This window comes from Cnephaeus nilssonii (genome assembly GCF_951640355.1).
Source record: "Cnephaeus nilssonii genome assembly, chromosome: 10".
NCBI classification, from domain to species: domain Eukaryota; kingdom Metazoa; phylum Chordata; class Mammalia; order Chiroptera; family Vespertilionidae; genus Cnephaeus; species Cnephaeus nilssonii.
Window position 1 is genome coordinate 39,132,618 of NC_137081.1, and position 144,179 is coordinate 39,276,796.

A 144,179-nucleotide genomic window follows, 5' to 3' on the forward strand; every position below is an offset into this window, starting at 1 on the left:
AAAATGAAGAGAATCATATAAACAAAACTATTAAAAAAACATTGAATGGTATAAAAGGGGACTTGAATGAATAGAGAGGTAAACCATGTTCTTGAATAGTGTTCTGGATCATGCTACTTTCAATTGAGTTAAACTAAAGCTATTTTTACTAAATTCCTCTTCTATATATGGTTCTGAGTTACAATTGGACAAAAGAGATTTCAAAGGGATTTGGGAGGTGGAAGTGAAGCAGCAGCCTTTTTTGCTCTTTGAAGCTGGTAACAGTTATTTGCAGTGACAAATAGGCATAGAGGAAACCCAAAACACTAATTCAAAAGAATATGTGCACTCCTATGTTCACTGCAGTGTTCTTTACAATAGCCAAGATATGGAAGCAACCCAAGTGCCCATCAATAGACAAGTGGATAAAAAAGCTATGGTGCATATATACAATAAAATATTACTTAGCCAGACATAAAATCTTAACATTTTCAACAGCTAACTGAAATAATTCAGTTAGAGAAAGACAAATACCATATAATTTCACTTATATGTGGAATCTAAAGAACAGATTCCTAAATACAGAGAACAGATTGATGGTTGCCAGAGAAGAGGGGGCTTAGGAAATTGGGTGAAAAGGGTGAAGGAAATAAGAAGTACAAATTGGCTTGGCTGGTATTGCTTAGTGGTTGAGCGTCAACCTGTGAACTAGGAGGCCATGGTTCGATTCCCAGGCAGGGCACATACCCAGGTTGCATGCTCGATCCCCAATAAGGGCATGCAGGAGGCTGCCAACCAAAGATTCTCTCTCATCATTGATGTTTCTCTCTCTCCCTCTCCCTTCCTCTCTGAAATCAATAAAAATATTTTTTTTAAAAGAAGCACAAATTGGTAGTCATGGGGATGTAAAGTACAGCACAGGGAATATAGTCAATAATATTGTAGTACCTATGTATGGTGCCAGGTGCGTACTGGAAATATCGAGAGGAACACTTTGTAAAGTATATGATTGTCTAGACACTATGCTGTACACCTGAAACTAATACAAAATACTATTGAATATGAACTGTAATTGAAAAATAAACTTTAAAAATGTTTTAAGAAAAAATAAAATTTGCTGTGACAGAAATAGAGGTTTCAATGAATTCCAGTGGGTCCTCCCACTCTTTTGCTTCATGTCCAGCTCTTTTTTTCCAAACTGCTGATGATAACTAACATTGCTCCCAGCCCACTACCGAACTCCACCAAATTCTTCCCTCCCTGGATATGTATGTTACCTTTTCTATTGAGGGAAGGGAACTTGTTCCTCCTCCCCTTGAAACTAGGCTAGACTGGTGACTTCTCTTGACTAATAGAATGTATTGCAAGTGTATTGTGCAGCCCTGAGCCCAGGCTTTAAGAACCTATGGCTTCCACCTCTGCGGTATTTGAAGCATGCTGCCGTGCTAGAAGGAAGTCTAAGCTATGCAGCTGGAGAGAAAGGCTGTATGGAGAAGACCTGAAGCATCTTGGCAACAGTGAGCACTAAGGCTCCAAACATGTGAAAGAGGCCTTCTTGGACCTCCTAGCCCAGCTGCAGCAGAACTCCCAGTTGAATATAATGACATAAGCAACCGCAGCTACACTACATGCAGCAGAAGAGCTGCCCAGCTGAGCCCAGTCCAACCAGAGAATTGTGAGAAATAATAAGCTGTTCTTGTTTTAAGGCACTAAGTGTTGTGGTGACTAGTTTCACAGCAACAGGTAACTGAAATGGGGAAACTTGTACCATAAAGATGACAATAGTACTCCCTTTCCTCCCTCCCTTTGGGCCTTGATAAAAACATTCTAAAGGTCATCTGTGAGACTACTTGGTGATAACAGCCAATCGTTTTTTGAAAAGTAAAATAATGAGAGGATGCTTGACCTACCGAACACGGAAACATTTTTTAACTTCAGTAATCGGATAAGAATAACAGCTACTAGTAATCATGTATTGAATGCTTACAGTGTCTTAGGCATCACTCAAAAGTATTGCCATGACAAATAAATAATGTATTATTCTTCATGCTTACAGATGAAAATCTGAAAGTAATATTCAAAGCTGTTATACTAATAATTACAGAGCATTAATGCTAAACCGGAATAAGAGAAAATATAATAAAACGACATATGTGTCAGAGTTTGTTAAGATTAATCACATATGTAAGAACACTGGTCCTGTCCGTGCATTGTACTGAATGAACAATCATCACAACTGAAGAGCCTTCAGTCTTCTGACGTGTCTCCTAAGGGATCTAGGACAACCATAACTCTCTCCCTAGGGAAAAAGAATGAATACTCCATGATTTCAGCCACTCTGTCATCTTGCTCTGTACAACAGGCTCTAGCAGTTGTCCAGCAAAGGGAACAGTAATATGGCCTCTGCTTAGCACATAAACTTTGCTTTGGGAGAAACTCCCATCCGTGGGGCAAAGAGCCCATCTCCTTCATTCATAAATGAAGGCTGAAAAAAACCTTTCCGGTCAAAGAGCAATTCATTCATTTCCCAGCTGAAAGAACAGATGCCCAGTGGGTAATGTGATTTGCTCAAGGTCACGCACTGGAGCCAGAGCTGTTCCCCAGACCCCACTCCCACTCTACTCCAGAGTGATTCTCCTTTCCCTGTGTCCTTTCCACATTAAGCCCCTTTTAGGAGCACCTCTCCAGCCCCACCACTTCCCTTTTACGAACTGACAGCAACTTAAGGAAGGGAGAGAGCAAAGGCCGTCTCTGCCTTATCCACCTTGCGTCTCAGCACCTGCACCATTCCTCTCCACAGAACACACTGGGGAGCATTGATCAAGGCAGGAAGTGCATCTTAGCCAACAGTTATCTCCCACTCCCCTCAGCAAAGGCAAGCTATTTATAGAAATAATTTTGTTGACTATGACAGTCATCTGTTAGTACACAAATATTGATTTCTATCTATGGTAACTGCTAGACAAAATACTTATATTCTTTAAAATTAAAGATTTGTTTTCCCACCATAATAATGTTTTTGGTTTCATAATTAATATCGTCATTAAACAGGAAGAGTTGCTTCTTCTCCTTTATCAGAAAGAGGACAAGATGTTGACTCATAATTAACGATTGGAATGCTCTGAGGTGGGCAGCCTGCACTTTGCCTGAAGTGCCATTTCATCTGCAGGAATGCGACCCTCGGCTCATCAACCCACGTTAAAACCATACGTATCTTTATTTAAAGACACCTGTTCAGAAAAGTGCGTGTTTTTCTCGTCCAGGTTTCTTCTCCCTACTGACGAGCACCACTGACATCCCAAAAAGTACAACAAACAAGCCAGACAGACTTATGGTAAGTTCAGATCAGGTTTTACAGGTCAACTACACCATTCCAAAATGTCCCTTTACTCCAATTTCTTCACATTCCCCACTCGTGGCTAAGAAAAATAAACAACCGCTATTACTTAATGATGTGATATTAAGACAGCTTCTTAATGGATGTTTAATTGAGTTTCACCCAATTAAAACATTTGCTTGCAAATTGCACAGGATGGCAGTGGAAAGTATCAATTTCCAAGAATATACTCCACCACAAGTTTTTGGTGTCTTTTCCTTTGCTTTACTGTTCCTGCTGTGTTGATTAAGCTCTCAGGGTTTAAAGGAGGAAATATCCAAACTTAATTGCAGTTGACATTGAAAAATTTAAAAACACATGCTAACTGGCTTCTTTGTTTGAACAGCCATTCTCAGACTGAGTTTGTGATCTTCACAAACTAAAGTTCTCCTATCAAATCACCATTCCTAACTTGTCTCAGTTCTTACTGATTTCTTTTTTCCTTCCACATTTTTATGGTGGAATATACAAACATAATTTACTATCTCAACCATTTATCAGCTCTAATGGATTTCTACAAGATATCATTCACAGGTGCAACCAAAAGCACACTATTTTTTATTAAGTTTCAGTTTTACCTCAAATAATAAACTTGCTGATTTATTTTTATCAGACATTTTTCTTCAATTTCTGTGCAGCTCTCTTCTACTCCTCCCCGGAATTGAAGTTGAGATAGTACACAGGCCTTGGCCAGTATGGCTAGTTAGTTGGAACGTCATCCCGTGCACGGAAAGGTTGCAGGTTTAATTCCTGGTCAGGGCACATACCTAGGTTCTGGGTTTGATCCCTGCTGGGGGCGCATACCAGAGGCAATGGGTCGATGTTTCTCTCATACATGAGTCGTCCAGAGTTCTGTGGACTTAGAGATAAGAACCTTTTCTCTGAGGTTTACCTTCACGCTGGGTAGTCAGCAATCTGATCCCAGAGTAAACTTGACCTCAGCGGTGGTCCAGTCTGGGAGATGGTATATAGCAATAGGAGGATTGTGGCAGTGCTGACATGCAAAGCTAGGGAGGCACCACCAGATCATCACATTATCCCCAAACAGACTCCACACTGCAGCTGGGAGTAGTGGGGACAGAGCTCCCTCTCTCCATAAATAAGCAATTTTAAATAGCTAACCAGATTCACCATCCTTATTGAACAGGACAGCCCTATAGCAGACTACAGTAATAAGCAAGAAATTAAGGCTAATCTTCCAGCCTGGGCTCACCCAGCAGGGATTTGGGTAGTATGCACTACTTGGAGGGCCCATTGGGGCTAAGGGCTTATGCTTGCCAAACACCGTACCTGTAGCAGCAAACTACATTTACAATCATAAAGGAGACTGTTTTGGTACTTGATACCCTAGTTTTAATTATCTTCGGGATTTCTGAGCTGAAACCTGTGGGCAAAGAGTATCAGAGTCTATTGTTGAATATGGCTAAAAATGTGAGGGTGCTTTTATTTCTGGACATGAACTTGAGCTAAAGTATACAGACAGTATGGCAATAGCATTCATCTTTTACTAGAAGGACTCACATAAAGCCACTTCAGATAGAAATGGTAGAGCAAGCACTGCTATTCTCCTTGGTTGAAGGGCAGTTTAGAGTTCGTTATACTATGCTGTTTCCATTGTCTGTATCAATGCAGTTCTTAAGGATGATGTTTGGTGTGTTTTTTCTAAGTCAGTGATGGAAGCTGTGCTTTAAGGAGAACATATTTATTATTTGATACTATTTCCTCCTTCTTAATGCTTTGCATCCTCAGACTCATTCCTCTGAGTAAGGTCTGATTCAGTGTGTCATCTGGCATATCCATACCTGCCACATTTCAGCCCTGCTCTGTTCAACATAAAAGCCCAAGCAACATGCTGTTTAATTGGAGCCATGCTGACAGTTTCCGTTCATTCAAATAACATTTGTGAGATTTGCATGGATTAACGTCCAGATGACAGAAACCTAGTTTTTATTCAAATAAAGAGACAAATTATAACCAGACTCACATCTCCTCATTGCAATGAATCAGTGGCTGTCATTTATCAAAGATTTTCCATGTAGCCTGCCAATAAATTTAGGCCAGGGTCCTTGTAACTTTATAATGGAGACGTCTCTAGACATGCAAATAATACTATTTTCTTATTATTGGGAAATAGCACTAAACTAATTAAAAACCTCATTAAGTGTCCCCTAGGCTCACTGCACCAAAAGAATCTACTTTTGAAATTGCTACATTTGTCCAAACTCATCCACAGACCTTCTTAATTGTTCAAGAGGATGGGATGTAAAAGGCTGTGTAGGTTAGAATGATAGTCATCTTTCAGGGGTTGATTTTGGTCAGTCAGATACCAATGATATGCTCTTTGACCTGAAGGAGACTGAAGAGGATGGTGGAAGAAAAAGGTAGGGGTAAAGATGCAGAACACTGGGGTGCCTATAGATTCAGTCTATTGTGGGAGCTGATGGCCCTGGACTACGAATGCCTTGCAGAGAGGTGCCCATCAACATGTATAAGGACAATTTACAGAGCACCAGTCATAAAGATGGTGGCTTTATGTAAACTTCTTATTTGTGGAACATAGGCCAAGTAGTCTTAGAGAGTAACTGCTTTTTATTTTCATTGTCATAAGTGCTGAATCATAAATATAAACATAGATAAAATCCTAGAATCTAGTTTCTTGAACTCTTTTCTCCCAGGCAATCCCTAGAGAAAACTGGGAGGTAGAGTAGAAGTGCCTGATACCTCCTGTTCTTTGTTTCCACCATCTCCCCAATGCCTCAGACACTCCCTGGGCCTCGGGTCTACTTTCTTTCTTAGCCTCTCATCAAAGCCGGTACCTTGTTTGAAAAAAATTCAGAATAATATTCACATCCACATTGAGCTTAAAAAACAAATACTGACTGTTGCTTTGCCCGAAACACATAGAAAACTGGGGAAAAAATGAAATAATGGTTTTCAAGACAGTGGACAATAAAGAACAGTGATCCCTGAGAAGCAGGAACAAGTGAGAGGAGCCCTATGATGACCCCAACTTACTGCATTGAGAGCGCGCCCAGGCCATGATGTGCTGGGAGGGGGAACCCAGCTGTAGCCTGGCAGTCTCTCTAAGTTGAGAAAAATGGGGATGTTTTTGGTTGTCTCAATGCCGGGGATGCTGTAGATACTTAGTGGACAGCAGTTGATGGGGCAGTCATAAGTAACAGAATTTTCCCAGCCATTTTGTGCAAGCGCACCGAGGAGGAACGCTGGCAGAGGCTATCTGCCAGGAATGCCGAGGCGGCTTAGGGAATATCCAAGACTTTCTATTGTAATGACACTGGGGAAAATGTGACTTTCATGTTGTATATGTCTATCAAATCACCAGAATGTACACTTTATATATATTATCTTATAATTTTATTGGCCAATTATACCTCAATGAAGCTGAAAAATAAATGAATAAAAATGTGACTTAAAAGATTGTTTACTTCACACCTTGTTTGTCTGTTTTTCTCATTCTTGTGTTTCAACTCTAGTAGAAAGATAAAGATAATATAGGTGATAAGGGAAGGGATAGGTAGTAAAATCTGCCTTGTGTTTAGGAGAATCTTGATGCATTTCATAAAAGTATAAGGGGTATAGTCTCTTGGTGGGAAGCAGAATGGGGCAAGAGGTACATCTGGGGAGGTGATGGGAAATATTCCAACAATCTGAGGGAAGACAAGGGCAGGAAAGGGAACAGCAGCTGCCTCAGTGGTTTATTGGCTTACTCTTCCCCAATCTGTCTTCAACATTTTCCCTTGTATGTCCATAGGATCTACTAGAACCGTGGTCGGCAAACTGCGGCTCGCGAGCCACATGCGGCTTTTTGGCCCCTTGAGTGTGGCTCTTCCACAAAATACCACGGCCTGGGCAAGTCTATTTTGAAGAAGTGGCATTAGAAGAAGTTTAAGTTTAAAAAATTTGGCTCTCAAAAGAAATTTCAATCGTTGTACTGTTAATATTTGGCTCTGTTGACTAATGAGTTTGCCGACCACTGTACTAGTACATTAAAAGACAGAGAATGAGCAGTATATGAGATGATTTTGAAAAAAGAAGAAGAAAAGGTGAAAAAATCCTAGGCTGGAGTAGATGAGAGAGAAGGGGGCAGCCTGAGCCCAGGGGACTATGTCAGTGTGGCCATAAATGGGAGATCCCATCATCTGTTTGGGCCAAAGTCCAGTGTTGTCTATGTCAGTCAAGCTAATCTCTCATGATTTCTCACCTGTATTCATGGTGGGCACTCTGTAAACATCGTAGCAGTGATGTGAACTAAGCATTTCCAAAAAAATATCCATGGTTAGGCACCATGTTAGCAATGGTTTCTTCTTACTTCCTGTCTTACAGCATAGTTTCAATTGTCATGTAATTCTAAACTCAAACAACTGAGAATAACATTTAAAATATTCACTTGGTTTCAAACACAAGGGTGTGTGCAGAAAACTTTTCTGTATTCCTTTAGAAAAACAGTGAAATAATGAATCCAAAAAAAAAGGAGAAAGAGAGGGCAGAAGTTGTTTTGTTGAATTCATTTTTGTAAATCTAACCAAAACATACTGAGTGGAACCTGTGACCTTCACTATTTCAACAAGGAAAAAGGAAGTCAACATCTCAAATTGACAATTTTCCTTGGAAGCCTCTCTGAGCAATTTTAACTCGGTTGGTACAAATATTTTCTGCCAATTAAAATTGTGCAATATTCTCACAAGTGAAACTTACTCTTGGCAACTACATCTCTTTGAGAAAAATAAAATTAAGAGTTGGGTGTTTTAAGTGCTTAATTTAATAATATCTGAAGTAGGTATAGTCACTCATTATTTATTTTTAAAGTATTATAAATATTCTAAATTATTATTTTGGGGCATTGGGAACAAAAATCCAGAGATTTCTTCCTTATCAAAATAAAGCATATTAAATAGTGCCTCATAGTTTGCAACCTAATAATTTTCCAAGTCTGAGAACTTCTAAAAATTATTAAAGGCATTTCCTGTTTATCTACTACAAGTTTTTTTTTAAATATATATTTTAGAGTGGAATGGAGGGGGAGAGAAAGAGAAAGAGAGAAAGAGAAACATCATTGTGAAAGAGACACATCGATTAGTTGCTGACTGGGCGGGGATCAAACCTGCAACCCAGGTACTTGCCCTTGACCAGGAATTGAACCCATGACCCTTAGGTCCCTGGGCCAAACCTCTAACCACTTGGCAACCAGCCAGGGCTACAAGTTGGTCTTTTTATCTGCTACCAGTCCAAGGTATTGGAAGTATGATCCAGAAGCATCAGCCTGATTTAGGTAAAATTCAGGTACGATTTAATCATCAAGTGCTGTGTAAATAAAACAAAGGACAAAGCATATAAAAATAGATCATTCAAATAAAAATAAATCCAAATGAAAAAAAGGCAGCATAACTCATTATGAAGAGCACAAGGCTTTAGATTCAGAATATCTAGATTCAACTCTAGGCTTTCACTTCCTAGCTGCGTGACCTCGGACAAGTTCCTCATCTCTTTACGCCTTTTCATCTGCAAGTAAAGATGGTTAGATATTCTATCTCACATGAATACATTCAGAAGTGAAGGAAGCAATCCATATATGAAATTGAGCATTACAATAAATGCCATGGTATATGCACTCAATAACTGTTAGCTAGTATTGCTATTATTTTAAAAAATAGACTCAACCTCATTACCAATCAGGAAGCCACGAAGTAGTTTATTTTAGTATATTAAAATGGAAAAATTTTTAAAAGGATTGATAGCAGCCTGTGCTAGCAAGAGAGCAAAGAAAGTGGTCCACAACATATATAATTAGTGGGAATACATATTGGTTCTCCCCTCTCTGAATGGCAAGTGTTCCCAAACTCATCTTATTAGAGGACATAGTTTCATCATGATCATCATAATTTGTTACACTCTAGTCCTTGCAAGGCACTAACTGGAAGTTGTTCATTTAACTGTTGTATTTGACAAAACAAGATCAAAAGAAACTGAGTACACACAGATACTCATATTTGGGTGAGTGCTCTTTTCTAACCCACTTACAAACAACACTTGTATTTCAGTTAGTCTCTGTAGATTTTAAATTGAATTTGTATTTAATAAAAGAACCATGTGGTATCTATTGGTTCTTTATTGTAAGTACTCTTTGATATATATTACTTAATCTACATTTTTTTTTCTTTCTCTTCTTTTTCTATTGGGAAACGTTCCCAAGACTTTATTCTTCTAACCAGAATCAGACTGAATCATACATCATATAGTGGCAAAATTCCCTTGGCTACAACGTTTCAAAAATAAAACTAAAATAATAAAATGTTATGAAGTAGCTGCGGTGTAATGGAAAGAAAACTAGTGTAGTCAAGAAGCCTGAATTGTAGCATTTTGAGCCCTCAGGCAAGTCTCTTAACCTGGCTGAGACTCAATTTTCTCATCTGTAAAGCATAAGAATACTATGATTTGCTGAAATCATTATATGGGAAACGTATCACCCAAATTTGTTTTGTTAATTTTGGAACAACTTTCTCTTCTCAGTTTCTATGGCAATCATACCTAATAAAATGGTAATATGCAAATTACCATCACTCCGCTACGCCCACGATTGGGCCAGCTGGAGGCGCGGGGGCTGGGACTCAGGGTGGCCGATTGGCTGGCGGTAGGAGCGGGAGGCGGGGACTCGCGAGTCCCTGACCCCCGCTCCTCCCACGGCTTAAACGGCCGGCGCTGCTTAAGCCGGCGCTGCGGAAGACGCTGGTGGCGGAACTCGGGGTGGCCGATTGCGTGGCTGCTGGCACCAGTTTTCCGCCAGCAGCAGTTTTCCTCTGGCCACCCGCCGGATCGGAGCGCCTCCCGATTGGAGTTCCTCTTGGGGTGGCCGATCGTGCTGGCGGGAGGCGCTCTGATCGGAGGGTGGCCAGAGGAAAACTGCTGCTGGCGGAAAACTGGTGCCGGCAGCCAGGTGAAGGAAAAGTCTATTGCACGAAACTTCGTGCAACGGGCTCCTAGTAGAGCTATGACCTTGTAGAGGCCTCCCCTGATACCATCCAAGTCTAAGAAGGGCAAGAATGTCACTGGATCAGTGCTGAAATGAGATCCTCCAGTATTCAACATTATCATCACTGTGGGGGAGGGTTAGGAGGGAAGAGAGGGTTGAGAGAGGGGAGAAGGTATGAATTTAAAAGGAGATCAAAGTTCTTTCCCTCCTTTGGCTCTTTACAGGGAGAAACAAAGGGATTATAAATCAAGCCAGAAGGATCAGTTCTCTCTTCACAGCTCCTGGAAGAATAAAATTAAGAGAGGTCTAAGAGGAACAATGGGATGAATGAAGCCTGGGAGTGTAAAATGGAAGAAAGCTAATTGACTCTAGACCTAACATAAAAGTAACCCCTCAGATCTTGAATGTGGGAAAAGAGGAGTGAAGCATAAGCAGGTGCAGTAGTTGAGAATTTCCTGTGTCTTATTCATGATGTTCTGAGCACAGTTCCAAGGGACTCTAAGGGCAGTTGAAATTTTAATATTGAGGATTTGGCTCTAACTTGTATAATAAAAAAGTTCAAGCTTTGAAGTCACACAAGCACTAGAACTGGCCTCCTCCTTGCTTCTTCCTTCCAACACACACACCTGCTATTCACAATACTGCATTTTCACTACATTCCCTATGATAATCTTGAACGCCTCTGTCTTAATGTAGGTTAGGACTATGAGGCAATGCCCAGAGGCCTGGTCTTTCATTACCTGAGGCCTCTAGGCATAGGAAAACCTGTTCTAGCAGAGTACAGGGCTTTAGGGACAGAGCTTTTGGGCATTATTTTTATCTCCCTGATCAATATCACCTCACTGGGGACTCTGTGTGCAATCAAAGTCCCCAAAAGGGCACTCACTTTTAGTATTGCTTCTTTTGGGGCATTAAATGTGTCTATAAAGATTGCTAAGTTTCTAAAGGCTTATTTCTCAAACAAGGAAGTCCTACAAGCAACTCCAAGTGAGAGAGACCCAGAATCTCTGCATTCCTAAAGACTTGCCCTGGGGAACCCTGGGGAGCAGTATGGGAAGTAGAGGGAGTGCACATTTGGGTCATTAAAAGTGATGACTATCCACCATTTCTTGCCGTCACGGGTTGATGCAATCTGAGGACATGTCCCAAAACTATAAATGGTGTTATTTAAAAATTAGTTAGCTAATACATAACCTTATAACTTTTATATGTGTCAAGATCCAGAAATGGTGATGCCCAGTTCGATGTCAACAGGGCAGAGTTAGCTGTAAGCAAACTAATGAAAAAGAAAAAGTCTTCTTTGGCCCCCTCCAAACACCATTTACTCTACACTCAGTCTCTTTGACCCCTCAGCATGCAAGTCCCCTTTAATGACTCTTGTGCTGGATACTCCTGTGTAGTGGCCTCCTCTAACTGGCCCACCCCAAACAGGGCTCATCACCTCCCTCCTTACTTCACACTAACTTCTAACCAAAGCTTAGCTTGTCATATATTCTACTCTTAATAGACTCCTTTTATCTTAAGAATTATTTATTACTAAAAAGTGAAAGTCTATTAAGCAGGATTACTCATTGGTTCATTATATCATTAAATTCTAACATATTTAAAAATTATTCATAAGAGCCACAATAATTTTCCACAGGACTCTTTGCCAGAGTTAGTGACGAAGCAATCTTCAGCAGCACCCCCACTTCAAATGCCTCAAGTAAAGGTTCTGTCATGTATTAAGGCACAATGCCATGTTGAGGACACACAGTAAGGTCACCATGAAATGATGCCTTGAACTCACCCTTCCCCTGTAGAAGCAAATGGAATGTTTTATGGCTAAAATGAAGAGTCACAGAAATGACATGACAACCTGTATTTTTTCTTCTCTATTGGTAAACCTTTGGTGAGCCAGCCTTTTGTTTCAAGATACCTCTGGTGATAGCAGAGGGGATCAGGGTACAACCCAGAGAAAAAGAGAATTAATCTGGATGCCCACACCTTGGTCTTATGGTAATTTTAAGGGATGGTCATAAAAGAGGCATCCATGACTAACTCATTTGGAAAGGAAAGTGGGAAAAATATTCAGGATAAAAGCCCTGTTTTAGAATAAAGAGTGCATTCAAACAGGAATGTTTTCATTACTGTATCTCTTGAGTATCTAAGCACAGTAATAAGGACTAAAAGGTATGTGGATTTCATAAAAGCAAATAAGGTTTAAGGTTTTCAAGTGAATTACCCAGTGTTTTTTTACTAACAATAAAATTATTGTTCTATATTACTCTATAATTTAAAGGAGATCAGAGTTATTCCCCTCCTTTGGATATTTACAGGGAGAAACAAAGGGATTATTAATCATGTAATCCTATAACTCTATAATTATAATTCTTTCTTGTTCCTTTCTTTCTACAATTCTTTCTTGTTTTGTTATTTCCACACATGAAACCAGTCCCTCTTTTTACCTTCAAGTTCATAAACTGAATTTTCTTCTTGTTTTAACTTTTAGCAAGTTAAAAAGCCTTTCTCTTTCTCTTCTTGCAAGCAGAATTCTGGGCCCCTATTTTATCACTGGAAATTAGATCACTACAAATCCAGTAGCAAGTAATCTTCACAAAACAAGTTCATATCTATAAAAATATTTAGAGCTTGTCATTAGAGACCTTTTAGCTTGTGCCATTTTCCCTTTGGGCACCATAAGCACAGCGATCTTAATTTGTGATATTTGAAGGCCTTTGAAAAGTGAGAACATAAAAGAGTTATTAACTGAAAGATAAGAACAGAAAAATAGATAATTCAATAATAATAGTTGGAGACTTCAGTACTTAACTTCCAATATTGGATAGAACAACTAACTATGCAGAAGATTAACAAGATAATAGAATACTGAAAAAAACACTATACATCCATTAGCTTTAATATATCCTACCTAATAAAAGAGTAATATGCAAATTGACCGCACCTTCGCTATGCCCAAGCCACGCCCACCAGCCAATCAGGGAAAGTATGCAAATTAACCCAACCAAGATGGCGGTTAATTTGCATATCAAGACAGCGTAGAAAGAAGCCATGCGCTGCAGAAGGGGGCGAAGCTTCGGAGAAGCAAGCAGGCGGAGCGGGGAGAAGGGAGGAAAGCAGGCGGGGCGGGGAGAAGGGAGGAAAGCAGGCAGGGCCAGGGGAGAAGGGAGGAAAGCAGGAAGTGCAGTGGGAGAAGGGAGGAAAGCAGGCAGGGCCGGGGGAGAAGGGAGGAAAGCAGGTGGGACAGCAGAAGAGTGCAGCAGGAAGCCCTATTGCAGGAATCTTTCTGCAATGGGCTACTAGTCTACACTAATAAAAGAGAAAGATGCAAATTGGCTGTACCTATGAGACACCCACCAGCCAATCAGGAGTGAGTATGCAAATTAACACAACAAAGATGGCAGGTTAATTTGCATACACAGGTGCCGAGTGGCCGAGGGCGGGGTGGGACGCTTGCAGCTCTGGGCCTCTGGGCAGTGTGGGAAGGCAGAAAGGCAGCTCTGGGCCAGACCAAAGGCGGTGCCGGCATCCAGGGGAAGGAAGGCCCATTCTTGCATGAATCTTCGTGCATTGGGCCTCTAGTATCTATATAATACTCTACCCAAGAACAACAGAATGTATATTCTTCTCAAGTGCATATGGAATATTCTCCAGGATAGATCATATACTAGTACATCGAACAAATCTCAACTAATTTTAAAGAATTGAAGTAATACAAAATATGTTCTCTAATCAAAATGGGATGAAGATAGAAATTAGTAACAAAAAAATTGAGGGAAAACCACAAATATGTGGATATTAAACAACGTGCTGCTAAATAATCAATGGGTTAATGTAGAAATCAAAAGGAAAAATAGAAGATATTTTTAAAATGAATTAAAATAAAGACATAACATATCAAAACTTATGAAATGATAAATGAACCAAGAGAAAAGAGAGGAACTCAAGTTCCCAGAATTAGAAATGAAAGGGAGGACATTAATACCAACCTTAGAGGAATAAAAAGCATTATAAATAATACTATAAATAGCTATATCCCAATAAATTAGATAACTTAGATGAAATGGACAAATTCCTAGAAATACACAAACTACTGAAATGTCCTAGAAGAATTAGACCATCTGAATAAATCTATAACAAGTGAAGATAATAAATTATTAACAAAAAAAATACCCCAAAGAAAAGCCAAGGCTCAGATGCCTAAACTGATGAATTATACCAAACACTTAAAGAATTAATACAAACTCTTCCAAAAACTCGAAGAGGAGGGAACACTTCCCAACACATTACCCTGCATTACCCTGCTACAAAAAAACAAACTAAGACATCACAAGAAAAAAACACCCTACAGACCAATATCCGCTACAAATATGGATGCAAACATCCTCAACAAAATAGCAGCAAACTGAATCCACAAACACAACAAAATTACACACCATGACCAAGGGATTTACCCCAGGAATGCCAGGTTGGTTTAATATCTGAAAATCAATTGATGTAATACATCATATCAATAGAATAATAAAAAAAAATCACAACCCTTTGGATTCTGACAAACTCCAACCCCTTTTCATGATAGACACATGGCAAACAAAGAATACAAAGGAACTTCCTCAACCTGATAAAGGGCATCTTTGAGAAACATATAACTAATATCATATATAACAACAGAGACTAGATGCCTTCCCCCTAAGATCAGAAAAAAGACAAAAATGACCTCTTTTACTACTTATATTCAACACTGTACTGGAGGATCAAGCCAGGACAATTAAGCAAAAAAATAAATAAATAAAAGACATTCAGATTGGAAAGGAAAAAGTAAAACTCTATCCACAGGTGACATGGTACTGTACATGGTAAATTATAGTGAATTTACTAAACTACTATTAGAACTAAAAAACGAATTCAACAAGGTTGCAGAATACAAGGTCAATATAGAAAAATCAATTGTATTTCCACACACTAGCAATGAACAATCTGAAAATAAGAAGAAGAAAATAATTCCATTCACAAAAGCATCAAACAATAACATCAAAAATCCATCAAACAATGTATTTAGTAATACATTGAACCAAAAAAAGTGCAAAACATATTTGGAAATCTAAAAAAACGTTGAAATAAATTTAAAAAAAAATCTAAATAAACGGGGCGGCGGGGGGTGGGGGTGGGGGGATCCATGATTGTGGATTGGAAGACTTAATATTGTTAAGATGGCAATACTCCCCAATTTAATCTACAGCTTTAAGATAATACAAATGAGAATCTCAATTGATTTCTTTATAGAAACTGACAGACTGATTATAAAATTTATATGAAATTACATGGGACCCAAAAGAGATAAAATAATCTAGAGCCAGCCAGCATGGCTCAGTGGTTGAGTGTTGACCTATGGACCAGGAGGTCACAGTTTGATTCCCGACCAGGGCATATGCCCAAGTTGTGGGTTCGATCCCAGTGGGGGCCATGCAGGAGGCAGCCAATCAATGGATTCTCTCTCATCATTGATGTTTCTATCTCTCTCTCCCTCTCCCTTACTCTCTGAAATCAATAAATATAAATATAAATATAAATATAAATATATATATATATATATATATATATATTTTTTTTTTTAAATCTTGAAAAAAAAAAGTAGGAGGATTTACAATTTCTGATTTCAAAACATACTACAAAGCAATGGTAATCAAGACTGTGGTACTGGCAAAAGGACAGACATATTCATGAATTGGAATAGAATTTAGAGTCAAGAAATAAAATCGTGTGTCACAGCCAACTGATTTTCAATAAGGTGCCAAGGCCATCTAATGCGAAGTCTTTCAACAGATGGTGTTGAAATTACTGAATAGCCACAAAAGATTGAAGCTGGACCCTTTCCCCACACCACATACAATATTTAACTCAAAATGGATCAAATACATAATTGTAAGAGCTAAAACTATGAAACTTGTAAAAAAAAAAAAAAACACAACAAAACTAAACAAAACAAAACAACGGTAACTCCCATGACCTTAGAGTTGGCATAAGAGTCTTGGACATGACATCAAAAGCACAAGCAACAAAAGGAAAAATAGATCAGTTCAACTTCATCAAAATCAGAAATGTTTGTGCTCCAAAGAATACCACTGAGAAAGTGAAGAAAAAGAAGAAAAAACAAAAACAAAACCCCTCAAAATGGAAAAAATATTTGCAAATCATATGCCTGATAAGGACCTTGTATCCCAAATATGCAAGAAACTGTTACAACTCAGTAATTATAAGAGAATCCAATTTTTAAAATGCGCAAACATTTTTGCAAAGACATTTCTCCAAGGAAGATATACAAATGGCAAATAAATGCCCTGGCTGGCTAGCTCAGCTGGTTAAAGCATCGTCCTGATAAACCAAGGTTTCAGGATTGATCCCCGGTCCAATGAATGTACAATGAGTGGAACAACAAATGGATATTCCTCTCTCTCTCTCCCTCTCTCTCTCTCTCTCTCTCTCTCTCTCTCTCTCTCTCTCCCCCTCTCCTTACTCTCTCCCTCTCTTTAAAATCAAGAAATAAATTTTAAAAACATTTTAAAGACTTTAAAAATTCTTTTTGAATGGCTAATAAGTGCATAAAATCATGCTTAACACCGTTAGTCATCAGGAAAATGTTACTAAAATCACAATGAGGTGCCACTTCATACCTGCTAGTGTTGATAAGGATGTGAAGAAATCGGAACCCTCATACCTGCTGGTATGAATGTAAAATGGTGTCCAGTAGTTCCTCAAACATTTAAACATAGAGTTATCATACGATCCAGCAATTCTACGCCTTGCATATACTCAAAAGAATTGAAAATAAGTATGCAAATAGTTGTATACAAATGTTTAAGCAACACCATGACCAAGTGGGATTTACCCCAGGAATGTCAGGTTGGTTTAACATCTGAAAATCAATTGATGTAATACATCATGTCAATAAAATAAAAAATAAAAATCACAACCCCTTGGGTTTTAACAAACTCCAACATCTTTTCATGATTAAGACACATGGCAAACAAAGAATAGAAGGGGACTTCCTCAACTAATGAATAGATAAGCAAAATGTGACCTGTCCATATAATAGATGTATTATTCAACCATAATAAGTAATGAACTGCTGATACATGTTACAATATGAATGACCCTGAACACATTACGCTAACTAAAAGGAGCCAGTCACAAAAAGACTACATATTATTCCATTCATGTGAAAAACCCAGAACTTAGAAATCTATAGAGATAAAAAATAGATTAGCAGTTGTGTAGGGCTGGAGTGGAAGTAAAGGAAAACGAGTAGGGAAGGTAATAGCTCAAGTGTATGGTGTTTCTTTTTGAGGTGATGAAATGCTCTAAAATTGATTATTATGATCATAACATATATTTGTGAATATTAAAACCCATTGAATTGTACATTTTAATGGGTGACTTTGTGTAATATGTGAACAATATCTCAATAAAGTAGCTTTTAAAAAAGCATTGCTCTAGTTTGAAAAATAAAAGTTATTGGCTCCAAGCACAAACGAAAATAATTAAATGTCTACAAAGAAATGTTAAATTTACTTCTGATCATTTAAAAATTTAATGCTATAAACAATTTAATTATCCTGGACAACAATTTGTAGGTTAGACTGTCTCATTTCAAAATCATTCTCTAGTAAGCAGGATGATTCTTTAGAAATCAGAGCTAAACATAAATAATTTCAAAAACAAACCAATAAAAAGCAGTTACATTCTGTTCACTGCACAGAAATTACATTTAATGTGACATGTGGGTACATTTAAGTGTGTGTGATATGATGTAAGGCAGTATTTCGCAAAGTAAGTGACGGAGGCTCAGTTGTAAAATGTCCCTGCTTTTACCATGCCTTTACCCCACGGGCACATGTACTGGCACTGTGTTTGTCAGTAAAAAAGCCTTACTAATTTCAATTTCCTTCCTCTTGACTCAACACATTTTGGTTTCCAGGGACTCTTAGCTCCAGCTTTCTCCTCCGGGTTTTGAACATTAATTATCTGTCATCTTTCACACACTGAGGCCTACATTTTCAGGAAAGAAATGTCTTCAGATAAACCACTGAGAAATTAGCTCATTTCCATTCAAATGTCTTTATGGAGAGAAAATGTCTCTGTGTCAAGAATGAAGACATAAAGCACCCAACTAAGAATGCCTAAAATGAGTTCGGTATAGTATATATAATTATTCCTCCTTGAGATGAAATTATAGCTAGTTAGTATTTTAAATTTGGCTAATTTTTAAGATAGAAAGAGGAGAGAAACTTTAGAAACAGAATGTCCTGGGTTTGAATCCCTTGTCTTTCATTTACTGGTTATGTGATCTTGAACAAGTTGCCCAAGTTCAGTTCTCTTATCAATATAAAAGAGGATAATAAATTATGCATGCATTATAACATTACATAGGGGGAAAGGAATATACCTAATGGCAGTAGGCACTCAAAAAACTTCTCTACCTTAATATTCTGGAATTTGAATGTAAAATGAAAATGTCAGTAATGGCACCATTGAGTCATTCATGAAATGCTGCTTGATCCCTAGTAACTAAGATTTATTTTGTTTGTTCTAAATACCAGAGATAGATCAGACACTACTGATAAACTATAATGATATCTCCCCTACTCCCTCCTACTCTCTAGTATTTTATGATATCTAATAAAATAGTTTCAGTATAGTCCCCTGAGCAAATTGAGAAGAACAAACTAGAGAGCAGGGCAATTCCTGGAGTACATGTGATAGGCCCTCACATTCGCTGATAGTAGAATAACTGGTCATTCCTTCCTCTCTGGTGTAGCATTGCATCTACAAACTGCTTTATATCACAGGGACATTGTGAAGAATTAAAGACCTGATAGAAACTCACAAGATGATTGCAGGCATTGAATAAATGAATGAATACATAAAGCAGAAAACAACTAAAGGAAGGAACAAAGGAAAGACAAAGTTATCTTCTGCTGTAGGACTAAGAAAAAGCATCTTGAGTAAGGTCAGGGGACTTGTTAATGGAATGGTTAAGAGAGACCTAAATGTCTACATATGTCTGATGTGATTTTGTTTCTCTCTCAACTTACATTTCTTTCTACTCCTGTTTTCACAAATCAACACTTACGAAACTGCACTGTACCTATAAGGTAAGGGCACATGGTTAGTAATAGAAATTTTCTAATGGGATGTGGTGAAGATGAGAGATTCTGACCTTCTCATCCACCTTCTCTGGACCATTCCAAGTTGAGCTCGAAAGAAATGGAAATCGGGGAAAGCTGGGGCTTGATCTAGTTAAGTCAATTTCTAAAGCAGCCTGGGGATGGGACACATGGGAGAGAAAGTGATTTGCTTGTTTGCTTGTTTTTGTTTATATTTTCCCATATGCAAAAACAAGGTCTATATACTTCCTACTAGCGGGAGAAGGAATCATATACAATTTTGAAGGTGTCTTTAAAAACAATTCTAAAATCTTGCCCATCCTTCCAGAAAATCTCCTGAAAGCTTTTGAGATAATGCTGACACCTTTAAGTAACCAATCCAGAAAAAAAAGATGAATGCAAATTTACTGGGGCCAGGACCCAGAGTCTCATCCAGACCCATATCTCCAGGGAGGCCCCATCCAATCTTTGGTCCACACGGATCACTGCAGAGATACCCACTGATACTTGATTCATGATGACTGTCACATCGGTACCAGGCTTAACGGATGAAGTCTTCACTAACCTGGGATCCTGTCACCTTAGTGGGCAAATAGTCATCTCGCAATCTTGCCATCTTACCACTCCCCATATGCCAAGGCAATGCCATTTGAATGGGGCCAAAATTCCCCCTACTTGCAGACTTATACCATCTGTCCCTCCTGGTTTCACTGTCTCTCACTATGTGAGCCTCTTCCCCTCCATTTCAGCATATATAGGTGCTGTATAACGATGTTTCAGTCAACAACGGACCCACATATACAATGAGGTACCATAAGAGTATACTGGAGCTAGAAAATTCTATTGCCTAGTAATATCATAGCCATCCTATTGTTGTAGCACAACACGATTCACAGATGTGTGGTGATGCTGTTGTAAACATACTTACTGCACTGATAGTTATATAAAAGTATAGCACATACAATTATGTACAGTACATAATTTATAGTAACTATGTTACTGGTTTATGTATTTACTGTACTATACTTTTATCATTATTGTACAGTGTACTCTTTGTACTTATAAATAAAAAAATAGTTGCCTGTAAAACAGTATGCCATGTTACACTGGCAGCAGTAACATATTGTGTTTACTGCATCTCTTGATTGCATCATTTTCTCTTGGCTTGCTTTAATCTCCTATTGTTTAAAATGTTTAGATACACAAATATCACAGGGTTACAACTGCCTAAAGTATTCAGTGCAGTAACATGCTATACAGGTGTGTAGCCTGGGAGCAATAGGCTATAGTACCATCTAGCCTAGGTGTATAGTAGGCTGCATTTGTGTACCATCTAGATTTGTGTACACACCCTCTATGATGGTCACACAATGATGAAATGGCCTAACAATGCATTTCAAAGAACACATTCAAGCCACCACATGACGGTACTGCTTGCCAGAGGTAAAACAAAGGCAGCAAGTGGCTTCAATTTCCAGACCTATCACTAACCTTCCCTGAGGCAAGAATAGCCTATCTGCAGGTTTGAAATGGGTTCAATAGAGTATATGGGGGAGGGAGGACCTCAGTACATTATCATATCATATTCAAGAGCAAAAAAAAATCTTTCGTTGGGGAGAAAAAAAAATACACACCATTTATTTAGTAATTTTCCTGATAAAGTCCAATTTTGTAACCAGTTTGGCCACTTTTAGCTAGCCTGGGACAGTACAGTGCCAGCTACTATTTCACGTGTTGTAGCGAATGCTGTTGATACCTTGATCATATTCCTTGGCCTCTGCAGAGGTCACCTGCAGCTCAGTGGAGAGATCCCTAATGGCTTTTTAGCATAAGCACTGCCATCTCTGCCCGACGCCTTTCACTGGCTGTGGAGCAAGCTTGGCTGGAACGGACCAACTAGAAGACATGAACTCCCCCAGGAGTCGCTCTCAGCCAGTGAAGGCTCACCCTGTCCTGTTGGGGGCAATGCCAAGGTATGTCCTCTATGCTGTCCAATATAGTAGCTACTAGCAGGTGTAGCTACTGAGTGCCTGAAATGTGGCTTGTCCAAATAGATCCTCACTTTAAGTATAAACTACGCATTGGACTTCAAAGACATAGTATGAAAAAATGTAAATTATCCCATTAATATTTTTGTTTTTCTATAGGTTGCAATTATAATAGTTTGCTACATAAAATATGATATCAAACTTAATTTTACTTTTTACTTACTAGAAAATTTTAAATTACATGTGGCTTGCATGTCTACATTTCCATTGAACAATACTGTACACAGTTTATTAAAGGGTCCCCCGCAGAAATGAGCTGTAGATGCCCATACCAACAACCCAATCATCTTCCCCATTTTCCTCTGTATTGAAAATATTAAATATCTCTGTGATGGAGATTATAGAGAGGTGTTTTTTGTGTTGTTTTGAATGGAGTTTGGTGTAGATTGAAATTTGTGCCTACTGTTCTAGGGACATAAAATTTATATTGGGGGAAAGACAGATCTTTAGTACAGTACATTTTTAAGGGCCATTAGGTTATGCAAAACAAAGGAGAAAGTGGGAATTGAGAAAGGAATCTGCTCTGTTTTTCTTGTTGAAGGTGTTATCTCTGCAGATTATGGCAACGTTGCTAGGTTTTGTGTTTCCTTGAGAAAGCTGGAGAGAGAGCAGTGGGGGCCCTGGACCCTGAGGGAAGGCAGGAGTCAAGGGACATCTATCTGGGGAAAGAAGTCAAGCCCTGGACCAGGTGGCAAAGTAGAGGAAGGACAGCGATGGCCTGGAAGGGCCTGACTCATGGACTCCGGGAGAAATGGCACCTAATTCCTCACCTAGATTTGTGTACGTAGATTTTTGAAAGTAGAGAACCATTCATGTTCCTCGTGATGACTCTTACTGTGACCGTGCTTAGTCATAATTCCTAGTGGTCAAACACACAAAATGTGAGGCATGTCCTTTATTTATTTTTATTCCTACATGCTCCAATATACTGCATACCAACTTTTAAGCCATCCAGACAGTCTGCATTTTCCCTAGAACAGCTTTGAGTGTATGACAAAATAGTTGTTGTATTCTATGACAGTGTTAACTAGTTTGCTGACTACAGATATATGCCTTTTAAAATACTACCACCTGGTATTAAATTTTAACTCAATATAAACCTAAACTTGAGGCAGTGAAATCCCCATTATTGCTTTTTCAGGGTACTTTCATTCTACTTAATCCAGGGATTACAGAACACATGGTCCAGGACTGAATGAGGTTATAAAAACCTTCCCTTTTCATAAATCCTGGGGCTATTTTCCTTCACTGACTTGCTTATTCAAATATCCATAATTTTCACCAAATTGCTTATTCAAAATAATTAGAAAACATACTTTTTTAATAAGTTATGCCTGATTTAAGCAGAAGAAAGTTCAGCATCCGATCCATTCTTCCTTTCTGGGACCAGCTCTTTCCTTACTGCTTTTCCCATATATTTGGTCTCCGCCCCAAACTTTCTGTTTCTATAAGAATCTAGGCTTTTGAAAACCAAACCAGGAACACCAGCAGGCCTTCAGCTTCCCATTCTGCCATATCTCTTTCCTGAGGAATGAGCCAAAGAAATCAACTGCTTGCTTAGGGAAAAGGGGGAAAATAAATTCTGATGAGCAAATAAAAAAAAAAGGTCATTATTTAAAAATATTATTCTGTGTAAGGTACTATGTCAGCATTTTACATACAGCACCTTAGTTCATCCTTAAACAACTCAAATGCTGTTCACTGTGTTGTTAAATGTTGTAAATGCTATTATTATCCTCATTTTAGAGTGAAGAAAATAGGCTTGGTAGATTTGTTATCATAAAACAGCCTCTGAGATAACTTCTGGATAGTCACACCCTTGGGTCATTCCCTCCCCACTCTCTGGCCTGTCAAGTGTGGGATGAGCCTAGCGATTTGATTCTAAGAAAAGAAAGATGGCAAAAAAATGAGACATCGCTTTTGAAATTAGGCTGTGCCCTCTCTCACTGTCCCCTCTGATGGAAGGAAGCCAGCCACCATGTGTGAGCCACTTCACGGAGAGGCCCATGTCAGGGTCAGGGAAGTGATGACTCCAGCCAACAGCCACTGAGGACCTGAGGCCTGACAGCAACCATGTGAGTGAGCCTGGAAGGCACCCTCCCCCAGCTGGGCCTTGAGGTGACCGAAGCCCTGGCCAGCACTCTGATTATGGCCGGTGACCAGAGGACACGCTAGGCTGCACCCGATTCATGACTCTCCGGAAATCCTATATAATAAAAGCCTAATATGCTAAGTGTCCGATCGTCCGTTCAACCAATCAAAGTGTAATATGCTAATGATATGCTAAGACCTCTCAACTGCTTGCTATGTCGTGCACTGACCACCAGGGGGCAGATGCTCTGACTGGTAGGTTAGCTTGCTGCTGGGGTCCAGCAGATCGGGACTGAGTGAGATGGGCTGGACATGCCCTGGAGCCCTCCCACGTCCCTCCCTAGCCCTGATTGTGCACCAGTGGGGTCCCTCAGCCTGGCCTGCACCCTCTCGCAATCCGGGACCCTTTGGGGGATGTCGGAGATGTGGTTTCAGCCCAATCCTGCAGGCCAGGCCAAGGGACCCCACTGGTGAGGTATAACATTGCTTTGAGCACTGAGCTTTAGAGTAATTATCTAGTACCTTTAAACTTAGGTGATTTGGCTCAGGACATGCTCTGCTGTGCCTGAGGACTTGGGATTGGCTCTCTAAGCTTCCCTCGCAGAGGCTACCGCTTGTGGCTGGGCCTAGTATGCTGCCTCCTGTCTCCCACAGGCCTGGGTAGTGCTGAGATTCCAGCACACAGCACACACTCTAATCAATTCATTCTCTTGTTCCAAAGAGAGATTCATTGTTTTCTTGCTTGTACTACGTTATTGATCATTACTTGCATTATTGATAATTCCTTTTGGAATGATGACTCAGAAATATCCATTCTTATTACCACGTCATTTACTTCTCTGTTTCTCTACCTTCTCTCTTTCACTGCCTTCAAGCTCCTTTGTTGCTCTTTTTTACTCGTAGGTCCCATTTTTCTCTCCATTTCCACTTTCCCCTGTAAACTGTTTTTTTCCTGCTTCTGCTTTCACTTACAGAGAAAGGCACGACTTGCCTCTGGAAACATAACATTTGTCTGAAAAGAACAGCTTCCTGGAAACATCATCAGAAAGAAAAACACGGGGGGTGGAGGGACGGGGGGTGTGTGCACGAGAACCTCTTCTTTAGTGGGTTTCTTGTTTTTGTTCCCACCCACTTCCCATATCAACACATCCCCTGAGGCACTTCAAAACGGCTGGCCACCCCAATGGAAGTGTTTTCATAGGAGCTGTCAGAAATAGTTCCAAGCGCACTTTTAAGTTATGACATGTGGGTTACATAAGCACTGGAGACTTGTTAAAACGTTCAGAATATGATACGAATTGAGTCACACAACAGTGGGGCAAAGCTGCAGCCTTTTGGTGTGACTAACATGGTCAGCCGAGATTTAGGCACCCTGGACAAAAACACATCTTACGGAAAATCAGTGAAAGAATATATTTTGTTCCTTCCAGGTACCTATACTCCTAGCATTAAAAATATCTATGGCTACAATGACTTTGTATTTGGATTAATTATGCTTTCAAATATAGCTGTAACAGAACCAAATCACATTAGAAATTGGATATGGGATCCAAAGGTAATTCTTTATTTTATTTAAATTAATCTTTTCTTCCCAAGACCCCTACCCACTGGGGTATGTTCAGGGAAAACAACAACAACAATAAGAAAAAACAAATGTTAAACCACTCCTCTAAACCCAAGTGACTTAACTTCTTTCTGTATTTCTCTTAATAACTCAAATGGCATGTTAGGTGGGACAGTTCTTCCTAGAGCTCTGCAGACATTTAGCATCCTGTGCCCCCTCCTCATCCCTACCTCGTTCTTCTACAAAATGCAAGTAACACAGCATGATGACACCACCAGCTTCACCAGCTTCACCACCCTCACACATTCCCAAACACCCCTTGCAGGACTGCTGTCCCCCTAAAAAGAGAATCCTAAGTAATGCTCAGTTACTTAGGCAACCTTCTAGATCCATCCCCACCCACCTCCTCTCTAAAAGGGCATCTGGGCTTTCAAGGGAAAGGGACCAGTGAGGATCTTCAGATGGGTGCAGTGTTCCCAGATCCTCTGGTTTCCAAGGAAATGGGCATTACTCAGCTGACTGCCCTTCCCAGCTAAAGTCAACAGCTAGTGTCATCCATGAGCTGGTCATCACATATAAAGGCAACCCTGTTGCTATAGGATTAAATGAATATTATTCTCAAATGTGACACTGAGAATAACCTTGTTGCACAACTGATCTGCCCAATTATACCCTGGTAAAAGGAGGAAACATTCTTTTTTGATAGAAAGTTATAATGCTATGACACTAAGGACATTCAGTTAAAAAATTTATTTCTCAATTCTTAGGTATTGGGGAGAATTCAATCCCAAAGGTGGAGTGTACTAAATTAAAGATTTGAAATAGCTTCCAAAGAAAAAGAAAAGGCTCACTTATAGATCTACAAAGAACAGAACATTAAAATACCCCAAATATTCTGAATAAATTAGCACATTGAAATTTCTTTCAACAGTTTAAGTTCACTGTCATTAATTCTTTTTTTCATTGTTAATAAATCTTTATTGTTCAGATTATTACAATTGTTTCTCCTTCCCCCCCCCCCACATATCTCCCCTCTTCCCAGTTCCCACCCTTCCCTCTGCCCTTACCTCCTCACCTCGCTATCCTTATCCATAGGTGTATGATATTGTCCAGACTCTTCCCGTACCCCCAACACAGACACCCCCTTCCCCTGAGAATTATCATTCCACTCCCATTCTATGCCCCTGATTCTATTATGTTTATCAGTCTATTCTGTTCTTCAGATTTTTAATTCACTTGACTTTTAGATTCACTTGTTGATAGGTATGTATTTGTTGTTCATAATTTTTATCTTTACTTTTTTCTTCTTTTTCCTCCTTTTAAATAATACCTTTCAGCATTTCATGTAATACTGGTTTGGTGGTGATGAATTCCTTTAGCTTTTTCTTATCTGTGAAGCTCTTTATCTGCCCTTCAATTCTGAATGATAACTTTGCTGGGTAGAGTAGTCTTGGTTGTAGGTTCTTGCTATTCATCACTTTGAATATTTCTTGCCATTCCCATCTGGCCTGCATAGTTTCTGTTGAGAAATCAGCTGATAATCGTATGGGTGTTCCCTTGTAAGTAACTAACTGTTTTTCTCTTGCTGCTTGTAAGATTCTCTCTTTGTCTTTTGCCCTTGGCATTTTAATTATGATGTGTCTTGGTGTGGTCCTCTTTGGATTCCTTTTGTTTGGGGTTCTGTGCGCTTCCTGGACTTGTAAGTCTATTTCTTTCACCAGGTAGGGGAAGTTTTCAGTCATTATTTCTTCAAATAGGTTTTCAGCGTCTTGCTCTCTCTCTTCTTCTGGCACCCCAAAAATTTGGATGCTGGTACGCTTGAAGTTGTCCCAGAGGCTTCTTACACTATCTTCTACTTTCTGATTTCTCTTCTCTTCTTGCTTTTCTGGAGGCGTGTCCTTTGCCTCTTTGTATTCCAAATCTTTGACTTGATTCTTGTGTTCCTCTAGTCTGCTGCTGGGTCTCTGTATAATACTTTTTATTTCAGTCAGTGTATGTTTCATTTCTAGTTGGACCTTTTTCATATCCTCGAGGGTCTCATTAAATTTATCGGCTTTTTCCATGAAATTCTTGAAAAACCTTATAACCGTGGTTTTGAACTCAATATCCAGTCGTTTGTTCTCCTCCGTTTCTTTTGTTTGGGATCTGTTTCCTTGCCTCCTCATTTTCATTTTTGCTGCTTCCCTGAGTTGGTAGGGTAGCTTTGTGTCCTATTGTGTCCTATTGGTTCAACGGGTCAGCCTCCCAGTTACCTGAGGTGGACGCTCTTCGTGCACCCCTTTTTAGACTGTGTGTACAGCCTTGTTGTAGTTAAGTCTTGATTGTTGTTGGTGTCACTGGGAGGAATTGACCTCCAGGCCAATTGGCTGTGAGGACCCGCTGTGTCTATAAAGGAAGAATTGCTGTGCTGGAGACACATAAATGGGCCGGGTCTTGGTGCAGCAAGGCTTTGGCGTTCACTGAGTCTGCCTCTTGAATGTGTCCCTTATGCGAGTGGTTGAAATCTGGTGTCATCTCACACCGACCACTAGATGCCCTCGTTTCTGGATCTCCAATGGGGTGCAGGTCAGCTACTGTCTGAGGCCACTCAGCAGGAGTTATAGCAAAAACTGCAGTTTTCTCCTCTTTGCTTGAGTGGTTTTGGAGCAGTCTGACTGGAGCTGCAGTTTATTTGGTTAAGCTGCCACAGGGCAGGCCATTTATATGCAAAAGCTGCTGTTTGGAGCCTGGGCGGGTTTGTAGAATGTGCAGGGTGAGTCTCAGGGCGGGGTGGGGTCTCAGGGCATCACTAGGCTAGGGCGTGGCAAACGGCAATAGCTGCTAGTCTGCCTTTTCTGCCTTTCCGTGTTTCCAAGTCCCTGCGTCCCGTGCTCCAGCGCAGTAAACACTGATTGCTGGGCACACCTCTGTAAGAAAGTCACTCTCACTTTCCGACATGATGGTCGAGAGTCCAGCTTCTCCCCGTAGGTGTCTGGGTCCCCCGCGCGTCCCCAGAAACTGGATTTCAGAGTGATCGGGAGCTTATCTCCCTTCGGGTTGGAAAAAAAGGCGCGCGTCCCGTCGCCCGCCACCAGCCCGATTCACGCGCCTCCGTACCTCAGCCCTTCCACGTTTGTTCTTTCTTTTTCCTTCTTAGTTGTAAATCTACCATTCAGGCAGCTTTCCTGTGGTTCTGGGTGGTAGACGCTTTGTCTTTTAGTTGTATTTTTGAAATTGTTGTGCGCGGCGGCAGTTTAGTTGCTCAACTTTGCTGCCATCTTGGTTCCTCTTCTGACTGTCATTAATTCTTATCTCGCTGGGCCTTGGATGAAGCAATAAGCTTTGATGACATATGTCTGCTTTTGCACAGAAAAGAGCCCTGAAATACTGACGTGTTCCACTAGTGCAGTCTAAGTTCCCTAAGCAATGTCATCCTAGAAGATGGTATCTGAGACTTTGTTCTTTAAAAAACTTTTTTCTAATAAAGTACAATAGTATATTAGTTTCAAGTGTACAACATAGTGATTCAACCTTTATATGCCTTACTAGAGGCCCGGTGCACAAAATTCATGCATGGAGGGGGGTTGTCCCTCAGCCCAGCCTGCACCCTCTCTAATCTGGGACATCCCTCTCACAATCCAGGACTGCTGGCTCCCAACTGCTCGCCTGTCTGCCTGCCTGATTGCCCCTAACCACTTTGGTCTGACAGCCTGATCACCCCCTAAACACACCCTGGCCAGCCTGATCGACACCTAACTGCTCCCCTGCCAGCCCGATTGCCCCCAACTGCCCTCCCCTGCTGGCCCATTCACCCCTAACTGCCCTACCTTGCCAGCCTGGTTGCCACTAACTGCCCTCTCCTGCTCACCCAGTCACCCCTAACTGCACTCCCTTGCCAGCCTGGTCACCCCCAATTGCCCTCCCCTGAGGCCTGGTCCCCCCAACTGCCCTCCCTTACCGGCCTGGTCACCCCTAACTGCTCTCCCCTGCTGGCCTGGTCAACCCTAACTGCTCTCCCCTGCTGGCCTGGTCGCCCCCAACTGCCCTCCCCTGCAGGCCTGGGTCCCCCCAACTTCCCTCCTCTGCAGGCCTGGTCCCTCCCAACTGCCCTCCCCTGCAGGCCTGATTCCCCCCCGCAACTGTCCTCTCCTGAAGGCCTGGTCCCCCCCAACTGTCCTCCCCTACAGGCCTGGTCCCCCCCAACTGCCCACCCCTGCAGGCCTGGTCGTCCCCAACTGCCCTCCTCTGCCAGCCCAGTCACCCCTAACTGCCCTCCCCTGCAGACCTGATCGCCCCCAACTGCCCTCCCCTGCAGACCTGATCGCCCCCAACTGCCCTCCCTTGCAAGCCTGGTCCCTCCCAACTGCCCTCCCCTGCTGGCCATCTTGTGGTGGCCATCTTGTGTCCACATGGGTGTTGGAATGATGGTCAATTTGCATATTACCTCTTTATTATATAGGATGATGTGATCACCACAATAAGTCTAGTAGCTGTCCACGTGCAAAGTTATGATATCATTGACTACATTCCCTGTGCTATACACTGCATCCCCATGGTTTATTTTATAACTGGAAGTTTGTACCTCTTATTCCCTTCACCTTTTGCACCCATCCCCCCACCAACCTCCCCTCGGGCAATCCTCGGTTTGTTTTCTGTCTCTATGCAAACAGGACTACATCAAACTAAAACGCTTCTGCACAGTGAAAGAAACTATCAACAAAATAGTGACAACCTATGGAATAGGAGAAGGTATTTGCAAATGGTATATCCAATAAGGGATTACTATCCAAAATATATAAGAACTTATACCACTCAAAAATCAAAAAACAAATGATGCAATTTAAAAAATAGGCAGAGGACCTGAATAGACATTTCTAAATAGACATATGAAAAAAAAAAAAAGCTCAACATCACTAATCAATAGGGAAATGCAAATCAAAACCAAAATGAGATATCATCTCACACCTGTCAGAATGGCTATTATCAAAAAAACAACAAATAATAAGTGTTGACAAGAATACGAAAAAAGCAGCCCTATGAGATTGTAAATTGGTGCAGACATTATGGAAGGGAATATGAAGGTTCCTCAAAAAATTAAAAATAGAACTACCATATTACCCAGCAATTTTGCTTCTGGCTATATACAAAATAAATAGAGAGAGAGAGAGAGAGAGAGAGAGAGAGAGAGAGAGAGGGAGAACACTAATTATAAGATATATATGCACCCTATGCTTATTGCAGCATTATTTACAACAGTCGAGATATGGGAGCAACCTAGAAGTCCATCCACAGGTGAAGTCCATCCATGGATAAAGATGTGATATATATGCACAATGAAGGATTACTCCGCAACAACAACAAAAAAGACTGTTCTTTGAAATACCCATAGTTCAGAGCACCTAGTGCAGTCTTTTCCACAGAGCTCTGAGACTTTTTTTTTTTTTTGCTGAAGACGCTATCACTAGCCTTTTGTCTAAACTAGAGTCTTAGACAAGCTTCAGAGAGAAGCAGAAACCTGCTTAATAATGAGACTGAATTGCTGTGGTCAATTTATTACAGTCCCAATAACATCAGAAAGAAAAATACCCTAAGAGCTATTTCATAAGGGTTTAATCAATGTTTCCCATGAACTAAGAATCTATTATGGATAGTGAGGGCAGTGACAAATTTCCAGGGTCTTCTTGTAAAATCTACAATTTCTGAAAATTTTTAATGAACTTTACTTAGGGAACGCTCTGGTCTGAATTTTTCCCATGCAATTCTTACAATAGCGGTGAGGTAGTTAAGAAATATGCAGCATGCCACACAAACCTAAGTTTTTCTGGTATCTCTCTACTGCTAATACTATTGTGGCAGATATAGAAATGCACCCTTCAGATGTTCAGACTTTTCTTCAAGGCGGGGCTTGTGGCCTCTGGCTATGAACTCCTTCAAGTTGGCCTCAGCTTTTGAGTTCTGGTTATGCTCTTCTTGGGGTGGCCTCTGCTAATGCCCAAGCAAGAGGTGCTACAAGGACCGAGACTTTTGCCAAGTACCAGTCACTTCTACTAGGCAATCCTCATGCTGGACCTTTCTGTTGGGCTGCCAGAGACTTTGTCAGATCTGCATTGTTATCTGTTGACTACTCCTGCTCAATCTTGCTGCCTGCCTTTTCCTTTCACAGGTGTGACTTCTGTCTCTATCTCTGTTCACTTCTCAGAGGATCCAATGGTACCAGGATTGACCCAAAAAAGTTATAAATTGGGATTTTGCGACTGAATCCCTCACTGCCTGACTGGCAACACACACAACAACAACAACAACAACAACAACAACAACAACAACCAACACCATCCCTGGTGACATATGGGGCACAATGAGTCCTTGGCCCAGTATGGTAGTGCAATTGCTAAAACTCTTCGCTGGCAGAGAGCACTGGAACATAATACTACTACACAGGGCGAGTTTATTGACTTTGGGGAACTCTCTTTGTATATAGGATTAAATACTCTGGAAAGGACCCAAGGGGGTGGAGCAGATTCTCTGCCAGGGTGACTTCTAGACACCCAGAGAAAGCAGTCACCGGAATGTGCATAGAGAGTGAATCTCCACGGAGCAAGAAGTGAACTGTGACAGACACAGGGATGTTCTGCTCGGATATCTCTTCAACAAAAAGGCCCTTTGCCATACCTGGGAGGAGTGTCCTTCCATGACAGCCTTCAACTGTTAACACTTTGAAGTCCACCTCAGGTGTTGAGGCCACATTCTTCTTGTGGTGGCTCCAGTCAATGACTAAGTCTGAGCGTGTGTTACAAGGGCCTACAATTTATCCCAGTGTGGCACTGCCCCATCCAGTTCCCTGCCTTTTCTTCTCACCTTTCCACATTCTTAACTCCATCCACAGCTAGCTTCCTGAAGGACCTAAAATAGAGGCATCATCTTCTCTCTACAGCATTAGCTTCTCATTACTACATTTTGTCTATGGTCCAATATTTTCCCGTTCATTTGGGCTTAAAATCTTGGAATTTAGTACGCATGTAACCACTTAGTAACACTTATTTTTGCTTAGATTCTCCGTCTAATTACCGAAAAAGTCTGAAAAAAGGTATCTGCTCTTTTCAATATTTTCACGGGAAATGACTACTAGGGTTTACTTTTTGCAACTGCGAAGAAATAGTTTTAAAGCAGATTTTGCCACGTCCAATTCCCTATCAGGTTTCCCATGAGCCACCTGAGTGTACTCTCTGGCGCTTATCCGGAAGAACTACAATTCCCATCATACATTGCGGTCTTCACAGCCTAGACTACAACTGCTTACGTCATTTCCACCCACACAGGCGGTGGATGCTGGATTTTGTAGTTTGTTTCAACTTCTCTTTTGTCGCCGTCTGGGGAAGGGAACAGCGTGACCGGATAGACTGCTCCAATACGGTTTTTAAATTAAATCACTAAGATAACGTATCAAAGCCAATGTAGCCTCAGGTTTTTATGTACTTCACGTTCTTCTATCCTCCTCCTGCTGTGGCCGGGAAGGGGAAGTGACGTACTTCCGGTGTAATGGCGGCGCGGTGGAGTTCCAGGTAATTATCTAACTCGGTAGACTCGCCACCGGCGGCGAACCAGAGAGGGGGTGGTGGGTTGCCGGACCGGGTGGGAAGAGAAGCGGGCCCCGGGGTGGGTGCGGGTTTGCTGGGGCGGCTGGAGGCGGCGCCGGGGCGCGCGGCCGTCTTCCCGCCGTGCGGCGGCCTGGCCCGCGAGGTTGGAGAGTGAGAACCGGCCGGGCGGAGTCTGAGCGGGTGGGTAAGGGGCGAGCGTGAAGCCCCGTCCGCCTGCGCGGATGGACCAGCTTCCTGGCGAGGTTGTGGGTACCGTGTCTCCGCAGTGTCTTTGTTGCCGAAACCCTGCCCCCGCGCTGGTTCTCTCCTTCCGTGTGGGGTGTGTTTCGGGCGCGAATCCCAGAGCCTCTCGAGTCGTTTGGGCGCGAGGCCCCTCTCTCCCGGGCTGCAGTGCGTGGAAGTGGAATTAATGAAGTGTAGTTAATTAAAAAATAGTGGACGTCCCACTCCTGTGCTTCTCTCCGACGTAATGTTCCTGCCTGCTTCTCTAAAATATCATTAGTCGTTTCTTTTTCTTACGTATGCCCGGTAAGGGATGATTGTTCTCTGTGTTTACTCTTGGGGGACTCTTTGTTCCTCAGTATGCTTGGCACTTCCTCTGTCATCCTTTTTCCTTCCATAAGTTGATCAACCTCCAGTTCGTGATAGCTCCAAACTTGGCTCTCCAGTCACCCCCTTTCCAGGGAGCCCGGGATCCTACAGCACACTTGCACATAACAGGAAAACAATTGTCAATTTCACTGAGTCTAACTGCAGCACCGCTTAACCTATTTTCACATAATCCTCACAACAATTTCTTGAGATAAAAGAAAAAATTGGGGAAAGACTATTTCAGATGCAAGACTTTGGTGAATACAAGTGTGGTAAGAATTGCTTTTACATTTGTAGGTAGCCAGACTAGAAATAGCAAATAGATAAACAAGCAGACTTGGGCTTCTGAAGACCAGTTAACCTGCCTCTTTAACTTGTCTTATTTTAGGACTGTCTGTGAACTTGAGAGTTAACCTCAATGACCACCCTACTATGGAAAAGCAAATTTAGAATTGCCATTAATAGTGTGATTTTGATCAAAAGAAGCATTGTTACAGGCAGCATCTGTAGGAGGAGGAGACTTACTTGTGTTGGTGCTGGGGGACAAGTAGACAGCCAAAGATTTCAGTCTGTCTTTAGCATGTGTTAAGTCTCTCTCTTGGGGCAGGTTTACCTAACATCTTTAGTCTCAGCATCCTTATCTGAAAATTGTGGTTAATAGTAATACCTACCTCAGTGGGTTGGTGGTTCTGAGGATAAAGAAAAAATAATTCATATAAGGAAGGCATTGTGCACAGTGCAGTTTTAGCTGTTATATTATTGTTACTACTATAATATAGTTGATGAATTCGCTGTCTCGGTTCTTGTTCTTTGGTTTTGAATGTTGCCCTTCCTCTTTTATGTGCCCATGCCACTTTTGTGGAGCCTTTCCCACTTCATTTGACTGGAGCTCTGAAACGTCAGAAGCCAAGAACATTGGCCCAGAGGTTCAGAAAATGTGGTCTCCTGAATCAGCAGCACTAGCATCTTCTTGGAACTTGCTAGTAATGTAAATTATTGGGCTTTAGCCCAGACCTGCTGATTTAGAAACTGGGAAATGGAGGGGGGGTGTCTTTCAATCTCTTTTTTACCAAACCATCCATGTGATTCTCATGCCAGTTTGAGAGCCACTGTTCTAGCTCATCTCCTAGGGATCTGCTGTGGTCCACCCAACCCCCAGAATTAGGTTTGCTGCCTTCCCTATGAAATGTTTCCAAGTATTTCATCTATAGCCAACCAGTATATCCCTGTGACGCAGCCTGTGCTTCCCCACTTTGACTAGTTTAGTCCTATCATTTCTGAAATTCTAACACTTCCTGGACTACTTAACTGTCTTTCCTAAACCAGCCAGAGCTCTGTCAGTTTTCTGAGCTTTTGAATTGTGCACTGCCAAGTGATCTACAGTGGCTGCAGTACACAGTGAAACATTATCCCATCTAATAAAAGAGTAATATGCAAATTGACTGCACCTCCGCTATACCCACAAGCCACGCCCACCAGCCAATCATGGGAGAGTATGCAAATTAACCCAACCAAGATGGCTGTGGTCACGGAGTGAGCGGGAGGCTTGGGTTTCCCCGGCAATGGAGGAAGCCAAGCTTTCTGCCCGTCCTGGCCGGCCCTGGACTCCACTCAAGGCTACAAAGGTTCAATTATAGAAGATAAATAAATCCCAACAAAAATGGCGGCAGCCAAGAGCTGGAGAGAGCAGGAGGCTTGAGTTGCCCCTGGCGATGGAGGAAGCCAAACTTCCTGGCCTGCTTGGCCTCCACTCAAGGCTACAAAGTTTCAATTATAGAAGATAAATAAATCCCAACAAAAATGGCTGCAGCCACTGAGTGAGCAGGAGGCTTGTGTTTCCCCGGCAATGGAAGAAGCCAAGCTTCCTGGCCAGCCCTGGCCTCCGCTCAAGGCTACGAAGTTTCAATTATAGAAGATAAATAAATCCCAGATACCAGGGCCTCTGCTTGGGTCGCCGGGGGGCGTGGTCGGCCTGCAAACCACCACAGGCCCCTCGCCCAGGCCACCCCACGCCCCAAGGGAACCCCCACCCTGATCCGGGACACCCTTCAGGGCAAACCAGCTGGCCCCCACCCATGCACCAGGCCTCTAGCCTATCTAATAAAAGAGTAATATGCAAATTGACAGTCACTCCAACACACAAGATGGCTGCCCCCATGTGGACACAAGATGGCCACCACAAGATGGCCAGCTGGGGAGGGCAGTTGTGAGGGACCAGGCCTGCAAGGGAGGGCAGTTGTGGGTGATCAGGCCAGCAGGGGAGGGCAGTTGGGAGGGACCAGGCCTGCAAGGGAGGGCAGTTGGGGGTGATCAAGCATGCAGGGGAGGGCAGTTAGGGGTGACCAGGTCGGCAGAGGAGGGAAGTTGGGGGCAACCGGGCCTGCAGGGAAGGGCAGTTGGGGGGGGGGGGCACCCAGGCCTGCAGGGTAGAGCAGTTGGTGGGGACCAGGCCTGTAGGGGAGGGCAGTTAGGGGTGACCAGGCCTGCAGGGGAGGGCAGTTAGGGGTGACCAGGCCTGCAGGGGAGGGCAGTTAGGGGTGACCAGGCCTGCAGGGGAGGGCAGTTAGGGGCAATCAGGCTGGCAGGGGATCAGTTAGGCATCAATCAGGTTGGCAGGGGAGTGTTTAGGGGGTGATCATGCTGGCAGGCAGAAGCAGTTAGGGGCAATCAGGAAGGCAGGCAATCAGAAGCAGTTAGGGGCAATCAGGAAAGCAGTTGGGAGCCAGCAGTCCTGGATTGTGAGAGGGATCCCAGATTGGAGAGGGTGCATGCTGGGCTGAGGGACACACACCCCTATGCACGAATTTTGTGCACCAGGCCTCTAGTGTATTTATAAAGCTCATGCCTTAATTTGAACATTATTCTCTGTTTATTGCCCACTTTTATTTAGTCTAAATTTTGTACTACTTGGTGTATCCCTAACTTGATATAAGTCATGGCTAGCCTAGAGCTAGTTTAAGAAAAAAATGATTATTGGTAATAGAGCTGATCCCACTGATGACTTTGTGGGCTTTCTTGTATTTCTCTACTTTTCAGTTCAAGTCTCAGAATCTTAGCATGGAAGGGTGGTGGAACTAGAAGGCCTCCAGACTTACTAAACCTATAGCCTAAATATTTTATCTCAGTATATGTAGTTCCCAAGTGGACATTGGAAGAGACATTTCAATGCCTACAACAAAGGGCAAACTTTCAAAGCATTCTCTTCAAAAATAATACATCAGGAGGAAGCAATGGATTAAAGCATGCCTTTGCCATTTGTAGCCAGCTAATTAGTCTTCCCCAGTGAAGAAATACCAAAAAGATCATATGGACTGTTTTGGCCTAGGGACATGTGCTCCTGTCATATAGAATAGGTTAGCTAATGGGAAGGAGAGACCCTTTGGGGATTTATGTTTAACTTGACTAGGAGCCTAATTCCTAAATGTATTAGGCTAGGCAGAGTTCAGCACTTCCACCTGAAGAGCTACCTTGACTGTTCTTCCCTGAATTAGATTATTAGGACAGCTTTTTATCAGGACAGCTGGTGACAGGAGCCTCTGTAGTGGAACACAGTGCTGTGTGTCTAGGGGCTACTTCATAAATCTCTGGAGTCTACCGCCTCCAAATTTTCTTGGAATGTGGTTTGCTAAATGGCTCTTGAATTAAATACTTAGAAAGCCCATGTTGAAAGCTGTGCACATCCCGACTGGGGATTGAACCCGAAAGCTGGGTATATGCCCTGACTGGGAATCGAACCAGCAACCTTTTGGTGCATGGGATGATGCTCAACCAACTGAGCCACATGGGCCAGGGTAAGAGTGGTTTTTATAAATGTTAATTGAAGGTATGGAGGTAAAGATGTTTTTCCAGTGGGACTGTGGAGAAAAGATAATGACTATTCATTTAACAAATATGTATTGAGAGCTTTCTATGTTGGGAATATGGCAATGAACAAAACAGACAAAAATCCATGAGCAAAGATTAACCTCTACAGAAAAGTAAATGTTAGAGGGGTGGACAGAATAATAGAGATAGGAGGAAAACCAGGTGAACCCAGTGTCCCTGTAAGCAAGAACTTCAGTAAGAGGAGCTTCGCAGTACCAAATTATAGAGGAATGTCAGATAAAAAGAAATGGACCCTGGGTTTAGCAACAAAGAGGTCATTATGTAACCTTGATAAGTACTTGGTAGTGAGAATAGAAAACCAGGTTTTGGTGAATAAGTGGAGTTAATGAGTGAAGTTAATGGGTGGTTAAGAATTGGAGGCATCAAGTGTAGACTTATCAAAAAATAAATAAATTGGCTGTTTAAGGAAAGATAAAGAGTATGGGACTAGAGGGTGGATAGGGTAAAGGGAACTTGCCTCATAAATGTAATAATAAGTTCAACATGTAGAATATTTAAAAACCTCAATGGGAAATCAATACTATAAATCAAGAAATAGCTGATAGAAATTTTGAAACAAAAATTAACAAATTCCTGCTCTCATAGAGCCTATATTCTGGTGAAAAGGAGCACATTAGAGGATGTTCCTATGTAACAACAAAATATTTTTTTTTAAACTTTAAGTAGTGTCCAGGTCAATGTAGCTTAGTTGGTTGGGCTTCATCGTCCAGTACACTGAAAGGTTGCCGGTGCAATTCCTGGCAGGAGGCCTGCAGAAGTCAATGTTATGTTCTCACATAGATGTTTCTCGCCCTCTCCCCCTCTCCTTTCCTCTCTCTCTAAAAGTTAATAAACTATTAAAACATCTTAAGTAGCATGTCAAAATGATCACATTACTAACTTTGATTTCTTTCGTTGCTTAAATACCAGCCAGTACGGACGGGCTTGGTGATGTAGGAAATGAATGAATAGCTATTCCCAGTTTATATGAGTTATTTTTAGTATGAATATTGGTATCACTGAGTTCATTAAAAGGTAAGAACTTTTAGACTCTGTTTTTTGTTTGTTTGTTTTTGTTGTTTTAACTCATTGGAATCTGTCATGAGATGTCCCCAAATTGGTGTGGACTCCTCTATATATAGAGCCACAGACCAGAGACAAGTCAAAGGTTTTTATATTGTTTACTAGAGGCCCGGTGCATGAAAATTCATGCACTGGAGGGGGCATCCCTCAGTCCGTCCTGCCCCCTCTCACAGTCCAGGAGCCCTCAGAGGTGGGAGGCGACCCAGCGATCAGGGGAAGGCAACACTCGCATCACACCTCTGCTGCTGCCACTGCCGGCAGCGCAAACCTTGGCTGGCCCTGGTTACGTGAGCCTCAGGCGGCCCTGGGCGGCTGGGTAGCTGCCATCTGAGGCTTGCCTGCGCCTCGGGCCAGCCCTGGGCGCCTGGGCAGCCAACATCTGAGGCTTGCCTGTGCCTCAGGCGTTGGCTGGGCAGCCGACATCCGAGGCTTGCCTGCGCCTGGGCCGGCCCTGGGGGGCTAGGGGGCTGAGGGGACTGGAGGACTCCGGAGGCAGGCGTGCAGCCATGCCGCGTGCCTGTCGTCCTGGTGGGACTTAGGGGACTGGGCGCCACCATCTGTGGCTGTGGGCACTGCTATCTTTGAGGGCCTGACAGTCAATTAGCATATTCCCTCCTTATTGGTTGTGGGCGCTGCCATCTTTGTGAGGGTGTGATGGTCAATTAGCATATTCCCTCTTTATTGGATAGGATTCCTCATCACTTACAGAATTCCAACAGTATCCAGATACTGTCTGCACAGCTTCCAGCCCTGTACTTAACATAGGAATATTCAGTCATTGAAATGGTTATGAGTGTGCAATGACTAAGAAAAAACAATAGTGAGTACAGGTCTGCAGCTTTTTATTGTAATTCTTGAAGTCATGTTTTGACATTCAGAATTTTTCAGATTTTTGAGAAGAAATTTTAGTGCAGATTTTAGTGCAGATATGTTAAGTAATCGCCCTTTTGGGGTCTTGGCAGGGTCCTCCAATCAAGCACATTAATATTTCTGCAGCACATCAAATGAGAGTCTCATGAAGTCTAAAGTTGGTGCATGTCAAGAGTTGTTGCCAATTGAGTTTACAACAAGCTTAAAAAGAAAAATCTATTTTCAGATTTTAGAATTGCACATAAGGGATGTCACCCTGTACCTGGCGACTTTTTCTGAAAGGGATAGGAGTATGTCATTTTTACTTTCCTGAAATTGGGAACTATGCTAAAATCAAATTACATCACTTTCCTTTATGTGGTATATCATGGGTAGACTTTTCTCTAATATATATATATATATAAAAGCCTAATATACAAATTGTGCTCTCGGGAGTTTGACCGGGAGACCAGGAGTTCAATCGCTCACTATGACGTGCAGTGACCACCAGGGGGCAGCGTGGAACGAAGGAAGGCCCCTGCTGGCAGCCAGGGAAGGGAGGCCCCAGCTGGCAGCAGCTAGGGACCCTATCCGTGCACAAATGTCGTGCACTGGGCCTCTAGTGTACATATATTTAAAAAATAGCAAGAAAAAAAATAGAATGGTTTTCTTAAACAAAGGGGTTTTCTTTCAGTACCGATAGGGACAGGCCCTAGCAATGTTGTCATTGATGCTTAAGAACTGTGGCCAATCTGCTGCTACTGTCTGTTCCCTCAGAAGGAAAATCACTGTTTGGAAGGGGCAGGGGCTTGGATCCTATTTGAGGATTTTCCTCAGGACCCCATCCTCTCCCCCCAATTATATTTTTTTGCGTTTAGAACAAATTTAAACTATGTTTTATTTTGAATATTGATTATTATTACCATTCTTCCCACTGGACAACTATGATTTATGGATTTATTTATTTTTATTTTTTTAACTGTTAAAATGTCTGAAATTTGTCCAGTCTGCTGTTACTGTGTAGAATGCAGAAGAGCAAACTAAAGGGAATCCACTCCCCTTTTAACAATTCCCTTACGAGTCCTCTAACCTGGGTTGAGGACTCATAGGGATGATGGTAGAAATGTTGTTCTGAAATAATAGAGAAAACAGTGCATTTTGGCCATTGGTTGAATATTTTTGCATTTTCTGAATTTTTGAGTTAATTGTAGAATTTATAGTTTCTTCATTTTCACTTAAAGTCCTTACAAATGTTATTAGATATTTTGCTTTCTGATGTAAAATTGTCATCATTTTTAAACTTCGTCTCCTTATAAAATCTCCTCCTCGCTAAGGAAAGCAGGTGTGATTTTGCTGAGTTGCTTACTTGTGACAAGGAGAGAAAAATTTAATAATTCATCATAAAATCCTCATAGTAGTGCTAAAAAGAGCAGTGAGAGCTATAAACTCTGGATAAATTGCTCTCGTTGCAAGAATTTCCAATTAGACCAAGTATCAGGCATGTACATGTTGAACTCTTAAGAATTTCCCTAGAGGGAAATTTATATAAATCTGGATGTGATAGTACTTTAAACATTTTGTTGTTGTTAGAACTGCAGTACCAGTCTACCTTATAATATTGTCAATTTCATACTTACATTTTGGGACATGGTATACTTGATTGCCAGAATTTTATTTGGTGATGATGATTGAAAGGTAGAAAGAGGAAATGACACTGATCAGAAAGAAAACTAATTAAATTTAAATAAATAAGGTAAATTTGAAATAAAATACATAGAAAGTTGCTTTTTTTATTTTATTTTTTATGTGTTGGTAGGTTGAGAAGAAAGACCAGGTTTAAGATCCAAGAGGAATATCAAAGGAAAATGCTAAATTTTGCACAATAGTTATGTGCTTTAGATTGAAATTATATTTTATATATTGATAAGTTTATAAAGTATCTTATGTATTTTGCACTTACTAAGATTGATACCATGCTAACCATTGTATTAGAAACTTTCCTTGACTTAGTGATTGTGTACATCCCCATCTGTATTAAATGGTAGCAGCTCTATGTCACTTTATAATGTCAAGGTTATTTGTGTACATGGTCTAATGAAAAGAATACTTAATTGCCTGTCCTCAGTCTAGGTTTTTACTTATGGTCCACCACTAACTATTATAGCTTAGGGCATTAAATGTTTACTTATGTTTTAAGTTTATGATTTAAGTTTATGTAGATATGTCTCCTTCAAATCATATCATAACTTATCTGACTTTCATCTTATCTTTAAAAAGAAGAAACTGTACTAAATAATATGTAACATTTTTTTGCATTAAAATTAATATTTTTCCTAGTTGTATTCAGTTTTTTTGGTACTGAGAACAGTTCTTTCTCTAGATTCTTTACCTTAAAAATTTTTTCTATTTCATATTGTTTTTGTAATTCTGTGCTATGCACCATACTATAAATCATTTAAATATGCAATTCTCATAAACTCTAAATCACTTATATATGTAACTCCAGTAAAATACTTGGAAACGTAACTATCAATTTAGCATTTTTCAAAAATTCCTAAAATGTGTTTAACAGATGGATAGTGAAATTTAATTCTAGCTTTTAATGTTGATGACTAAGTTTATTCTGAACAAATACTTAATTCTCATAAGTGCATCTATCTGAAGCCCTTTGCCTTTGAGACTTGATTATGCTAGCCATTATTATAGCGCCTTATATTTCCATGCAGAGTATTTTTATCTCTGATCATTATTACAAGAACATTGAATATTTTATAATTGTTTCCTCTGTTCACTTGTTTTTTTTGTGTGTGTTTTTTATAATGCCACAATCCTGTTTTATGATGTAGATATGTCTCCTTCATTGAGAACAAGTGGAATAAAGTTATCTGACATTAGTTTTTAAATTAACTTTTTTCTTCTCAGTCATAAGAATAAAATAACTTATTGCACTTAATTTACCCTGTTTATTATTTGCTCTCTTGTTCAGAATCTTTGCTAATAATATGTGTTCTTTATACATTATTATGTGGAGCTATTTAAGGATTTATTTTATTATTGGTTATATCTATACCTACTGACTACGAAAAATAAGTTGGTTAAAGTTAACAAAGCTTTCTTTGGTATATTTTATAGGTGATCCTTGCAGACAGAAAAAGTAAACTGTCAGAGAATTCATACCATTTGGTACTTGTTATTTGGACCAGCTTAAGGAGTCTGATTGATAGGATCAACTGGCAACAGAAAATGAAAAGTAGTGTGGCACAGATAAAAGTAAGTGCTTGAAACTTGTAATAAAAAAAAAACAAAACATGTAGTCAATTACCTATCCTTTAAACAAAAATGCATGTATATAATTCAGACAGTAAAGTGATATCGTGCATATATCTAACACAATTTTAAATGTATATACTTGGTCAGGTGGGAGTAATAGTGTTCAAAAGGACAGTTGAGAGAATATACAGGGTGTGTATGCATGAATCAAGAAAGTGCATGTCAGTGGGCACATGAAAAAAAAAATAACAAGGCAGGAAATTCTTAATGCACATGAAATGAACTGTGATGCCCAAATGGTCGTAGTTCCTGCATATCTGTCTACAAGTGAGCCTTTTGTTGCATAATTCATTATATATGTGAGCTCTATATCCTGTGCTGTCCTTTAGACATTATTCATTCAGCAAATATTCACTGGATTCTTCCTGTGTCTCAGTGACTGTTCTAAGGACTTTGGGTAAAAGAGTGAACAAAACAAATCCTTGCTCTCATGGAATTTGCATTTTAATGGGAAGAGACAAAATAAATCATAAACTTAAAACGTAAGTAAATTACATGGTCTGTTAGAGTGTTAAGTGCTCAACTATGCTATGAAGAAAAGAAATAGGGCAGTGGTTCTCAACCACTAGGCGACCCTGCTAGCGGTTCTCCACAGGTTGAGAACCGCTGCTGTAGAGCCTAAGACCATCGGAAAACACAGATGTTTACATTACGATTCATAACAGTAGCAAAATTACCGTTATGAGGTAGCAACGAAAATAATTTTATGGTTGGGGGTCACCACAACATGAGGAACTGTATTAAAGGGTCGCGGCATTAGAAAGGTTGAGAACCACTGAAATAGGGTAAGATTGAGCAGTAGCATTGGAGGTTGCAGTTTTTAATAGGGAAGGCCCATTGAAAAGGTAGCCATTTAAGCAGGGACTTAAAGGATATGAGGAAGTTAGCCATGCAGGTGTCTGGTGGAAGCGTGTGCCAGGCAGAGGGAACAGCAACTGGTGTTCCAGTCTGGCTGGAACAGGTTATGAAAAAGGAAGCATAGGAGGAGATGAGTAATGGGTCAGTAACTCCAACTGCTTTCAAAACTTTCTCTGCCCTGATGGTGTCGCTCTGTGGTTAAGCATTGACCTATGAACCAGGAGGTCACCGTTCAATTCCTGGTCAGGGCACATGCCCGGGTTGTAACTTGATCCCCAGTGGGGGGCATGCAGGAGGCAGCCAGTCAATGATTCTCCCTCATGATTGATGTTTCTATCTCCCTCTCCCTTCCTCTCTGAAATCAATGAAAATATATTTTTAAAAAGAAAACAGATTCTCTGATGCAGATGGATTTAGTGGGAGAGCAAATTATTCCACTTCCTTTTCTTTTCAACTGCAGGGATCTACTAGCAGGCATATCACTTCCTGGGTCTCAGAGTATTAAAGGGGAAGGTGTATTTTTATTTGATTATAAATCTAGCCACTTCTCCCTTCCTCTCCTCCATGAGCTCTTTACCCATAAACTTTCTTTAAAGAGAACCAGTAGACTGTGACCTTCTTTTTTTTTTTTTAAATAAATCTTTATTGTTCAGATTATTACAATTGTTTCTCCTTTTTTCCCCCCATATCTCCCCATCACCCGGTTCCCTCTCCCCCCACCCCGTTGTCCTTATCCATAGGTGTATGATTTTTGTCCAGTCTCTTCCCATACCCCCCACACAGACACCCCTTTCCCCCTGAGAATTATCAATCCACTCCCATTCTATGCCTCTGATTCTATTATGTTCACCAGTTTATTCTGTTCCTTAGATTTTGAATTCACTTGATTTTTAGAATCACTTGTTGATAGATATGTATTTGTTGTTCATAATTTTTATCTTTACTTTTTTCTTCTTTTTCCTCTTTTTAAAGAATACCCTTCAGCATTTCATATAATACTGGTTTGGTGGTGATGAACTCCTTTAGCTTTTTCTTATCTGTGAAGCTCTTTATCTGCCCTTCAATTCTGAATGATAACTTTGCTGGGTAGAGTAGTCTTGGTTGTAGGTTCTTGCTATTCATCACTTTGACTATTTCTTGCCATTCCCGTCTGGCCTGCATAGTTTCTGTTGAGAAATAAGCTGACAGTCGTATGGGTGCTCCCTTGTAGGTAACTAACTGTTTTTCTCTTGCTGCTTGTAAGATTCTCTCTTTGTCTTTTGCCCTGGGCATTTTAATTATGATGTGTCTTGGTGTGGTCCTCTTTGGATTCCTCTTGTGTGGGGTTCTGTGCGCTTCCTGAACCTGTAAGTCTATTTCTTTCACCAGGTGGGGGAAGTTTTCTGTCATTATTTCTTCAAATAGGTTTTCAGTATCTTGCTCTCTCTCTTCTGGCACCCCAAAAATTCGGATATTGGTACGCTTAAAGCCATCCCGGAGGCTCCTTATGTTATCCTCACACTTTTGGATTCTTCTTTCTTTCTGCCTCTCTGGTTGGGTGTTTTTTTCTTCCTCATATTCCAGATCTTTGGTTTGACTCTTCGGGTGTGGTGGTCTACTCTGTATATTCTTTATTTCAGACAGTGTATGCATAATTTCTGACTGGTCCTTTTCCATTTTTTTGGTATTCTCATTTAGGTCCTTGAAGGTCTCTTCAAGTTTCTCAGCGGTTTTTAGAAGATTCTTGAGTAACCTTATAAATATGGTTCTGAACACTGTGTCGTCCATTAGTTTGCTTTCATCTATCCCTCCTACTTGTGACATACTTCGCTGTCTCCACATTTTGCTGCCTCCCTGTGTTGATGGAGTGGCTTTGTGTGGTCGGTGACCTATAGGGGCCGGTAGCTCAGCTTCCCCAATCACCCTAGGTGGTTGCTCTTGGTACTCCCCTTTGTGGGCTGAGTGGAAAGTCTTGGTGTAGTTAAAAGCCCTGATTGCTGTTGGTACACTGGGAGGAATTGACCTCCGGTCCAATTGGTTGTGAGGGCCTGCTGTGTCTATAACGGAAGAATTGCTGTGCTGGAGACACAGTAGGGCTTTGGTGCTCACTGAGTCTGCCTTTTGAATGTGTCCCTTATGAGAGTGGTTGAAATCTGGTGTCGTCCACACCGACAGAAAAGTCACTCTCACTCTCCGACCGATGGCCGAGAGTCCCGTAGGCATCTGGGTCCCCCGCGTGTCCCCAGAAACTGGAGTTCAGAGTGGTTGGGATTGTTGGTATCACTGGCGGGAATTGATCTCCAAGCCAGTTGGCTGTGAGGATCAGCAGTGTCTCCACTGGGAGAGCTTCTGTGCTCAGCTTGGTTGGGGCGGAGTCTCAGGGTGGCGCAGACAAGCTTTGGTTTCCCGTCTGCTCCGCCCTAAGAGGGGCGGTTTCTCCGTGCCCGAATTAATGGCTGCGCGCCTGAGAGAAGGCAGCTTTCGAGCCTCTCCCGCTGCTTAACAGACCAGTTTCTCCCCAGCTGGGGCTGGATTTCAGTGCAGACCGGAGGTTTTGTTTTTCTCCCGAACGAGAAATCCAGTTACTGGGAGGGCTGTGCTCAGCTTGGATGGGGCGGAGTCTCAGAATGGCGCAGACAAGCTTGGTTTCCGTCCGCGCCACCCTAAGAAGGTCGGTTTCTCCGTGCCCTAATCAGTGGCTGCGCGCCTCTGAGAGAAGGCAGCTTTCGAGCCTCGTCCACTGCCAAACAGACCAGTTTCTCCCCGACCGCAGCTGGATTTCAGTGCAGTCGGGAGGTTTTGTTTTTCTCCCAAACAAGAAAGCTAGCCATGCAGCGTCTGCTGCCCTCCCTCTCCGCGCGCTGCGAGCAAGCCTGCTGCGTATTCAGCCGCCCGCCCTTTCCGCGCTCACGGATCTCCGCACCTCCACAGCTCCTGAGGCTCAGCGTCCCCCTCTCTTTTGTTCTCTAGTTGTAGGTTTTCTACTCTGCCAGCTTTCCGGTGGTTCTGGACGCTGTGTGCTCTGTTTTCCAGTTGTAGTTTCAAAATTGTTATGGTAGGCAACAGTTAGGTGTTTACCTTATGCCGCCATCTTGGTTTCCCGACTGTGACCTTCTTAACAGCAGGCATTGGGTATAAGCCCTGGTATGTGGTGAGTGCTTAATAAACTGAGTTGATGGACTTTTAGACTGAGTTAGACTCTGCTGCCATCATCTCTAAATTCTGTCAACGGTGAGAAGGACATTCTCCAGCCTCCCTGCTAGGTAGACATCCAGCCTGTGCTTACATGTCTCCTTTGGCAGGAGGCTCATCTCCAAAGCTTGCCCCACCTGTTAGTAGATACCTTTGTAGATTGTTCTGAAATGTGCCTCTTTGGAACTTGTACTCTTTGGTCCAAAGGCAATTAAACATTTGTGGACCAGGTAAGTGGCAGATTGTGTTAGGAGCTGGGGACATAAGGAAAAAGACCTCGTATGGAACTGACCCTTGACTGACCATGTTAGATTAGAGCACTCAGGTTTAGACTGATATCTTTTCTACAAAGGAAGAAGTGTCTAGTCCAGTGATGGGCAACCTTTTGAGCTTGGTGTGTCAAACTTCGCCAAAAAACTGAGCATAACGCGGGTAGTGTGTCACTTTGAGGAAAAAACTAACTCCAAGACTCTAGTCGCAAATGTTTCATTTCATCCTCAGGAGCAGCAAATGTTTCATCCTCGGCATGCGGCCACGTGTCATCAGAAATGGCTACGTGTGTCAGTGCTGACACGCGTGTCATAGGTTCGCTATCACTGGTCTAGTCTCTCAGAATCTTCTTCCTGCTCCTCTTAGACTATGCTTCTCCACCCTTTTCTCTTGTGTTACTGATGGGTCCTCTGTGATATCCCTTGAGCCATGGTTTGGACCCTACCAGTCAGTTCTCAGTTTAGTCTGCTTCCCTCTCTATCCTGCAAGCCACACGCAGGTCCACTAGCTGAGTTAGGGCCAATCTTGCCTCAGGGGAAGCTCAGATCTTCCCTTGATGTTCTGAGCTCATCTGTTAGGCTCAAGAGGCTTGAGCTGAGGATCTTTTATTTTTTTTAAAATATATTTTATTTATTTTTTACAGAGAGAAAAGGTGAGGGATAGAGTTAGAAACATCGATGGGAGAGAAACATCCATCAGCTGCCTCCTGCACACCTCCCACTGGGGATGTGCCCGCCAGCAAGGTACATGCCCTTGACTGGAATCGAACCCGGGACCTTTCAGTGCGCAGGCTGACGCTCTATCCACTGAACCAAATCAGTTAGGGCGAGCTGAGGATCTTTTGTTTTCCCATTGAGCTTTACTGTAGCTTCCTTAGCTAGCCAGAAGCAAGCTCCCTACCTCCAGCCCTTCTTGTCCCTTGCTCTTGACTTGCTCCCTGAGCCTAATGAATACCCAGAGCTTTGGACTCGGGCTCCCTGCTTCACTCACCTCCTTGTACTGCTCTCTACATTGTTAGAGACTACAAGTGGCTGCGTGGTGTACCATATTTGTTTTACTAAATGAACAGAGAATTTTTAAAGGTAATTTTGACAATATGTTATTTTCAACTATTGCTCTGACTTATAATCTAAACTCTATGATAAAGGAAATTGGGAAATTCTGGTTATTATTATTTGGATCTTACCCAAAATGATTTTTCACATAGTGAAATCCTGTTCACCTACTAAAGCCTAGTTCAGGTCCCCCTTACTCACTGTCATCCCTCAGTACTCTGTACCGTGGTGGTTGTGCCCTACTCAAGATCTCCTGTTAGCACTTACTATGTGTGCCAGTCAACCATTAACGTGATCATATTTACGAAATCCTGATTCACGACTTCAATATTTTTGGTTTCTCCCTCTTTCTCACAACAGATGTTATGGAGATGTGTTAAAAATCATTAGCACAGAATTGAGGCCATCTCCCTAATGTAATCAAAATAATTACAGTGCCTTGTAAAGGAAAAAGTAAACTTTGCAGTTTTAGTGTCTCTTTTCTCGCTCCCTCCCTCCTCCTCCTCCTTCTCTTCCTCCTCTCTCTCTCTCTCTCAGGAACATATAATCTGATATGTTTAATTGTGGAAGTCTTTATAACCATCTCTCTCCTACAAGATCATAAATTCCTTGAGGGGTTTTCTTTCGTATTCTCCAGAGTATCTACGCAGGAAGGCCTATGTCATATAATAAATATCAGTAAATACTATGTTTGATGTTACCATGACTTGAATGAGTCTTGTGTTCCATATTTGGCTTAAGATCTTGATGTCAGGTTTTCAAACCTATATACACACACACACACACACACACACACACACACACACACATACACTAGAGGCCCAATGCACTAAAATTCATGCAAGAGTAGGCCTTCTTTCCCCCAGCTGCTGGCACCGGCTTCCCTCCAGCATCTGGGACCCGGGCTGCTTCTTTCCGGCTGCCCACAGGCACCCAGGACCCAGGCTGGCTTCCCTCAGGCCACCCGCAGACACTCGGGCCCCGGCTTCATCAGGAAGGACATCCGAATGATGTCCGGAAGGACGTCTGGTCTAATTAGCATATTACCCTTTTATTACAGATGTTGAACATTTCTACTTCATTGTGTTGCTAAGTGAAATAATTTAAAAACTTTCTTATATGCATTAGAAACTATTTTAAGATAGTTGCACTGAGTATAAAATAACAGCCTAACTATGGCTACTGTAAATTATAGATTTGATCACATGTTTACTTACTTACATAGATTAATCTGGTTTAAATGCTTCCTTCAATAGTTAATGAGACTGGCAATTTACTTGTGATAATGTTAGACTCCAACTTCTGTTAATTAGATAATCATAAAATAGGAAGTTTGAGCACTTGTTTACATATCTATGCAGTAATTTTCTATTTTTATATATATCTTTTTCCCATTAAGAAGGCAAGCATGTAAGTATGCAGAACAAGTTACATTATTTGATTTACTTTTCTTAGATTTTTAGATTAAGATACTTTAAAAACATACTGTTTTTCTTTTCTTATAGTTAGGTTAATTAAAATTAGTTCTTTTTAAAAACCTTATCAATATGGATGTTGATCAATGGTATAAAAATTTACCTATTTATAGAGATAAATATCTTGGCTTCTTAAACATATTTGGATTTTTAAATTAGTATATATGTTCTCAAACTGTCATGGTTCATATATCTGTCACATGACATGTCTCTTCAATCTCATGTTTATTAAAATTTTTATATGCCTGTTATTTTTCAAAGGATTTGACACATGAGCTATATCTTCAAATCCTTATAGCCTAATGTAGTGCCATACATATCAGACACTCAAATAATGTTTGCTGAAAACACAAATGAATGAATTTTGTAAATATACTAGAGTTTGTTTCTTCTAGCCATTTATTTTATCTAGATTCATTAACCTGGACTAAAGTTGTGATTATTATAAGCCGAAGGAAATAAGAAGGTCAGTGCAATAGTAAGTGTTGGGCATAACCACAAAAGTGAGCTCTTGCTAGAAAACCTCTGGCCCTTAGTCATGTTTTTCACAAAAGAAAGCTTTGATCTTATTTTCCACCAGGAGAAGCTTTTATAAAAATGGTATCCTATATATTTATAACTTATATATAGGAATAAAATATCAACAAGGTGGCATGTGAGAAATATTTTCATCTATCTTGAATTTTTTGGTTTAAAGGGTATTTGCTCCATAGTGAAAACAGATTTTTAAAAAATATTTTGAAGTAATTTCTAAAGCATTTCCAATTTTCTGAAATATGTATTTCATTGGCTATGTGTTAACATAATTTTTTAACTACTTCCTCCCTTCTTTTTTTCGTTTTGAAAGCATTCTTCAGGTCATGACAGAAGGGAAAACAACAGTTCATATCAGAGGACCTTCTCTCCAGAAGACAGGTGAACAGTTTTATGTGTTCTGAATTCAATTTAAATGTCTTATAAGTTTAAGAAATTACTTAACTCTGAGTTTCCTAATTTTAGAGTGGACAACTTCTTTTTTATGGTTTTATAAGGAATATTGAGTGGACTTGAGGACTAATCATTCTTGAGTGACCTAGGTCTTTCTAGTAAATAAATCTAGATTTTAAGTAATTTTTTAGGTAAGAGGGAAGAACTTCAATATCTCCAGTACTAAGTAGAATGAGTAGATATAGACTAAGCAAAAGAAGTCATTTGCAGGGTAAGTGTTTTTCATGCTAACTATATACGATATCCAATATACATATCTAGCTAAGGACAGTGGGAATCAGGATGACAAGTTTGGTTGAGGGAATTCCAGCAGTTGTTTTGTTGTGCACAACAAAGCTTTTATAATCAAGACTGAATGAATGGCTGTCAAAAAATGAGCTGTCTGTTAAAAACATTTTGATAAGACATTTTTTAGTCATAGAGTTGCTTTACATTACCAATGTACGGCTTTCCTAAGTATAACATAGCTGTTTTCAACTTTGGTTTTTTTATTTTCTGTGTTAGATATGCAGAACAAGAAAGATCCCCCCGGGATAGAGATTACTTTGAGTACAGCAGGTCAGACAATGAGCGTTCAAGAAGAGGACGTTCTTATGATGGCAGCATGGAGTCGCGGTTAGTATTGGAAATTTTAACTATAGAAAGAGTGTATTTGTTTAACTTTCCTTTATTCTTTATAATAAAAACAATAATAGCATTAAATGGATCTTCTAATAAGGACTTCATGTGAATTAGTTCTATTGCAGTAAGTGTATGATGATAGATGCTATTATGTCTGTTTGTAGACCAAGAAACGGGCTTAGAGAAGTTAAATCATTTGTGTGTGTTCTAGAAGCGTGTTCTTAGAGAAGTTAAATCATTTGTGTGCGTTCTAGAAATCTGATTCTAGAGCCGAAGCTCTCATTCATTATACTGTGCTGCAAGAGGAGTTGGCTCATGTGTTTTGAGATTATTGACTGAGTGAAAGGAAGTTGTTTATATTATATGACTTAAAGTGACCTAAATTTACTTTCTTGCATAATGGCAAATGAACATTGAAAATGAAGTTGCCAATCTGTGGTTTTAATCTAAATAAAAGTTATTATTCTTAGTCTTGGAGAACTTGACTACCCATTTTATTAGTCATCTAGTTTCAACAACTTGTCTACCATGTTTTATTGTTCACTAAGTTCTTATTGTTTTTGATATCTCTGTCATTATCTAATCCATGACTACCAAAACTGTATCCCTACTAGAATTTTGATCAAAACTGCAATTTGGTGCTTAAATGCATTATTTGATATCTGCAGCCCACATTTCCTTTTCACTTCTCTTACTTTCTAATATATACATGTATGTGAGTGTGTATATACAGTCTTCATATGTCAGATTAAATGAACCTCCGCAAGCCAATCCCATCTGCTGTCACCTTAATGACACCTTAATAAGAACAACTCCTGCGGGGGCCTGAATGCGGTGGGGGCCAGACATGGCGGGGATCTCCCTTTTCCGCGTCCTGCGCAGAAAGAGAGATGAACGAACCGGTTCTAAATGGAGGCGCCCAGGGATTGAGAAAATAATAGAAATAAAGAAAACAAGACGCAGAAATAGATTCATGAAGCTGGGAGCCTGGGTGGATCTTTCTGTGCCTGGCTGAGGCCACAGAACCGATCCAGACTGCAAAGCTGAGGCTTTATTTATAATCAGGGACAAACAAGGCAATTGACAATGTTCTTGTAAGTTTCACTTGTTTTGGCAGCACTTGCTGCCCCTCCCACAACCCACTAGCTACCCAGGAAAGATCTAGGAATCAGTTACAGGATTAAGCTTAATTATGCTTAGAGGACTGTGCCCTTCCAAGCTTGGGACTTGTTTGTGACTTTGCCAGCAGGTCAGTCCGAGGCTTAACCCTATAACCACTTCCTACAACTACTATCATCATATTTAGTGTGCTAGGCATTTTGAATACTTTCTCAAATACAAGCTAGATACTGTTTTTCACAATTTAGAAAAGAGGACTGGTTTGAAGTGATTGAGTAATTTACCTGAAGTGGCAGTTACCTGTCTGCTAGATGATGAAACTGGGATTTGAACTCAATTCTCACTCTAAAGCCCATGAATTTTCCATCATCCCTGACTGTATTACTTCACTGTAATTCTGTGTTTGGTCCATTTTATGTACAAAAAGTCTCATTTGACCCACACAGTCACACTGAAGTATTAATGGAGAATATGGTTAATAGTCCAAAAGCATTTGAAGAGGAATATTTCTATCTAGATTCAAAGAAGATTGTGTTGCTCATGCACTCTAAAGGAACCAGCACTATAATTGTAAGGACACGATTTTATCAGCCAGCTAGTAGTTTTAGTTGGTGGTTCTCAGAAGAATCATAATCATTGCTGTTAACTACTCTCTTAGAACATGTTACATTCATAACAAGAAGCAACTCAATTGCAAATCAGAGCCTAGATTTCAGAGCACCTGGCTTTGTGACTAATTGGGGTTTTTAACTTTAGTTTCAAAACTGACTGCTTTTCTCTGTCTCTAGGTTGTATGACTGTATATTAAGACAGTAATCTCATATGCCCTCTAGATTTAGGTAAAATCTATTCAACGGTTTCCTGGTAGTGCAACCCTTGCTTTCATATAAGATAATATAAAACAGTTTTCATTTACTGTATTCATATAACTCATGGTTGCACAAAGAGTGAGTAGAATGACGAGTTTCCAAGGCAGTGTCTGTATATGTAAAAAACAGATAAGTGGACAAGCTCTTTTCTGGGAAAAGACAGCAAAAATCAAGGATTTACCCTTTCCTGTTATTCTTGATAGTTTCAGAGCTCAATATTCTAATTATTTTAAAAGTGTTAGCTTAAGAAAGGATACTCACCTGCATTAATAGGAAGAGTAATTGTGGCTACAAAATGGTTGATTTTCTTTAAAAATTGTCTCAAACAGAAACTTCTGATATTCTGAAGTTTTTAATAAAAATACCAGTTGTATCAAGAAACAATTTCAAATATTACATTTTTATGATAGTCTTACTCCTAAATTGTCCTTATTGATGATAAACTTTGGTTTCTCCTTCCTATAGTTTATATCATGTGTATCACAAGCCAATTTGTCTTCTTAAAACACTCTTTTTATGTCACTATCCCACTCTGAAACTATTGATGATTCCTCCAGTATAAAAAATTTAAAGTGTATTGCTTGTCTTTGAAAATTTCAGCCTGACTTGAACGCATACTTCCAACTACTGTTATATATGATTCTTTATTGTTTCCTGACTGTTCTTTTCATTCTGGCCTGAACACCCTTGCTCAGTTTTCCAGTAGTTATTCTGTCTTCTACTACTTGTAGAAATCTATTCACCCTTCCCTCTCCCCTCGCCTTCTTGCCCTCAGTATAAATTCTGTCAAGCCTTGATGACATAATTTAAATTACATTTTCTTGTGAAGTACTTTCTCACCATTCCAAACCACTTTTCCTTCTCTGAATTTATGGGGCCCACTTATGGTCTTACTCATTTGATATGCAGAAATACATTTAAGATTTTATTTTATATTGTCTTTTCTCCATTTTCAAAAATGTAATGTTACAGAAGTAGGGACCGAGATAAACGCAGAGAAAGAGAAAGAGAAAGAGATGTGGATCGGAAAAGGTACCGGAAATCTTCATCTCCTGGGAGAAGAAGCCCAGAACCATCGGTAACCCAAAGTTCCTCTGCTCAGGATGAGCCTACTGCGAAGAAGAAGAAAGATGAGCTGGATCCTCTTCTTACTCGTACTGGTGGAGCATATATTCCTCCTGCAAAGCTCAGGATGATGCAAGAACAGATCACAGATAAAAACAGGCATGTTCATATCGCTAAGTATACAAGGCAATGCTATTCTCATTGAAAAACAAAAATCAACTATGGCCTAATTAACCTTGGCTGTTGAGAATTTACATTAGTCCACAGTGATAGAGCCCTCAAATTAGACTTCTTTCCTTCTTCACTCTATAACCTTCATTGGAACTCTGCATACTATTTGCCCTGCCCTGACACATTAGCTCAGCACTTTTTTTTATTTCTTTGCATGTATGAATTTTAAAATTTAAGGAAATAACACTTAGCTATTTTAGATTATTTCTTTCGTAGTTGCATGCTTACCTATTAGTAGTGTCTCTTTTTCCTGGATAATCAAGAGTATTCATATTTTTTACCTAAAATGAATCTTCAGTTTTACCAAACCAGGAGTGGGCATACTTTTTCTGGTAAAGGTCAGATAGTAAATATTTAAGGCTTTGTCCGTTATTCTATCTTTGTTGCAGCTACCTGACTCTTGGGAATACAGCCATAAATAATATGTAAACAAATGAGTAGCTTTGTTCCAATAAAGCTTTATTTACACAAATAGGCAGTGGGCCACATTTGGCTCATGGGTATAATTTGCCAACCCCAGTACTAATCCATGGAACTAAGTTTACAATTTTCTATTCCCTCCTTTTCTCAGACCATAACATCTTGGATTATAATGTTTTGCTACACTAAGGCAGACATTCAAAATTTACATATGACTATTCACACTCAAAATACCTTTCCTTCCCTTTTCAAAACAATTGGGATGTTGAGGAGCTATATAGGAAAGTGAAGTTAACTTTTCTCTAATGGGATGGGATAACATCTAGGAAAAGTATGGTGCAAGATTGAAATGCCCACTCAGTTGCTAGGTAGTTAGTAAAAAGATTGGGCTAGAAGATGGCTATCCTTTAAGAAAAACAGATTCTAGATTTGTCGAGGAAGAGTGTTCCTACATCTTTTGTGGGTATTTTAATGGCAACTTGAAAGTTCTTGATAACCTTGTATAAATGAAATCTAAATGTGTTTCAAAAATGAGCTTGAAGTAGAAATGTCCTTTGTGTAAGTGTAAAGACTTGAGATAAATTAAAATTGAAAAAGTTATTGCTAGAAAGGGACATTAGATGACATTAAATTTAAAACTGGTAAGTACGTTTTTCTTCATATGTCATGTCCCAACAGTTGGTAGTGATGCTTGTAGTGTTATGCTGAGGAGGGATTTGGAGATGGCCTCTGTGGTTCGTGGGAGCTTCATGATCACGTAGGCATTTAGCTCTTGTAGAGGCAGTAGTGGCAGCATTAATGAGAAGTGTTTACTGTCCCCAATCCAGCCCAAAGCAATCCTAATTGTAAAAGACCAGAAACATTGTTAATCCAAGTCTTTCTTATGAATAAAGTGGGTAGTCAGCAGTATATGAAATTTTAAGTAATTCCTAGAACATAATTTTATATATACACTGAGTGGCCAGATTATTATGATCTCTGAACGCATAATAATCTGGCCACTCAGTATATATATATATATATATATATATATATATATATATGTATATTTATATTAGAGGCCTGGTGCATGAATTCATGCATGGATGGGATCTGGCCAGCCTGACCAGGGGGAGGGGACATGGGCGGTTGGCCGGCCTGCCTGCTGGTCGAACTCCTGGTCAAGGGGACAATTTGCATATTAGCCTTTTATTATATAGGATATACACTGAGTAGCCAGATTATTATGCATTCAGAGATCATAATAATCTGGCCATTCAGTGTATATTTGAAGTCTGTTCAGAGGCTGTAAAGGGGACAAAGAAATTTAAGTCTCTAAAAGAAATCTGTAGTCTTTGCTTTTAGTAAGTACTTAATCAGGTGAATTGTAGGCTTCCTAATTAAGAAGTATAATTTTACTTGATACAATCTTTTGATCAAAGTTTAATAGAAGTGATTATTTATCAGTAATATTTTATTGGTCAAGTTGGTTATTAAGCCATAGATTTATTTCTTTAGAGATAGTAGCATACCAAAAGGTTGGGGTTGAGGAACAGTGAGAGTGCAGGCACTAAAGGGTACATGATCTATAGCAAATTTAGGAACAATAATAAAATTAACTAAAATTCAGTCTGCTTTGTATCCTCAGTGTTTGCTGAGGACAGTATCAGTAATAAAATACTCTCCCCGCTCTTCCTTAATATCTATAATAATAAAAGCACAATATGCTAATTAGACCAGACGTCCTTCCAGATGAAGCTGGGGCTGCGAGGGAAGCCCAGGTCCCGGGTGCCAGAGGGAAGCTGGTGCCAACAGCCAGGGGAATGAAGGCCTACTCTTGCACGAATTTCTTGCATTGGTCCTCTAGTCACTCCAGAATAGGGAATCTTAACCTACACACCTTCAAGAGATCCATGAATAGAATTCAGGCAATTCATGAACATAAATGGGGGGAAATGCATCTTTATTTTTACTAATTTCTAACTAAAATTTATCATATTTTCCTATGGGAATGTAAGCAACAGACCATAGTATTAATAGACTATTTGTTGCAAATATCCCATAATAATTCTTTATGGCTATGGTATTTGGAAATTAAAGAAGTTATTAGGCCTACTACCAGTTCTTATTATTTAATGTGTTAAGAAGCACTGAGAGTACTATATCAAACTTTTGTTCTTTTTTTCATGTTTTTTTTAAAATATATTTTATTGATTTTTTTACAGAAAGGAAGGGAAGGGGATAGAGAGTTAGAAACATCGATGAGAAACATCGATCAGCTGCCTCCTGCTCACCCCCTGCTGGGGATGTGCCCGCAACCATGGTACATGCCCTTGACTGGAATCGAACCTGGGACCCTTCAGTCCGCAGGCCGACACTCTATCCACTGAGCCAAAGCAGTCAGGGCTCTTTTCATGTTTTAAAAACTGTATTTCAGCATGATTGCTATCCTTTATAATCCTATACATTTGTAAATATTATCCCAAGAAGTCTATCAGCTTCCTCAAAAATTTATATGTAAGAAAAAAAATTAAAACTGCATCTGAAATGACATTCCACAAAGAAATAATTATAAAAACCATAGAATCTTAAAGCTTTAAAAGATTTTAGACAGTATCTCGTTCAACCAAAGAAACTTTTAAGGCTAAAAAATTTACCTACGATTTTAGTTAAAAAAGAGTATAGCTATCTGGCATTCAGCTGCTATAGCTGTGGGATTATTTCATGAATGTAGAGATGTTCTTTAAAATATTTATAACAGTCTTTCAGCCCACAATTTCATATGACTTTACTTTTTCCTATAATTATTATTTATTTACTAGAGGCCTGGTTCACGGAATTGTGCACTGGTGGGGGGTGTGGCCTGCAGGGATTGGCCAGCTGTCGGAGTGCCACTCAGTCGAGTGGCTGTGGACCTGCACTCTGAGCTGCTGCTCCTGCTGTGGGAGCAGCCACTCATCCCGGTCAGCCAAGTGACACTCCCACTGTGGTAGCGCACTGACCACCAGGGGGCAGCTCCTGCATTGAGTGTCTGCCCCCTGGTGGTCAGTGCACATCATAGCGACTGGTTGACTGGTCATTCTGGTCATTCCACTGTTAGGTCGCTGGGGTTTTATTATATAGGACAGTTTCAAACAATTTTGTTTTCTCATGCTTTTACTAGATGGAACATAATAAAACTTTCCTTTTTGTGGTTTATATGTGGGTATTTCAGATTATCATTTAAAATAAATAATAGCTTTCATCTAGGAAATATTTAAAGACAAGTTTGAATAAAGTGTTATAATGTAAAATAAGCATGTATTGAATCTGACTAATGAATTAAATGTTGTAAATTGCAATATACATGGACTCAAGAACAAGATTATCCTTACGTGTCCTTAATAACCGTATGTTATTAAAGGGAAGCAGTCTGTGTAAGCATTATATGTACATAAAAATTAAATAGCTTAGGATATAATCTTTGTTTATTTAGTAATATTTTACTGCATTTGGGGTCATTTTATGAAAATAATGTTAAAAATAAAGGCACTAAGTATTTTTTTATGTTCAAATAACCTCTTGTTATTGTGATTGTGCTGGAGTTTTAATCGTTATTAAAATCTATTCTTTTTAGCTTAGCATACCAGAGGATGAGCTGGGAAGCCCTAAAGAAGTCAATTAATGGTCTTATCAACAAAGTCAACATTTCTAATATAGGTATTATTATTCAAGAACTCCTTCAAGAAAACATAGTTAGAGGGAGGTAAGCATCTATTTGTAGTATTTCATAGTGGTTTTTCAAAGGAACATAACCTACATGAACCATAATGGATTTATTATGCTACCTTATTTCAAAGGTAATTGAGAATATTTAAAATGCAGTTTTGTAAAATTGTAACTATTAATAAATAACCTGTACTTAACAATTAGAGATTGTATGAAGTTTTTGCTTTTAAGAAGCTTTGATGTGACATAATGGTTTTTGCAGACATTTATGTACTGAATACTTCTAATAACTTAAACTCATGAAGAATAGTGAATATCTTCAAACCAGTTTAATTTCTAATGAAAGCAAAGTGAGAATGTGAAAGAAGTGAGGAAGATCAGTAATAAATTTTAGAAAAGCAGAAGAGAATGACAGCATTTTCTTTGCGGTTTTAAGTAGTTTGTGATGTTGAAAAGGGTCAGGAAACAGATAACCTATATTCATTCTATTAATTATTTAAATCTGAAGTCTATTTTCACATGACCCTGATTCCTTTCCAAACAACATTGGGGATATAAACTAAGGTGTAGCATGTTGTGAGGATAAAGAAAGGTGACCTAAGTAGCCACTGTTCTCAGAAGTAGGTAGTGCTCTTTCATTTTCTGAGAACTTATGTTGCATGCTTAAGATCTTACCATTTATTAGCTGAGTTCTCTTCTCATTTTCTACTCTAATGGTTTAATTGTCATACCTTAACCTGATAACTATTAAGACAATGTTTTCCTGCCTTTTGGCAGTCTAATAATTGTCATTATATTGCTAAAAATAACTATTCAGCCCACTTTGCATCTTTCTCCTTGTCAAATGCATATAGAAACATGCTTATTTTAAAAATGAGTTAACGTAGACCCTTTTATATTTCTGTAATTGTTTTAGCATTATTCTTGCATTACTTCCACATCTTCATTTTTAATTTACTGAAAATAGGCTTAATGATGGGAAATACCCAAATTTGTCTTTAATCACATAATTTTATATAAAATAATGGTCAAGTAGTGGAAATCTTATTTTGTTTAAGTTTAGTACTTTTGAAGCAGGTCCTTTTTTCTTACACTATTTTGCAAATGTTTAATTACTTCTAAGAAGTTTAAAAAAACTCAAATTTATAATTAGATATAACAAACAGAAATTGGAAAAGAAGAATTATATTTTGAGAGAAAATTTTTTGATGAAAAAATTACAGTAAAATCTGTTTTATGAAAGCACAAAGTTTATTTTCTCAAAAGCAGTTTTTGTTAGAAAGACAAAACTTTTCTCCTAGATAAAGTGATACGAATTTAATCCTGATTTAGCATTTGTGATTATTTACAGAGGAGTAATATTACTGGATTTCAAATGAGTTTTTTATTCTTGTAATCAAATTGGTGATTATTGTTGATGCTTTTTTTTTTTTAAACAGAGGCCTGCTGTCCAGATCTGTTTTGCAAGCACAGAGTGCTTCTCCAATCTTCACCCATGTTTATGCAGCATTAGTGGCTATCATTAACTCAAAATTTCCACAAATCGGAGAATTAATCCTCAAGAGGTTAATTCTTAATTTTCGGAAAGGCTATCGAAGAAATGATAAGGTATATATGATGGGCTTGTAAGTAGACTGCCACATACGGACAGATTAATAAATCAGTATCAACAATAGTGAGCAATGTTGATTTCTATATAGGAATTCTTTTTTAAAACTGCATATTTCATGAGAACTTTTTTTAGTTCTATTAAATATCTCTGGCTACTAATGATGAGCCACAGAAATTTTAACTATTTTGCCAAAAATGGCACTCTTTCGCATCTATTAGTTCTTATCCTTTAACTTTGATATAAAAATTATCCTGTGTATTACATATTTTAAAGAGTGTGTAAGCTGTAGATTCTATAGATAAATGATAATTGGTTTTAGTTTATAGATTAACTTTTTCTCTACCTTCACTTTGCAGCAACTTTGTCTGACTGCTTCAAAATTTGTGGCACATCTTATTAACCAAAATGTGGTAAGTAATTATCTTTAAAACTTGGTACCTTTTAGTGACATTAGACCACACAGACTTGATGTACTTCAATAATGTATCTCTGTTTTCGTTTTAATTTTATAGTCTTTGGAAAAGTATCGTGGATAATATTTTAATGTTAAAACTGTAATAAATGCCTTTAATATTATTTAATATAAAGAATAACTAGACATTGTTTTATCAAATTGATCTCTTAATTTTGTTCATGGTCACTTAACTACAAGTCAGTTTTTCAGATAAAGTAATTGGATTTGTTTTTATAAAGCAATAAAGTTGGTATCTCCTCCACTCTTTTCCCCTGGGTGTGGTGTTCATGAGAATCTGATAATAAAAATTCCTGATCCCTGCAACTAGTATATATAGTATATATAATCATATATTCATAGAATCAGTTTAAAAAATACTAGATGCCCGGTGCATGAATTCGTGCACTGGTGGTGTCCCTCTGGGTGGCCTGCAGATACTGGGCCCCAGCTCGTGTCCCCAACCCTGCAGCCCCACCTGGCATCCTGCCTTGGCCTGGTGCCACCCCCTCACCTGCTCCACCATCTGGCCTGCGGGACGATCTATTGGGGCCGAGCCCGCCCCCGCCCCCCCCCCCCCCCCCCCCCCCCCCCCCCCCCCGCCGCCACCTGTCGCTGTCTGCGGGGCGATCAGGCCCCTGCTTGCACCGCCTTTGGCCTGGTACCACCTGCTTGCCTGCTCCACCATTCTGCCACAGTCCCGTTCTCATCAGGGCCCATTGGGGCCGGCAGCACCTCCACTGCCGCCCGCTGCCAGTGCCGCATCGTCTACGCCTGCCATGTTTTGCGCTGCCCCCTGGTCAGCACATGTCATAGCAAGCAGTCAAACTCCTGGTCTTTCAGTCAAACTCCTGGTCAAACAACCCTCATAGGGGACAATTTGCATAATAGGCTTTTATTATATAGGATAGTAGATTAAGTAATTTTAAATACAAATAATGTTATCTATTCAGTTTTGTGTTTATTTTGTATTCAATCACTATTTGAGAGTTTTGATTCTGTTTCAACTTGAAGGAGATAGTAAAATTGTTCTGGTTCACATTCAAAGGTTTTTTTCAATATGTATTATGTTTAATAATATCTATAAGAACAATTTTAAAATCACATTTTTATCTTATTTCTGTTACATAAATATTATTTTAATTCCTATGTGAAATTCTTGTGTTTACTCTTCAAAACCTTTTAGATTGTAATCTAATTAGCTATATTATAACAATAATAACATGCTGTTTAAGACTATAAAAACTTCACATGTCTATGTCAGCACAGCTGTATGTTTCAGTTTTATAATGTATATCTTACTTTATATTAGAGATACTTTGGCATTGTCAAAAACAGTTGAAATGATATATATTTTAGTTCTTCCCAACTGTGGTACAGGGTGATATTTTCTTGTAATTTATAAGACTGTTTGCCCCCTCCCAAAAAAATTAGTATGTATTTTTTATCTTGTGCTCAATGCAAAAAAAAAATAATGTCTTGAGTTGAAATTTAGACTTCCCTCCCCATCTTAAATAAGTATCTGACTTCAGAAAGGCTTATGTATAGTGTTTTTGAACATTTCTAGTTGATTTTCACAGCAAAGCTTCCCAATAGAATTTTATTTCTACTCTACCTGTCATTGTTTATAAGTGTTAATTTTTTAATATGACCAGTGTAAGTAGTTTGATTTAGTTTAAAAAATAAAGGATATATTTAAAACTATAATTTCATACCAGAAACTAAGATATTTTCTGGTAAAATAATTATGTATGTAATTTAAGAATTATTTTCTATCTAATAGTTGCTGATAAAATGAATTGGACAATGGATATAAATATTTGTGGTTATAGAGAATCACTATTCTTAATATAGTGACTATGAAAATATCTCAGGTTAAAGGTTTATAACTTACATTTTGAGGTTAATTATTGTATTTCCTGTAGATAATATATATTGTATTTTTATATATAATGTATAAGAATATTTCTCCTGGAGATAAGTTAAATAGTTTTATTCAGTGCAATACACTAGGATTTTTGTAATAATCATTTGGGAATTCTTAACAGATGTATAATGAAAGCAAAAGAATAATTGTATTTCATATATGCAGTATTTTTATATACATTATAAAACTTTGCTAATCATATATACAATATTACCACTGCAAAAAACAGATTTAGTAACTTTTAAAATTACTGTCAATACTAGGCTTATATATGTAAAAGCATTTTCTCTATTCCATATGTCTTTATTTTATTTAAGGCACATGAAGTTTTATGCTTAGAGATGCTCACTTTGCTCCTGGAAAGACCAACAGATGATAGTGTTGAAGTAGCTATTGGTTTTCTCAAGGAATGTGGCCTCAAATTAACACAGGTGTCACCAAGAGGAATCAATGGTAGTGTATATCCTTGTTTTGATATCGAGCTTTTGTTTGAGTATTATAATATTTATTGCTCATTTTATTGTCTTTTCTTTCTGCTTAACCTTAGCTATATTTGAACGCCTTCGAAACATTCTCCATGAGTCTGAAATTGACAAAAGAGTGCAGTATATGATTGAAGTGATGTTTGCTGTAAGGAAAGATGGGTTCAAGGACCACCCTGTTATTCTAGAAGGACTTGACTTAGTGGAGGAAGATGATCAGTTCACCCATATGCTTCCTCTGGAAGATGACTATAATCCAGAAGATGTTCTTAGTAAGTCAGGGGGTGATGGTTGGGAAGTGGGACACCAACAAATGTAAGCACAGGAAATAAAAACTTACTTAAACTTTTAATTTATTTTTTTAAGATGTTTTCAAGATGGATCCTAATTTTATGGAGAATGAAGAGAAGTACAAAGCTATTAAGAAGGGTACGTAGAATGTTATTAAATGATTTTATTTTGGATAAGTTGAAGCAGTTTTTGCCGTTATATAATATTGATAGAAAGATATATATAGATCACTGACCGCACCTAATTAAATCTCTACTTTTATTGAAGCCATATTCTTCATTGTTTTTGTATGCAATTATTTTTCTGTTTAATGCTTGTCCAATGTACTATTTCATTCTAAATTATTTACATAATTTTTTCTCTCACCCTGTATTTCAATTGTGTGACTCTTAATTTTTATCCCTCTTAAGAATATTCATGTATTACTAGTACACTTTATTTGACTTCACTACCACCTAAGAATTACTACTTTAAATGACATGCAATTTATTATTCAATTAAGTGCTATATTTTATTATTTCTTGAAAGCAGGTTGATAGCCTTCTGATAACATCAATCACAGTGCTAAATATCAGTGCTTAATAAATAGATAAGTATTATTTGTACACCATTAATATATTGTAAGCATATACTTTGGATAGAATTTGGTTTGTATTTTGTCTGCCATTACTAGCTAAGTGACCTGGAAGATGTTACTTATTTGATGAAAGAGTAAATGTTCCCTGTTTTTGTGAAGATAAATACAGTGCTTTGTATTGTCACAGAACTAGTATTTAGACAATAATACTATTTTGTTTCACATTTCTATTCATTTATTTCCTAATGCTAATACTCAGGGCTACTTATGTAATTATGTTTATATCATTATTATATTATACACTTAAATATTATAATTACATGATAACTTTATAGATTTATTTTCCTGAATTGTGATTTTACCTGAAAAGTACTCACTGCTCTGAAAGCACCTAGGAGGAGAACTATAGGTTGTGAGCCATTCTTTGAAGTAAAAATGAAAAAAGCTGATTCATCTTAAAGCTCAAATGATTGCATAAGTGCTTTTCCTTGAGATAACCATCATCTTATATCTGTCTTTAACAGCAGTCCTGTATTTGAACTTCATGTTTTGTTACTCAGATTATTATAAAGACCTACCAAGGGCTGAAATTTAATAAAATCGATAATATTCTACTTCTTTGTCAGGGACATTGATAAGAGAAACGGGCTTTCCCCCACTACAAGAGTGCGGCAATAGCAAAGAACACCACTGCTAGTGCAGTTTGATGCTTTGATTTGTGCTCAGGTTGCAGCAGTTTTAACCCCTGTTGCTTTGGGCCATCATTGCAGATGTCAGCACAGTGAAAGGCGGATGATGTCTTAGTAATTTTATGAAAATAGTTTTAACCTCACAGACCACCTGACAGTTGTCAGTGATTCCCCACCCCTATCCTGCACCCCCCACCCCCAAGACTTACAGACTATACTTTGAAACAACTGCTTTATCCAGTTAATGAAATCTAATTGCCATTGCCTAAGTGCTTTCAGTAAGTAGATTCTAAAGTGAACAGATGAGAAGAGGATGATGTAAACGACTAGACAATTCATTTGACCTTCATTCTTTCATAAAATATCCTTCTAGAGCTGGCATAAAAAAATGGTCACAGCAGGAAGTGGGCACAGCTTTAGTAATTAGCACCTTAGAGTGACTCAGGTGTACTTGTGTTTTAGGTCTTGCAGCATTTGGGAAAACAGCAGGAGTGCCTGTCTTCCTTCTATTGAATACTAAATAGTTTCCTCTTTTAAAAGTCTGTCTAAAACCATATTATATAATAATAAACTATACACTTCAGTTTATTTCTAACATTTGTTAGAAATATTCTTGAGGATATTTGTTCATTGGCTAAGGTCTGAAAGACAAGTCTCCCTGCTTGTAAAATGATTTATTCCTGATAGCATGACGTTCTCTACTAACATTCAATATTATATGTGGCTCCTGAGTTATATATACTGCTTAGTAAATAGAAAGACATTAAAAGTTTCCCAAAAATGAATTGGCCCCAAAACATTTTATTAAAAATTCTCTGATCATAATAGAAATGAAGAAAATGAAATGTTGGCCAGGTTTGTAAAATCTTTTACCAGACTAATAGAGCACACACCTGATTGAACAAAATATAATTTTAGTTTTTGTTACTTGTTTTATATAGTCTCTTGTTTACATCACTTTTCACCCAGTTCTGAGTGTGAGTTGTATTTTAAGAGGTGATAATCCAATGAAGTGCTCATCTTACCAATTTTCCTAAAGGCTTTTTAAACTTTGGCTTTTGTTTTATATATAGAAAGTCTTTGGATTGAGTGTAATGTTCTATTTAATAGGTATACATTTTAATAAAAATCTCATTGGTGTTTATTTAAAATGAATGCTAAGTTAACCAATGGTTTCTTCTCTCTCCTTTTTTTGTCTTTCATAAAAGATTCTTAGCTTAAATTCTTGTTTTCTATATCAAGGATTAGCTTTTTGTAATAGACTGTCTTCTTTCTGATGATGAACTAGGAATATTTTGACTCCAGTATGCTCTTGCTTTTTTGGAAACTTTAATCTACTTTTTCTTTTTCATCCCTCCTTGTTTCATGGTCACTTTGTCTGTCAGAAGAATGACACATGGCTCTTTCTAGTCAAATTAGTTATGTTCTCTGACCACCAGGCAATAACAGGAGGCCTCTGTGATTATCTGTATTGGTTGATAAACTGTCACACCATTACAGATTTCTGAGAATTATCTTTGAAGAATGAACTGCATGGATATCACTTCCTTGTTAATATTTTCCTAAATTTACTTTGGTCTTTTAGAAATTCTTGATGAAGGAGATAGTGACTCAAACACAGATCAAGATGCTGGAAGTAGTGAAGAGGAGGAGGAAGAAGAGGAGGAAGAGGGAGAAGAAGACGAAGAAGGTAAAAGTATAGCTTACTTAAATGGTACTGTAAAATACTCTGAAGTTGAATTAATTCTAATGTAATTCTCTGAAACAGTGGTTCCCAGTGTGTTTGAGTTGGGAGGGTCTTGTTACTGGCATCTACTGGGTAAAGGCTAAGAATGCTGTTAAACATCCTACAAGTCACAAACTGCCCCTCCTTCAACAAAGTATTACCCAGCTCAAAATGTCAGTATTGCCAAGGGTAAAAAAACTTACTCTACAAGTACTAAACAAGGAAATTCATTTTTAACATCAGCTTAATTTTAATTTGACATTTTCTGTCTTTGATTATAAACTACGAATAAGGTACATTCAGGTTGAGTGCATATGATTTATGTAACCCTAGCATTAATGTGACAGATGAGAATGACTCCATATTTGCTGTTCATTTTGACAAAATAAAGTTGGGAGGCCAAAATCTACATTTATACAAAAATAGGCATGATATTCTTCCTCTTCAGCTTTGATTACATTATATTTCACAGAAAAATTAGCTCACTACTTTGGTTGAGTCTCAGTTAAAACTTCAGAACATGCCTACACTGGTCATTATTTACTTGTATTACATATTTGAAAATGGTAAAAGTATCTCTTTCCCTTTTAAGGCATAACATATTTCAGTTCTGTCTTAAAGTGTAACTGCTTTTTTATAAAAATAAGTTTAATTTTGTTCTAGTCTTCTTTGTTTAAAAAAAACATCTTGCTATCCATGTACTATATTTTACTTCAAAATTTCTATGTTTTAGGTTAAAATTAGAGGCCCGGTGCATGAAAGTCAGGGGGGTGGAGGGGGATGGTCCCTCAGCCTGGCCTGCACCCTCTCACAGTCCATGAACCCTCGGGATGTCCGACTAAGCCGTCAGTCGGACATCCTTAGTGCTGCTGTGGAGGCGGAAGAGGTTCCCACCACTGCTGCTGTGCTCGCCAGCCGTGAGCCCAGGTTCTGGCTGAGCAGCGCTCCCCCTGTGGGAGCACATTGACCACTAGGGGGGCAGCTCCTACCTTGAGTGTCTACCCCCTGGTGGTCAGTGTGCGTCATAGTGACCGGTCATTACTCCATTTGGTCGATTTACATATTAGTCTTTTATTCTCTTAAATTGTACTTCTACCCATAAGTTATAATTCTTCCAAATTATGAAGACTTTTTAGAGCTCTAGAAATATTTTACTAAGCAATATTATAGGTGCAACCTTTTATAGTGTCTAAATGAGGAAGTGACACAGAAACAAAAGTAGCTTTTCGGGCTTGGTTCTGAACTTTGAGCTAACAAAACTTACTAAAGTATTTTAAGATATGATAATAGACTTGAAATAGTTACTTTGAATTCTACAAATACTAATTTATACTATAGAAAAAATATTGTTATTATTAAACTCATAGATTGTAAATGTATTTAGAAAGTTATTATACAGAAATACATTTTCAGTTCTTCACATTTATTTGCATATTTGCATAATTTTCTTGTTTCTTTCAGGACAAAAGGTGACTATTCATGACAAAACAGAAATTAATCTAGTCTCATTTCGTCGTACAATTTATCTTGCTATTCAGTCAAGGTAAGATAACTACCTCAGTTGATTCTTACTTTTGATAGCAAATAAACAAGGAGATCGGATTTTTAGAAACTGATGACAGAAAACTTGATACTATGTTAGTGATTCTCAAATTCTATCCCAAGCCCAAATTAATAGGTCCATACTCTTGGTTCTTTGCTTCAAAAGCAAATTATCTTTATTTATTTGGAAGATCTAACTGTGTTACAGAATTAAATGGGTTTTTATTTGTTTGTTTTAGTTATGTCATTTCCTTTTTTTAAAATATATTTTTATTGATTTCAGAAAGGAAGGGGAAGGGGTGAGATAGAAACATCAATGATGAGAGAGAATAATTGATTGGCTGCCTCCTGCACACCCCACACTGGGGATCAAGTCTGAAATGCAGGCATGTGCCCCCACCAGAATTGAACCATGACATCCTGGTTCATAGGTCGATGCCCAATCACTTAGCCACACCAGCCAGGCTAGTTATGTTGTTTCTTATAGTTTGATATCACTAATAAAAACCTGAAAACAACTATATATTATAGAACTAGCACAGTATTAATTGTGTAGTGGAAATTTAATATTTTATATTTTTCTGTTTGTTTTCTAATTCCGGTTCTAAGGAGAGAAGCACTGTTATGTTAACTCTTGGACACTGGTTTTGTTGTGCAAATAGAAATGTATAGAAATAGAAATTAGGTTTAGGAAGGTTTTTAGGACCCTTTGGATCAGTGTTAAGTAAGAATTATTATGTCACGAAAATAAAACCTATTCCCTTTGAAGGCTGTGAGTTTAGTTTTGAAGAAAAGTAAATGAAAATGTAAAATGTTTAGTACATCTGTTGTTTTGTTTGTGCGTCAATCTATTGATTTAATGGGCAGTGTTTACATTTTACTCTGGAGGAGGAATTTTTTCTCTATTTTGCTTTGTTACTAGGTTGTGTATATTTCCATTTAGTATGATGTAATAGCAATAATGATTCATAAGTAGGAGTCATCTTGTTTTTATTCTGTCTGAAAACTTTTTGGCTTAGATTCATCTTCTAAAAAGAAAAGTTAAATAGCAAACATTGGTTAGAAATATTTTCGTTTATCCTTACCTATTGCTTTGCCTTTTGCATGAAAGGAAAAAAACACACTATTAAATATTTTTTTCATTCGGAATTAAAGTGGAAGGTGAGAATTTTTGTTATAGATAACTGTTTTGGGAGTTTGACCTTTTATTTGTATATACTTTTTTAGAAAATCAACAGTAGTAAGTTATAAACAACAGATTTATTGTTTTAATATTGCTGTTAACATTAACTTTGAAGAGTTACAGTGGAGCTCTCTGAAAGGTTATTTAAAAGCAACTTTTTTTTAAGTTGACCTAACCTTAATAATCTCTGAATCACAGAAAAGACTTAAAATTTAAGGCTTTAAGACACAGTGACAGCCACTATTGTGTAGTGATATCAATCACAGTATCTACTGCCTTATGTGTTGGTGTTTGTTAAGAGTTCTCAGCCTCTAAATGCCTAGTCACAACAATTTATATATGACAAAGGTTAGTATACTTAAAAGCTCATACAGATTTTAGGAAACACAAAGACTGATAGAAAGGTATTTAAAGGATATGGTTGGGAAATTCATTTAATGGATTGTAAAACATAAAAAATATTAGTCATAAGACATATCTCCAATAAGTGATGTTGTTGCTCATTAAAACAACTGAAGTGATTTATTTCATTAAAGCAACAGTACTCAGTACTAATGATGATTTCAGTGAGAAATATACATATATATATTTATACACACACACACACACACACACACACACACACATTATTAGTGGGAATTTATATTTAAATTATTTATGGGAAGCCTTTCAGTAACATGAATCAAGGTCTTAGTGTCCATTCCATTTGTCCCTTCTTTTTCATTATTATATTTCCTCAAGGCATGCATATTGATAGAAAATTATATACAGAATTGTTCAGTGTAAAAAAAAAAAAAAAAGACAATCTTATTATTCGACACAAAAAATCAAAATGTCCAGTTCATGCCACCATTGAACATTAGGCTACCCCTGGCTGGGTTGCTCAGTTGGTTGGAGTGTTGTCCCATGCACCAAAAAGTTATGGGTTCAATTCCCCATCCGGGCACATACCTAGGTTGTGGGTTCAATCCCTGGCCAGGGCACATATGAATTGATGTTTCTCTCTCACATCAGTGTTTCTCTCCTTCTCTCACTCAAATCGATAAACATTCTCAGGTGAGGATATAAAAAGAAAAGAAAATTAGGCTAATGGAGCATTGTTATTGATATGGGCAAGTGGTCTGATATAATATTAGGTGAGGGAAAAATTATAGAATATCTTTACTGGATAAATAGGTAGGCATATTTTAGAAATAATATATTAGAAAAGAAGACATCACATCTTTGTAAATACTTTTTAGTATTTCTATTTTATTAAAGTTTGTCAACTGTACTTTAATATTTTAACCTTAGTGCTAAATGTTGTTTAATATTATCTGTTATAAAATTTCTTTCCTGATAAATAAATTTTCCTAAAGTAAATTATTTTCACTTTAGTTTTCTTAAAAAATTCTATTACATTGTGTCATCTTGGGTTATTATCCTACTAGAGGCCCAGTGCACGAAATTCGTGCACTCAGGGGGGTCCCTCAGTCCAGCCTGCACCCTCTCGCAATCCGGGAGGAGCCTTTGGGCTTAAGCTGTCAGGCAGACATCCTTAGCGCTGCCGCGGAGGCAGGAGAAGCTCTCACCAGCTCTCATGAACCCAGCTTCTGGCTGAGCGGCGCTCCCCCTGTGGGAGCACACTGACCACCAGGGAGCAGCTTTTTCGTTGAGTGTCTGCCCCATTGTGGTCAGTGCTTGTCATAGAGAGCAGTGGTTCTGCCGTTGGATCAGTTTTCATATTTAGCCTTTTATTATATAGGATTGTACTTATTAAACACTATAAGTAACAGAAGCTGAGAAATACAGATACCACTGTTATCAAAAGAATTAGGGTTTGAAAATTCTACCAAAAGTCCAAATATATTAACATTACCCCTGTATCAAGTTCACATTGAGTTTGATAGTTCTCTTAAGTGAAACATATGGATGTAGAAGCCCTGTGTTTGGGTATGAATCAAGATAACTTGTAAAAATGGTGATTAAGCAGTAGATGTCATGCTGGGCTCCTGGAACATCTTCTACCATTTCCTGACTTGGATTAGAGAGAAGTGGAAATAATATAGTAGTGTAATAAAAATTTAAGTCTACTTTTCTTTGTCTATGGATTTCCTATTCAGGACATTTTATATAAATGGAATCATACTATATGTGGTCCTTTGTGTTTAACCTTTCTCACTTAGCATAATTTAAGATTTATCCATATTGTAGTATGTTATCAGTACTGCCTTTGTAGAGTTAAGAGCTATATCTTTTTTATATGTACAATATAATATGAAATTATAATAAAAAGTTTTAAAGATAATTATTAAGGTAAGATTCTTCTATATGTAAGAGTACTACGATTTAACTATGCTGCAAGTTTTTAACCTGACTGTTGTGAGCATTTTATCTCTGCAGTTTAGATTTTGAAGAATGTGCTCACAAATTGCTGAAAATGGAGTTTCCTGAAAGCCAAACAGTAAGTTAATTTTTTTTTTCTATTAGGAAATATATTGGTTATAAAAATGTTTAGGACAATTAATAGGTTTCATGAATTGAAATTATAACTTAGTACTAAATCTTTATTATTTAAATTTAGATTTTTCTAAAATTTACAGTAAATTAAAATGTAAAATAACTCAAAAAATTTAAAATAACTCAAAACTTAGGAGTCCTGGTGTGTTTCATATATGCTACTCCTAGTGAATTAAATTGGTTGCGTGAATACGATGTGGGAAAAGGAGGAGGTCTCTGAATCACTACGCTTTATGTAAATTTCTGAGTGGTTTCCTGTAAATCAAAATGTGGCTTAAATTCAATAGGAAGTTTCTTCTTTAATAAATTACCTGGTCTATCTGCTTTATGTACTAAAACATTATTTTCATATAGAAATTATAAAGATCATCATACATGTTACTTTATTTAATTATAGAGAATCTTATCAGTTTTCATTCATTCAACAAAGTGTATTCAGTATATACTATATGTCAGGCACTCTGCAGTGTCAGGAATTTAAGATCTATAAAGTACATATTAGACCCCCTTTAGCCCATAGGACTTATATAGTCTTATAACTGAGCATACCTCACTGTTCAAAGTATCATAGAACTCTAATGCTAAGGATAATAAAGACTGGACTAAATAAATTATCTTGGCTACTTTTTTCTAATTGAGCTTTTGTATATGTTACTCCCAGTCCATCTAGACTTTATTTATACACTGAGTGGCCAGATTATTATGATCTCTGAACGCATAATAATCTGTCCACTCAGTGTAAATAAATAAATATATATGAGGCCCAGTGCATGAATTTGTGCATGGGTGGGGTCCGGCCAGCCTGGCCAGGGGTAGGGGACATGGGCGGTTGGCCTGCCGGCCTGCCGGTCGAACTCCTGGTCGAGGGGACAATTTGCATATTAGCCTTTTATTATACAGGATATATACTGAGTGGCCAGATTATTATGCATTCAGAGATAATAATAATCTGGCCACTCAAGTGTATATTTATTGTTGACAGTATTATAGATGGATTCTTGGAACCTGAACCAAGGCTTTGTGGTTTTGTTTTTCACACCTTGCTTTACATGTGCTAGACCCAGCACATATGCTGGAATCTAACAGACTGTTTGGTTTCTAGTTCTTTTAAAAGATCTTGATTATCTGAGCTAAGTTACCATTAGCTGTAAGTCCTTTGTCTTAAGGCTTTTTTTTTTTTTCCAGTCTTGCCAAAGCAAGGCCTCCAAAAATTAGCTTGCCTCCCCCCAAAAAATGGGAGAGAGTATGTCTTAATAAGGCTTTAAATATGATCTGTGACAGGAATTGGCAGACTGTGGCCTAGGCCCGTGGTCGGCAAACTGCGGCTCACGAGCCACATGAGGCTCTTTGGTCCTTTGAGTATAGCTCTTCCACAAAATACCACGGCCTGAGCGAGTCTATTTTGAAGAAGTGGCGTTAGAAGAAGTTTAAGATTAAAAAATTTGGCTCTCAAAAGAAATTTCAATTGTTGTACTGTTGATATTTGGCTCTGTTGACTAATGAGTTTGCCGACCACGGCCTAGGCCATTGCCCATTTTTATAAAGTTTTATTGGAATACAGCCATGTTCTTTGGTTGTGTATGGCTTCTTTTGCCCTATAACAGTAGAACTGACTAGTTACAACAAAGACCAACTGAATGGCCTCAAAAACCTAAATATTTACTATCTGCCTTTTACAGAAAAATTTTACCAATCTTTGTTCTAAAATATAGACTTATTCTTGAAATGACATAATATGGAATTTTGAGACTAAATTATTCTTTTCAAATTAAAAATATTATTTTTTCCTTTTAAAGTTTGTTTATTAATCCTATATAATAAAAGGCTAATATGCAAATTGTCCCTTCGGGAGTTCGACCGACTGGGAGTTCTATCACTCGCTAAGCAGTGCGCTGACCACCAGGGGGCGGTGCAGAACAAAGAAAGGCCCTGATTGGCCCTAATCACTGGCCAGGCCTAGGGACCCTACCATTGCACGAATTTCGTGCATCGGGCCTCTAGTATCCTACCTAATAATAGAATAATATGCAAATTGATCGTACCTTCGCTACACCCACCAGCCACGCCCACCAGGAAACCTTCGCAAGGACGCTGGGGTGCAGCCGAGCCCAAGGCCGGGAAAGCCTCGGGTGGAGGTTTTCCTGGCCTTTGGCACCAGCGGGGAGCCTGCATGGATCGCAGGCAACCACCGGGGGTCGGCTCCTGCAATCCATAGTAGGGACGCTGGGGTGCAGCCGAGCCCAAGACCACCGCCCGGGGCCAAGCCCTGACCCTAAAAAGAAGGCAGAAGGTGGTGGCCACAGCCAAGGCCTGGGTCCCCGGTGCTGGCAGAAAACTGGTGCAGGCAGACAGGTGAATAAAGGTCTATTGCACGAATCTTCGTGCAAACGGGCTGCTAGTATATTAATAATAGTGTACCTATTCATACTCTAGATTCACTTGATTGTTGTCATTGGAAGGAAATAAATTTGTGAATTAACCTTTAAAATTATACTTGAAACTGAAATTACTGTATGATCTTGTCACATTATTTGAGGATATAATTAAGTCATTATAAATGTTATTAATATTAATCCTGAGGATAAAATTAGGACTAACCACAACATATTTTGATAACATTTGGATGAATGTCTTAGTGCATCTATTTTTAGGCACTCAAAGACTCTCCTAAAACTGCTATAATATTTAATTAAAATGTTAAAATATTTAATTATTATAAGCCACAGGGAATAACTCTTGTAATTGCATTTAGTCTAGGGGAGAAAGTAATTTGTTTTATAACTAGTGCTGGCTTTATTAGCAATGCTATCAGCATATTACCATATTACAGTGTTTACAACCCGATTAACTCTTGTTATTGTAAAATACAATGTTGGTAGAAAAGCTGAAAATGCCTTTTAATATATAAAATTAACATACTAAGGCAGAAGTCAGAAAAACATCTTTCAGTTTTTAGTACTATTATAAATTTTGACAAAGTACATCTTTTCAAAACTTATATATTTATAAAAATTTAATTGAGGTAACTTGTGACTAATCTTTTAAAAAATAATAATCTGGCAGTATAAAGATATCTAAAATACCCTGTGTTGTGAAGTGAGGCCTTTGAGTAGCTTGTTTTATTTATAGATTATCAACTTCTAGAACAGAGCTCTCCCAAAGAACTTTGTGCAGTGGTGAAAATATTCGTATTCTCCTGTGTCCAGTGAGCAGCCGCTACTCACAAATGGCTTTTGAGAACTTTAAGTGTGGCTAGTGTGACCAAGGAACTAAAATGTTAACTTTATGTAAAATCAAATAATTAAAACTTCAATAGCTGCATGTGGCTGCAGGCTACCCTCCTGGACAGCACATTCTAGAGTGCATTCTGTGCTTCTCCGGGGTCCCCTTCCTCTCCCTTGCACATAAACATATGTAGTAAGTACATATCGACCTAATTTTTAAAGTGTTTACAATATCTACTTAGGTTGCAGCTCATGCTATTAAATATGACAAAATGTCAAAATTGCTCATTAAAAATATAGATAAGTAAAAGTAAAAATGAACTGAAAAGGTTATACATTATATTTTATAAGCTTGCTTTCTGTTTATAGAAAGTAAATATATTGCAGTTACTGTGTTTGAAAAGTATAATTTTAAACTTTCCAATGAGAAGTGTTTTGTAGAAAAAAATGAGTCAGTTCTATAGCAGTAGTCAGAAAATGAATTCATGCTTTTTTTTTATTTTGTCTCCATTGATTTGTCCATGTTGCCTGAGTGTCTTCATCTATAAAATTGCTATAATCAATACATATTTCATTAGGATTATTTCAGGAATTAATAAATAATATTAATTATAAATAATTTAGAATGATATTTCCTGATCCTGGATTTATTCTTGGATTTATTAGCTTAATGGAATTTTCACAGAGGAGTTTTCAAGGCATATAAATAGCTGATTGAACAATATATTATTCCAGCAGTTATGAAATGATTCCATCTATTTGTATAGATTAAGCTGTAGATAGATCTGTATGTATAACATTTATTTTGAGGCTAGAAAATTCAGCCATAGAGATCTTTTTATTTGTTCTTTTAAATGTATTTTTTTTATCAACCAGTGTGTCATTTAAGTAAATATTGAAACTTTTGCCTATTTACGCTTCTATAAAGAAAGACTCATAATGTTCTACCTTTTCCATACTAAACTAAATATATTTCCTATTAATGGAATTTAAAACTTTGAAAGGTGTATAGCTTAATTGTTAGATGTATTAGTGAGATGTCATATATTGGTGACCTATAGCTAAAAGAATTCTGTATGGAATCTTTTTAGAATACAGTTTATTCAATATTTTTTTTGATATGTCTGTTTCATATACATACTAGGTTCTCTTAAAAAATATAATTTTTATTTCAGAGAGGAAGGGAGGAGAGAGAGGTAGAAACATCAATGATGAGAGAGAATCATTGATTGGCTGCCTCCTGCATGCCCCCCACTGGGGATTGAGCTCCCAACCTGGGCATGTGCCCTGCCTGGGAATCATACCGTGACCTCCTGGTTCATAGGTCAACACTCAACCACTGAGCCACGCCAGCAGGACACATACTAAGTTCTGTTAAAGTGATTCACACTTATATAAATTTAGAATTTTATAAGCAGTCTAATTAGCATGAATGATATATGGAAACTGTCTGCCAGAATGAAGGCTTTAAAAAAACTACTCTTAGCATAGATTAATGTTTTTTTTGTCTTAATCGCTAAAATTCACAAAGTCTTAGAATTTTGTGTTAAAATTTTACTTAAAATTTAGCTGTCTCTGTTATATTGATAAGTTATCATACAACATGAATTCATTGTGTTTTGAATCATTATTGTTATTTGTTTTCCAAATAGAAAGAACTCTGCAATATGATACTTGATTGCTGTGCTCAACAAAGAACATATGAGAAATTTTTCGGCTTATTAGCTGGGGTGAGTTCTAACTTTCTTTTTCTTATTGGAATTTAATGGAATCACTAAGGCTATTCTTAAAACAACAGTGTCTTAAGGGAAAGGAGAGTGGAGATAGGTGGAGGTGGGCAAAGGAGGGGAAAATGGAGAAGGAAAGAGACTTTGCTTAGTGCGATGAGCACATAGTGCACTGTGCGAATGATGTTTTATTGAATTGTACACCTGAAACCTGTATGGTTTTATGATCCAGTGTCACCCCAATACATTTAATTAAAAAAAGAATATTGTGAATTAAAGTGTCTGCTTTATGGTCAGATCTAATATAACATGTCTTTGCTGAAAGTATATTGGTCTTCCCTTCTTCAGGTTTTTTACTCTCTGCACCCAGCCTCTCCCCTTTCATTTTTGTAATCCTTTACCATTGCATATCACTCTTCCTTTGAACTTTTGGAAATTCTACATGCTTTATAAAAATTTCCCAAAGAGGACAATTAAATGCTGTCTTTTCAAAGTCTGAAAGCAGCTTCTGAAGTCAGATGCATGTTTATAGGCAGAACAAATAAAACATGAGCTAAAATAATTTTTTAACCCAAACTCTATCTACAGAGAAATATAGATATTTGTATCGTATACAAATGTATGTGTCTATGATTTGTATAATTTTGTATAATTTGTACAGTTATGCTGTGTATAATTTTGTAGCATATAATTCCCAGATAGATAAATATAATATATATTAACTTCTTGTTTGAGCATCTCATCATATAGCACAAAAAGATGTACAAAGTATTTATTTTTGATTCAGTAAATTTAGAAGGATTTAATATGCTCATAATGGTATTGATTCTCATTTTTTTTAATTAATAGCGATTTTGCATGCTAAAAAAAGAGTACATGGAATCCTTTGAAAGTATATTCAAAGAACAGTATGATACCATCCATCGCTTGGAAACAAACAAGTTAAGAAATGTTGCTAAGATGTTTGCTCATCTTCTATACACTGATTCACTTCCATGGAGTGTAAGTAGATGGGGCTCAGTGTTTTTACTTCCTTCCTAATCTCCTGTTATTCTCAAATGTGTATTAAGTATAATATAGCCATACTTTTCCTATGTAGGGAATGTACTTTAAAATGAAATGTGTAGCAAACTTTTATTATAATTGCTATCTTTGAGATTATGTTCATATAACACGGAATAAAAAAGCTAAGTGCATAAATATATGAATGTAACCATTCTGGATGATATTAAAAGTTCAGATATATCGGTGCTTTTTAATAGGGATAGCTGTATCTTCATGGAAATGATTATAGATTTTTATCTTTGTACACATACATGTGTACACACTGCTGTTAATATGCACCCAGGTTTGGTAGTAATGCATTGCTGAGTTACTGCTTGTTTCCTGAGGGACATGAGAGAAATGTTTGTCCTAATAAGACATGTTCTTTTTAGCAGACAATGAATTTAGGTAAGCGTTAGGGAGGAGTTCTTATAATCATAGTTAGAACCAGGAAAGATATCTTAATGAGACAATGTACACTTGATTACAATTTGAAATCATCCATTAAGCTGGCATTTATTGTATAACTGCTGTTCATTCAGCCAGCAATAGAAAGAAATTGCATCCTGGAGGAAAGAAAGGAGAGGATCACATTATTGACTACCAGAATCTAATGGAAGAATGAAGCAATAATATTGAGCTTATAAACATTGGGTAGATTTTTGTAATATTTTAAATACTAAGTATATCTAGCTACATTAATAGGCATTTTATAAGCTAACGTAGGAGCCAAATCGTAATTTTTTTAAACTTATTTTTCCCCTCTGAGAAAATGAAATTAAAATCTTACAATTGAAGCACCAGGGCTCCTAGAACACATAACTCAACAAACTGGAGGTTGCTTTTATTTTTGTTTGTTGTAAAACATCTCTTCATGAGCTTCAGTTTTTAAGCCTCAGTCTTACTATTCCGGATAAGCTATCACTCTTCCTGCGTTTATCTTTGTCACATATTACATGTGCTGTACAAAACTATAGCCTAACACTCAATGGCATTTTGCCTCAAAACCTCATGTACACACATTTTGATGAGGCTTAGGAGCTAGTAATCTCTGCTGCACCATTATACACTCAAGACAATATATTCCTGTTGTAAAAAGCACAGACTCAAGAAAGAGAATGAACTCTATTTTTGTAGCTTTTTAACATTCTAAAAATTAGCACAGAGAAGTTGTCTTAATCTTTGCCAAGAAATCGTACATATCCCCACTAGAGAAGATGATTCAGAGATAATTCTGATTGAAGATGAGACTAAATCCATCATTTTAAGAGAAATTTTGAGTATGAATATTGGTCACTTTGTCTTAATCTTTTGAACAAAATTAAATTGTCTTTTTCATTTAATTTTCAGGTTCTTGAATGTATAAAGCTGAGTGAAGAAACTACTACATCCTCCAGTAGGATTTTTGTTAAAATATTTTTCCAAGAACTGTGTGAATACATGGGTCTTCCTAAACTTAATGCAAGATTAAAGGATGAGTAAGTTTATCATTAAGCACTTTTTTTTTAAATATATTTTATTGATTTTTTACAGAGAGGAAGAGAGAGGGATAGAGAGTTAGAAACATCGATGAGAGAGAAACATCGATCAGCTGCCTCTTGCACACCCCCTACTGGGGATGTGCCCGCAACCAAGGTACATGCCCTTGACCGGAATCGAACCCGGGACCTTTGAGTCCGCAGGCCAACGCTCTATCCACTGAGCCAAACCGGTTTCGGCCATTAAGCACTTTTTATTCTTACTGTCCTCCAGGGTTTTCCTTCACTTCAGTGACATGTCAACCCTGGGTTGGTAAAGCAAGAGTTATGCCCCTAGAACTTACATCATTAGTTACCACTCTGAATCTCATGTTGTGTGGCCAAGGACAACATGCAGTTTTTAGTTCAACAGAGAAAACACAGAATTAATGCCGCTTTTAATTTAGTTAAAACCCAGAAAATTACTTTTGTACACTCATTGGAGTTCTTTAGTGATGAGTATTTAGAGTTTTTACCCTAATTTTTGAGCCTTAGAACGATACCTTTTTTATTATCATCAACAATTGTGAATATATACAGATGAATATGTAATGTATCATTACACTGCACTAGGGTCTGGTCCCAGGACTATTATGTAATCTCTATTCCAGCTTCATCTGCTATTTGTTCAGGTTGCCCATTGCTGCTCACATTGGCTTCTCCATTTGCACTCCTGAAATCAGCCTTTCAGTTCTCTAGTGACTGCTTGCCAAGTCAAGTCATCTTCCTCAGTCCTCATGTCCCTTCACTTCTCAGCCTCACTTACAGAGTTGACCACGTGCTTACTGTGGCTCCTCATTTTCTTCCCATTCTACCTTACTCCTCTCAGTCTCTCTTATCCTCAGCCTGCCTCTCCATTGTACACCACAGGTCTGTCCTGGTTCTGCATGCTCTCTGTTATTCCATCCATTTTCTGGGCTTTGTATACTCATTTCTTGGTCCCTGCCTCCTTTCCGGCTCACCTCATGAAGCTCACTGCAGTGTGCTGTGCTCCAGCCACACCAGCATTACCCAGAGAGTAAAGCAGGTCTGGCTCATTCATGCCTCGTTACCTCCATTTCCAGAGCTGGGAATTCCTCCCTTTTTCTGTCGAGCAAACTCTCAATCATTCTTATTTGTCACCTTTTTCTATGAAACAGTTTTTCCTGACCCTGTTGGTTAGTCATTCACTATGGTACTCAAAACCACATGTGCAAAACAACATTATATTGTTAATATTTTCTGTTTGTTCCCCTTCCTAGAAATAATAAGGATGTGTTATTAATAAGTCATTGAGTAAACATGATTTCTCTTTTTTGTTTATACTTTTTCCCTTCTCCCGGTGCCTTGCACAGTTCTGTATAAGTATGTGTATGTATGTATGTATGTATGTATGTATGTATGTATGTGCATATATATATATATATATATATATATATATATATACACACACACACACACACACACACACACACACACACACACATACACACACACTAGAGGCCCGGTGCACCAAATTCGTGCACGGGGTGTGTGTCCCTCAGCCCAGTCTGCACCCTCTCCAGTCTGGGACCCCTCGAGGGATGTTCAACTGCCCATTTAGGCCCAATCCCAGTAGGATTGGGCCTAAACGGGCAGTCGGACATTCCTCTCACAATCCAGGACTGCAGGTTCCCAACTGCTTGTCTGCCTGCCTTCCTGATTGCCCCTAACTGCCCTCCCCTGCAGGCCTGATCACCCCTAACTGCCCTCCCCTGCAGGCCTGGTCCCCCACAACTGCTCTCCCCTGCAGGCCTGGGTCCCCCCCAACTGCCTCCTGCAGGCCTGGTCGCCCCCAACTTCCCTCCTCTGCCAGCCTGGTCACCCCTAACTGCCCTCCCCTTCAGGCTTGATTGCCCCCAACTGCCCTCCCCTGCTGGCCATCTTGTGACGGCCATCTTGTGTCCACATGGGGGCAGCCATCTTGTGTGTTGGAGTGACGGTCAATTTGCATATCACTCCTTTATTAGATAGGATAGAGGCCTGGTGCACGGGTGGGCGTCAGCTGGTTTGCCCTGAAGGGTGTCCTGGATGAGGGTGGGGGTTCCCTTGGGGTGTGGGGCGGCCTGGGCGAGGGGCCTGTGGTGGTTTGCAGGCCGGCCACGCCTCCCAGCGACCCAAGCAGAGGCCTGGTATCTGGGATTTATTTATCTTCTATAATTGAAACTTTGTGGCCTTGAGCGGAGGCCTGGGCTGGCCAGGGTTTGAAGGAAGCTTGGCTTCCTCCATTGCCGGGAAACCCAAGCCTCCTGCTCACTCCGTGGCCATAGCCATCTTGGTTGGGTTAATTTACATACTCGCTCCTGATTGGCTGGTGGGCGTGGCTTGTGGGTGTGGCAGATGTATGGTCAATTTGCATGTTACTCTTTTATTAGATAGGATATATATATATATATATATATATATATATATATGAGGAGAATTTTTTTACTGTTCTGTATATACATTCACATATATACATGTACATATGAACATAGATATATGTTTGTATGTTACATATATCTACTTTGTGTGTGGGTGTATATATGAAAAAGTTTTTTTAAACCTTTGTTGTATAATTATAGAAAATTAAGTTTAGTAAATTAATGACTGGCCTTACACATTTCATTAGCTATCATGTAGCCTAACCTAATAAATTATATAAATCATTTACTTGGTTGTATTTTATTTACTAATTTAATACGTAGAAACTCTGAAAAGTGACTGTATGAGAATTTTGCTTTTAAGTAAAGAATTTTATCTTTCAGCAATCTGTTCTTTTTTTGTTCATTTTCTTTTCTTTTCTTTTTTAGAACCCTACAGCCATTCTTTGAAGGGTTATTACCCCGAGATAATCCCAGAAACACTCGTTTTGCCATCAATTTTTTTACTTCTATAGGTCTTGGAGGTTTAACGTAAGGATTATTTTTAGAATTTTATTTTCAATTACAAAATTATCTCATAATTTCCTTCTAAGCAAAATCTAACATTATATTTTTAATTAGGGATGAATTGCGTGAGCATCTCAAAAATACACCAAAGGTCATTGTGGCACAGAAACCAGAAATTGAGCCAAATAATTCCTCCCCCTCCTCTTCCTCTTCCGCGTCCTCCTCGGCAGAGTCCGACTCCTCTGCTTCTGGTTCGGACAGCAGTGACAGCAGTTCAGAGTCTTCCAGCGAAGACAGCGATTCCTCATCCTCCAGCAGTCAGAGCTCTGCCTCAGGTATTGAAACTCATCATCCATCGTGCTCTTTTCTAACAAGTATATTGCTGGTGAAGTTTATGATGAGAGAAGTAAATAATTTCATTTTATTCTTATTTTAGAGTTCAGTTTTTTAAAAGCCACAATTAATATAAATGATCATCAACCATTGTTGCAGGCTATAGTAAATTTTAACATTTACAATGCTCAGATTACCTTTTGGAAGCCTTTTCATAGAAATGAAGGTATTTCATCGGTAAATATTTATTTGAATGGTGACTGAAATACCATTCATAATGTCTAATGTAGTTGACAGGAGCCTTCCTGATGTTTATGTTTCAAGAAATTTTAATTTTTTTAGTAGTGACACTTTATGGTAGTTATTGACATGTATCACACATTTAGTGCGTATCTCATAAGTGTACAGCTATATAAAGAGAATGTGCGTTTTGGGCTAGAATACCATAGAAATCATGTGCTCTTAGTGCATCTCAATGAGGGATTTATAATATTGGTGTATCTTTTGGTGACATTAACTTTGATGACTTGGTTAAGGTGTTATCTGCTGAATTTCTTTTCTGGAAAGATTTTTCTCTGTAAATTTGATTTTGCAGAGAGATAATTTGATGCTATGCAAATCTCTAACTTTCACTCTCCAGTTTTAGCATCCATCTTTGGATCTTGTCTGGAACACTTAATACTGTGGTGTTTACCAAATGATGCTTTTTCTGTTTGTCTCTTTTCTACATTTAGTAGTTGAATTTCTTCTGTAAGAAAGAGTTGTTCCTTTCCCCCATTTACTTAATAATTTTACACTATATTTTATCACTGTGGACTCATGGATGTTTATTGTTTTTTGTGGGTTAAAATCCAATACTTTATTTTATTTGCTGTTAAAATAATTTCAGCTTTGGCAATTAGAAGTTCCTTCAAGTTGATTCCTGTGTTCCTTGGACATACCCCTATCCCTTTTCTTAAGGACACTGCCTTCCTTTATTATAGCATCTCAAGTTCAAGATCTTTACCTCCTTTAAGCAGAGATTTTAAATTTATACCCAGCATTTCTAGATGTTCTTCAACTGGTCTACAGCCTTCTCCATTCTACTTGGAACTGAAAGTGCTATAGTAAAGGATTTTTTCAAATGTGCTGTTTTCTGAAAAGTTCTGTGTTATTTTTGCAGGTTCAGCTCTGCTTTCTTCTCTAATAGTATTTTCATCTCTATTTCAGAGAGGGAGCACTTTTCCCCTATAGCCTTAGAAGGTTGGAAGCTTGGTCTTTTTATTCTCATTTCCTAGCTTGTTACACTGCAAAGTATTTTACATATTACATGGCAGCCAGAATTTTGGGACTCGGTGTTTTATATTATTAGAGCAAAATTCCATTTGCTCACAGGAAGTTTTCTTGAATTGAAATATGCAAACATTGTTCATTTAACATTCACCTCTTTTAATTCTAAAGAATTTGTTATTTCATGATATCTGTTTTGAGAACAGATGATAACACAGCATGAATTTCTGCAATAAGGAAGCTTGCTGATTCAAAATTAATTTGCCTCATCATACAGTTTCAGTAGAGAGCTTCCAGTTTTATTAATAAAATATTCAATAGCATAAAAGCAATATGAACTGCCCCCAAATTGGAAAATTGTAAAGCAGACACCAGAGAGAGAAGAGATTGCACATTATTATATGGCACAGGTTTTAATGTCAACAAAGCAGTGAGAGCAGTGTCGAGTAGGGTCAGAGGGACATGATTTCGCACAGAGCCAGATGGTTTCTGCTTGGGTAGCTGCAGCTCAGCTGAGTTGTTTGATAGGCACCAGAGAAACAAATCCTTGGTGGCAAACTGACTAACTGTCAAGGGTCGGCATTTGGCCGAGTAAATACAGGTTGGTACAGAGATTTAGGTGGAGTAGGATGAGGGTAGGTGATCTCCTACCCTGTTTTCTTCTTTCTGTACACATATGAATGCAACAGAAATTTTGGTCATCTCAGCATCTTTGATTTATGTACCCAAACTAAGTAACACAGATAAAGCAGTTAAATTTGTTTTATAGCTTAAAATGGTAAGTTATCTTATTGTAATTATTTAACATTTATATTTGTGATTACATCAGTAATATAAGTTGTTCAAGGCCTTTTTCGAAATCAAGCCATAGTGGCTCATATGAAGCCTGGGATGTATAGCTTACCCTGGCTCCTCCTACTGGTACAGCTGGTGTTTCTCTAATAGTACTGGAGAGCAAAACTTGTTTTTATAGGAATAAGTTTTTATTTGAAATGCATATGTTCATGATGTTAGGCAAACCCAGTCATCCCTCTCCCTCTCACCTTTAGGAAGTGATGTTGCTGGTGTGTGTGATCATTAGTATTTTGATTATGTACCAGATCTGACATATTTTGTATCAATAATGCACATGGACTAGAATTTCTGTTTTTGAATAAAAATTTTAAGTGGAAATACATTATTTTAGTTACTTCATAAAAGATTTTACAACATTTGCTGTAAAGTTCCTGTTCACTATTTTGAGTCTAATGATCAAAACAGTACGTTGGTAACTAATGCTGACATATTGTATACTCTCAGATATTTTGTGAAATGTTCTGTCATTAGGCGTTTCATTCAATAAATTTAGCTTTGCATCCAGTTTATCTGAATTAATAAACCTACATTATAGTAATGAATGTGATTGTTAAATCATGAAATAAGATTAAAGTTAAAACTAACTATATTTCATTTTACATGTGCAGCTAAAGCTATAAGAAAGAAGGGACAAGGGAACACCAGAAGCAAAGAAGTAGATAAATTGATCAGGAAACAACAAATAAATGATAGGAAGCAAGAAGAAAGAAGATCAGAGCAAAGGCACCAAGAAACAAGGACTGAAAGAGAAAGGAGATCAGAAAAACTCAGAGATAAAAATTCAAGGGACCCAAATTGGAGAGATCCTATAACAAAATACACTTCAGACAGAGGTGTTCCTTCTGAACGAAATAGTTACAGTAGAGTCATGAATGATAGAGACCAAGAAATGCATCTAGATTTGGAAAATGAGTATGGTGATCTGAAAAAGAGGAGAGGAGAGAGAAGAAATTCTTTTTCTGAAAATGAGCATAGATACCGAAATAAGGACAGTGAAAAATTTAGAAGAAAAGACAGATCAAAGTCAAGAGAAAAGAGTAGAAAACATTCAGACTCTAGAAGCGATGAAGATAGGTATCAGAATGGTGCTGAGAGGCGATGGGAAAAATCTAGCAGATACTCTGAACAATCCAGAGAATCAAAGAAAAATCAGGACCGGCGGAGAGAAAAGTCTCCAACAAAGCAAAAAAAGTAATTCTACAAAATTACAGAAACTGAACATGCCTTATATTCAGTTGAAACAAATTATTTTTTACATTGATTATCGAACTTTATAGAGAATTGTACAAAGTACTGGTTTGTATTGTACATTTTAAAAATGTTTTCATTTTAATATGGTTTATATAATTGATACATCTCAAGGCTCTCCACATAAAGTTATTGGAAAAGTTTCACCAGAGAGGGATGTATTTCTGGCATATATTTTGTTAATAAAATGATTAAATACTTATTGAATCAGTGATTTTTTTCATTGACAGATTTTTTTCTGATAATATTTCCAGTTGTCATAGAACTGTTATAATTTTTACTGACCAAAATATATAAACCATTTCAGTTTAACATTTTTGCATTGTTAATGAGATGCTATGAATCTTCTTGAGGAGTCTCCTTTTTTTTTATTAAATAGAGGACTTATTTCAAGTTTTATATTGTATCTTGAACAAAAGAGGTATATATAATTTTTTTTGCACGAAGTGTTTTGCTAAAGTTAGGTCTATATTGGTCTTTAGACAAATACATGGCTATATTATTTATAATTAGGACTTCTCGCATTGATAACAGCTCTTTCTGGACTGCTAAATTAATGTTTACTTGAAATTCTTTGTCACTAGTGCTTTTTCTCAGCCTTGAAGTTATATCACTGTTGGTGAATTACGGTTTTTAATTTTTAATCTGCATTAATATATCATTGGAAAACAAAGTCATAAGAAATGTGAACAGCCTAATTGTGAAATAATTACAAGTTTTTATTTAATTACAAGAATTTTAAGTTTCCATCATTATTCACCATTTATTATGTGACCATATTATTTATTACTTTTGGAATAAAATATTGCCTCTGAAATTTTAGATTCGTTGACAGACATTTAACCCTACTTACTAAGTAGATGACTTGTGATTGTTCCCTTTAAAAGTTTATAAAATCCATTTTAGCCCATGTCTGGGTTCAAAAATAGTGGGGCCATCATCTTAATGTTTGTCTTTCAGGCATACTCTGATTCAAAATGTTTTCAATTTTTGTTGTTTAAAAGCTTGAGTATAAGGAAAAATAAAGTCCATGTAAATGAAGAAATATCCTCTCCTCCTCCAATCCTTTTGCCCCCCTATTCTACTTATTTGGATCTTTTTGCACCTCATTGTTTTATTTACTTGTAACAAAAGTAGTTAGCGAGACACCTAACTACCTTCAAGCAGAAGCATTTCAGTGTGACTCCTATCGGCACAGTGAAGGGAGGTAGGGTGCAGAACTGGACCATCTGCCTTCCTGCCGTGTTCCTGCAGCATTGAATACGATGTGTTCGTGTGCACGGCCTGCCAGTCAGGCAGAATTGCACCTGAATCCTTCTAATATGGAGACAACAAATATGTTGCCTATATTCCCAAGTTTTTACTTTTTAAGATTAGCATTTCTAAAAGATAGGCTGAGTTCTAGATATTTTGCATACATTCCTCATCATTTTTCAGTTTCTGGGCTTCCTTGCCTTTAAAGTTTCTCTGTCTACTACATTCCTAGCCACCTGCTCCCATGGTCCTCCCTTTTACGGTGACTTCACCGTCTGTACCACCTCTGAAATCTCTCCTGTAAGCGCCACATTCTTGACTTTAATACTTTGTGCCATTTTCATCTTGACTCAAGTATTTTTTTCCTAATTCGTGACTGCCTCGTACTTTTATGCTTTCATGCATCAACATCTTTAGAACCCAGATGCTTTCCCCCCACCCCTAATCCTCGCTTTTTCCAAGGTAGTCAGATACTCTGATCTTTCAAATTCTCTCATTCTGTTTATTCCACTGAATGTTTCTTCAGCCAAGTCAACTTTCACGCCAATGATGATATAGAAGATAGGCCAGGGTGACCTCTGGGAAACCTGTTTGCTTAACATACACATCTTAATAGACACACCTCCAAACCCTTCCTGAAACACTGCCAAGTGGTTTTCCTGGCTCTCCTTGTCCTGCTCCTTGCGTCCCCTCAGCCTTGGATATGTGCTCTGCAACTTTCGTTTATACCCACCCACCTGTTTCTTTTTAAATCTTAAACACCTTTGAATGCATTGCCTATCTCCAGTCAGAACATACATTTCTTTTATATATTTTATTGATTTTTTTACAGAGAGGAAGGGAGAGGGACAGAGAGCTAGAAACATCGATGAGATAGAAACATCGACCAGCCGCCTCCTGCACACCCCCCACCGGGGATGTGCCGCAACCAATGTACATGCCCTTGACCGGAATCGAACCTGGGACCTTTCAGTCCGCAGACCGACGCTCTATCCACTGAGCCAAACCGGTTTCGGCAGAACATACATTTCTTGAAGTTAGTCCTATCTGTGCATTTTATGTTTTCTGCAGATAAAGATAAGGACTAGTTTACCACTACCACATGCTTTGTGGAGAGAGGAAACTCGAGTTGCCTTAGTTGCACGTAGGTACACAGAGTCACACGGGTGTATGCGTGTGCATCCACTGCAGAAAAGCACAAGTCTTTGTGGCTGAAGTAGAGGGGCTTATTTTTAGAAAAAGGTTCATATAGACTCTTACTGTTAAATTTGGGATATTTTTGGCTGACTGCACATTTATGTATGGGTTATCTTACCTATCCCACTTGCTGGCTGTCGACTTTTGGGCAGGTCCTTTAATATGTAAAAGGGTATAACAGTAGTAACTTCCTCAAATAGTGAGTTGGTTGTGGCTTCCTTAGAACGGCCTGGAACTAAGTGCTCAGTGTGCTATTATTTTTTGTTACTGTTTTTATTGTTATTGTCATTGTCATTAAAGCAGATATAGTGCCAGTACATTAGGAATTGCAAGCTCAAATACCTAGAGGGGCCAGGTGGATAAAACAAATGAGACAAATCGAAGTGGGTAGTGAATGGGAGTATTTAAAGGCAGCAAGAGTTGCTCAGCTCTATCCACTTGTGCCTATAGAAAAGAAAGCCGAAGGTTGATATATCTGCCTAGTTTTCAAGAGATTCATGTTGTAAATGGTAAGAATTCCTTCTCTTTGACAGCAGCGTAGTATTCCACTGTGTAGATATACCACAGTTTTTTAATCCACTCATCTGCTGATGGGCACTCAAGCTGTTTCCAAATCATAGCTATTGTAAATTGTGCTGCAGTGAACATAGGGGTACATATGTTCTTTCTGATTGGTGTTTCTGATTTCTTGAAATATACTCCTAGGAATATATCTCAACCTGTCTCTTAATATTTGTTCTAGGAGCTGCCACTCTTTGAACTCTGCTATGTAGCAGTACCTAATTTTTGCAGCAATAACTGTTAGGTAAGGGATATCCTAATTTTACAGCCTGCACCCCGGTGTCGGCCCAGCTAACACGTGGCAAAGCCATGACTCCATTGGCCATATTATCCCAGTGACAGGTGAAAGCATGGTTTTCTTAATACTCTCCACACACATCCTGCTGTAGCCAGGCTGGTTACTAAAAAAAAAAGACACTGCTCTCCTCCTCTCTGGATTTCTGCCTCCTTATTATCCTCTACACGAAAAATTCTTTTCTGGTTGCTTGTCCAAATCTGATGGAGAACCCAGCAGTAGCTTTTCCTTCTAGAGCACTTCATGCCATTCCAGGCACACGTGGTGAAGGACTTGTTATTAGCACCTATATATTATACAGTGAGCTCTTTTGTTTTCTATCTTACCCTCTATGTAGATGATACATTTATCAGGGGCAGGAGTTGTGTCTTAAATATTGCCTTTGCCTGCCCCTTGCTAGAGACCATAGTTTCTTAATTTCAGCACTACTGACATTTTGGGTCAGTTCATTCTTCATTGTGGGGGCTGTCACGGGCATTGTAGAATGTTTAGCATTTGCTAGATGCCAGTGACACCAATCTCCAGTCCTGACCATCAAAAGTGGTCTCTGTCTATTGCCAAATATGCCCTCAGAGGCAAATCTATTCTATGTGACTACCACTGCCATGGACCTAGCACTTAGAAAATACTCTTCAGTAGACCACAGTGATGGTGCTTGTTCTGTGAGCATCATGTGTCCACTCATTTGGACTCCATTGTTTTTTTTATTGCCCTGTTGTATTTGTGAGGGCAAAATTTTATTTTAAACAAAGAGCCCATCATTTAATAGCATGGTGGACAGTGATATTTCAACACTTTTTGGCAAAATATTGTGATATCTCATCCTAGGGATGACATTCTGATTGACATTTTAAGAGGTAGGTTTTCTTCAAATTGAAGCATGATTGGCCTATTAATATAATTGTCCCATGTAAGTTCTGGTTCTCACAGTAGCTGTTTATTATAACTAACTCATTTTCAAAATGGAAAACAGCTAGCTGAGAGTATTGTATTATTTTTAATCCTATACTAGATAATTCAATTACTCAATATCCAAACACCTTACTTTTTGATCAAACACTTCAGGGACAGTCAAGTGGTTATTAAAGGAATAAACTAGCCATTTAATGAGTAATTTCATGTATTACATGACCTAAAAGATTGGGCAAATGGGATTGAATCTGCTGTGACTTCCATCCTCGAACATGTGTGTCTGGTATGAATTAGGAGTCCTTATGAGTCCCATGCTTTATACAGTGCCTTGTTTTGCTTAACCCAATATCTTCCCTTCCCTAGCATTACTGTTATGACTAATACATGTGAAGCCCTTGTGGGGGCTGTGCTGAACATTTGCTGTTTTTGTCTGAGGATGATTCCTTCTCTCTGAACCTGCCAACGAAAGACCTTCCTGGCCTGGCCATACATAGTTCCTGATCGCCCTGGGCAAGGTAATGGGTTCCGGAGTGTGCCTGTGACTTAATCTGGGCCACTCAGGGCCCTTCCTCAGTAGTTTCTCAGTCTAGAACATGGGACACAGGGCCATGTTGAAGGGCATACAGACTAAGAAGGGTGTTCACTGAAGCTGGAGCATCCACTGTGGAAAAAGCTCATCCGTAGAGAGGGTCAGTGCAGCCCAAAGGAAACAGCTCAGTTGGAGGAGAGTCCTAAAACTTTTGTTTGAGTTCCTCAATTGAATTTGCTGAAGCTAGACTTCTCAGTTTAGTGACACTGTTCTCCTTAAGCTTCTTGATTTGGATTCGCGGCACTTGGACAAAAAGCATCCATATTAATTCAGGGTAATTCCCATGGATGGACAGGTTGGAATCATGTGGGTGGTGAGGACAGCTATTCCCACCTTACTGTACTTTCGCTTACATACTTGTTCTTGCAGCCCTTTCTTTAGATGATAGATGGAAATGGCCTGTGAAAAACAATACAACGAAGGACCTTTGGTGGCTCTTAATTGTGGAAACTTCTAAGTCAGTGATTTTAAATGAAGTTAATTTTATTCTAGTGATTTTAAATAAGGTTAATTTTAAGCGGGGTTAATTTTATTACTAATGCTCCATTTAAAAAATAACAGAGAATCTCAATTTCCCTAAAGCACTCTCCTCAAAGCTTGAATTGTATTGCACAGATGCAGCAGTTCAGTTCACAAGCAAAAACTGGTTTCGTACTACCAGAGAAAAGGACTAAATGAAGCTATTTTGGGAGCAGTAATACCTTCTTAAAACCACGAAGATACTTGAGCACATTACCTTAACAACTAATGTATTCTCCTGATCATTTACAATATGAAATACTGAACAGTAAGAACACTGCGAACATTTTTAATCTTCTTACACAAAATAAATGTAGTCTGAAAATCCCATTATACACAAATACATGCAGAGACTCTTCCTTGAAATACAGAAAAAAGATGTGAAATGTATATTGCCACAATTCCTTAAGTTTTGAGAACAGTTTTGCTCTTGTCCTGAATATGATTTTTGTCCATAAAAGGAGAAAATGAAACTCTTAGGGATAGTTATCCAAAGAGGGGAAATAGAGGAGGGAAATTGTGTTTGCGGTTAATGAGACATGGTGCACTGCTAGCCTGGGCTGGAGGCAAGTACTGGTAAAGTGATTGGAGACGTGGGAGGCACCAGAGAGAAGACAGTTACTGATGAGCCATTTCCTACTGTAGATACTTTTTGGAGGTCAGAAGTTCAATTTTACATTCCATTGTTTACATGCCTTTGTATATCCAGGTTCAAATCTAAAATCTCTTATGGGTGTTCCATAAGCATTTGATGAATGAATGGGGAAACAGATCAGTTTATTGCTAGGCAGAATAGTTTGGAATACTTTGGGATTCTTCATGTTTTATGAAATTTTAAATGCAGGATCAACTACTATCAACCTAGTTGGAATCCTAATATAAGTATTTTATGTTAGAATAAGAGAAAGTAGAAGGCAAGTATGCATTAGCTTAAAACCTAGGCACCAAAATGAAGATAAAATTCTACCTAATAAAATAGTAATATGCAAATTGACCGCACCTTTGCTACACCCCAAGCCACGCCCACCAGCCAAAGCCACGCCTACCAGCCAATCAGGGCAAGTATGCAAATTATCCAACAAAGATGGCAGTTAATTTGCATACGCTGAGGGAGGGAGGAGTGAAGACTGAAGACAACTTAGAAGGAAGAGGGAGGAAAAGCGGAAAGCAAAGTGGCTGCCAGAGGGAAAGCCCAGGCGGGGCGGAGCGGGGCGGGCGGCAGCGGCGCTCGGGTGCAGGAGCGGCGGCTGCAATGGCGGCGGCGGCGGCGGCAGCGCACGAGGCCGCAGCGGCCGCTTGCAGGATTCTCCCTGCAAATGGGCTACTAGTATATTTAGAACTGTGTTAAAGGAAAAAATGCATAGAAGTGGTGGGAGTATAAATGGGTAAAATCTGTTTAGAAAATTGTTTTACAGTTGAATATCCATGTTCCCTGTGAGCCAGCAAGTCGACTCCTGGGTGCCCAACAGAAGAATGGAACTTCATGTTGAATAGGGGAGGCTGGGTAAAGGGTACAAACTTGCAGTTACAAGATGAATAAAGTCTGAAGATTTAATGTACAACATGGTGGCTATAGTTGATAACACTATTATATAATCAAAATTTGCTAAGAGAAAAGAACATAAATGTTCTCTCAAAAAGAAAAGGGTAAATATGTGAGTTGATAGATGTGTTTATTAACTTTTTTGGGGGTTATCTTGTCACAATGTATACATACATATATTAGTACCTTTATCTTACAATTTTATATGCCAATTATCCTATATAATAAAGATGTAATATGCAAATGGTCGTTATGCCATGAAGCGTAATGACTGACCACGTAACGACTAGATCACGGATCAGCAGGAGGGTGGGGCAGCGAGCTACAAGCAGGTGGCGGAGAGCTACAGGAGGGGCAGGACAGCAAGCTATGAAGGGGGGGCGGGGGGCAGGGAGCGGAGGGAGCTACAGGAGGGCGAGGCAGTGGGCAGAGAGCTACAGGAGGGTGGCAGTGAGCTACTGGCGAGCTACTGGTGCATGGATTTGTGCGCAGGGCTACTAGTACTCAATAAAGCTGGACAACAACAACAAAACACTACATGCTCAGTTCCTAGGTTCCTGAACAGTAAGAACACTCTGAACATTTTCAATCTTCTTCCTTCCCAAAAGAAATACATACAAATCTGCACCAAAAGACATGTATGAGTATTTTCAGAACAGCATTATTCTAATAGCCAAAACTTGGAAAGAACCCAAATGTGTATCAATAGTAGAATGGACAAATAAATTTGTGTCTTGTCCATGCAATGAAATACTATACAGAAAATAAATGATAAAACCACAGCTATATTCAGCATCATTAATAAATCTAATGTGCATATGTTGAACAAAAGAAGTCAGACCCAAGGGAACACACACTATATGAGCCCAACTACATGAAGTAGGAAAACAGGCAAAACTAATGTAGTCAGAATAGTGGTTAAGATTGGGAAGGAGAAGGGGATGATGCTAGGAGAAGGGCTAAATGGAATTACTGAAGTGCTGGTATAGTTCTATTTGCAGACATAGGTGCTAGATACACATAGTTCTTCATTTTGTGCTAATGTGTTGAATTGTAAATCCTTAGGTCTGTACACTTTCTGTTCAATAGCAAAAACAAGTTAAAAGAAAAAAAAGATACAAATATTTAAAATCTATAAAAAGTTGACCTTCTTTCCAACTCAAATACAGCTGTAATCATTGCCTCTTTACTATAAACAAAGATGCATGATGGGGGAGATAACATCATGGCCACAGATTTCTCTAATCTCTCCCTGCATGCCCCTTACCATTAAGAGGTATGCTCTACTACTCCACCATGGGGACCAAAAGAGAAACCCAACACTGAATCTGAGTTTTTATTTGAACACTAGTTAGAATTTCAGCCCTTTTACAATAGGAATATATTTTTACATCTCTGCGAGAGGTTTGAATCTGGGTATATACCACTTGCTTTGGTCAATGGATCATTAACAAACATGATGCACAGCGATGCTGGAATAGGTCTCGTTCATGGGGCTTGGCCTCTCCTGATGCTGAAAATCTTTCTTCCCCCAAGTGCATGAGCCCAGGCTAGCTGCTGGTTAAGGGGCCAAGGCCATTCCCCTGTCCCACACAGAGCTGACTGCCACATAAAAGTGAGCCCCTACCCTCGGCCCATCAGCCTGCTAAGCACCAGACATGAGTGAGCCCTGGCCTGTCTGGCATAGGCCAGAAGAACTACCATGCCAACCCTCAGACTTTAAGAATTAATTAATGCTTTCTCTTTCAAGCCACTGGTTTTGGAGTAGTTTGCTATACAACAGAAGCTAATTGATATGCATAATGATCCCTGAACTTTTTGCAAAGCAACATAACCCCATATACTATTACACAATTAATAAATGCTTTGAATTAGTGATGGAGATTTCTTCTTGTTCTTTTATCCTAAGTAGTCAGTTTTACAACATAAATCCCAATATTTCATTTCATACATGTTAAAATATTATAAATGTCTGTTGCCTTGTTTTATTAAGGCGTTTTGTTTTGTTTTGTTTTACTATACCAACCTCTGAAAGCTCCTGGAATGACCTTCAAATATGTTAAGGTTTTCCCCACAAACTGTCTTCTATCTGTTTAGAAAATAATAGTCAAAACTATTCTTCAGCACCTACATCAATTTTTTATTTAAGGGAAATATTTCTGTCAGAGAAATGTCGAACAAATTTACTATGGAGGGTTGTGATTATCCTTTCCTTTAATCCTTTAAAGAAAGACCTCTCCTTTGGGGGCATATCTTTTTTTTGGGGGGAGGGGGAGGGCATATCTTAAGAATATCTCTTGATCCCTAACAACCCTATGACTTCAAGTGAAACATAAAGAAGAAAGTCCAGGAAAAGTTGCATGCCTTTCTTGCAATGTAGTAAAACTGTCAATAATTTTTTTTCCCTCACTCGAATATATGTTTATTAATTTTTAGAGAGAGAGAGAGGAAGGAGGAGAGAGAGAGAAACATTGATCAGTTACCTCCTGTAGATGCCCCAACTGGAGATCAAACCTGAAACCCGAGGTATTTACCCTGATCAGGAATTGAACCCGTAACCTTATGATGTATGAGATGAAGCTCCAACTAACTGAGCCTCCTGGCCAGGGCAGACTGTCAATAATTTTAATAATGTCCTTAACTTTAAAAAACTGGTGGCTTCTAATATGAGTTTTTAGGAGAATCCTACATAATCAATTAGATCTGTTGACTCTACCATTGTAGGTCATATTCCTATCTCTTGGTCCCTGTCCCTCTGAGGTGTATTATTGATCAGAGGTACAGGATTAGGGAGATTGGTGAATGTGACCTAAAGAAGAAAACCTACCCTGGTACATGCTCTACGGATGGAGGTTCAATAGCAACATTTATAAACAACTCTTATCAAGAGTTATTTCTCAGCCCTAGCCAGTTTGGCTCAGTGGATAGAGCGTTGGCTTGCAAACTGAAAGGTCCTGGGTTCGATTCCAGCCAAGGGCACATGATTCTCAGTAGGGGGTGTTCAGGAGGCAGCCAATCAATGTTTCTATCTCTCCCTCTCCCTCTCTGAAATAAATAAAAAACATATTAAAAGTGTTATTTCTCAGAGAATGCTGTTACCTCTATTCTTGCTATTTCTATTGGTCCCAAGTACTTTAAACTTGAAAAGGATACAAACAAGCTTAAGTAGTAGATATTTTGACATATTAACTGTTGTTGTTTTTCTCTTTCTCTCCCATCGCTTCCTATTACCCTTTTCTGTGTGTAAGTTGTTAGACTGAATTGTCCTCAATGGGAGTTGCCCCAGTAGAAACAGAACACAGATATTTGTGATGAGAAGGAATTATCCCTCCCCTCTAAGATAAATACTCTCTGACTTTAAGGGAGAACAGAGAGCCCTGTATAAACTAGAAATGAGGTAAGGAATCCTGCACCTTGCTGCTCTTTCAGGTTTCCTGGGAAAGTGACAAGCCCTGCAGGATGTTTTTATTTTTATTATTATTATTTTTTCCTTTATTGATTAAGGTATTACATATGTGTCCTTTTCCCCTCATTGCCCCCCCCTACTCCTCCTACTCATGCCCTCATCCCCCTGGTGTCTGTGTCCATTGGTTAGGCTTATATGCATGCATACAAGTCCTTTAATTGATCTCTCCCTCTTACCCCCACCCTCCCCTACCTTCCCTCTGAGGTTTGACAGTCTGATGGATGTTTCTCTGTCTCTTGATCTTTGTTCATCAGTTTATGTTGTTCATTATATTCCACAAATGAGTGAAATCATGTGATATTTATCTTTCTCTGACTGGCTTATTTTGCTTAGCATAATTCTCTCCAGTTCCATCCATGCTGTTGCAAATGGTAAGAATTCCTTCTTTTTTTTACTAGATGTACCACAGTTTTTTAATCCACCCATCTGCTGATGGGCACTTAGGCTGTTTCCAATTCTTAGCTATGGTAAATTATGCTGCTATGAACATAGGGGTGCATATATCCTTTCTGATTGGTGTTTCTAGTTTCTTGGGATATATTCCTAGAAGCAGGATTACTGGGTCAAAAGGAAGTTCCATTTTTAATTTTTTGAGGAAACTCCATACTGTTCTCCACAAGGTTCCTTTTTTTCCCGCATCCTCGCCAGCACTTGTCGTTTGTTGATTTGTTGATGATAGCCATTCTGACAGGTGTGAGATGGCACCACATTGTTGTTTTGATTTGCATCTCTCAGATAATTAGTGACTTTGAGCATGTTTTCATATGTTTCTTGGCCTTCCTTCTGTCCTCTTTCTGTTTTTATTCCACCACTGCACTGGAGAGTATAGTAGAAATGTCCAAACAAGGAACAGACAAAAGAATCTTAAGAAGCCATATACTAGTAAATTCTTCCAAGACTCAACTAGGAGACAAGTAACCAAAAGATTTTTCTGTGAGTAGAAAACCTGTGGATTTGTGGTTTGGGACCTCCCGAGAGAAAGCAAAAGGCGCAGCAGCAGATACGGTGTGAAACCCACTAGGAGCTAGATGAAAACTCAGACGTCACAGGATTTCCCAGCATAGAAGAGCGGTGATAACTGAAATGCTTCAAGATGCGCCCATGACAATCCAGAATGAGAAACTCACTCTAGGGGAGAAAAGGAGGAGCAAGGAAACCATGACTTCACTAGATTCACCTCAAATGGACCGTGTTAACTTTTCTGCCACTAAACAGAATGATTTCCAAACAGAGAGTTGTTGGATGCAAATAGGATTAACATCTTTGGATCTAGAATAGAGAGGTTGTATACTAGTATATAACACAGAGCCAGATCATAACAAGCATTGTAAACTGTGCTGGGGGAGCCATTGAAGGGCTCCAAAGCTAGTTATCAGCTCTCTGCTTTAGGGATTACCCCCAGCAGTGTGCAGAGTGAATCGCAGAGCAAGCAAGATGAGAGGAGGGAGCCCCTGTGACAGGGTAGGATGGTGGAGAGACATTGGCAGGACGAGGAGGATTCCCAATTGAGGGACTTGCTTAGGGTAATGTTCACTTACATTAGACATAATCTCTATGACAGTGCATGAAATGTCTATTATATTGAAAGTAACTTATGAAGAAAAGATTGAAGACCCCTGAGATCAGAGCCAAGCTAATGTAATCAAAGTCCTCCCTGGAGACAGGAGAGTAGTAATGAACTTATCTGAAGAACTTCATATAGTATAGGATTTTAGAGTCTTAGGTTACTTAAGTACTTATTCTAGCTCTTTTGTGTCCAGTTGGGATGTAGGACATATAAAGTCACAAGAAAGCATCACATCTATCTTAACAACAATCTGGATAACTTGCAAATTCATAGTGGGATCCCGCCCCCCCCCCCACACACACACACACACAGCTATGGGCACAGAAGAGAGTTGAGGATGCAAAGAAACCTAATGAATTACAATTCAAAAAGTAAGAGATCTACAGATGCTCTGTCCTTGTTAGGACAGCTGGAGGAGGGGGAAGCTGCCACCAAAGCAGTTAAGAAGAAAATGGCTAAGCTTTTAGCACATTTTTTAAAGGCTGAGTAAAGGCCTGTGTAATGAATGATTCACAAACCCTAAGATCTCCATACACCATTTTCTCTCACCCATCAAATCTTTTCCACAAGCCTTTCCTGAGTCACTACTAGAAAGACTAGGGAAAAGGTAGGAAAGTGGAGAGATTTAACCCCCACCTTTAAAGATTTTCCATATAGGTGGTTGGGTTACACAGGTGTATGTATTTGTTAAATTTGATTGACATTTACACTTAATATCTGTGTATTTCACTGTATATGATTATACCTAAATAAATAAGACTGGAAGCCAAAAGAATACTGATGATGATTTAGGCCACTTAAAAATTGCAAGCTAAGCTATACTTTTAAAATAGGAAACAGATTTCACACTTAAGCATATTACATGATAGCTTATTTTTTATATGTATTATAAAAACCGGAGCAACTTCCAATGAGATTTTTTTTTAAATGTTATATCATTGTTTCGCTTAAAATGATTTTGCCAACTATAATTCTATAGTAAGTCGAATACAGGACTTTAAATATGTATTTTGCTTTCCTCTTTAGGATATTATCATTTAATCATTCAACTAGTGATTAAATTATATTGAAGCTTAAGTAAATTCTCTAACAACCCACCAGTACCATTGCGTCTTTTACCATAAAGCCTTACTCTAACCCCCTCTTTCTATAAACATATTAAGGCAAACATTAAATCAATTTTATCTTTGCCACAGACTCTGTTGGAGACACATTTAAATCTCAGCAGTCTTATTATAATTTTACCAGTCCCAGGTGTCTAATTAATTTATCATTAAATATAATTAAGAAACAGAAGTAATTCAGTGTAAGAACCTGTATAAATTCCAGAGAGAAATTAAAAAGCTTCCTAAAAAAATTAATAAATAAATAAAAAGCTTCCTTAATTCATTGGACATTTGATATGTTTTTACCCACCAGAGAGAATACAGAACCCAGAGGAGCCTCTCCACGTTGGTATATGGCATTTAAAAAATGTGTCCATCTATAATAATAGAAGCATAATATGCTAATTAGACCGGATGTCCTTCCAGGTGAAGCCAGGGCTGCGAGGGAAGCCCGGGTCCTGGGTGCCAGAGGGAAGCGGGTGCCGGCAGCCAGAGGAAGGAAGGCCTACTCTTGCATGAATTTCATGCATCAGGCCTATAATTTGTAAATAAAAGACAAGTTCCTAGATAATAGGATATCTGTATTTCCTATTTTATGCAAAGATATTTATCATGTTGGAAAAACACGCTTTTCTTTTTTAAGTGTATTTATCATTATATTTTTATTGAAAACTAGAGGCCCAGTGCACGAAATTCATGCACTCGGAGTAGGGGTCCCTCAGCCCAGCCTGTGCCCTCTCTCAGTCCGGGAGCCCTCAGGGGATGTCCAACTGCCGTGGAGGCAGGAGAGGCTCCCGCCACTGCTGCTGCACTCACCAGCCGTGAGCCCGGCTTCTGGCTGAGCAGTACTCCCCCTGTGAGAGCGCACTGACCACCAGGGGACAGCTCCTGTGTCAAGCGTCTGCACCCTGGTGGTCAGTGTGCATCATAGTGACCGGTTGTTTCGCCCTTCAGTCTATTTGCATATTAGCCTTTTATTATATAGGATTTAATAGTTTCATATAAGAAATATTCGAAGTATCAAAAAAGTTGGAAAAGTAAAAATACTCAGTCTCATGACTCCAATGCAACTACATTTAACCCTGTGAAGCATTCCTTTCAAGCTACTAAAATGTTTTTTATCAAATATTGACAGCATAAAAAAGTATTTATAATCTACACTAATAAAAGAGTAAGATGCAAATTGACCATACCTTTGTGATGCACACCAGCCAATCAGGAGTGAATATGCAAATTAACCCAACAAAGATGGTGGGTTAATTTGCATATGCAGGCACCAAGCAGCCGGGGCCGGGGCGGGACGCAGGCATTCTGCACTGCCCCAGCCGCTCCAGGCCTTTGGGCGCGTGGGAAGGTGGAAAGGCGGCTCCGGGCAGGAACGAAGGCGGTGCTGGCAGCCAGGGGAAGGAAGGCCTATTCTTGCACAAATCTTCGTGCATCGGACCTCTAGTATTTTTAAAAGCATACAGAACAACAATAAAAAGGAACACTTGTGTACCCATTGCCAAGCTTAATAGATGTTACCAGTATATTTAAAGCCTTCCATACCCACATAATCCAATTCTTCTCTCCATTAAATGATTTTGCAAACTATAATTTAGGTAACTAATATTTTCTAAATGTAATATTTATCATTTCCATGCTTTTATTTATGGAAATGATAAATATTAAATTTAGAACATTAGTTTACCACATATGCTCTCCTCCTAATCATTCTATCATCTCTCTTAACCTCTCTTACATATGCTATTTCTTTGATTCTTTTTGCAATATCCTGGATATTTTCTTTAGATATGCCTTCTGATTTTCCTAATTCTCTCTGTGTCTAATATTCTGTTTAACATATTCACTAAGTTTTTTATTTCCATTAATTAATTTCTTTTTCTAGAAGTTCCATTTGTTTCTTCAAATCTGTTTTCTCTTCTATTTTAATAGATTCTCATTCTGTTCTCATATTTACAATTTTCTCTTTAATTTTTGAAAATAGATTTAACTTGTTTTCTTTTTTGTGCCTAGCTTAAATATGTAAGGCTTTGGCAAGTCTGAGTTTGCTCTCTATTGTTTCTTACTGCCTTGTTTTCTTGTGTGTTATTTTCTTTTTTAAATGTGAGCTAATATTTTTTACTTGTGTTAATTTTTGAGGCTGAGTTATAAGTGTGTATATTACATCAGTCAGAAGCATGGGGATAGTATCAACTGGGACCACTTTTCAATTTTCTAAAAATATATTTTTATTGATTTCAGAGAGGAAGGGAGACGGAGAGAGAGAGAGAGATAGAAACATCAATGATGAAAGAGAATCATTGATTGGCTGCCTCCTGCATGCCCCCTACTGGGAATCAAGCCTGCAACCCGGGCATGTGCCCTTGATGGGAATCGAGCCTGGGACCTTTCAGTCTGCAGGCTGATGCTCTATCCACTGAGCTAAACCAGCTAGGGCGACCACTTTTCAATTTTGATTGAAAGTTTTATGGGCCATAGTGCTAGTATAAGTTTTAGGCCCTCAAACTTCCATGAGAGTAACCTTGTGATTAAATTTTCAGGGATGATATTTTGCCATTCACACTTCATCCTATCATCAAGTTTGTTTCCTTGATGATTCCTTCTGTGGAATAAGCTTATTTCCACTTACCTCTTATTCTCAGCATCTTGGCTTTACGTGGCGCCTACAATTAGACTCTCTAGCTTCTAGAGACCCTAATCTTTGTGTTTAGTAATATGTTGGTAAATGCTTAAGGACTGGCCCTCCAGAAAAAAAGAATCCCTGAATTGCCAATTCCTGTGTTATAAATACTCACATGGCTGATTTCAAGCTATCAAAATGATGCCATTGAACATGAGGTGGGAAGAGACATGTATAGCCAGCCCTGGGGCTGGCTGCAGGCAGCTCCATCACACACGGCTTACATGTCACGTGGCTGTGAAAACTGAGGATAATTTCACTAGGGTTTGGCGTATCCCTCGAGTGAATGACAGTTGAATAACTAATTACCTCCTTGCATTTCCTCTTCAACTTTGTCTTAGGTTTATCTATATCTCTACCACCTTGCAATATGTTTTAAAAGGAGGGGTTTGATTTATTTGTTTCATTTTTATTTTGACCCAGAATTTGTTTTTAGCAAAAGGGCTGTTTAGGGTACCTTGTCAGCCTAATTGCCAAAATAAAAATTCTTCTCTTTGTTTCTTTCTTCATTTTTAAAAAATACAATGTATTGTTTTTATTTGGTAATTGTAAGGATGATACAGTTTAATGTTAGAAAACTTGAGAAATATGCAAAGTACAAAGAAGAATATTAAAATAATTCATAAACTCATAACCCAGAGCTAAATACTGATAACATTTTGGTGCATATCTTTCCCATCTTTATATTATGTGTGTGCATGTGAATATCTGTGTGTTTTTATCTAGTTTCCATCATACTGTATCTCTCATTTTATAATCTGGCTTTTATTTCTTTATAATATTTAATGAATATTTTTATGTTATTAAATATTCCTCTACAACCCATTTTTATGGCTTCATGGTGTTCTCTTGCATGAGTGAACCATAATGCTGATCATTTGTATTATTTCTAAGTCTTCACCATTATAAGCAATGCTGAAATGAACTTAAAAGGTGTGCATCTGGCCAGTTCCTGGGGGCAATGAATTCTTTTCCCCATCCTGGATTTGAGGCAATCTTCCTCTATGGTGTTAGGCCATTTTTCTCTTTTCTTATTTCTGCTTTGCTCAGCTGTATCTCATTCTGCAGTAATTCAACTTTTGCCTGCTGTATCTCCAATTCTTCATGGTTAGTAATCCTTTCTACATCTATATTTTTGCTTTGTCAGCCAAACATATTAACCATTTAAGAAATGGTACCATGAAGGGATATATATGTGTGTGTGTGTGTGTGTGTGTATTTAGTACAGTTTTTTTTAAAAGACCAAAGGAAAAGTCTGCTGTCTTTTTTTCTAGTTCTGTGTTCTCCAAAATCAATTTTGCTCCTAGATATTGATGACTCTATTAATTATTGATGTAACCCCCTTATAACTATCAAATGTATTGCTTCCCATCAAATGGAGATATTGTCAGCCCGCGGTGTCCGTCTTTGGCAAAAGTGTAGGGAGACAGCAGAGCAGATGCACCCAGGGAAGCCGGTGTTTGCAGCAGGAGTCATCAGCTTGTGAGGAATTACAGTGAAGGTCAGTCCTTTCTCACTGAACACTCTTCATCTCTCCGACTGCCTGTGACTTGTTGTGATTGAATCTCTTCTTGGATGAATCATCTATCAGGAAAGGGCAGAGCAAGAGGAAGTGAAGGAATGGCTCCAGGTTGACCCCTAGGAATGAATAAAATATTTAAGAGAATACAAACTTGAAGTAGGAAAAGTCGGTGACGTTTCCCAAGAGATTTGTGGTTAAAAAAAAAAGAGAGAGCACGTTCGAGACAGTAATTTTTAATAATTCAATAAGAATGGACTATGGAGTGGCTCTTATAGTCAAGCTACTTCTCAGAAAGTCAAGTTGTAGAAATAAAAGTAACTACTTCTCTAATGGAAATGGTTGGCAATCTCATATGAAATCAGAGGCTATGTACATGTCAGGCTTTATTTCTAGAAGGATTACAGATAATACTTTTAGACTGAATTTAAGTTTCTCTCCCCCAGGTGAGTGAAATATCTAGGAAGACTCTCTCCTATCAACCTACTTCTCCCCTATTCCATAGTAAATATTAAATTATCCATCAGTCATATCCCCAATGTTCAGTCCCTTGTACTCAGATACATAGTATATAACAATGACATATATTTTCTATTTCATCAATTCTCGTTCAGCCTTTACCCAGATGCAAAACTAATTTTGTTAATATCACTTGCCCTAGCTAAGTTTTGTTGTAACAGTGCAGTAGATGATAAGAACATAGTTTTGTAGACAACTTGAATTTGAATCCTAGTCTGTCACTAGTATCTTTGTGACCTTAGTCAAATTGTTTAATATTTATTTCGTTTCTTTATTTGAAAATGGGTTCATGTGATGAAGCCTACTTCACAGGTTACTGCCAGGATTAAATGAGATAATATATGTAAAGTACTTAGTACATTACTAGGATAAATGGGCTAACTACCTTATTAACCATAAACATCTATTTTAATAGTTACACTCAATTAAATTCATCTAGTATTTATTAAGTACTTATGTATGAAGCCAAGGTTTGGAAAACTAGAAGAGTATATGGCACATTTTTTAAAAAATGTATTTATTTTTAATAAAATTTATATATTTAAGGTATATAGCATAATGATTTGATAATTATATATGAATATATATTATATATACATATAGTGAAATGATTACTACAATCAAGCTAATGAACATATCTCCTCACATTGTTACCCTTACTTTTTTTTTGTAATGAGAACACCTAAAACCTACTCTTTTAACAAATTCCCATTATTTAATACAGTATTATTAACTGCAATCATCATACTGTACATTAGTTCTCCAGACTTATTCATCCTACATACCTATAACTTTGTACCCTCTGACCAGTATCTCCCCAGGGGCCCCCCTCCTGGTCCCTGGTAACCATCATTCTACTCTCTGCTTCTATGTATTTGACTGTTTTAGGTTGTACATATTTGTGAGATTGTGCAATCTTTTTCTTTCTGTGTCTGGCTTATTTAACTTAGGCTAGTGTCTTCAAGATTCATTGCAAATGACAGGATCTCATTCTTTTTTGAGGCTGAATAATATTCTATCATATCTATCACAATGTCTTTATTCATTCATCGATTAACTTTTAGGCTGTTTCCATAACGTGATAATGAGAAATAATGCTGCAATGAACAGGGAGGTGCAGAGACCTCTTGGCCGTATTGATTTCATTTTCTTTAGGTATATCCAGAAGAAGGATTGCTGGATCAGCTGGAAGTACTATTTTTAGTTGTTTGAGGAAACACCATACTGTTTCCTTAATAGCTGTGTTCATTTACATTCCCATCCACAGTGTACAGGGCTCTCTTTCTCTACATCCTCACGAAAAATTATCTCTTATGTTCTTTTGATATTACATATAAGCCTACCTTCATGAAGTTTACAGTGTAGTTGAAGAACAAATTTTATACATTTTAAACATGTACATAACAATATAAAGCAGTATATAATCAAAACATGGTACACATTAAAAATCTTTGATTTAGAAAACCGAGTGACATTTTATGGGCTGGAAAAGTGGGAAGGTCTTTCAAAGGAGACTTAACACTCATAATTATTCTCAGAATGCAGTAAGCAAGAGCTCAGGCTTTGGAGTCAAATAGTGATGATTTGAATTCTGACTCTGCCACCTCTACCTATGTGATCTAGGACAGATTATTTAAATTCCTTATGCCTCAGTTCTCGAAATGAGACATGATTAGTAGAGTTCTTTTTTCCCCCCAAATCCTTATCTGAGGATATCTTTTCCATTAATTTTTAGAGACAGTTGAAGGGGGAGGCAGGGGAGAGAGAGAAACATCGATGTGAGAGAGACACATTGATTGGTTGCCTCCTGCATGTGCCCCAACTGGAGCCAAGGATTGAACCTGCAATCCAGGTACATGCCCTTGACTGGGAATCAAACATGTGACCCTTTGGTGCATGGGCCGGCACTGTAACCACTGAGCATACCGGCTAGGGCTGATTAGTGGAGTTCTTTACCATGGTGGGTAGCTACTTTATAAATGTGGTGGTGGCAGTAAGAAATGCTGTAGATGAATAGGGCTGAGAACGAACACAATGATCAATTTTTAATGCACCCCTATTTTGTTATTTATGTACTCGATATAATTTTAAAGGAAGCAGTCAGGAGCTTAATAAATACCCTTTGAAGATTGTGATGAGCATGCTTTATTTGCTATATTTTATTGAACTCTTTAATTATATACCAAAGATTTTTCAGGATAAATTATTAAATTTAAGTAAGTTTCAGAGCTAAAAGACATCATGAATCATAATTCTTTATAGGGTATACAAATCTTTCAAAACCTTCTGTACCATAATGTTAATTTTAAAATCAATTTATTTTCTAATGTTCTATTAATATTTTTTACTCTATTTCATTCCCTGTAGATATAATTCTACTTTATATAATTTTATTTCTTTCTTTTATAAAATTATATTTATTGTTCTCATGATAGGAAATACACAGTTGAATACAAAACACAAAAGCCATCAACAGTGAAGTTATTCATATACCTACAAGATACACATGATTACATCTCTGACAGAAAATCCAGAGGCAAATATGTTGAATAATAAAAACTGCTTTGGTGCTCTATTAAATTATTAAAAATCCACATGGTAAATGTGGATTTTTTTAAGACTTGAATATTCATTATATTCCTTCCACTTTTGTATTTTCTCTCAGTTGACAAAAATATTACCATTTTCTTAATCCTGGTTATACCAAATACCGTAAAGAACTATTTTGAAGAATCGCTTCATCATCGGATTTTGGGCTGCTTTCTTTAAAGAAATCAGTTGATTCCTCCTTTCAAAGTTTGGGTATTATCAGCATTTACTTCTCAGTGAATAAAACTCCTACTTTCGAAGCTGAGAAAGAATTAATTAGTCACAAGTTCCTAAGTGGCACTTGAGTAGATAAAAGGAAATTCATCCAGGAGGCATAAACCGAGGAGTCAAGGTTAAGGCACAGCATGGATCAGAGCAAATGAAGAGAAAAAAAAGAAAAGCCAGAAGCAGGGCTGGAGCTAAGGGGTTGGCATCCTCCAGGGTGAAGGTGACTCCTCCATCAGTGTGCTGAGGGGAGGCATCTTGAGCAAGGTGTGAGCTTCTTCGTGAGCCGACTGGCCGCCATCCTGACTCTAGTTAATTGGCCGTTGTAGGTGTTGCTTTGACCGGAATTCAGTGGAGCTCTCCCCTTTCCCTGAGGCAGGTCAGGTATTTCTGAGGTCATCTCATCACTAAGACTGACTTTTAGGCTCTGACTGTTCCCTGACCTCGGATGGGCTATTCACTCTCCTGGGAGGAAGTCTTTGATTTAGCGGTGGGTGTAAGGAGTCAGAGGGAATCCTTTATATCTACAGAGTCTATGGGCTGCCTGGAGGTGGATTTATTCATCTCCTTATCATCCTTTGGAATTATCGTTTTCTGAAGCAGGCCCTTTCTGGTGATGGTTGTGTCCTTAGTCTGGCACTGACAGTTGTTTCTAAAATCCTGGCTCTAAGGGACTCCTGGGTAATCCATTAGACACACAAGGAGAAACATTACTCTTGCAGGTCCCTGGGACTGTGTTTATTGAGTTTCTGCTTTAAGGTATTACATGCTTAGTCAACCTGAGCACACATTGAGTATCTAGCACTATATTAGATGCTGGAGGCAGGCAGAAAAGATGTACTAGATGATGTTCAAGCCCCAGTTTAATTTTGATATAGAAAAATTAAATGTAAACAACAAAAAAGCCCTTGGCATGAAACAAAAATGTGAAAATTAATATAGCACATTTTGTGTATGTACCAGTCTATCATTGATCACTTATTATTCACTTAACAAATATTTATTGCACATACCTGATGTGCTTTGATGTTGTAAACTTTCAACACAGCACAGCCTGCTCTTAGATTGCTCATTATCTAGAAATAGTTGTAACAAATAGACAAGTGTTTATAATATTTGCAATGTGCCAAGTAACTGGTACAGATCTCAGATTGGTATAACTAAGAGAAGCACTATTATGTGATGTTTGTGTTGTGCCTTAAATATGAGGAAGCTGTGGTGGGAGGACATATACAAATAGATCTCAGACAGATGAATACAAAGCATTGCCTTACTGTGTTGGTTATTGAATGCTGCATAACAAGCTTTCTCCAAAATTACTTGCTCAAAACTATAATATCATTAGTTATCTTTCATGGAATCTATGGGTGAGGAATTTGGGATGGCTTGGCTGGCGGGTTCTAGCCTGGGATCGCTCCTGAGATTGTAGTCACATGCTGGCCAGAGCTGCACTAATCTGAAAATTAGACCAGGGCTGGATTGTTTGCTTAGATGTGGCCAACTCATGTGGCTGGTGAGTTGATTCTGGCTATGGCTGGGGTCTCAATTCCTTTTCAAAGAATCGTTCCATGGGCCACTTTAGGGTCCTTATAGTATGTGGCTGGCTGGTGAGCAATCCGAGAGACCAAGGTTCTTCTGTATTCTTTTATTGAACACACAGACTAGCACTGACTTAAAGTGGAATGGGACCTTATAAAAGGTTAAAGATCAGAAGGTGAGGGAGTTGGGGGTCATTTTTGAGACTGGATACAACACCATCCGAAAAGAGAATGATTTAAAATAATAGTTGGTTTCAGAAACACTTGCAGACCACTCTCAGGGGTCTCTGTTTACTGTCCAGCTAGAATGAGAGTACCTTAAAAGTAAAAATGGTGTCTTTTATCTCTGTTCAGGTCCTCGGTGCTAGAACATCACTAAGTGAATATTAGACACTTCATACAGGTTTCTTGAAGAAGTGAATTAATAAATATATGAATGAATATGATCTGAGAGATAAATTAAAGAATATCAAAACCACAGGATAAGTCTTGATTTAGGAGAATGTGAGAAACTGCATAACTGGGCCATAGTCTGGATATAATCTAGAAAAGAAGGTGAGGCTGATCATAAGAATTGTAGGTGGTACCCAGTATTAGCCAAGGCTTTACCCGGCAGACATGATTATTCCAGTCACTCAGGAGTCTCCTTTATGGTGTTTGTGGGACAGTCATTGGATGAAACAGTTCTCAGAGCAACCAGAGACTTCAGATGATCAAGACAGACCTCTGAATCACATCTCTGAATTCGCCATCAAACAAGCCCCGCCTCTACATGTTGTCACAGGGGTCATTGCACTGAGACATTTACTGTGACAAACTGCTACTCTTCACCTTGGAATTTCTTTGGTAAACATAGCAAAGAATTAGCAGTCGATTATTTATTGTATTATTTGTTCCTCACAACCATAATAGGTTAGGCCCAGGCCACTTACTCAGAAGCCCAAGTAGACCCTAAGGTTCAATAAGAAGCAAAGGAGGCCGTAGGCAATAATGTAGCTGAACCATTAGGCCCGAGTAATGCAGGCTGCCCCACCCACCGCATCCCTCTTATAAAAGGATAAAAGGGCCCTAACCGGTTTGGCTCCGTGGATAGAGCGTCGGCCTGTGGATTCAAGGGTCCCAGGTTCGATTCCGGCCAAGGGCATGTACCTTGGTTGCAGGCACATCCCCAGTAGGGGGTGTGCAGGAGGCAGCTGATCGATGTTTCTAACTCTCTATCCCTCTTCCTTCCTCTCTGTAAAAAATCAATTAAAAAATATATATATATATTAAAGGATAAAAGGCAGCAAGCACATCTTCTGACCCAGTGAGTTCCTCCCTCTGCACCGCTGCCAGCCCTCCAAATTTTGGGAGTGCATCCTGAAGCACAACGGAGCCGTGGGGGCCACGCCCACTCACACTATGGGTACCCTTCATCTGGCACAGCCTCTTCGCTGGTTCCACACCCCAACAAGGAGAAAGCAGCCTTCCGGGGGCCTGGGTCAGCATCCACTTGTCCCTCAGACTTGGGAGGGCCCTGTGGTTTGTCCTTGCTCCACCCCTGGCACAGGACTAACGAATCAAGTACCATTTATGGACACACAGAACGGTCAAGGTACCCAAAACACAGAAGTCCGTGTACCGCCCCTTTCTTTTCTCTTACTTTATCTGAAGGAACTGTTACAGTTGATCCTAACAGTTCCATTAAATAGGAGAATTGAAATACTTTTCCCTCTATTCATGACCTGCTGCAGGCGAGACCTTTCCCACTCACAGGCCTCCCTCCTGGGCTGCGCTAAGGAGCTGCCCTCTCTCACGAAAGCATCACAACTGGGCGGAGGCAGGCCCGAGAGAGCCTGTATCTGTTAGGCCAGGGAGAGATGGGCTCAGGGGAGAATGAATACTATGGGCAGCAGCGAAATCTAAAGCGCTGCATTTTCTTTTCTTGCCAACAGGATTGCCGACATCGTTTCAAATAAAAGGGCTGAAATTTGGTTTTGACACAATTGTTATCACTTTTGGAAAGAAGGGCATCCAAAAGCAGGGCTAGGAGTGTGCACTTTTCCTAGGGGAGTGCATGCCCAAACCTGGGACAAGGTCAGAAACAGTTCCTCCTGAACCTGAAATGAATAGAACCGGCAGCTATTCACATACGCCCTCGCCCCACACCCACGCACCCTCGCTCAGCTTCTCCCTGCAGCCCACTCTGCGCTGGAAATAGATCAATAGATGCTCCGCCAGCCTTATGCAAGGCGCACAGGCTCTGCAGCTCTCTCAGACTGGTGTTCAGAGTGGGAGTTCACCCAAGGGGTTAAGAGTTGACGTTCCCCAGGGTCTATCTGTAGGTGAAGATAATCGATGGCGTTGAAATGTTAAGACAACAAAACAGACTCTGGACTGTGACAGTGTCCTGAGTCACCTGTCAGGTGTGCTCCCCTACACCATCCCCCCAAATTCAGCTCTGCCCCATAGTCGGGACCAGTTTTGTCCTATACGCAGTTTTGGAAAGAAACCCCATTTAACTAACTCTTGATTCAGGACCACGTCAGTGACGCTAGAGGCCCTTCTCTGACTTGGGCGGCTCAGCCTTGCAGTGAGCACATTCCTGCCACTGACTCTCAGCCTCCCAGCCTCGGGCGTGCGTCCCTATCCTGGGTCCCCGAGTTTCCCGTCTGGTCATTGACCAGGAGGTCTCTTCCATGTCTTGCCGGACCTGCTTTAGCCTCTCGATTTGGGGCTGCTTATTCCTGTTTCTCAACTCTGTTGAATATCATTGTGTAGGAAGAGTTTGTGGGGTTGTGTTTTTTTTTTGTGTTTTTTTTTGGGGGGGGATTGGTAGTATTTTTTCAAGTTTTATTAAGAAATAATTGACAAACATCACTGTATAAGTTTAAGGTATATAGCACGATGGTTTGCTTTATACTCAAAGTAAAATGATTACCACAATAGGTGTAGTTAACATCCTTTTTTTTATTATGGCAATATATATATATATATATATATATATATATATATATATATATATAACATTAAATTTACCATTTTAAACACTTTCAAGTATGCAATTCAGTGGCATTAAATGCATTGTTGTGCAGCAGTCACCACCATCTATCTCCAGAATTTTTCATCTTCCAAACTGAAACTCTCTCCTCTTTAACCCCTCCATCCTTCCTCTCCCAGCTCCTAGAAAGCACCTTACTTTCCGCCTCTCTGAATTTGGCTATGGTGGGTACCTCACATAAGTGGAATCACCAGATATTTGTCCTTTTGTGTCTGGTGTTATTTCACTTAGCATAATGTCTTCAAGATTCATTCACATTGTAGCATTTGTCAGAATTTCCTTCCTTTTAAGGCTGAATAACATTCCATTCTATTTTGCCTATCCACTCAGCCACTGATGGACATTTGAGTTCCTTCCAGGCCCCTCTCTAGCTCCTGGGGACAGCTGCTAACCCTCGGCATTGATTGGTTTGTAGATGCATCACTTCAATATCCACCTCCATCTTCACACAACTTTTCCCCCGTGTCTTTGTGTCTTCTCTCCTTTGTCTCTTATAAGAACACTGGTCGTTCAATTTAGAGCCTGTCTGATTCCGGGGTGATCTCATCTGGAGATCCTTAACTTTACTAAGGATCTGCAAAGACCCCTTTTTAAAATAAGGTCACGTTCACAGGTACCTAGGGTTAAGATGGGACATATTAGGGGTCAGATACAACTCACCACAGGGGGTTTTTGTAGGTCTTTCAAATTCCAATCCGTTCCATCGTGAGTCAAGAGTTCAATCTATATCAAAACCCAATCTGTTAGGATCAAGACTGGACCTGAACTTGCACTGGGATCAGAATACCAAAGTGGCCACATAAATCTTTGCCTCAGGCCAAAGAGGCTGCTTGGCATTTTGTCCATCTGCATTGGGCTCTGGGGCAAAGTCTAGTCCCTGTAATAGTTTTGAGATTGCCTTGGAGTCAACAAGGTAGTAGTACCAGCACCTTGACTCAAGATGCCACAGAAATGTCCTGACCAGAGCACGCACCCTGCTTTCCCTGCCACCGTAAAAGGGTCTGCTGCTGTACAGGGTGTTGCGGCTGCTCTAGGATGGGACAAGGCGTTCTACTCATGGGAAGAAACTCTGTTGACAGCATTTAAGACCTCCCCGGTAGAGCTCCAAGTGGACCATGCTTGCATGGTGTTCCTTCTCCCTGTTTCCTTGCTCTAACTTACCCTATTTAGCCTTCATTGTCCCCACAATGGTGATTTCAAGGCTTTTGGGAAAGGAAAGAACAGCAGGGACAACAACAAAAAATAGACCTCCTCCTGGAAAGGGCCAGCGCTGCCTGCCCTGTGGGAGATGGGAAGGGTCCTCACCAGGCAGTCGCGCTCTTCAGTTAATTTTACTGCCCTGTCCAACAAGAAGGGTCCGTCCCTAATGGCCAGTCTCCGGACCCTGCACACCCTGTGAGCAGCTGAGGGAGCAGGCAATTGCACTTCATCTCACAAATACCTCCACTGTGTGCCAGAATCAGGGCAGCCCCACTTTCCCCAAAATGCAGGCACCTGGGGTGTTGGGTGTCAAATCCTGAACGGAATTATTTTCAGTTCTGGAGCATTTGATAAAGGTGTCTAAAGTGAGAGCATTTTGTTTCTCAGCTTTGCAGAGAATTGCACACATGGTTCTCACTCTCATTTTCTTTTAATATTTGGAATGATTTTATTGCAAACTATGACTCCTTTATGAGCGAATACACCAGAGAATCCAAACTCAGTCTCCCAGTGGACTCAGCCATTTGTAAAACTGGCAGGCAGAGAATCTACAGGCAGAGGTTTTTAAGAAGTGATAGAGGCAATTCATCAACTCGTCATGCATATTCTCCCGACTGCCAAGGAAATTAAATTTGTTTTCACCTCCTGAAACTCCGGCACATTTTTATTATATAAATCTATTATGTGTTTAATGCTAACCTGCAATCAATTTGCCCATATGGTGAAGACCTAGTCCTACATTTTTTTCTTTTTAGAAGTTTTGCCTTAGTATATTTATTGGTGGTCTAAATTCTGGTTCTGTATCCTAATGTTATTATAAATTTATAATTTTTTAAATATGGAGTTGCCAAGCTGGTCATTTTCATATTTTAATGTCTCCTGTTGAAGCTTAGTTAATTATCTTGGAAACACAAGTTCAGGGGCAGGGTCATATATTAATCTTTTCCTCCAAGGGGTCAGAGGAGTGTCTGATTTACAGTAAGCATCCCATGACTGTTGATTGGAATGCCCATATGTGAAGTAGGCTTGTGCCTTATATACAACACAGAAGCTTACACTCCCCACGTGTTTCATTTTATCCAGTTCAGTAGTTCTGTATGTGTTCCATTATGTCTCCTCAAATCTCAACCGAGTATTTTTGTTATAAATACACAAAACAACATGAATATAAAACTTACAGTGTTACAAGTGGTCAATGGATACACATAAATACGTTCTACCTCAATAATTAAATAAATACAAATGAAAAATGCAAGATAATTCTGTCTATCAGTATGGCACAAATGTAAAAGTATGATACCATTTTGAGTTGATGAGAGTAATACCATACACTATTGGAGGAAATTGAAATAGGCACATGAATTCAGGAATGAAAATGTTTATTTTACTTGAGAGCCATCTCCATATTAGGAGTCTAGTTTACAAAAATAATTGCACAAGTCTGTAAACACACATACACAAAGGGCTTTTTAATAGCAAATTATTTGAAACAAGATCAATGCCATCTGTAGAGGCATGAATAAAGAAACAGTGGCTCACCCTAGCTGGTTTGGCTCAGTGGAAAGAGCAGAGGCCCTTGGACTGAGGTTCCCAGGTTTGATTCAGGTCAAGGGCATGTACCTTAGTCGCAGGCTCCATCCCCAGCCCTGTGGGAGGCAACTAATCGATGGGTCTCTCTCACATTGCTGCTTCTCTCTCTCTGTCTCTCCCCCTTCCTTCCATTCTTTCTAAAAATCGATGTAAAAATATCCTTGGGTGAGGATCAACAACAAAAAGAAATAGTGGTTCATACAATGGAATATAATACAAGCTATAAAAAGAACAAGGTAGCCCTGGCCAGTGTGGCTCAGTTGATTGGGGCATCATTCCGTGCACTGGAAGTTTGCAGGTTCGATTCCTGGTCAGGACACATACCTAGGTTGTGGGTTCAATACCCAGTTGGGATGCGTACAGGAGGCAACCGATGGATGTATCTCTCTACAATTGATGTTTCTCTCTCTTTCTCTCTCCCTCTCTAAATTAAGAGAAAAAAAAAACAAGGTAGTTAGATTTACTAACCCAGAAAGAATAGCCAGGGTATATTGCTATAGGAGAAAAGGAGTTATGACTAATAACTAATAAATATTCGTGTGTGTGTGTGTGTGTGTGTGTGTGTGTGTGTGTGTAAGTATATAGGTATTAAGGAGAAAAGTACTGGAAGAAATCAAATAGTACAAATTCTTTTAATTTTTGTCTTGTTAGAAATACTGTGTTTCAAACTTTTAAATCTCAGTGTTAGAGAAATAAAAAATAATTCAGAGGGTTAGAAGTTCTTACCAGTATACTTTTAATGTAAGTTTCTAGTCACTTACTCCTTAAATCATCTTTAGAATCATTGAGAATATCTGAGAGTCTGGAACTTATATGTCATTAAGAAAGGAAGGGAAAAGTGAAGTTTTAGGTAGAACTGTACAGATCGCAACAATGGAGGAAATTAAAGCAGAGATAGAGGAGTTAATAAGTTACAGTAAATGCAAAGATACATTCACTCATTCATTCATTTAGTATCTAGTACCCTTGGAACTGTTCTAGTTCTAAACAGATCAGGCAAGGCCCTGCTCTTGTGAAGCTGGTGGGAATATTTGGTGAATAAATAAATGTGTGGCATTTGGGGTAATAATAAGAGTTATGAAGAGCCCTAGCCAGTTTGGCTCAGTGGATAGAAAGTCGGCCTACAGACTGAAGGGTCCTGGGTTTGATTCTGGTCAAGGGCACATGTCTGAGTTGTGGACTCGATCCCCAGTGTGGGGTATGCAGGAGGCAGCCGATCAATGATTCTCTCTCATCACTGATGTTTCTATCTCTATTTCCTCTCCCTTCCTCTGTGAAATCAATAAAAAATATTAAAAAAAAATGATTTGGATGAAAACATTTAATTCTAATTTTTTAGTAATCAATTTTAAAACTATCTTTAGAACCAAATGTAATCATAAATTGCAAGTGTATACACGAGTTACTTATGCAAAGTTGAATTTTCAAAGTAAAAATCAGAATCTAATTACTCCGTTTGCAGAAGTATTCACACTAGGATTCCTTTAAAACAGGAACTTCTTTAGTGTTTGTTTCCAGACCATTAACTACCTGATAGAGGCTCTATGGGTGGGTTAAGCAATCTAATGTACAAAGGTTGGAAATTGTTAGACAAAAATGGATGGGAAATGAATGTTAAATAAATCATAGGGAGATAGGAAAATAGAATTGATTTATTAATCTATACGTCTTAGAAATAAATCTCTTTGTGAAAGTGAGATAGAGACTTAATTGCTGCTCACCAGGCACAGAATAATTTTGTTGTAGTTGTTACTGGGAGTAATCAAGTATATTCTTCTTATAACATGCAATGCCAGTATTTTCTTATTGCATTCTATATAGATTTATCTGCATACTATTTTACACACTTAATTAAAATGTTGCTATATCTGCATGCTGCTAGTGAAAGTGCAGCATCACTGCCACATATATCTCAGAGTTATTACAATGTAATGCACGTCAATTAGTGCTAAATCCTAGAGTGACAATGTAAGACAGGATGGTGAAGCAAGGCAATTATCTGAATAATTTGGGAAAATTCAGAGTTGTTTCACTTGAAAATTCTAGATATTTTAAAATGGTTCCTCTAGAATTTAATTAATATTTATACCACTGAGTGATTTGAATTGGGCAGGGTTATAGCAGCCCTGTCCACAGAGAGCCTTTGTTTTAAGCTGGCAACTGAATCACATGTATTAAAGGAAACATCTCGAATTTTCCATGGCTCTTTGGCTAAAGGTTGCAAGCTGATAAATACTTCATAATGCTTATTCAATTCAACTCAACAATATTAAGCTCTTATAGCTGTGCTAGATGTAGAGATTACTAGTCTCGCGGGGTTTATGATTTAGTGAGGAACACTAAAGGAACACATTAGAATTTATATGACATGCTCTAAAAGCAATGTCTAAACAAGATTCCATAGGTATAAAGCAAATGGAGTCCTTTGTTCTAACTGAGAACTCTTTGTGGAAAATATAACTTTGAAGGCTGACCTTAAGGGATGAGGACATTTTCATAGGCAAAGTTGATGGAGAATAATTTTCCTGAAGGAAGGGTATGGAGACAGGAAAACATAAGACATCTTTACAGACTGTGAAATGTCCCATGGGACTAAAACTTAGGCTATGGAAATTTGCTGTGGCATTTGGCAAATAAGGTCCTAAACCAGAATTAAAGTTTGAAAAACTAAGACAAAAAGACTAAACTTTTCTAAATGGCAGTAGGTACCTGGGGAAAGTTTTTGAGCATTGATTGTTCTGTTTAATGAAGATAACTAACTGTTATACCAGTTTGTAAGATTGGAAGGGGCTGAATCTGGAGTGTTGAAGATCAAATAGAAGACTCTTGCATTTGACTAATGATGGGCAAATGAGGCTCTGTATTAGTGTAGGAGCAATGGGAATGGAAAGAGGGGGTGGTTTCTAGAATTTACCAGGGTAGAATTATGATAACCTAGTGACAGAATGAGTCACTTGGGATAGAGGTGATGCAGAAGCCTCCTACATTTATGCAGAGGAAGGGAAAGTTAGAGGAAAATATTAAGGAGGAGCAAGTTTGGAGAAGAACTACACAATATCCCAGAAACCAAATGAGGACAGGATTTCAAGAAGGAGGGCAACTGAAATAAATGATTCAGAGAAACAGTAAAAGGAGCGCAAAGAGGAAATGTATAGAACAGATAGAGAGTTGCTGTTAATTTTTAATAATGTGATGAGATCAGAAGCCAGATTGTAGTGGGTTGAGGAGTAAATGAGACGTGTTACCTTGTTGGAAACAAAAGTAAAGATTTATTTTTGAGAAATAGTGATGAGAGACAGTTATATGGCTTTGAGGAGAATAGGTTGGAAAGTTTTATTAGCATAAGGAAAGTTGATTTTAAGGAGACAATGAAGAGGCAAGGTGCTAGTCTGTTGCATTGGTGACCCCCAGTGAACTGTATCTCCCACTATTCATATCCTTCTGTAATTCCCTCCCCTTGAATTTAAAACGACTCTGTGACCAATAGAATGTAATGTCCTTGAACAGACTTTCAAGCCAAGACACGAAGAAGACCTGGCTAGCTTCTGACTTTGTCCTCTGGAGAAGCCAGCCACCAAACCATTCTGCTGCAGGGAAAACCCAAGCCATTTACTTGGAAATGTCACATGGAGAGAGAGAGAGAGAGAGAGAGAGAGAGAGAGAGAGAGAGAGAAAGAGAGAGAGAGATGGCCAGCTCCCAGCTGTTCTAGGCATTCTTGCTGAGGCACCAGACAAGAGTGAAGCCATTTGGGCTTTCCAGCCCCAGAAGATACTGCTTGGATCACCAAGGAGACTTCCTCTGCCCAACTTGCATCTTGTAAGCAAATATTGATTCTTGTTGTTTTAAGCCATTAACATTTTTGAGTGCTTGTTATGTAGCAATAGGTGTCTGGAATGGGTGATTTAAAAAATAAATAAATGATGTTAGAGAGGTTTGATGGATGGAATAAGGCCCCAAAGAAGATAAGGGGACCTAGGATCAAGTGGAAGGATGGGTCTTTGAAATGAGTAAGGACACTGTGTGTGTGTTTTTTTGAGGCAGGAATAAAATGAGGAAGTGATGAATAAAAATTAAAGTTAGATGTGGATGGGAAGAAAATTGGACCAATTCAGATCAGACAGTGAGGTACATTGTTGAGAATGAAGGCTGCACAAAGGAACTGAGAGCTAAAGAGGGGGAGAAAAAAATTTGATTGTGAATGAGATAGGGATTCATCCTGGGAGGAGTAAATAATTGGCAGAGTACCTGTAGGAGCCTGGGTGAGTGTGGTAGTCATGAACTTGTAATGAGGCCAACAGCTCTGTGATTTTTTGCAGCCACCCTTACTAAGATGGGCTTCCTTCAGCAATCAAAACTTAATGTTTAGGTGGGTAAACAGTCACTCCTATTGAATTTAGGAGATTTGGACTCCAATTATATCAACAAGTGGAAAAAAGGTCACCAACTGAAATTTTTGAGTGTTTCAGAGTCTTTCAGAGACCCTTCCCATTTTTATAAAAACAATCCATGGACCTGCTGCTTGCCCATTTGCAATACTGGAAATAATTTTTGTTAGCAGTTGCCAAATCATATACCTGAGATTACAGACAATGCTATTTATACTAAAGAAATTGAGTTCACATCTATTTTAGCTTCCTGTCCTATTTTCATATTTCCATCCATTTGGGTTTCTGTCCCATATGTTGTCCTCAGCACTGTCTTAAACTGCTGTCTAGTTTACAGCTCAAAAAAGCTCCTGCTCCAAATAGGACTTTATTTCAGTAGGAAGCTGTGCTTTCAGTCTATTACTGTGAAGCTTAATTAGTAAATTTTTAAAAGCTCTCTGTGATGGAAACAAGAAAAAAGTTAGTTTTATACCCTTGAATAGAACAGAGTGACTCTTCCTTATAGCTTCTTATATAAAAGGTAAACTACTGGAGGGGTTTGGGATGTGACTAGCTGTGGAAAGCCAAAACTTAACAACCCTATGACTTTGAGACACTAAAGGGAGTTTATCACATGCTCCTGTCACTACTGAATAAAGTCTGGTTGTTTAGATCTCGTTGCTTGCCTTGTCCGGAACTCCAGGGGCTCCCTGCTCCCTGACTTCTCATTTCTCTGAGCCTCAAATTTATGGTTGGCTTTGAACTTCTGATCCTCTTTGTTTTTATTCCAAGACCTAACTATGTTGTTTCTCTAAGTTCTGTCTGCTCTGTCTGACTCTGTGACACACTTCAATCAAGAGGCCTAGAGTTGACATACTTTCCACCACCCAGGATGTGGTTCCACAATAAGGAAAGAACTAGTCAGGGTGCAGTATCCATGGACTGGTGCCATGCAATGCCTAGTGTTGTGGCTGAACAGAGAGGATGCCCACTGATAGGTAAATTTAGAAACGATTAATTAGGTTTGTTTACCAGAAATTCCAAAAGACCCTTTAAAAGGTGATAAGATAGTACAGGTTGTCATGTCCGGGATGATAAATCATGTCCCAGTTGCATTCAATGAGAAGATCTGAATTAGAATTCAGGCCCTGGCTGCGTGGTTCAGTTGGTTGGAGTGTCATCTCATACACCAAAATGTTGCAGATTTGATCTCCAGTCAGGGATAGTATAAGAGGCAAGCAATCAATGTTTCTCTCTCCCATCGATGTTTCTCTGTCTCTTTCTTTCCCTTCCTCTCTCTCTAAAAACCAATAAAAAAGCATATCCTTGGTGAGGATTTAAAAAAAAAAAAGAGCTTGGCCGGTGTGGCTCAGTGGCTGAGCATCGACCTATGAATTTGGCCTATGAACCAGGAGGTCAGGATTTGATTCCCGGTCAGGGTAGGAGGTACACAGGAGGCAGCCGATCAATAATTCTCATCATTGATGTTTTTATCTCTCTCCTTCCTCTCTGAAATCAATAAAAACAATTTTCATGAAAAATTAGAATTCATTACTGGTTCTTTTAATAATTAGCTGGGAATGATTTAGGACCACTTTATGTTTATATCTATGTGCTAGAAGTTAACACCCATTAGGATAGGCGTAGACTCACTACCAACTTAAATGTATATCAGGCTGAAGGAACTTAAGTTTATATATCATGATATGTACCATGGACAATAAACTAAGGGTTCCAAAAACACACCATTGCTATCCCAGTCAAACTACGTGTTAAATGGGTTTTGGGGAAAAATAGTATCAAACAAATCTATGGCTTGGAAACTAGATTGGCATCAATATAACTGGGGAAATTCAAGCCAGACTTGAGATGTGCTGAAAACCAAATTTCCTAAAGCCTGGGAGACGTTGGCATGTAGTATTGAGCAGTTAAATTCTAGAGCTTTTTCATTTGTGCCAGCTACTTACCATCACTAACATCAAACTTGCACTGTAGTTTTACTACTGAAAGAGAACCTTTCTCGGCCTGAAAATGTGCAGAGGATAAATGGCAAGAAGAGATCCTAACTGCTGTGCAGAAAGCTAGAGAGAAACTTTCATAGGAGGATACTGAGCATAAGAAGCGCCTCACAGACATTTACACAACAATTTCCAGGTAAGGGATAGCCGTTGCCTGGTTTGAAACAAGAAACTAAGCAAACTCATATGAGGCCTTCCAAAACAATATTTAGGAAACAACATGTCCCCAAGATCATAAAGGGATGAGAAGAGGTACAGAGAAGCTGTGCAAATAATGAAAGTATTTGGGATCGAAAGAGGTTCTTAAGAAATATCATTGAGCTCAACATGGCCCCTTCAAGCAAAGAACTTGAATTGTTGGGAAATTAATTTTTGTGACTTGACTGCCATTCTTTTCCCAGGTTGGATTACATGGCTCACAATTTTTAAGTTTTACATTTAAATATAGGCAACCTCATCTTTTGGTGTCAATGATTACAGCAGCAAAACCACATATTTTAGGATTGTTTGGGGGACGGTGTACAGTTTTACTACAGTACAGTCCATATTCTTTAAAGCCTATGAATTTGAGTTAATAAAAATAGATTTATAGGGTCCAGTGCTTTAAGCAAAAGCACTTGTGATAATATAAAATGAATTAAACTATTGTTTCAGCCTTCATCATGAGAGACAGTTCAACAAATAACTATTAAAACTTTTTCCACAAACATTTACAAGGGTCAACCAAGCATATATGGGAATTAAGGCCAGCAGACTAATGGTATAATGGTCTGTGGAAATTTATGGGCAGGAAGGCCCAGACACTCCTGCAGTAAGCATTTTAGCTATTCTGTAATTACAGTTTTATTCTAATGCCCAATGGCAATGGCACATAGTACAATTGATGAGGAATCTGGTCAGGCCGAGTACATGCAAGAGCTTCTGCAGAGATGACAAGCAGAGGCCCTCCTCCTCTTAGACCATCTCAGCCCAGGAATACATCCTAATTAGACTCTCTGGAAATAGCTTGGGGTGGTTGTGAGCCATGGAAGTCTGAGTTACAGGACGATGGATCTTCTTTGTCTTTCTTTTTTTTTCAGTTAAAAAGAATTGTCAGGAATTTTTCTCGAGGGTAAAAATTTCTTGAGAATAAGCCTTCAAAATATAAATAAGTATTTTTTAATGATAAACTTAGGACAAGTTTTCCAAATGTATTATTTCCACTGGGATACAGTTCAAAAAGCTAGTAGTGATCCTGAGCCGTTAGCAGTCTAGGAATAAGATGCAATTATGTTTTAAATCTACCAAGATGCCCCAATTTATCATCCTTAGACTTGCTGTTTCAAGGCTTCGCAGACAAACTTTTGTCTTGAGGACCCTGTTTCCTGAGTTCACTTGCAAAGACTCCAAAACCAGAGATGCAGGGACAATTGGGGAAAATCAGGACAAGAAGATAAACCATTCTTCAGCGTAAAGGGTAGGGTCTGGTGGGTAGCCATGCCCCTCCTATGTCCAATCCCACACAGAGATCTATTAGGCTGTTTCTGAACTGTGCCCATGCGCCCTGGACATTTTTAAAATTGATCTTCAGAAATCAGTATCGATTAGCTTTGATTTTTTTAATAATTTATTTTGTAATCTAAATTAAAAAATAATTCAGGAGCATTAACGTATTTTATTTATCCATATTTTATTTACCAGAGGGTTTGCTTTTTAAAAATAATTGATTTTAGAGACATTGATGTAAGAGAGAATCCTCGATCAGTTGCCTCCTGTCTGCATCCCAACCGGGGATTGAACCCACAGCCTGGGCACATGCCCTGACTGGTAATCGAACCCGCAACCTCTTGGTGTATGGGAGGATGTTCCAACTGAGCCACATCAGCAGGGTGACATATATGTTTAATAATGAATGATATTTGGTATTGTTCCAAAACAGAAATATGTAGAAATTTATTACTTTTTAACTCTTACCTTTCTTTTAAAAAACTTAATATTGAAGAATAGGTCAATGAATTTTCCTAAAATAAAGAACATCCAGTTCAAGAAACAGAACATGACCAATAGCCGAGAGCTTCCCCTGTGCTCCCTTCCAGGCACTGCCTTCTACCAAGGGTACTTGCCATCTTGAGTTTTTATTCCTTTGGTTAGTTTTGCCTGTTTTTTCCTTTTGTATTGTATTGTACGTAATTGGGTGAATCAATTATGCACTTCATGTATCTGGCTTCTTTCAATCAATATTATGTTTGTAAGATTCATCCTTATTGTTCTATGTAGTTATACATTTTTATTGCATATCATTATTCCATTGTATGAATAGACCACTAGTTATTTATACCTTCTTCTATACTTACAACTTCTTCGTCTAGAAACATGGCCCCTACAACCAGCTACAAAACTCTAACTTCCATGACTTTGTTTGAATCGCCAAGTTCAAATGATGTCCTCTGGAGAGAGAGACTAACCTTTCCCAAGCTTTTCATCTCTTCAGTATCAAAAAGCCAACTGGTCCACTCTGGTAGCTCTTAGCTGCATGTGACTGCTGAGCATTTGGAATGTGGCTAGTATAAACTGAGATGGGCTACATGAGTAAAAGACATGGCAGATTTCAAAGAATTGGCATGAAAAGTTATGTGAAATAATTTAATGATTTTTATATTGATTTTTTATTGAAATGATTATGATTTGGACTGAATAAAATATATTATTAGAATTGATTTCACCTGTTTGCTTTTTTTTTCCACTTTAAAAATGTGGCCACAAGAAAATTTAAAATTACATAGGTGGCTTTCATTATACTTTTATTGATTAGTGCTGATCTAGATCACTAGCTCAGTTATTCTGCTGAAAGTCAGGACATTGGACCAGGTAAACTCCCCAGTTATTTGTTCAAAAATTCTCTGAAGATCCAGGTGCCCATTGGAGCCAGTACATGGATGCTCAGTTCCTGGCAATTGCACAACTGCCCCTTCATCAACTTGAGATTGGTCCAAGTGAGAACCAACACATGCCTGTCTCAGTTCGTGAGTGCTACACGTACAATATGCCTCAGGTAGCCAACAAGCTTGCGTGTTGCATTAAGCACTGACACTACTTAATTAAAAATGTGACGAGAGATGCTGATTATAAAAGTATACGAGGCTAAAAATGATGAGAGACTTCACATTTCCAGCCTCCATAGGGATACTACTTTTCGCTTCAGTTAACACTGTTTATAGCTGCTATTGGTTTATATGGAAAATGTGGCAGCTAAAGTTCAAACGATTTATATTTGGCAATATAATTTGTATGGGTTCATTCTTGGAGGCCAGCTGAATAATAAAAGTGGCAATTAATTTTAAAGTTTTTGACCACAAGTTTAGGTTTTATCATCTACAGACCACATTCTAGATCAATTGCAAGCATTCAAATTAAGGTGGTCCCACGAGTCCCAGAGCCATAAAGAAATTAAGACAATACTTAAATGTAAGATTTTTAAAAAATGGACATATTACTCCTAACAACTTTACTGAAGTCCCTAGTCTACTCATATGTAAAGTTTTATTCTGTTTATGGTTTTAACCTGGAAGGATTTCAGGACTGTTAAACATTTCATTAGGCAAATAGATTCTTAAATTTCCCAGCACATCTGACAGCTGAGTTTTCTTTTTTTTTTTTTACCCATGTTTTTCTGTTCTTCTTCTGTGTCATTATTACTCACTGTTGGCAAATATACTCACATACCTCTTATCTTTACAGTCATAAAAGTTTTAAATTATTAAAAACCTAGAGAAATATGTCTTCTGGATTGTGCATTATATTATGCTTCTAATACCCAATTGCCTAATCCCTTAATTAAAACTGTAGCAATTTAAGTCATTGCAATGATGTTTTAGTGATTCTATATTTTAATTGCATTTAAATGATGAATATTTGATGCTGTATGTTTGTCAGACAAATAGGAATAAGCACCCTAATTCCCCCAAAGACAGTTAACGATGATTGAAAGCTAGAAAGACCTTGATTAAAAGAATTAGGAAATTAGACAAAACCTGTAAATGTGTCCAAGGGGCAAATTCAAGGACTTCATTCTAAGTACCTTTATGCAAAAAAGAAAAACCATGCTGATTTTAGAAAAGATTAAAAATTGAACAGGCCTAGAGTTTTCATCAGGAAATGATCTGGTTTTAGAATCTCCATTATTTTTTAAGCTACTTTGGGGACTGTTTTAGAAACAGCTCAGCTTCTGTGGAATGATCCTCTGAGTAAAGCACGGACTAGAATCTGTTTTTCTATCATCGGATCCGCACATAAAATCAGCCCATTAAAGTCCTCCCATCTTGAGGAGGAACAGAAAGAAAGCATTTGTTCAGAGCAAGAATGAGAGGTGAGGAATGGGTGTCTGGGTGCTTGTCACCCACAGAGCAGTGTGCGGTGCTTGTGAAGTCTGTGCAAGGCCACTGAAGACAGGAAGCAAAGGACACAGCCATTTGGCATTCTTCACAGGCACAAAATGATTGTCTACATTGAATCCAGAAATATCAGAGCTGAAAAGGGACCTTAGAGATCATTGAATTCCACTCCTCCTCTTCATTGGGGAAGCTGAGGTCCAAAGGGGAGGGGGCATGATCATTACTGGCAGAGCATGTTCTGCTTAGAAAGTATATCAAGGCAAGGGCTGGAACATGTGAGTGCATTCTCTCTCTCTCTCTCTCTCTCTCTCTCTCTCTCTCTCTCTCTCTCTCACTGTGGCCTTCTGTCCTCAGTAAATTCTCCCAGAGGGCTCTTTTTGTATATTTTGTATATTTGAGGAGAGAGCTCTTTTTTTTAAAAAAGTATTATTTTTATTTTTCCAGTTTTATTGAAGTATGATAGAAAAAATTGCATATATTTCAAGTGTACACGTGATGTGCTGATATACATAGACCCTGTGAAGTGATTATTGCAATCAAGTTAATAAACAAATGAATATATCCATTGCCTCATGTAGTTCCTTTGTGTGTATGTATGCGTGTGGTGAGAACATTTAAGAAGCACTCTCTTGGCAAATTTTAAGTATACAATACATATTATTAACTATAGCCACCATCCTATACAGTAGTCTCTAGAATTTACTTATAACTAAAAGTTTCTACCCTTTGACAAGACATATAATATTGTTGGCAAGCAGGTGGAGAAAAGGGAGCCCTTATACACTGTTGGTGGGAAAGTAAATTGGTACAGCCATATGGAAAACAGAATGGCAGTATGGAAGTTCCTCAAATAAATTAAAATTAGAACTGTTAAAGACAAAACCACAGACCCCAAATGGCATCACTTGTGCTAAAGCCTGTGTTACCAAACCTAGACTTAATACCTGACCTAATTGCAGTTTGACCTTCATCACAAATGTAATCTTAATCAACCAGTTGAATATGCTGGCCAAGCACCAGTAAGGTAATCAGTTACCTCCCCCTCTCCATCCCCCAAAGGAAGAAGAGATCTTCTATGATAAAATCCTTGCCATTCCCTTCCCCTCCAAGAGATGTTCTGGCCTAAAAATAATCCTTTCTCCCCCCCACCCCCACCCAATAATGCCTTTGCCCCACCATCCTTCCTGTAAAAACCTTTCAATTTGTACAATTCCTCCAAAGGCTCTTCTAGTTGCTACATGGGATACTGCCTGATTCATGAATCAAATGTATAATAAAGCCAATAGATACTTAGATGTACTCACCTGAATTTCGTTTTTTGACCGAACTATCATATGCTCCAGTGATCCTACTTCTGGGCACATATATCCAAAGGAAATAAAATCACTTGAAGAGATAGCTGCACTCCCATGCTCACTGCAGTCTTATTCAGAATAGCCCAGATAAGGAAACAACCGAGATGTCCCTGGACAGAGGAGGGAGCTCTTTTAGTGGATCTGGACCTCTCCTCTGAGAAATCCTTCGGAGGGAAATATTACAGGTCCGGTGCTGTAGTCTTGAGGGGCAGGAGGCAGCTCATTTATCTTAAGCCTACAGTTACCAATAACGTGATGTACACAAAGAAGGATGTATAACCTTATTTATTTATTTTTTTTAGCAGCCTTATCTGTGGCACAAAGGACCCAGGTTTTATTCATTTACAGCTTATACACTGCCTCCTTCCAGTTGGGCTATTTGGGGTCCTTCCCAATACATATATATGTACCAACAGAAAATGGAAGACTCACCTAGAAGGCGAGGTCATAACTTTAAGCAGCCATTGGAGAATACTACAATTTTTAGCAACAATTTGATACTGTTGTCTGATTCTGAAGTGAAATATTCAGTCAAAAATACCCCGCCTTGTTCGGAGGTCTCTAAACCTTTGAGGTTTGATGGAAAAGGCCAAATTTCAGCCTCCTCAGGGTTATCTGCTTCTTTCAGCTCCCACACATTCAGCTCTTCCCACCCACCATATCTCAGGCCCTCATTCCCTCTAGCACAAGGTGTCTGTCTCACCTTGGCTCTATTGCCATGTTGGGCCAGATCAGTCTTTGTTGGGGAGGGAGATGGAGCTGTCCTGTGCATTGTAGGGTATTTAGCAGGATTCCTGGCTTCTACCTCTCTCTCAGTCACAGTAAAAGTCTCCAGACGTTGCCCCACGTGAGAACCACTGCTCTCTCATGGCGATTCTGTAGGAAGGGGCTGCCTGTATAATCTATAATGTCTGCCTACTTTTCCCCAGTCCCCAGGTGCAGTGCCTGCTACAGACCTTGCAGAGATGAGCAGCAACCCCAGGCCCTCTAGGAGGAACTTAACAAGTTCCTTTCCTGGGCGTGGTGGCTATTCTGCTTTTCTGTAGCATGCTAAGAATTTCTCTGATGGAATATAAGAATCTCCATAGAGTTGAGACCATGGAAGAAACCATAGCATTGGTGCCCTCCTCAGATGACCACCCCCACTTTTGCAGCTGACAGCATTTCTTAAGTAGACTGAGCCCTGGCTCCCAAGGAGAGGAGTGGGAGACTTCTTTTTGTCTAAGAGCCTCATCCTTGATTCTCAGGGGGCTGCCCCAAGCCCCTGATGGTGAAATAGTCCCTTCCCAGAGAGCACTAGAGAGACATTTATAAAAAGATAGAATGAGTGTCCCCCACTCCCAATAGCATGAGTTGCAAATGTATCACCTACCAACAGGTAAGGGCTGTGGATCCTGCTTTGTAAAGGCCGTGTTGATTTCAATCCTCCTAAATAAATTAGCTTTCTTCCTAACTCCTCTGGTGAGACTAAGTTCACACACCAACGTGACTAGAGAAGAGGGTATGTGGGAACAGGAAAGAGTGGGAGAAGCATTTTGCACTTTCAGCACCTGTTGTTTTTTTATACAAAAATAAAAAGCAATTTTTATATGCATGCTTAGACTCTTCCTGCTTCTGGACCCCTTTCCAGCAGTAAAACTATATCATTGTATAGGGTTTGTGGTGTTTTTTGTTGTTTTTACATCAGTGTTGATGCTCAGATTCATAGGGCAGTTGGTAGGTACACAGATGAAAAAAATATATCAGCAGGCAGAATCTTTTTCTTCTTCTCTCCTTAATTTCCTCCTTTACATGCAGGCACAGAGCGCAGTGCTTACAACGAGATTCTGGAGGCCATTCCAGGTGAGTGCAGGGAATAAATGGTGTGACAGAGGAACCCCCACTGATACTAAGAGGGGGGAAAAGCTTCTTTCCAAGACAGCTAAATCTGTTTGCATAACTCAGCATTTCTCCTGGGACTAGGGCTCCCAGCAGGGTCGCAGAAATGCCGCTGAGGGGTCACAGAGCCTGTGCCCGAGAGGACATCCTGCAGCTGTTTGATGGTGGCATCTCCAAAGGCAGATGGTCTGAACTGGATGAACCCCCTCCCCCCTGACACAGAACTCCGGCACTAGCTCCTTCCCCTGGCTCCAGCCTTACGTCTGCTCTGCTGTCAGGAGAATGGTTAGATTCTGATTGCTGAATTGTATTTTTTAAAATTTATTGGGGTTACATTGGTTCACAAAATCATACAGACTTCAAGTGTATAACTCAAGCAAACCTCATCTGCACACTGCATCCTGCACCTATTGCCCCAAGCAAAGTCTCTTTCCATCCCCACACGCACCCTTCCCCCACCTCCACCTACCCCACCGACCTTTTCCTCTGGTTATCACCACACTGTTGTTTCTATGTGTTATATCTGTATGTTTTTTTTGGTTAATCACTTCACCTTCTTTCATCCAGTCCTGTTCCATGTATCCATCCCTCCCTTCTATTTTGTTTGTCAGTTTATTTGGTTCATTAGATTCCACATATAAGTGAGATCATATAGTATTTGTCTTTCACTGACTGGCTTATTTCACTTAGCATAATATTCTCTGGGTCCATCCATGCTGTTGCAAAAGGTAAGATTTCCTTTTTTTTTTTTTTTTTTTTTTGCCTGAGTAGTGTTCCATTGTGTAAATGAACTATAGCTGTTTTAGTGTTTGTAGTACATGGAGATAGTAGAGCTGTAATTCTGATGCTTTAGCAATGTTAATGAACCTAATTACAAACATTTTTTAGCTTTTTCAAAAAAGAAAGGAATTTTCCTTTCTAAGCAGATATTTTGAATCCCAGATCTACAGTCATCCACCAATGGACTTCATGGGGTCTATAAACCCCTTGAAATAAATTGAACGCACATGCATTTTGCTGAAATAGATTTCATATCTTTTATCAGTTTCTCCAAAGGGATTCATAATTGATGAAAGGTTAAGAACTACAGTCCCAGAGGCAGTCATAAAGGTACCTTTTCTTGTTTGTCTAGAATTTTGACGTGTGCGTGCGTGCATGTGTTTGATTTTGAGTTGTCCGAGACCAGATAGTTTCATTGGTGTTTTTCTATGAGATATTTTCCTAGATGGCGAACCAATTTGGGGTTGAAAATTCTCTGGAGATTCAATTCCTTACTGCAGTGGGGGTGACTTCATGTTGGTTTTGTGATAGCAACAGGTTTCCACAGTGGCTTCTACCTTTTATACATGGGTTTAGGATATTCTATCTTTCTCATTCATATAGTGGACTTTCAACTCCAGTTAAAACTCCTGAGATAGAACATGGCTCAAACCAATGTATTCTGTGGCCTCAACCACCTTCTAACTCATCCATACAAATAGTCTTCAAAGCGGATTTTAGTTAACCAAAATTTCATGGTGATTTTCTTATAAAAGTACACTCACAATTAGCACATTTACTTCCGCTACACTCTTCAGCATTATTATTATTTCTTTGCAAATGCATTCCCTTTAGAACATATGAAGCTGTCTGCCACTTTCCTTCTACAAAATTGTCCTTGTATATAAAAAACTAACACCTTTTACCCAGCTATCTTGATAAAGAAAATAGCACCCTACACAGAACCCTTCTGATCAAGATTTAGAAATCAGAAGGTCAATATAGCAATCAAGAAGTTTCTGACTCAATATGGAAGCTTTTTTTCCCCCCTTCATAAGTCTTCTTCTGAGTTTTCTCTTTTTATTAAATCACAATGCCAGGCAAAGTCAGGGACATGCTGTGCCTGTCATTGTGGTTTATAGATCAATTGAAAGCTAGAATTAATCATCTGTCTTGATTTTGGAACCTATTAATTTTCCTAGAACAGTACCCCAATGACACAAGTCCTTCATTCTGTGATCTTATGCAGTGTCATCTGCCTTTCTTCCTTTTAGAATAAACCTTAGAAAATGTTAGTTACGTAAAAAAGCATTTTAAAGTAAATCTATATTTTTCACTGGCCAAGTAGATGAAAGTTCAGTTTAACAAAACAATGCTTTGCTTCTATTTTCCTCAGGAATCTTTAAATTATAGATGGTACTCCAGGTATAGGTCCACTAACTAGAGATAAACTTGAGTCTCTTTTCTAATTATCATAAAGGATTTTATGAAGAATGGACTAAGCTCGATTCTCAGATCTGAGGTCCTCAATTATTTTGGTAATGAGAGTTTGTTTTTTTATGTTCTCAAATGTCTTAAAATTATGGCAAGACGTTTAGATAGCAAAGTTCTTATATGGAAATATGAGAAAGTCTGTATATGGTAAGCCCTCAATAAATATTGTTCAGTGAATCAGTGGAGTTGAGAAAGGAGGATGGTGAAGAGGCTGGGAAATGCTACTAGGTAAGGCCTCAGAATATCCTGACTGGAACCTTATGTAGCTGGGTCAATCCTGGGTTCTTCTGGAAAAGCTTTATTTCTGGGTAGCATATTATGAATGTATTATCTTGTAATAGAATGTGCACCCTTTGACTTGATTCCAAGTGTCATTAAATTAAACATTGAATGGTGTGGCTTTAGAGAATATGAGTCAAATGTTTGTTCATTACAAGATTAATACAGTTCTTAGGTTATAAAGAGAATTTAGTCAGTACCAGACAGAAATATCATAGGCCTTCAACTAAGATTTTTAATTAAGGGGCAATTTTTACACATATTTAAAAACAATCTAGATATATATAAAAGCCTAATATGCAAAGTGTCCCCTCGGGAGTTCAACCAACTCTGTCACTTGCTATAACGTGCACTGACCACTAGGGGGTGGTGTGGAACAAAGGGAGGCCCTGGCCAGCAGCCGGCAGCCACTAGGGACCTTACCCATGCATGAATTTCATGCACTGGGCCTCTAGTATGGATATACTTATGACAATATTAAAAATAGAACTACCACATGACCCAACAAGCCTACTTTTAGGTATCCTATATAATAATAGACAAATATGCAAATTGACCGTACCTTTGCTATGCCCGCGATTGGCCAGGAGGCGCGGGGGGGGTGGGACTCGGGGTGGGCGGGGTGGCCGAATGGGCCGGCGGGACGCTGAGCTCGTGTCGCCAGCAGCGGCTCGAGCTCAGAGTCTGCGCCATGGCTGTGCTGTGGCACAGAAGGGGCCTCTGGGGCAGCGAGCTCACATCCCACCGCGGACCATCAAAAGCGGGGGAGCTGGGTGCCTGTCTGCTCAGGCACCAGGCCTTTCAGAAGCCTTTGCCATGCCGGAGGCTTCTGAAAGGCCTGGTGCACCAGCGGACAGATACCCAGCTCCCCTGCGATCAAAAGCAAAAGCGTGGGAGCTGGGTGCCTGTCCACTCAGGCACCAGGCCTTTCAGAAGCCTCCGCCACGCCGGAGGCTTCTGAAAGGCCTGGTGCACCAGTGGACAGGCACCCAGCTCCCCCATGATCAAAAGCGAAAGCATGTAGGGGACCCTACATGTGCATGATTCAATCATGCACTGGGCCTCTAGTTTATTTAAATAAATAAATAACATTAATTTGAAAGATATATGCATCCCTATGTTCATTGCAGCACTATTTACAATAGTCAAGATATGGAAGCAACCTTGGTATCCATTAGTAGATGAATGGATAATGAAGATGTGATGCACACATACATAAAAAGAATGAAATTTTGCCATTTGTAATAACATAAATGGACATAGAGGGTATTATGCTGAGTGAAATATGTCAGAAAAAGACAAATACCATATTACATCACTTATATATATGTAGAATCTAAAAAACAAAATAAATGAGCAAACAAACAAACAGAAACAGACACAGATACAGAGAACAAACTGATGGTTGCCAGTTTGGAGGGAAGTGAGAGGTGTGTGAACGGGTGAAAAAGGTGAAGAGAACTAAGAAGTACAAACTGCCAGTTATAGTGTCACAGGGATATTATGCACAGCATAGGGAATACTGTCAACACTATCGTAATAACAAGTGCCACATGGTTCCTAGACTTGTGGTGACCACATTGTGAGGTATATAACTAATATCACATTGTATGTTAACTACAGTTAAAAAGTACATATAAAAAAATTCCAATTGATGGAAGGAAGAGTCCATTTCTCTTCCAGCTACCTATGCAAAAACAACAGTTTTGTCTAGACTATAAGTGTACTGTTTATTCAGGTAACCAACTAGGAGGAGAAATTAATTACATTATGCACCTGGGTTTCATTTCAGCTTTTTTCTGTTATGTTTAATGAATGCTAGGTTCCATTTTTAGCCTTGAGAGCAGGGAGAAGTGTAGAAGATACTTATAACATCTGTAGTGATGGACAGAAGAATCTATAATAATAAAAACATAATATGCTAATTAAACCAGACATCCTTCCGGATATCCTTCCAGACCACCTTCCAGACAAAGCCGGGGCTGCGAGGGCAGCCCGGGTCCTGGGTGCCAGAGGGAAGGTGGTGCCAGCAGCCAGGGTAAGGGAGGCCTACTCTTGCATGAATGTCGTGCATCGGGCCTCTAGTAACTAATAATAGGAAGTGTCTATATGCCATCTGGTATGAACACAGATGTGTGTCTTCTTTAAAAATAAAATTCCTGCACTCTAAAATGGGAAGATTTACAACACTCTACTAAAGTCAATACCCATTCTTGAGTGGCTCTTACTTAACAAGAAGCAGCCCTACCTGTTAGTCATTAATTCATTTCTAGAACTCCATTGATAGGCATAACACGTTTCCCCTTCTGATTTTCAGTGTAGAGGTCATGGTGCTCTGCAGCATCAACGGACTAATTCTTTCATGTCTGGTATTACACATCTTACCTCATTAGGCACCTAATACAGTAAATCCAGAATTAGGATATTCTGTGTTTCCTCTAAAACCTCATCATGTAGTTTGAAAGTTAAAAAAAAAGCCTATGGTAAAATCGCTGAGGGAGATTAGGCATATTTTATTAAGTTATATAATTTTAATTCTTAACTGCACAGTAATCTTCACATAATAAAAGAAGAAGACCATCTGCAAAACCAATAAGCCATTCATAGGGGAGATTCTTTTTTTAAGCGTTTCTACAGTTAGTACCAACAATGAATTTACCAAACCTACTTACTTTTGTGGAGAAGAATTGTGGTTTTTTATTAGGCAGCCCAAACTTCTCAAATTCAGAGCGGTCCATGGTGTATCTTCATAGGATAAAAGGCTCTGAGACTATGTCCTTTGGGAAATCACCAACAAGTTACATTTATTCCAGAAATAACAGTGTCGCTATAGTGTAAATATTAGTATGTTGAGAGGATCCCAAGGGCAACCTGGAGAGTTTCCATGGGCCACTGTCTCTGAGAAGCACAGTATGAGGAAATGTCTGATGAGCATGGAAAACAATAAAAAAGAATTATGAAATGCCTTCGGTGATAAATGTTCATAAGTTTTACTCCCCAAAGGAAAGAACAAGACCACTCTTGTATGGGTAGAATGTATGCTTAGGAAGATGTCCCTGTTTGAGCCTCAGAAATGTACCTTTCAGTGGATTGAATCCATTTGTCTCAGTCAAAAGAAATTTAATGTCATTTTTAAAGCCCCCTGATGGTCCATCTCTCTTTCTATGAAAAAATCAATGATAAAATTTAAAAGCACATTCTCGTTAATCAGCTTTATTAGCATTATTTAAAAGAAGTGATCCCTGCTCAGCTGGCATGGCTCAGTGGTTGAGCGTCGACCTATGAACCAGGAGGTCACGGTTTGATTCCTGGTCAGGGCATATGCCTGGCTTGTGGGCTTGATCCCCATTTTGGGGCATGGAGGAGGCAGCTGATCAATGATTCTCTCTCATCATTGATGTTTCTATCTTTTTCTCTCCCTCTCCCTTGCTCTCTGAAATCAATAAAAAAATATATTTGAAAAAAAAGAGAAAGGATCCCTTGTACTACCTACCTCTGGCACTCTCCCCTGTAACAGATAATTGACATAATTGCAGCTTCATGTTCTGCTTGTCACCTACAGGTGCGGTTTCTCTGCTCTCATGAGAGCACATGAACTCCAGTGGCACAAAGAATTCTCACTGAAGTTAGGAGATACTTGAAAACAGTAAAAATTAGGCATTTAGTCTCTAACCTATTGGCCTAGTGCATTTTGTTGGCTCTGTGTTCTCTTTGATTCTTTTCTGGGTTATTCTTAATTTGGCAGACACCTGCTGACTATGTGCTCATTTGATGTACTCAGGTCTGATCTGAAAAACTGACCTTATCTTGGTTCTTGGATTGTCTTGTTTTGCTCTCACTAAAATAAAGATACTAAAAAGATAAAACAAAACAAAAAGCTAATGCAACTGGTCTCCATAGATAGAATCCATTTACCCTGTTTCTTCACAGATGTATTTTTCATTGTTTCAAGAACTTTTGACAACTGAGCATTACAAGAAAAATGCTGACAATTTCAATTTTATCAGCTCAAATGTTATTTTCTCAATCTCAAAAATTTACAGAGCTTATCTAGAAAAGAATGATGCAAGGCAGTTGTTACAGAATAATTACCTAGCTCTACTTGTGGAGGATAGCATAATGGCCTATGCACTAACATTACGTGAATATAAACTAATTCTACATAACATATAAATAAAGCATACACTTTTAAATTAATTTATTTTTATTTTTTTTGGTTAATCTTCACCCAAGGATATCTTTCCATTGATTTCTAGAGAGAGTGAATGTGAGGGGGAGAGACACAGAAAGAGAAACATTGATGTGAGAGAGACACATAGATTGGCTGCCTCCCACATGAGCCCCTACCAGGGCCTGGGATCAAGTTTGCAACTGAGGTATGTGCCCAAGACCAGGAATCAAACCCGGGACTCTTCAGTCTGTGGGCCAGGGCCTTATCCACTGAGCCAAACTGGCCAGGGCATTTAAAATGTTTTATTTATTTATTTTTTAATCATACGCTTTTTAGAGATTACAGTATGATAGTCTCTCGTGTCTACAGGCTCTTCCTGACATGGCTCTGCTAGCCTGGGAACAGGCAGGAGCAACAGGATCTACACGTCATTGCTGAAGAGGGATGTTCTAGGTTGAGTAAGCAGAATGAAGATTTGAAAGATGGGACAACAACTTCTAAACTGATGGCAGAGCTATAAATAGCTGGAAGCTACCACCAGAATTCCCAGCCTAGCAAGGACTTATAAGAAACGGGGGGAGTTCTTTCAAGCAAAGATGGAAAGATTGCTGCCTGGCTGTAAATCTGAAAAGAGGCAACAAAGTCTGAGCCTATCAATGAGTGACTCGAACTTGGCCTTGAGAATTTATCGCTGTGTTTCCAGAACAGAAAGGGTGGTTGTTCCTGCCTTTTCAGCTGGCTGCACAGATCCTTTTGTTGCTGAATTTAATGCGGTATAAGAGCAGTGGCTTTCAAGCACGTTGGATCTCTCTACAGGAAGAAATATAGTTTATATTAAGGCCCGACACTCAACTATACATATAAAATAAATGAAATTAAAAGTTTAACAAACGTATACTTATTTCCTATTTTTATTAATAGCATGCATGCATTCCATTTTTTACTTATGAACCATTCTCTTCTGCTTATATATAGACAAATACATCCATAACAAACCTATTTATAAATTACAGGTAAAACTGAAGCTATATATTACCTATAAGACATACGTTATAGAGAATATATATTTTTTCTATTTAAATAAGTGTTCATTATAACTTGCCGATGGTCCCTGAGCACAGTGCGAAAAAACAATAAGAAGTCCCAGTGAATCCTTCTACAGTAGGAGGAAGCTCTGCTCCCACCTTCCAAAGGGGCATCTACTGCTTTGCCTGCATTCTCCTGACACCAGTGCACACAGTTTGCACACAGCTAATTTGCACTTATTATTCTAAGTGTCCTGACATTTTCTCTTAGGTTAATTTTGTATTCTCAGCTTGAATGAAAACTGGAACAACAGGGGCCATGGCTGCTTGACTCATGTATCTCCTTTCACAGCTCCTCCTGGTATCCGGCACAGTGTGTCTTTCCTCTGGATGGCTGATAATTGCTGCTGACTGGTAACACAATTGCATGGAAATGCAGAAGGAATGCAGTTTGGTTATTAGTTCAGGGTCAGAGTGTACACAGTGTATATCCTCAGGAAATGGCAGCTATAAGGCAGGTAGCAGCTTTTTATCTGCATTGTGGTTTATTCAAACTAATAGTTAAATTGTCTGATTTTGAGTTGGCTGTTACAAATACCTTGTTATTTTCTTGCATTCACTATATAATCTAAAATAGGACTTGAATTTTTAAAAAATACTTACAAAAATGCACTCAGGAGCATCCTCATTTACTTCCCATTCACAGCAAACTTTGGACCTTCAGTGCATAGAATTAGATGAATCATAATTCTGCATTCATGAAAATTATCATCCTTGGCCCATTTGAGATTCATTCCTCTATCTACCTACCTCCTGAGCTATCATATCCAAACTGGTCGATAGATTTACTATTTTACCAAATATGACAATATATTATAAAGTTATTGTACTTAGGGCAACATTTAAAATAATTGGTGGTTGGGGACATAACTATTTAATTGGCCAGAGGAACAGAACAGAGAACCTGAAACAGACATGTGCAACTTTTAGTATATGTAAAAGTTTATGGTAAGGGGAAAGGAAATGCAATTGAACCAATTGAGCTAGGAAAATATGTGGATCACTAACACTGACTACAGATGGTTTAAAACCCTAAATGTCAAAAGCTAAACTTGGAAGTGTTCAGAAGAAAATATAGATGAATATCTTTCTAACCTCAAAGGAGAGAAGGATTTCTTAAACAAGTACAGAAGTGCTAATCATAAGGAGAAGATTGATAAATTTGACTACTCTAAAATTAAAAACTTGTGCTCATCAAGAAATCTTTAAAAAGCAATAGAAGAATAGCTAGAAATGGGGGGTGGAGGGGTGGGACATATTTGCGAAACAAAACTAAGAAAGATCAGATTCAAAATTATGTGAAGAATTCCCACAAGTTAAAAATGGTCAACACCTCTCTTCTGTTCTTACCAACTTGCCCCTGCTCTTTCATTTTCCATTGACTCTGATCCCTTTATCCACCCAACAACAAATTAGACATTGAATGAGTTGTTCATTTCTACCTCTGTGCCATTTCCTCCAGCTGGAATACAGCCACCACCAGCTGGACCAATAACATTCTAAACACTTCCCTGAGCAAAGTCCATCACTAACAAGTACCATCCTTGATGACTCATCTCATCATTGCGTATTTCCTCAATATTCATAGAGACTCCTGTATAGTTGGTTCCTCTTATTACATATTTCTTTTTTGTATTCTGATTTTTTTAGATATCCTATCTACCCTATACCCAAGCAACACTTTAATTTTCCCTGAATTTAGAACGTTTGTATTCCATTCTATTTTCATGGTCTTTCTTCTGCCTGGCTTTTCAATCCCATGACTTAGCACAGTGTTGTGCATGCAAGGGGTACCCAGCAAGTGACTGATCAATTGCAAACAAAGATTTTACTCAATTTAATCATAAGCCCTTCAACAAATAGGACAAAATGAAGGTTTTTATCCAGTGAAATAAAAAAGAAAGGAAAAGACAGCACTTCACACAAATAAATGCCTAACAGTGATCTTAAGCCAGTTATAGAGACATATGGAAGAGATTTAAAAATATCTGTTTACGAAGAAATTCTGAAGGAGGAGGAAAGCAATGTAAACAAGCCAAATTGAGGAAATATTACATATTGGAGTAGAGAAAAACAATAAGCAGCAAGTTTTATAAAAAATTTCAAATGGCAGTAAAATATTCCAATCAGATGGCAAAAAATAAAAGCAAATGGCTGGACTAATTAGAACTATAAGCAAGACATTGTTTAGAAGATAAAAACCCAGATGTGTTTATATCTTTTACTTTGGAAAAAGCAGGTGGAGACTTACCTTTATCAGACAATAATTTTCCAGGGACAACAGATGCAGGCAATTAAGAACACAAGTTATCTACAAACAAATTAGAGGAGGCAGCAATTTTAGATAGTTGGTGTTCATGATTTTTTAATAAGAAAGTAAGAAAGTGATAAAGCATTGATTTAGACATTATTTTAGATGATACCAGGATGGTAAGAATTTCAGGATGATTAGAGTCTAGCAAAGTAGGAATTAATCTATTAATGAAAGGTTATATAGGTTGAGAATTTATTTTGGGCAATTAAGATGCTCCAATTTCTTTGATTACTAAAAAGATACCTGAATAAATGTGATTATTTGCTAATTGTAAGGTCACTAAGACATTACTTTCTAGTAATGCAATCTGATAAAAGGAGAGTTCATCTGCTCTTCTCTCTGAGGCTGATCATTACTCAGGCACCAAAAGATCCTAGTTTTCAAGCTGGTTCACATACAGGCATACCTCATTTTATTGCATTTCACAGGCTTTGCGTTTTTTCACAACTTGAAGGCAAGACACTCCACTAGCAAAAAGATTACAACTCACTTCATTACCATACTCACTTTACAGTGGTCTGGAACCAAACCTGCAATATCTCCAAGGTATGTCTGCATAAACTACTTTTGTGACAGAAATCCTAAGGACAGCTTTTTGGTACAACTAGGTACCATCTTCCCCATCCAGGTACTTAACGTAGGCATGCATTTTGTATTGAAACCTAGATAGCAACAATTTTTGGGTACTAACTCTGTGCCTAGTGCTGCAAGAAGTGTTGTCAGATTAGGTGAGAAAAAGAAAAATGTTTTCAAACAATTTTTTAAAAATTTAAAACCTCATTTGAGGATATATTTCCATTGATCTTTAGAGAGAGAGGAAAGGATGGGGAGGAGGGAAGAGAGACAGACAGAGAGACTGAGAGAGAGAGAAACATCAATCAAACATCAACCGGTTGCCTCCCGTATGTACTCCATCCAGGGGTCAATCCCGAAACCTAGGCATGTGCTCTGACTGGGAATTGAACCCAAAACCTTTGTAGTGTATATGACAAATGATCCAACCAACTGAGCCACCCAACCAGGGTAAACATTTTCAAGCATTTTGCATTCTGTATGTATGCAGTTGATTAATATAGATACATCCATTCATTCATTTAGTCAGCAATGGAAGGCATACATATGAGATCAACTCCAGGCCATGGCATGTACTTGCTGGGTAACCTCAGGTAAATAACTTACTGTTTCTGAACCTGAGCTGATCCATGAGATTGGGCAGCTGGGGTTGTAGTGCTATATCTTCTTTACAGGGTTATTGTGAGAATTAACTTCACATGAAAATACTTTGGCAATTATAAACATCTTCTAAAATGAGAGAGGTCAAAAAAGAAGAGAACTGGATGAAAGAAGGTGAAGGGATTAGCCAAAGAATAAATATGCATGACCCATAGACACAGACAATGGTGTGGTGATGGACAGAGGGAAGGGGGGCGGGGACTGGGTGGAGATGGGCAAAGAGGAGGAGGAATGGAGACATCTGTAATAGTGTCAACAATAGAAATAAAGCGAGAGAGACAGAGAGAGAGAGAGAGAGAGAGAGAGAGAGAGAACTGAGAAGCCTTGAGATCTAGGAATCAATAGATCATTGATGTTATTGGAAGTGGAAATTTGAGGAGATGATGGATCTGATTCAGAAGAAGGTGAGAAAGTGCAAGCAGCAAGTGGAGTCAGTTTTTCCCCAAAAGTTTGTTGTGTTTTTGCTGCCCAAAATAGATATGCTTTTAAATTAGAGAATGTATCTAATTTATTTTATGCCTCTAGCTCTACTACAGAGCTACATGGGAGGGTTTCATGTTAAAATCTATAATAATAAAAGCATAATATGCTAATTATTCTGGACAGCTGAACGACCTTCTAGACGACCTTCCAGGTGAAGCTGGGACTTTGAGGGCCGAGCCCCTTGCACGAATTTCGTGCATGGGGCCTCTAGTATTAGATAAATGTTGATGACAAAGGAGAGAATGAAAGAGGACAACAGCTTTAGGTGAAAGCAAAGTCAAGGGGTGTTTTGTTTTTTCTTATTTTGAAAACAGGAGACTCCTGAGTATGTTAATTTAAAGAGGGCAGATGGGTAAAAGAGGAGGCATTGAAGGTATTTCAGAGATGCAGTTATTATCTTGAATGATGGAGAGAGGCAAGAAGAAGTGAGATCAAGAATATGGAGGAGGACCCTGGGCAGTGTGGCATAGTTAGTTGGACATTGTCCCCTACATCAAAAGATTGCCGGTTGATTCCAGGTCAGGGCACATGCTTGGATTGTGGACTAGATTCCCAGTAGGAGGTGTGCAGGAGGCAGCTGATGGATGTTGCACTCTCACATGGATGTTTCTCTCTCTCTCTCTCTCTCTCTCTCTCTCTCTCTCTAAAAATCAATAAATTATTCTTTAAAAAAAAGGGTATCAAGGAGGTCTATATTGAAAGCAACAAAGGAAATTAGCATCAAGTATACATGAAGGCAACCTCACCTTGGAGAGATAAAGTTAGAAAATTCTGAGATGTCCCTTGTGGTGAGAATTTAAAAATATCTGTTTACGAAGAAATTGTGAAGGAGGAGGAAAGCATACATGAAGGCAACCTCACCTTGGAGAGATAAAGTTAGAAAATTCTAAGATGTTCCTTGTGGTGAGAATTTAAAAATATCTGTTTACGAAGAAATTGTGAAGGAGGAGGTGAGGAAGAAAGCTGATGATGCTCAAGGTTGATGGTTCCTACCTTCCAGGAATGCAAGAGTTAAGCTTTTCCTGCTGGATAAGAGGGGTTGGGGGTTTTGAGATGGTAGAATGTTCCATGAGAAGTTAATATGAGATCAGAAATGGATAGCTGAAAAGGACCTGGTGTAGGGATATCAGGATATCAGGAGTGATGAAAAGGAAGACTGAGTGTGAATTACAGGTTAGGAAGAGTGGAGAGGGAGGGCTTAGTAGATAAAACTTTAGTTGTTATTGTTGGAGCATGTGCAGGCCAAGAAAGGTATGCTGGTGCCTTGCCAAATTTTACCTCGGACATCCCAAACACATGTTTGTTTTCCCTTTCAGTGGAAGAGGATAAGCAAGGAGCCTGGTATGCAACTTAAAAACTGCTTCGAAGAAATAAGATTTTGAAATAGAAATGAGGAAAATAAAAATGTAATTTTAGAATTACTATAAAAAAGAAACATTTAATAATTGAACCAGTCTAGAGATGGCAGGGTTTTCTTGAGAAGGGTAAATTCCCAGGAATAGGGAACTCAATATAGGACAGGAAATATAATGATTAGTTTGGATTAAAACAAATGAAATGTAATTTAATGAATCACAGGATAAGCTTAAGTGGAATCCTAATGCTAACCTAGATAGACTATGCCTCTTCATTCCTTATCTAAGTTGTACTTAATATTTATTACTTTTTCTTAAGCAAAATAAATACATAGGTAAGTACAGCTGATCTTTAGGTTTTAAAAGCCCTGATAATTCAGCAGATTTTTAAACTAGCTTGAGAATCCGCACACTGCTAAAACTGAGTCTATACTACTTCATTCTCTGCCAACTGCTTCTTTGAAAAGCATTAATTATTTTTATAACAAAAGTTAATATATGAATGCATTATGCTTATAAAATGTTTAGTTAACGTATAATAGCACAATTTATTTTACCATTCCTCTGTAGTTGGGCACTTAGTTGGCTTCCATTGTTTTTCTTACTCAAAAAACATGTCATGAACATCTTTGTACATAATGCTTTGCTTAGATGTGTTAGTGTGTCTCTCGGATAATGTGGGATTGCTGTGTTGAAGGATATGCACACTAATAAGGTAACTTCCTGAGAGGTTATATCAATTTACAGTCCCATCAATAGTGCATGAGAGCATGCTGATTGTTTAATAGTCTCATATAACGTATAACTGCGTCCTTAGTGTGATGAAGAAAATGGAAAGCAAACTCTCTTCTCAGGCTTTAAAATCAAGAACACATAACATATACATGTGAAAGAAATATCAGATGGTGTATATCACAAAATACAACTAGGAAGATCTATCCAAGTATATGCTATGTGGCTCTTATAGTGTGTTTAAAATGTTGTGTCAATCAAAACTTTTGTAAATCAATTTATATGGATGGGTTTTTCATTTCCTTCAATCTTTCATGCATTGATTTATTTTGCTTAGTAGTGATCAGGCTATATTATAGTTATTTTCTCCTTTCCTCTTTACATTGCAGTCAATAATTTTCCATGTTACTATAAAGTCCTAACAAATATAATTAAAAATAGCTACATAATATTCTTTTAATGGGATGTATTTAACTATTCCCCTTAGATTGTCTTCAGTTTTTCTTATCATTAGTAAAGCTACAATAAACATCTTTGTGGCCCATTTTTCTCTACATTTAACACTATATTAATAAAATATAGACCCTAGATTGAAATGACTGAGTCAACAAGAATAATCATTTTAAGAGTTTGATAAATATGGCAAAATACTGTTTATAGAAAAAGTTGCACCAATGAGTAAGATATCCATTTCACCATATCTTTGCCTCATTGCTTTATTTTTTTATAACTTTTTAAAGTCTGCTAATTTGATGTTATGCTGTTTTAAATGTTTTTAATTTTCAGTGAGCATGAATATGACATATACCTGTCCTTTGTCCACACAAAATTGTCTTTCAAATTAATTTCTCAACCTTAGGTATTTTTGGATAGTTCTTAGTTGTGGGAAGATGTTCTGTGTATTGTAGTTTGTTTAGCAGCATTCCTGCTCTCTGTATACGAGATGCCTGCAACATCCCTGACATAACTACATTGTCCCCAGACATTGCTAATTATCCAATTAGGGACAAAAGCAGTCTTTTTGAAGAATCCTGTTTTTAGCAAATAAATTTTCAACAATCTAGTAACCTACCTATGTAGTTGATCTGTTTTTTGAAGTTCAGATGTTTGTATCTAAAGTAAGAAATCTTCATTTATAAGTGTGGAGTAACTGAAAGCAAGGACGTGTTAAAAAGTGAAGAGCTAATAGAGGCTCATTGAGGCCAATCTGGAAAGTAACATGATAGTGCCAAAGCTGAACAGACAGCTTAGGGAATTTAATTCCATTGCCCAAGTTTGTTTTTCAAGTAGCTGGGACTTGAATTTAAGTCTTTGTCCCCCAGGCTCTAGGTCTTTTCATAATCCTACACTATATATAGCTCATGCCATCTCTGCTCTCCATTACAATTCAGCTGGGCCCATCTCCTTCATGGGACTTTTTCAGAAAACCCACCTGACCTACAATGATGGCAACCTCTCCACTAGAATATGCCTTTATTTACTAACTAGAGGCCTGGTGCACGAATTTGTGCATGGGTAGGGTCCGTAGGCCTGGCTGGCGATCAGGGCTGTCTCGCCCAGTCCTGATCAGAGCCTGCTGGTTGCGGGGAGGGCCACGGGGGGTTGGCCGGCCACGGGAGGTTGGCTGTGGGAGCGCACTGACTACCAGGGGGCAGCTCCTGAGTTGAGCATCTGCCCCTTGGTGGTCAGTGCACGTCATAGCAACTGGTCGACTGGTCATTCAGGTCATAATGGTCACTTAGGCTTTTATATAGATAGATAGATAGATAGATAGATAGATAGATAGATAGATACATGGAGTGCTTTGGCTGTTTGATGTTCAAATGATTGTCACTTTTACCTTGGGCTTGATTCCAATTGCTTCAAAACTCTTGGGGGGCACTTGGGTTCTGGCCACAAAGGACACTCACAAAATATCACCAACTAGGACAGCTCGAAAGCATCTTGAATTATTTTGTTAGGAATATGATGGTCCTTTAAATTTGCCAAGTGGAGCTGGCCCCTTATAAAAAGAAGGACATACATGAGCTTTGGCCAGTATAAGGCAAGTGAAAAACTGTAAGCAATAACTGTTTTCAAATGAGTAGATCATTAGTAAGTTATCTTTAATAAGAATGGGAGACAGGAAGAGGATTGATGGATTAGAAACCGAGGGAAAGCGTAAAGACCTGGGGGGCAAAGTAAAAATGTAAGGTACTAATACGAGAACAGAGGAAAGTGGTATTGAAGGAAAGGAAAAGCAGCAACCATTGTTTGGTTTATAGTAAAACCATTTCATTTCTATAGATTGTAGAATCCACATTGTTCTCCAATGTAACCCTGGTGCCTAATGCAGACTTGCGCATTAAACACACATTTACTGAAGAAATGATTGAATGACTGTCTGAATTGGCTTCTTGAAAATCACTTCATTTTCTGCAGCAGAGTCGGGTCCCGCTCTTTACTCACGTGTGAATAAGAATGGGAAATCAGCAGCTTCACTGACGCTTGCCTATGACTGGTCTGGTTCCGTCCTAGGCTCTGCAAGTGGGGGGTGAGCACACAAAAATATAAGGAACAGTCTTTGGCTGTGACAGTCTGACAATCTTATTGGAAAGATAAGCTATGAAATAGAAATATGAACAAATATGAAATAGTTGTCCAAAATAGAAGGATATTGAGAGGCCAAAGGCTACAACATATTTGGAATTTGGCAAGAAATAGGGGTTTTCCTCCTCAGCCCTCTCAATGCCTTTCCTGAAACCCAGCCTTAAGGTGGCTAAGCTGAGGATGGCTTCAAAAGCGGTGGTGACAGTAGTTGCAGCAAGTGAACCAGAAAATGAGAAATCATTTACACTGCGAACCCATATTTGTAAGGTGCTCTATATTAGATATTGTAAGGAACTACAGAACGAGTATGATATGATTTCTACTCCCAGTGGAACTTACAGTCTAATCGATCCTCTTGATTAAGCTTAAGAAGC

General features: G+C 38.8%; 1 protein-coding gene across 1 annotated transcript; it reads left to right on the forward strand.

The window, feature by feature from the left end:
* The first annotated feature begins 32,509 nt into the window (after positions 1 to 32,509).
* Positions 32,510 to 86,507, forward strand: CWC22 (CWC22 spliceosome associated protein homolog). The gene is made up of 20 exons (XM_079782582.1): positions 32,510 to 32,748; positions 42,304 to 42,441; positions 50,178 to 50,245; positions 50,822 to 50,932; positions 53,899 to 54,150; positions 58,238 to 58,366; positions 59,769 to 59,937; positions 60,298 to 60,351; positions 62,637 to 62,772; positions 62,867 to 63,073; positions 63,168 to 63,230; positions 65,944 to 66,048; positions 67,546 to 67,627; positions 71,192 to 71,252; positions 76,185 to 76,262; positions 77,109 to 77,261; positions 78,654 to 78,781; positions 81,631 to 81,732; positions 81,823 to 82,043; positions 84,774 to 86,507. Exons 2-20 carry the CDS (start codon positions 42,415 to 42,417, stop codon positions 85,358 to 85,360), a joined length of 2,733 nt encoding a protein of 910 aa, XP_079638708.1. The 5' UTR covers positions 32,510 to 32,748; positions 42,304 to 42,414; the 3' UTR covers positions 85,361 to 86,507.
* Positions 86,508 to 144,179: the final 57,672 nt, after the last annotated feature.

Bases quoted from the DNA above. Each gene is read 5' to 3' on its own strand.
- CWC22 (XM_079782582.1), top strand. From the start codon at position 42,415: ATGAAAAGTAGTGTGGCACAGATAAAA. The intron at 60,352-62,636 runs GTAAGTAATTAT...ATTTTATTTAAG, and splicing joins ATCTTATTAACCAAAATGTG to GCACATGAAGTTTTATGCTT. The intron at 77,262-78,653 runs GTAAGTAGATGG...TTTAATTTTCAG, and splicing joins CTGATTCACTTCCATGGAGT to GTTCTTGAATGTATAAAGCT.